The sequence below is a fragment of the Mytilus galloprovincialis genome, chromosome 8 (assembly GCF_965363235.1).
Source record: "Mytilus galloprovincialis chromosome 8, xbMytGall1.hap1.1, whole genome shotgun sequence".
Classification (NCBI taxonomy): Eukaryota; Metazoa; Mollusca; class Bivalvia; order Mytilida; family Mytilidae; genus Mytilus; species Mytilus galloprovincialis.
Window position 1 is genome coordinate 58,837,500 of NC_134845.1, and position 144,179 is coordinate 58,981,678.

At 33.5% G+C, this 144,179-nt stretch overlaps 3 protein-coding genes across 3 annotated transcripts; 1 reads left to right on the forward strand and 2 right to left on the reverse strand.

The window, feature by feature from the left end:
- Positions 1 to 16,389: 16,389 nt before the first annotated feature.
- LOC143042291 (exoskeleton protein RP43-like) lies at positions 16,390 to 43,445 on the reverse strand. Its single transcript, XM_076214555.1, has 15 exons — positions 43,428 to 43,445; positions 42,416 to 42,524; positions 40,258 to 40,354; positions 37,435 to 37,547; positions 36,635 to 36,787; positions 34,114 to 34,225; positions 30,323 to 30,450; positions 29,132 to 29,287; positions 26,031 to 26,172; positions 25,647 to 25,746; positions 23,564 to 23,725; positions 22,619 to 22,721; positions 20,519 to 20,643; positions 18,432 to 18,587; positions 16,390 to 16,966 (listed from the first exon to the last, which is right to left on the reverse strand). Exons 2-10 carry the CDS (start codon positions 42,486 to 42,488, stop codon positions 25,659 to 25,661), a joined length of 1,062 nt encoding a protein of 353 aa, XP_076070670.1. The 5' UTR covers positions 42,489 to 42,524; positions 43,428 to 43,445; the 3' UTR covers positions 16,390 to 16,966; positions 18,432 to 18,587; positions 20,519 to 20,643; positions 22,619 to 22,721; positions 23,564 to 23,725; positions 25,647 to 25,658.
- A 2,257-nt stretch (positions 43,446 to 45,702) lies between these two features.
- On the forward strand, positions 45,703 to 60,203 carry LOC143043732 (uncharacterized). The gene is made up of 9 exons (XM_076215915.1): positions 45,703 to 45,860; positions 51,945 to 52,131; positions 53,349 to 53,452; positions 54,027 to 54,164; positions 55,879 to 56,055; positions 56,622 to 56,734; positions 57,466 to 57,583; positions 58,155 to 58,448; positions 60,115 to 60,203. The coding sequence occupies exons 1-9, from the start codon at positions 45,800 to 45,802 to the stop codon at positions 60,201 to 60,203; spliced, it is 1,281 nt and encodes a 426-aa protein (XP_076072030.1). The 5' UTR covers positions 45,703 to 45,799.
- A 13,826-nt stretch (positions 60,204 to 74,029) lies between these two features.
- On the reverse strand, positions 74,030 to 95,843 carry LOC143042292 (uncharacterized). Its single transcript, XM_076214556.1, has 7 exons — positions 95,407 to 95,843; positions 91,790 to 91,970; positions 89,815 to 89,918; positions 83,034 to 83,198; positions 81,262 to 81,375; positions 75,054 to 75,159; positions 74,030 to 74,219 (listed from the first exon to the last, which is right to left on the reverse strand). The coding sequence occupies exons 1-7, from the start codon at positions 95,468 to 95,470 to the stop codon at positions 74,150 to 74,152; spliced, it is 804 nt and encodes a 267-aa protein (XP_076070671.1). The 5' UTR covers positions 95,471 to 95,843; the 3' UTR covers positions 74,030 to 74,149.
- Between the last annotated feature and the right edge of the window lie 48,336 nt (positions 95,844 to 144,179).

Consider the following 144,179-nt stretch of genomic DNA (forward strand, 5'->3'; position numbering starts at 1 on the left):
TTGGTTGGTTAAACACGTTTAATAGGCTCAATTAAAACAAGCAAAAAAAAAACCACCTTGGATCCCTTATGAAACACATTAAACGGAAACATTGATTGATTGATTGATTGATTGATTGATTGATTGATTAATTAATTGATTGAATGATTGATTGGTTGGTTGGTTGGTTGGTTTGGATTCAAACACACATAAAACTGTTTAAATAGTGCCAAAAACCACATAATTTGATGACCTTGACCTTTGACCTTGTGACCTTCGTCAAGGTCATTGCTCCACAAGGTCATTGCAAAAGACCCTATGGGTCAAGGACCTTTTGTTTAAGAGTTTTGCCTAAAAATGGCTTTTTAAAAACCATTAGTGGGAGTTATGTCCCTTACATGATGGTAAAATCAATATAGTCATAATGTAAAAAAGTTGCCCCTTAAAGTACCAATCATTTTTCACTGCTTAAATTTTCTGTATCTATAACCGTTCAATAGTTATAGGGAAATGAAAAACATTTGAAAATCTAAAATATGACCTTGACCTTTGACCTTGAACTATATTTTTAAGTTTTGGTCCAATGAACTCAAATCTGAAGACCCGGAGTCTTTACGACTTACGGTTCATGAGATTTATATGCATATCGAAAATTATAATATTCAAGGGGAAATAACTCCTATAATAAGTCACTGGATCGCTTCGGTTAAAATTATTTGAACTTGTATCATTTGGCAAGGAACATTTAAAAAAAAACCATTTGCCGCTAAGTCTTATAGTTCATGAGTTATAGCGATAACAGTGTTTTTTGTAATTGGAGAGATAACTCCTATAACGTAAATAGTACACTTCGGTGCCCTTAATACAAGATAGCTTTTATTGACCCGATACTTGGTACCAAAGATTATTTTGATATCTTGCGTACTTTTCTTGGGGATTGACTTTGAAAACGGCGGAAGAAAAAGAATAATAATTAAAAACCAATTGTTCAGAGAACAATTGAAGGTCTTTCCATATCAAAGAAATTTTGATAAGAAGATAGTTGTTCATACTGATACGATAAATAATGGTTTAATCATATTTTTAAGTGATATAAAGGAGATAATATGCTACTTCCGGTGAAATGAATGTCACTTCCGGTCTAATATGACAGCTTCTTTCACACTGATTCCAAAAATATATAGTTTCTATATACTTTTGTATTTAGAATGGGAGATACATGGTCACTTCCGGTTTGTTGGAAGTCATTTTTAGTCTTCAGTAATCAGTTTATGTATCTATATGACAAAATATATGGATTTTGAGTACTTTTATACGAAAAAATTGCAAAGAAGGTTACTTCCGGTTTTCTCAAGGTCACTTCCGGTAGTCATTTTTCAAGGTCATTTGTCATCCAAACTTTTGCACAAGGTCAAATGCCATTAAAATGGACTTAGTTGAAGTTATAATCAAATAACCTCATATCAAGACATTTCAGGGGCACTAACTCCTATTAGATGCTATTTAATTGTATCAGACCAAATGTAAAATATCTTCATAACTATATAGCAATCATTTTGCACTTGTTCTTTAATATATACCTTTTCAAGGGTTGGAGAAAATGCAAAAACATGGAAAATTCCGAATTTAGAACTTGACCTTGACCTTTGACCTTGACCCCATTTTCTAATAAAGGGCCTAGGGATCTCAAATAAATACATTCCAGGGTTATATGGTTGACGGTTTATTAGTTAATAACACATATTGAGAAAATAATTTTGTAAAGGTAGATAACTCCTATAAAATTTCATCGAATCGCTTCGATCCAAATAAGCCAAATTTTCCTTAGGATGTAACGAACAATTTGTAAAAAGAATTTTGTCACTATCTTTTTTTGTTACGAAGGAGATGCACTCTGATGATAAACAGTGAATAGGGAGATAACTCTTACAAAGAAAAGTGTTCGGCTTAGCAGGGTGAAATGTAAAAGCGCATACACTGTACGATACAATATGAGAAATATCTAAGCGACATATTGCGAAACAAACATTTGTCGCAATATCAAAATTAGGCGGAAGAAAAAAAAAAAAAAAAATAATAATAATTAAAAACCAATTGTTCAGTGAACAATTGAAGGTCTTTCCACCAGTAAATAACTATTTCGATATTAAAATATTAAAAATCAGTCTAAAATGTCAGTTCCTATGGCTTTATGATGTATAGATATGAATTTTAAGCAAAGGTCATAATTTTTCTATGACCTTGACCTTATTTTCAAGGTCACAAACCAAGGACCTCAAATCAAAAGACCCTATGTCTCTAATATGTATGGATAATGAGTTATATCACTTTACGCATAATTTTAGATATGAAAGGGGCTAAAAACTTCCATTTATTGACGCACCCTTTCAACCAAAATTATGAAGTTACGACATGTCGTTACTAACAATTTAGTAAAAATAGCATGTCGATATGTTATACGGTTTTTGAAGAAAAGTGAAAATAAGCCAAAATCAAAATTTATAATATGACCTTAACCTTTGATCTTGACCTAATTTTCATCTTTTTGGACCAAGGACCTTAAATCAAAAGACCCTAGGTCTCTATTACCTATGGTTTACCAATTAGAAATGCATATTACTAATATCAAATGCAAAAGGGGGAATAACTCTCATATGGAGTGTTCATATCGCTTCGGTTAAAATAGGACAAATCATGCGAAGGATATAACGAACAATTTTGTAAAATAAATTTGTCGCATTTTTCTACGGTTACGGAGGAGATGCACTCTGATGATAAACAGTGAAAGGGGAGATAACTCTCACAAAGAAAATGGTTCGGCTTAGCAGGGTGAAATTTAAAAGCGCATAAACTATACGATACCATATGAGAAATATCTAAGCGACATATTGCGAAACAAACATTTATCGCAAGAAAAAAACTTGGCGGAAGAAAAAAAAAAAAAAATAATAATTAAAAACCAATTGTTCAGAGAACAATTGAAGGTCTTTCCATATCAAAGAAATTTGGATTATAAGATAGTTGTTCATACTGATACGATAAATAATGGTTTAATCATATTTTTAAGTGATATAAAGGAGATAATATGCTACTTCCGGTGAAATGAATGTCACTTCCGGTCTAATATGATAGCTTCTTTCACACTGATTCCAAAAATATATAGTTTCTATATACTTTTGTATTTAGAATGGGAGATACATGGTGACTTCCGGTTTGTTGGAAGTCATTTTTAGTCTTCAGTAATCAGTTTATGTATCTATATGACAAAATATATGGATTCTGAGTACTTTTATACGAAAAAATTGCAAAAAAAGTTACTTCCGGTTTTCTCAAGGTCACTTCCGGTAGTCATTTTTCAAGGTCATTTGTCATCCAACCTTTTGCACAAGGTCAAATGCCATTAAAATGCACTTAGTTGAAGTTATAATCAAATAACCTCATATCAAGACATTTCAGGGGCACTAACTCCTATTAGATGCTATTTAATTGTATCAGACCAAATGTAACATATCTTCATAACTATATAGCAATCATTTTGCACTTGTTCTTTAATATGTACCTTTTCAAGGGTTGGAGAAAATGCAAAAACATGGAAAATTCCGAATTTAGAACTTGACCTTGACCTTTGACCTTGACCCCATTTTCTAATAAAGGGCCTAGGGATCTCAAATAAATACATTCCAGGGTTATACAGGACGGTTTATTAGTTAATAACACATATTGAGAAAATAATTTTGTAAAGGTAGATAACTCCTATAAAATTTCATCGAATCGCTTCGCTCCAAATAAGCCAAATTTTCCTTAGGATGTAACGAACAATTTGTAGAAAGAATTTTGTCGCTATCTTTTTTTGTTACAAAGGAGATGCACTCTGATGATAAACAGTGAATAGGGAGATAACTCTTACAAAGAAAAGTGTTCGGCTTAGCAGGGTTAAATGTAAAAGCGCATAAACTGTACGATACAATATGAGAAATATCTAAGCGACATATTGCGAAACAAACATTTGTCGCAATATCAAAATTAGGCGGAAGAAAAAAAAAAAAAAAAAAAAAATAATAATAAATATAAAGCAATTGTTTTGAAAACAATTGTTAGGCAGTCTTTCCCCTCTGATGAATGGATAATTGGGTTTTTTTATTGATTGATTTGGAAAAAAAAGGGGGGGGGGGTATTTGTTTGTTTGTTTGTTTTTGTAAAGGGTCTATATTATTATGTTACCGGAGAAGTTTCATGTTTAGTTTGGAAAGTTTTTCTTTTATTTTAGATACAGCGCGCGCGCAAGATTGAGGAGACATCACGTGACGCGGGTTTATATTAAGAAAAACTTAGTCTTTTAATTTCTTTTTAGGTCGGGACCTTGAACAGACAACATGTCTAGAGATGGAATGTACACAATGTAATTTCTTTTGTCATTGTAGGAAATTGACATTTTGATCACAGTTCACCAGCAGTGCATGTTTTGGATTTAATTGTTCCGGTGTAACTTTAATACACATTTAATGATTATTTTTTGATAATGTCCATTTTTCAGCACCTGTTTGTAACACAGATTAGTATTTCAATTGGAGCGGACATTTTATTGTAGGTTTTTACTGAGATTGACGGACCTAGCAAGCGATTTTTACGGCATTGCGATTTCTTTTTTCTAGGAAAAGTCTTGAGAGATATCTGCAAAAGGTTTTTTTATGAACCTTCAGTACATGTATGCCCTGCTGACTGCAAATTTTCAGGTCGATTGGACTTGTAGTTTCAGAGAATATGTGGATTTTTTTTCAGAAGAGACGTAAGAACAATAATAAAATAAAAATTTTCTTGAATAATTGAGAGTTTGTTCCTTCAATAAACTGTCATAAATAAACAGTCATACATATTGATTGATTGATTAGTTGGTTGATTGATTGGTTGGTTGGTTGGTTTGTTGGTTGGTTGATTAAACACGTTTGATAGGGTCACTTAGAACAAGGGGAAAAAGACCTCAAGAGACCTTGCATCCCGTATTAAACGCATGACACGGAAACATACATTAAGTGATTGATTGGTTGGTTGGTTGGTTGGTTGGTTAAACACATTGGTTAAACATGTTGGTTTAACACGTTGGTTAAACACGTTGGCTGGTTAAACACGTTTGATGGGCTCAATTTAAACAAGCGAAAAAAACCCATCTTGGATCCCGTATTTAACACATGAAACGGAAACATGCATTGATTTATTTATTGGTTGGTTGGTTGGTTGGTTGGTTGGTTAAACACGTTGGTTAAACATGTCGGTTAAACACGTAGTTTAAACACGTTGGCTGGTTAAACACGTTTGATAGGCTCAATTTTAACAAACGAAAAAAAACCATCTCGGATCCCGTATTTAACACATGAAACGGAAACATGCATTGATTGATTGATTGGTTGGTTGGTTGGTTGGTTAAACACGTTGGTTAAACATATTGTTTTAACACCTTGGTTAAACATATTGGTTAAACACGTTGGCTGGTTAAACACGTTGGATAGGCTCAATTTAAACAAGCGAAAAAAACCATCTTGGATCCCGTATTTAACACATGAAACGGAAACATGCATTGATTGATTGATTGATTGATTGATTGGTTGGTTGGTTGGGTGGTTGGTTGGTTAAACATGTTGGTTAAACACGTTGGTTAAACACGTTGGCTGGTTAAACACGTTAGATAGGCTCAATTTAAACAAGCGAAAAAAACCATCTTGGATCCCGTATTTAACACATGAAACGCAAACATGCATTGATTGGTTGGTTGGTTGGTTGGTTGGTAGGTAGGTTGGTTAAACACGTTGGTTAAACATGTTGGTTAAACATGTTGGTTAAACACGTTGGTTAAACACGTTGGCTGGTTAACACGTTAGATAGGCTCAATTTAAACGAGCGAAAAAAAAACATCTTGGATCCCGTATTTAACACATGAAACGGAAACATGCATTGATTGATTGCTTGATTGATTGGTTGGGTGGTTGGTTGGTTAAACATGTTGGTTAAACACGTTGGTTAAACACGTTGGCTGGTTAAACACGTTAGATAGGCTCAATTTAAACGAGCGAAACAAAAACATCTTGGATCCCGTATTTAACACATGAAACGGAAACATGCATTGATTGATTGATTGATTGATTGGTTGGGTGGTTGGTTGGTTAAACATGTTGGTTAAACACGTTGGTTAAACACGTTGGCTGGTTAAACACGTTAGATAGGCTCAATTTAAACGAGCGAAACAAAAACATCTTGGATCCCGTATTTAACACATGAAACGGAAACATGCATTGATTGATTGATTGATTGGTTGGTTGGTTGGTTGGTTGATTGGTTGGTTAAACACGTTGGTTAAACACGTTAGTTAAACATATTTGTTAAACATGTTGGTTAAACACGTTTGATAGGCTCAATTAAAACAAGCGAAAAAAAAGAGACGTTGAATCCCGTATCAAACACACGAAACGGAAACATTGATTGATTGATTGATTGATTGATTGATTGATTGATTGATTGATTGATTGATTGATTGGTTGGTTGGTTGGTTGGTTGGTTGGTTGGTTGGTTGGTTGGTTGGTTGGTTGGTTGGTTGGTTGATTGATTGGTTGGTTGGTTGGTTGAAATTCAAACACACATACAACTGTTTAAATAGTGCCAAAACCACAAAATTTGATGCCCTTGACCTTTGACCTTGTGACCTTCGTCAAGGTCATTGCTCCACAAGGTCATTGCAAAAGACCCTATGGGTCAAGGACCTTTGTTTAAGAGTTTTGCCTAAATATGGCTTTTTAAAAACCATCGATGGGAGTTATGTCCCTTACATGATGGTAAAATCAATATAGTCATAATGTAAAAAAGTTGCCCCTTGAAGTACTTAACATTTTTCACTGCTTAAATTTTCTGTATCTATAACCATTCAAGAATTATAGGGAAATCAAAGACATATGAAAATCTAAAATATGACCTTGACCTTTGACCTTGACCTAATTTTCTAAGTTAGGAATCAGGGGACTCAAATAAAAACATTCCAGGGTTATACGGTTAACGGTTTATGAGTTAAAAAAACATACCGACAAATTTATTCCGTAAAGATAGATAACTCCTATAAAATTTCATCGAATCGCTTCGATCCAAATTAGCCAAAATTTTCTGAGGATGTAACGAACAATTTGTAAAAAGAATTTTGTCGCTATCTTTTTTTGTTACGAAGGAGATGCACACACATGATAAACAGTGAATAGGGAGATAACTCTTACAGAGAAAATTGTTCGTCTTAGCAGGGTGAAATTTAAAAGCGCATAAACTATACGATACAATATGAGAAATATCTAAGCGACATATTGCGAAACAAACATTTATCGCAAGAACAAAATTTGGCGGAAAAAAAAAAATAATAATAATAATTAAAAACCAATTGTTCAGAGAACAATTGAAAGTCTTTCCACACCAAAGAAATATGGATAAGAAGGTAGTTTCTTCATACTGATGCGATAAATAATGGTTTAATTATCTTTTTCAGTGATATAAGGGAGATAATATGCTACTTCCGGTGAATATGATAGCTTCTTTCACACTGATTCCCAAAATATATAGTTTCTATATACTTTTGAATGTAGAATGGGAGATAATTGGCCACTTCCGGTTTGTTGGAAGTCATTTTTAGTCTTCAGTTATCTGTTCATGTATCTTTATGACAAAATATATGGATTCTGGGTAGTTTTATGTGAACAAATTGCAAAAAAGCTACTTCCGGTTTCCCAAAGGTCACTTCCGGTAGCCATTTTTCAAGGTCATTTGTCACTTAACCTTTTGTATAAGGTCAAATGTCTTTATAATGAACTTAATTGAAGTTATCATCAAATAACCTCATATCAAGACATTCCAGGGGCACCAACTCCTATAAGATGCCATTTAATTGTATAAGACTAAATGTAGCATATCTTCATTACAATAAAACAGACATTTTGCACTTGTTCTTTTATATGTATCTCTCAAAGTGTCGGAGAAAATGCAAAAACAAGCAAAAGTCACTATTGAGAACTTGACCTTGACCTTTGACCTTGACCTCATTTTCTAAGTAAGGACCCAGGGGACTCAAATAAAAACATTCCAGGGTTATACGGTTAACGGTTTATGAGTTAAAAAAACATACGAACAAATTTATTCCGTAAAGGTAGATAACTCCTATAAAATTTCATCGAATCGCTTCGATCCAAATACGCCAAAAATTACTGAGGATGTAACGAACAATTTGTAAAAAGAATTTTGTCGCTATCTTTGTTTGTTACGAAGGAGATACACTCTGATGATAAACAGTGAATAGGGAGATAACTCTTACAAAGAAAATGGTTTGTCTTAGCAGGGTGAAATTTAAAAGCGCATAAACTATACGATACAATATGAAAAATATCTAAGCGACATATTGCGAAACAAACATTTATCGCAAGAACAAATTTTGGCGGAAAAAAAAAAATAATAATAATAATAATAATCAGAACAAATACAATAGGCTTTCCACAGAAAAGTGGAAAGACCTAATAATAAACAAACGAAATACAGTAAGGTCTTTCCATTTAAGAAAGGAAAGACCTTAATTAAAGTTCAATTCTTCTTGAATAATTGATAGGTCTTTCCTTCCATTTTCTTTTAATTATACTGTCATAAATAAATATATCATATATATATTGATTGATAAATTTATTGATTAGTTGGTTGGTTGGTTGGTTGGTTTATTAGTTAAACACTTGATACAGGGTCTCTTGCAACAAGCGAAAAAAAGAGACCTTGGATTCCGTATTAAACACATGAAACGGAAACATGTATTGAATGATTGATTGATTGATTGGTTGGTTGGTTAAACACGTCGGTTAAATATGCTGGTTAAACACGTTGGTTGGTTAAACACGTTTAATAGGCTCAATTAAAACAAGCAAAAAAAAACCCACCTTGGATCCCTTATGAAACACATTAAACGGAAACATTGATTGATTGATTGATTGATTGATTGATTGATTGATTGATTAATTGATTGAATGATTGATTGGTTGGTTGGTTGGTTGGTTGGTTGATTGGTTTGGATTCAAACACACATAAAACTGTTTAAATAGTGCCAAAAACCACATAATTTGATGACCTTGACCTTTGACCTTGTGACCTTCGTCAAGGTCATTGCTCCACAAGGTCATTGCAAAAGACCCTATGGGTCAAGGACCTTTTGTTTAAGAGTTTTGCCTAAAAATGGCTTTTTAAAAACCATTAGTGGGAGTTATGTCCCTTACATGATGGTAAAATCAATATAGTCATAATGTAAAAACGTTGCCCCTTAAAGTACCAATCATTTTTCACTGCTTAAATTTTCTGTATCTATAACCGTTCAATAGTTATAGGGAAATGAAAAACTTTTGAAAATCTAAAATATGACCTTGACCTTTGACCTTGACCTATATTTTTAAGTTTTGGTCCAATGAACTCAAATCTGAAGACTCGCAGTCTTTACAACTTATGGTTCATGAGATTTATATGCATATCGAAAATTAAAATATTCAAGGGGAAATAACTCCTATAATAAGTCACTGGATCGCTTCGGTTAAAATTATTTGAACTTGTATCATTTGGCAAGGAACATTTAAAAAAAAAACATTTGCCGCTAAGTCTTATAATTCATGAGTTATAGCGATAACAGTGTTTTTTGTAATTGGGGAGATAACTCCTATAACGTAAATAGTACACTTCGGTGCCCTTAATACAAGATAGCTTTTATTGACCCGATACTTGGTACCAAAGATTATTTTGATATCTTGCGTACTTTTCTTGGGGATTGACTTTGAAAACGGCGGAAGAAAAAGAATAATAATAATTAAAAACCAATTGTTCAGAGAACCATTGATGGTCTTTCCACCAGAAATGATTTTTTTTTTATATGAAAATATTAAAATTTGGTTTTAAATGTCAATTTCAACGTCAAATGACAACTTATTGTACGCTGATTCCAAAAATATAAGGTTTCTATACAATAAGATATAAATAAGGGAGATATTTTTTTACTTCTGGTTCAAAATATGTTACTTCCGGTACTGTCTTAGAGTTTACTTGACGCTTATTCCAAAAATATATGGTTTTACATACTGTTACAATAATTTATTACAAAAATTAGCTACTTCCGGTTTACAAAAGGTCACTTCCGGTTAGCTTTTTCAACGTCATACTGCTTGCAACCTAATGCAAAAAGTCTAATAGCTTTAACATGAATACATATGAGGTAAAAGCAAAGGTCAAAATCTAGAACGTTAAATTAACATATGACCTTGAGCTCAATTTCAAGGTCATGAACCAAGGATCTCAAATCAAAAGACTCTAGGTCTTTACTTTATATTGTTAATGAGTTATATTACCATAAGTATGATATCAGATATAAAAAGGGGGAAAACTCGCGTCAAATGTCTACGTACCCTTTCGACTAAAATTTATGTGTTACGACATGTCGTAACTAACAATTGTGTGAAAATATTTTGTCGATATCTTATATGATTTCTGAAAATAAGAGATAACAAGCCAAAATCAAAATTTTAATCATGACCTTGACCTTTGACCTTGACCTCATTTTCATTTTTTTGGACCAAGGACCTCAAATCAAAAGACCCTAGGCCTCTACCACTTATGGTTTTCCAGTTAAAAATGCATATCACTTATATCAAATATAAAAGGGGAAATAACTTTCATATGGAGTCTCCGGATAGCTTCGGTCGAAATAAATCAAATCATCCTGAGGATGTAACAAGCAATTTGGTAAAATAAATTTGTTGGTTTCTTATACGGTTGCGAATATTAAGCGATCACAAGAAAAACAGTGTTCGGGGAGATAACTCTTACATTGAAAAGATTTTGGTTACGCGGTGTCAGTTACAAAAGCTTATTAACTGTTCGATATCATATACCATATGTCTAAGCGACATCTTGCGAAACAAAAAAATTGCGAAGGAACAAAAAGTTGGCGGAAGAAAAAAAATAATAATAATAATAATCAGAAGAAAACCAATAGGTCTTTCCACGGAAAAGTGGAAAGACCTAATAAACAAACGAAATACAGTAAGGTCTTTCCATTTAAGAAAGGAAAGACCTTAATAATAAACAAACGAAATACAGTAAGGTCTTTCCATTTAAGAAAGGAAAGACCTTAATTAAAGTTCAATTCTTCTTGAATAATTGATAGGTCTTTCCTTCCATTTTCTTTTAATTATACTGTCATAAATAAATATATCATATATATATTGATTGATAAATTTATTGATTAGTTGGTTGGTTGGTTGGTTGGTTTATTAGTTAAACACTTGATACAGGGTCTCTTGCAACAAGCGAAAAAAAGAGACCTTGGATTCCGTATTAAACACATGAAACGGAAACATGTATTGAATGATTGATTGATTGATTGGTTGGTTGGTTGGTTAAACACGTCGGTTAAATATGCTGGTTAAACACGTTGGTTGGTTAAGCACGTTTAATAGGCTCAATTAAAACAAGCAAAAAAAAAAACACCTTGGATCCCTTATGAAACACATTAAACGGAAACATTGATTGATTGATTGATTGATTGATTGATTAATTAATTGATTGAATGATTGATTGGTTGGTTGGTTGGTTTGGATTCAAACACACATAAAACTGTTTAAATAGTGCCAAAAACCACATAATTTGATGACCTTGACCTTTGACCTTGTGACCTTCGTCAAGGTCATTGCTCCACAAGGTCATTGCAAAAGACCCTATGGGTCAAGGACCTTTTGTTTAACAGTTTTGCCTAAAAATGGCTTTTTAAAAACCATTAGTGGGAGTTATGTCCCTTACATGATGGTAAAATCAATATAGTCATAATGTAAAAAAGTTGCCCCTTAAAGTACCAATCATTTTTCACTGCTTAAATTTTCTGTATCTATAACCGTTCAATAGTTATAGGGAAATGAAAAACTTTTGAAAATCTAAAATATGACCTTGACCTTTGACCTTGACCTATATTTTTAAGTTTTGGTCCAATGAACTCAAATCTGAAGACCCGGAGTCTTTACGACTTACGGTTCATGAGATTTATATGCATATCGAAAATTAAAATATTCAAGGGGAAATAACTCCTATAATAAGTCACTGGATCGCTTCGGTTAAAATTATTTGAACTTGTATCATTTGGCAAGGAACATTTAAAAAAAAACCATTTGCCGCTAAGTCTTATAGTTCATGAGTTATAGCGATAACAGTGTTTTTTGTAATTGGGGAGATAACTCCTATAACGTAAATAGTACACTTCGGTGCCCTTAATACAAGATAGCTTTTATTGACCCGATACTTGGTACCAAAGATTATTTTGATATCTTGCGTACTTTTCTTGGGGATTGACTTTGAAAACGGCGGAAGAAAAAGAATAATAATTAAAATGTCAATTGTTCTTGAACAATTGAGAGGTCTTTCCTTTTATAATGTAAAATACATGTTCCAATAGACTTAAAATGTATTGAAAAGCTTTAAAACACACTGAAAATCCTTTAAATAAGGTCAAAAACACATAATTAGCTATATTTGACTTGACCTTGACCTTTGACCTTTTGACCTTTGTCAAGGTCATTAGTCCCCAATGTCATTGCTGAAGACCCCATGGGTCTAGGACCTTTTGTTATGTAGTAAAAGCTGATTTTGTCTTTTCAGAAACCTAAAACAGGCTTTATGCCCCTTAAAAAAAGGTCAAATCTCTTCGGTCAAAATGTAACAAACGTGCGCCGTAATGACCCAAACATTTTCCACTATTTAAAACTTCTGTAAGTATAATGGTTTCTGAGATTATCCCATAACAAGGTGTTAGGTCAAAGGTCAAGGTCAACATACAAATTTGACCTTGAGGTATTTTGCAAGGAAACATGAATTGATGATGATTGGTGAAAATCCTAGGTGTCTACGACTTACGGTTTCTGAGTTTTGGTGGCCAACCGACACCGGTTAATTTTAATAGGGGCATAACCCTACCAATGAGTCGTGGAATCTTTTCGATCCAAATGTAACGAAGAACCGGGGTCTGGTCCTGAACAAATTTCACCCTTTGTTTTTTGTCTACCTATTACGGTTACGGTGTTGGAACGATAACAAGGTTTTTGGGTTTCGGAGGGATTACTCCGAACCGACAAAATATTTTGACTCACAGGGTGAGTTCCAGATAGGTATTCATGACACCTATACAAAGTGTGAATATGAAAGCGACACTTCTTACGGTTTACGCGGCTAAATTTGTCAAAGTTTAACGGAAGAATAATAATAATAAACAGAAGAAATACAGTAAGGTCTTTCCCTTTAGTAAAAGGAAAGACCTTAATAATAAACAAACGAAATACAGTAAGGTCTTTCCATTTAAGAAAGGAAAGACCTTAAATATAGATCAATAATCGATTATGGAATTGTTGATTGTAAATGGATTTCATGTTTAAAGAGACAAGAGATTTCATTTGTATGGCTATCGAGAATAATTAAATAAATTTTAAATAATTATTAAATTCTTTCTAATACATGTATGTTCATGTGACGGCAACGATTCAATTTAAATTACGTGTATTTAAAGTTTACTTTACCTGATCGTGTTATAAATAATTAACCCTACTCGTCGTGGATCGTATAGCAGTTGGTATTTGTAAATTTTTTTTAATTTTTTTTTCTTATCTAGACAGAAGACGTCGTTTTTTATATCGTTCAACTTTTTCTCTTTACTTTACTGTATATATTTTGAAAGAAATTAAAAAAAAAAGAAGCTATGCGTTGATATTTTATACATGTATCATTATCTATTATTTCTTTATAATCTCGTATATCACAATTCTTTTAAAGAAGTTATTATTATTTGTATGTCATGTTATATATTCGTATATTATGTTATGTTCTGTAATATCAATGGTGAGACGTAAGTAAACTTTTTTTGATGTATTGCAATATTTTATTAAATTTTAACTTATGAGGTATCCGTCCTAATAAGTCTGTCGTAGTGAGAACTTGCAGAGTTCTGAAAAATATCAAAGTCTATAGATCCAACAAATTAATGAAAAGAAGAAGAAGAAACTCAACAAACAGTTATGAACATTGTATTTTTTTTATAACAAAACGACAAAACTGACTAAATATGCCTTTCGGGAGAACCGCAGTGCACTATTGTTAGCAACTGGTACCCCATACACCAAAGATACAACTGGTACAAATGTACCCCATACACCAAAGATACATATAATTAAGACATCAATAATATAAAGATTCAGTAGGAATTTTCCTGTTAGTCTATCGCCAGCAAATATTCTACATTTCATAATTTTTGAACGACACTATTTGGTCTAGAGTAACCCCCCTTTTGTGGCAATGTAGAACGCCTTTTCTCACATATCGGCCAACTTCAGTATGTTATGCTGACCACTAGACTTTTTTTCGGAAAAAAAATCCTTCTGTCCAACTCAATTCATCCCTACCAGGATTTCTTTTCAGCCTCACCCTGAGCATGCAGGAGCAGCAATATCCGGTGTACGGAAATTTGAAAGAGCAAATTATAAACAGTCAGGATCTGATGTTCAGTAGTTGTCGTTTGTTGATGTGGTTCATAAGTGTTTGTCGTTTCTCGATTTTTTATATAGATTAGACCGTTGGTTTTCCCGTTTGAATGGTTTTACACTAGTATTTTTTTTGTGGTCCTTAATAGCTTGCTGTTCGGTGTGTGCCATTTTGACAAATAGCACAAGCCACTGTACTCCCTTCAATACCCGTGGACAATATACAATTAAAAGACCAAAGAATTATGCAATTTGATGAAGCAAAAAAAAAGGGGGAGCGGAGGGAGACAAATATGTCATGCATTTTCAGACCGAGCATATATTAACAAAATACAACAGCAGGTCCTATTATATAATGGTCGACCGGGATGAAGGAAGGTGAAGCTTCTACTGCAACGGAAACATGAGGGTGCATAAGATAGGGATTACATGTATCAATGTAAAAATGTGATTTTTCTAATTAAAAAAAGTAATTGTCAGGAGAGATGTGTGAGTTAAACTGTTTACCCGTGTTTTGGCCATATCTATTTTGTATGAATGAATGTTTTTAGTATTTTTTATTTTAAAATATAAACAAGCGTAACAATACAATACTTAATGTTACAACTATATAGTATCTACCATACAGATTTAATGTTTAAATATAACAATGAATAAATTTGTTAAATGCTGATTCGGTGATGATCTTGTCTTTCAAAAATACTCATTCATGTTCACGATTTTGACATAATTTGATACTATAACCACAAGTAACAGATACACAACTCTCGACCACGTCTCGGATGATTTAGTTCAACTTATGGCACTTCAGTACTTTAACTTATGGCACCTCAAATACATTGCACATGCATGCATTTATGGAAAAAAGTTAACGTAAACATATAACTTGAAAATTATGGGATTGAAGTAGTGTGGCTCTGGAATGTCTAATGTTCCAGTGAACTTGATCTCTCAACATGCACGTTAACCATGTCATAAAATCTGTCATTATTATGCTATTCTTATAGTTGATTCCAGAGAAGCGGTTGTATGGATATATAAATAAATTTGGTGTATTTAACTGTTTTCTGATTGGTTAAAATTATTAGTTTTATTTTCAATGTTGTCAATTTTGATGGCGACACGCCCACTCTGACGTTGTGTATTCATACGCCAACATGTGTGTACGTTGTTATTGTTAATATAAATAATATAAAAAGTTCTTTAAGCCTTGTTTTTGATAGACATTTATTTATAATGAATGGCAATAATTTATTTTGATTTTATTGTACCATAAAACTAATTTTTGACTCTTCACATTTTACATAATCCGCTTCTAGCCATTCATTAAATATCTTCATTGATTGATATACAATTATTTTGGAAGACACACATCAAGGTTCCAGTACAACCTTGTTTTTCGTTTGTTTAAAAAATTCAGGGTTGAACTGTCACCTTGGTTCACAAAGTACAGTATAGCTTCCATATAGCTCGATATCAAATTTCAGGGAATAATATTTATATTTCTCGTGGAAAACTACTTTGAAACATTAAGGGAATGGCAAACGGAATTATGCAAGACCTGAATGAATGACAAACTAACTGATGAATCAAGCATAATTAACCTTTTCTTCAAAAGCATAGGTACCGTATAACTCATACTTTTCTTTTTAATATCACACACAATAGTTGAAATCTTCATAAATGGATGAATATGACAAAATCAGAGGATGAATATGACAAAATCAGAGGATGAATATGACAAAATCAGAGGATGAATATGACAAAATCAGAGGATGAATATGACAAAATCAGAGGATCCCGATATGTCTTTAGCTGAAGTAGAACAGAGCGTCAACCTGTGAAAGCTGAGCATTAACACAGTATCTGCATTTTAATCAAATTGAATGTTTAATACTTGTCTGTATAAGTAAAAGGAGAGGGCACATTATTAGGATCAATTGCAGGTGCATAAGGGGGTCGATTGTACATTTCATTCTGATTTTGGTTAAATGTTTGATCAGTATGTATTGGTGGATATGCTGGATCCCCACCTTGTTGAACGACCCCATAATAATTTGGAGGGGGATATGATTGTTGAGGCTGTAAGACAGGTTGGTTTATAACAACATTTAAAGAGATATTTAAATTGATTGTTTCTTTTTGCTGGTTTCTCTTCTGTTGTCGCTTTTGCGTGTCAATTTCATAGGCGGGTCTAGTTTTTGGCGGACGTTTCGTTATGACAACGTGGTTTGGTATTGTTTTCCGTACAGGTGGTTGTTGGAAGCTATTAGCTTGTGCAGGAATCATCGCCGATTTAGCTTTTTTAGTACGACTTTTCTTTTTACAGCAAAAACAAATAAAAAAGATAAATGCAAGAATTCCGAAAACAACACCAACAACAATTCTCCACCAATCGTTACTACTATCGACTGTACTCGCATCTGCCTGACCATCTGAAAGAAACAAAACAATTGATCAGTTATTCACTTAAGATTTTTTATTTCTTGTGAATCAATTGCAAACGCTACGTCGAAAACGCTGATAAACGTATTAAAAGCGACTATGACTATTTGACTTCATAATTTCCCTGAAATATTATGTATGTTTTCATATGAAAGAAATGAAGCTTCTTAAGAAAACAACATAAATAAAAATCAAAGTAAATTGACACTCAAATAACATAGATAGATATAAAAGCACGTTGACTTCTTAGACTACAGCTTTCCTAAAAAGTAACAGATTCTTGTTATTGTTTACAATTACAGTGACGGAACCAATTTTACTGCTTTTGGAGCGCATTTCGACAAAATAATATATCAAACTGACACTAAAGTCAGCAAATGTACTATGAATCAGAAACTTGTTTAGTGTAGGAAATCAAACGTTTTGATATTATAGATTACTGCAAAAATTGTAAACTTTGTGGTAGAAAATTGTGGAGAAGATCTTTAAAATATTCAGAATGCTCATTGGATTTACACGGCTGCATGAATACCTCCATATCATACATGTGTCATTTTAATTCTGAAGGCCATTTGTCATGCATAAAGAATGGTACTAACAATTTTAGAAAGATATTAAATCAGTTGTTTATAAGTATTTAGTCTAATTTATAGAACGATATGTCATCCCAGTTCAGGTTTTCTGCAATCGTCATTTACACCTATTATGATATATGTATGCGTATGATTGTGTATATAACGGGATTGTATATGTACTTTTTGTATAACAAAACAAATTTATGAGTAAGGCTTATCTTACCAATGTTGTAATTAAATCTTTGAATATATTTTACATTGACACTAATATCGATTTTGTCATCAGCAAATATAAACATAACTAAATTTGTATTTTTTTCAAACGGAATGTATAAAAACACTTCCACGTTCATTTTTAATCATAGAGGGGTTACCTGCAACTCCTAACTATCCTACTGCCTGTCGGTACATTTATTTTTGCCATTGTACTACAAGTCATGTCTTGTTTGACTGGCCATGACGTTAAAATACCAAATCCCTGGGATGTATTTTAGTTGATGCATGATTTTTTAATTATAAATTGTTTTTGGCTTTTAATTAGGTGTCAGTAACAGATTAGTTTTTTCCGTTTAAATGGTTTTACACTAGTCAATTTTGAGGCTCTTTATAGTTTGCTGTTCCGTGTGAGCCAATGTTCAGTGTTGAAGACCGGACTTTGACCTATAAAGGTTTACTTTTATAAATTGAAACTTGGATAAAGAGTTGTCTCATTGGCACTCATACCATATGTTCTAATATCTTCTTTGTGTTTTAGTTTATAATTTTTAGCCGTGAAACACACCTTTTGATGTTAACCCCTATGTCGCCCTCTCAAACTCATTTATTTTAATTATACATTTTCCCGTATTTTCACCTTCCTATTCTAAATATATGTTATTACCTGACGTGGAATATTCTAACTCCCACCCTTGGTAATTTACAGTACTGTCCGTGTGGAAATGAATTAACACATATCTCCCTTGTGTACTGCTAAAGGAAATGTCTGTCTTTATTCCACAATAAAACTGTATTCTATTATTATCATCCACACAAGCACCTAGGTAAAAATAAATAAATAAATCAGTAGAATAGATAAAGTGAAAACAAAAAATTACATTACATGTATAATTGACAATGAGGGTCGGTTGAAAACAAAACTTTACGACAAAAGAGATGATTTCAGCTTTCCAATTGTGAACTTTCCATTTCTAAGTAGCAACATTCCAGCAGCACCTGCATACGGGGTATATATCTCCCAATTGATACGATATTCCCGTGCTTGCATTTCCTATCATGATTTTCTTGATAGAGGTTTGCTGCTCACAAGGAAGCTATTAAACCAAGAGTTCCAAATAGTGAAGTTGAAATCATCCCTTCGTAAATTGTACGGACGCCATCACGAGTTGGTTGACCGTTATGGAATAACCGTTTCACAAATGATATCGGATATGCTCCTTACGTCGTAACTACAATCCCCTTCCCTTTCATGAATATGACCTACCGAAATAGACTATTTACCGGATTTGTAATCACATAAGCAACACGACGGGTGCCACATATGGAGCAGGATCTGCTTACCCTTCCGGAGCACCTGAGATCACCCCTAGTTTTTGGTGGGGTTCGTGTTGTTTATTCTTTAGTTTTCTATGTTGTGTCGTGTGTACTATTGTTTTTCTGTTTGTCTTTTTCATTTTTAGCCATGGAGTTGTCAGTTTGTTTTAGATTTATGAGTTTGACTGTCCCTTTGGTATCTTTCGTCCCTCTTTCATTATAAAACGTTATAATGATTGGCTAACAGAAATCTCGCGTCATATGTATTCTAAAACTAACCTTCATTTCAAAATTAAATATAACATTCATAACGAACGCAAAAAAGTGCACAGGTAAATATAAGAAAAAACTTGATTTGAATCGTTTTTTCATGATCGTAGAAAAAAAAGAGTAGTGATAAGTTTTGAATGCATCTTTTATTAAATCATAATCCTGGTACCTTTGATAACTATTAAATAATTTATAGGGTTGTCAAACCGTTGATCGTGCTTCATACAAATTGCACTTCGGTCAACGCTTTAACATCCCAAAGAATTTACAAAAAGAAGCTTTCAATTCTTCAATAATGCAAAGATTATAACAAATCACCAAATAGTTATCAAAGGTACCAGGATTATAATTTAATACACCAGACACGCGTTTCGTCTACTTAAGATTCATCACTCACTGACGCTCAGATCAAAATAGTAATAAAGCCAAAGAAGTACAAAGTTGAAGAGCACGAAGGACCCGTGCCAAACATTTTGCTTTGCATATTGGAAAAAAGCTTTTTTTTCAGACATGTTATGTACCTCAACATACGATTGTTGTGTTTGCTAAGTGAGTTTTCTCAACAACAAATATTTTCAATTTCGTGTTCTGAACTGATGTTAGTGTGAGCCTTCATCCTTTAACTAAAATCCCAACTTTTATAGATCATAACATGAAGTTTTTCAGACTCTTACTGAACCAGCTGCAATAACCATCAAATATACATGATTCTTTTCGTCAACATGATGTGTAAAATTCTTTTAAAGTACCATTACAAAATATATTAAACAGGATACAAATTTAAGAATTTCCAAAAATGTTTCAGTAATGTAGAATTCTGTTTTGTCATCTATTTTTCAAAAAATTCAAAATCAACAACGTTGGTCTTGAACATAGGACAAGACATCGGCTGTTTAATCCTGCTTTTTTAAAACGAGTCACATATGGAACACTAATTTAAAATTTGGAATGATTCAAACATTAAAATTGATAATGGAAACGGTATATGTATCAAAATGACAACAATCTGTTGGCGGGCGTCAGCTGCTCTCTAAACACAAATGTGTTGTAGTGCAGAAAAAAAAATCACATTAAACTCAGAAATATATAGATGAACGAAATTAAAAAAAAAACATGCAAAACCAACAAAGACCAGCTAATATGCTGTTTCAATCATTAAATGCCTACCTGCATATACTTTAACATAATCATATGCGCAAGTAACGGATGATTCTAAGCGAAATGAGTTAAACTTGATGTAAACTGTTGTCGGTGATGGTCCTGTATCAATCAGCCAATAAGAATCTAAATAACTGCAAATATAAAAAATAATGATGACTTTGATTGGCTTTGTTTAATATAATGTTTTGAGAAATAGAAATATTTCCTCATAATCGATTAGATTATATTTTGAAATATAATATAACCCGATTATTTGAACCAAAGTGACCATGAATATTGATATTTACTTCCAACTATTAGTTGCGAAAACCTCCTTTCCCATTCGTCAACATCAGCGTTTTTTTTTTGTTGAATTTTTTCTTCTCAAATTAAAAGTGTTTTGTGGACTGGTACCTGTCTGTGTGTATTGTTTTTGTCTAATGCTATGCTTAAACTAGGAAAATTCATGTTCCAAATCACAGATTTGACATTTGTTGTTCACTTGTACGGTCGTTTGATAGCGTTTGATTTTGAAAGTTTTTAATGACTTCCCCCCTTTTTGAATTTGCTATTGGAGTTCAGTAATTTTGTTATTCATTTTGGTGCTTCTTTTGCTTTTTTTATTTTTTTATCTTTATTTGAATTGGTATGCTTACTTTCCCAAAAAAGTATCTTCTCCCTTTTTAAATTTAAAAACCTGTTCAAGCGGTTTACTGTTCGGCGATGTTGGGAACTAATATTGCTGCCAATATAGCATTGATTTTGAGAAAGTGGAACAATAAGTTGATCGAAAGCTACGTATGTAAAAGCAACAATAGTATACTGTTTTTCAGTAGTCATACATCGAAACCAAAACCAAAGGAAACACATCAACTAGAAGAGAAAAACAACGGAACAATAGAAACACTGAACTGCTACGAAAACAAACTCCAATATACATCGAAATGAGCTAATTGATAACAACTGTCATATTCCTCATTTGGTACATGACATTCAAAACCAAATGATTGGTTTAACATAAGTAGTTTTATGGATATCAAAACATCCCGCTTTGATGGTAATGTTAAAAACATATAAGAAATATTCTTTCAATATAATTTTTAATGTTACAATTTCTGTCGATACTTTTCAATTGTTATGATGCCTTCTCTATTTTGGTACATGTTTTACATATTTCTTAAAGATTCCTATTAAGCTGTACAAAGTATTATGTAAGCACGGTGCATGATTAATTTTGTCAACTTATTATCATTTGTCGATCGATGTCTTCCTTAAATCTTCACGTGTATCCGATCAATCATTAATTATACTAGTATAACAATGCAAACAAATAAACTTGTTGTAAATTACTGGCAACAAAGGTTTTCACACATCTCGTCAGTTCATCAAGTGAGAGGTTTAGGTAGCTATAACACCAGGTTTAATTACCATCTTATACAACATAAAATGCCGTCACCAAGTCAAGAATACGACAGTTGTGTTATATTTGTTAGACATGTTAGATGTGTTCGAGCTTTTGATTACTAGTATGACATTTTATAAAAGACCTTCCGTTTAGAATTTCCCATGGAGTTAGGTATTATTGTAATTTTAATTTTAACCGATGCTCAAATCTCATTAATTTATAAAGAAAGATGTCAATAAAGATATGAAACAAAATTTGAGGTATTCGACAAAAACACTAAAATCAAGCAAAATTGGTCCGTCGTCAGGGTATGTTGTAAAACGACACTATGTAATTATATATAGAGAGGAGCCTCGTTTGTTACAAATTTGCTATTAAAAATAACCATAAATAGTCTGTTTGCCAATTCCCGTAATTGACTCTGTTATTGCAGATCCCTTTTTTATTGTCTCTCTTATTATGAACATCATTTTTTATTGACAATGGAGAACTAGTGGAAAGAGTAAATTTATTTGTGCGTAATGTGTGTATCCACTTGAGTTTTTAAATACCGTTGACAAAATTGTTTTTTACAGACAATTTATATATCACTTTCAAATGATCATGCTTTGTATGGGAAAGAACCAGTCTACGATTGATAACAGGGATAAGTTTGTTTTAAAAGTGTGCAACAAGCAAATCAAGTCGGACATTGGCAAATGGACTTTAAAGATATAACTTACTCCATATAATCAATGGATCCATATCCTGCATGCGACTGTAAAGTCTTTTCTGTAGAGGTAGCATTCAAAAGTACGAATCCACTAGGTGCACAACTTGGAATAGCTGTTATATAATTATATATATGATTACATGTATGTTTCATAATAATGTTCTAATTTGATTGGCGTTCATCAGAAATTAACCCTCACTTTAAATACAGTAACTCCTTTATTTACATTCATAAGAGTGCAAATGATTGACCGCAGTACATTTTGTATTAAGCACTTCATTCTTAAAATGTCCGAACGGTCAACGATTTCACGACCCTATCAAATTACTAATGTAAGCGTTAAATACTTATAATTGCATTTGTTTTCTAGAATCATGAAAACACGATGTAACATTTATGAATGACAGGAGCTTTCACAATAAACTACAATAAAGAAGCAAATCGCAGAGATCGTGTTTTCATTTTCCAAGCAAACAGTGTGCAGTAGGTGAATGTTTCTTTGAGTAACAGAATAGTGTTGTAAACGCGTTTTTTGCCCACACTTCTGTACTTTAATCTTTCTGTGTATTTAATCTTTTCTTTTAGTCACAGTTTTGTCTGCTTATCTTTTACCAAAACCTGTTTTATAAAATCCCATGGAAATTCATCGGCAATAAATACACTTTTTTTTGTCAGAAATTAGTGATCATTGATTTATTCATTGATCGATTTATGTTAAATTCATAAAATAGAGTTAACTGAGCAAACGGATTTCAAAACTCCAAACAACAAAATCACCCCTTGATATCAAACATTTTGGTCAACGCTTTAATTACGAACATAATAAAATACAAGCATAAGTCATTTATTCTTCAATAAAACAAATCATTGGTCGTTCTCGTTCTCGACAATTTAAACATATTGTTTCAAATACGAAATTGCAAATATTATTCAAGCTTTAGTACATTAGTCTCACCTGGTGAACTACCGATACAGCCAATAGAAAAGCCAGTGTCGGTTGTTGATCCGTCAGTTCTGAAATTGATTGTGACGCTACTTCCTGTTGACAGATAAGTTAACAAATGCGAACTGTATGTTCCAGAAAAGAACGCAAGAGAAACGTAGCCTGAGGTTGGTCCTGATAAATAAGAAAAAGAAAGATTTATAGTAATAGATTAACTGATTTTTATTTAAATCAAAGAGAGCTAGAATGAGAGCTGGAATGCAAAAAAAATAAATGAATAAAAAGATCAGGTAAATTATTTAATGTTTGATATATTAACGGATTATAAATACTCATTAAATAAGCTTATTGAGGTCATAAAAATAATTGAGAGAAAATATGTTCTATTATGACTTTCCAATATTTTTAAGACAATTTTCACATCGAGGATTAGTGGGATTTGCAGAATCGAGAATCAAGGAATCATTTGAATTGCAAAATAATAAAGAAAACAGTATAGAAGGTTGTTCAATTCAGGCGGCATTGGTTAACCAATGTTCCAATCTTGTTACTTCATTTTAAAGAGACTACTTGAAAAAAAATGATAAAAAGAAATATCCCTTTGCCTCATTTGACATGGACATAACTCCTTGAGGATGTTCTCTACTCTGTTTCAAAATAACAAGCTTTTTAAACGACTGTTATAATTTGAAAGTTTATAAATAAAGGAACTAAAAAAGCAGGAAAAAAATTAAGGGTCCGTGTGCTTGTTTTCGTTATATTAGCCTTCGAAAATTTGGTGGGAACTGATTCTCTCTAGATTTTGTTATATATTTAATACTGGCACCTTTTTCTTTTAAAAAACTACCAGGACACATCCGTGAAATCGCGGGCATTTAATGCGTGGTTGAAAGCATGTTAACTGTTGTAGAATGAATTTTCGTAAAATATTTTATGGCTGGCTAATTTCAAGAAAGGTATCAAAAGTCTTCGCCAGCGGGAGCCGTGTTGACAGGAAAACTTTGTTTTAGCCCTCCCCCTTTTTTACAAAGTTCGTTATTGTTTGTTTTCTGATTTTCTGTATACTATGAACAACATATACTAAAACAAATAGAGTGTATTTGCTATTTACTATCAATTCCTAGTCTACTATCCAAGGCAGTCACTGATATGGTATATATAGAGACTCTTTATATTATATATCAGCGACCAAGTCAGCGACCACCGTGGATAGTAAACTTGAAACTGATAGTAAATAGCAAAACATTTTATTAGTTGTATATGTTTGATGATAATTTAAAAAAACCGTGAAAATAATTGTCCTGTCCCTAGTACTTTTGAAAATTATGTGCAATTTTAAAACAGTACTAAACGGAAGTCTTGTTTAGGACTTAAAAGTCCGTCCGATGACGAAAACAATATCCGGACGCCTTTTTTCGTTTTTCTCCAAATTAACCCAAACTGAATAATTATAAGAATTAAATTATAAAAGCTTAATTTTGACCACATAAATCTCTTAAAGTAGCACATGAAGGTAAATTTTTATTACACATTTGAATTGACTAGATGAAAATAGCTTGTACGCAAATTTTCGTAAAACATGTGAAACTGCAGGATAATGCCCATTGATGATACCCCCGCCGCAAGTGGATAATTTTAATAGTGTAAAAATATGCAAGTGTTCGGTAAACAGGAAGTTGATGAGTGATGAATCTGAAAACGCATCACACAGTATAGCTGACTTATTTAAACCCTAAAACCAAATTTCCGAAATCCTTGTACTGTAGTTCCTGAGAAAAATGTGACGAACATTTTCAACTTGGCTACCATGTGTAAAATCATACAAGTGTTCGGTAAACAGGAAGTTGATGAGTGATGAATCTAAAAACGCATCACACGGTATAGCAGACTTATATAAACCTTGCAAGCAAATTTCAGAAATCCTTGTTCTGTAGTTCCTGAGAAAAATGTGACGAAAAATAGTCATGGGACGGACGGACTGATGAACAGACAGAGGTAAAACAGTATACCCCCCTTTTTCAAAGTGGGGGTATAAAGACCACTGTGGGATCAAAACTGTATCGTATGCCCTTAATTTTACCTTTGCAATTCTTACCATCATATATTGTCAAACTATCTGATGCCTCGATGAAAATATGGTATGGACGTATTCGGATCCAGTAGAAGATGTTAGAATCCACCAACAATCAAGATTGCTGAAAATAGGTATCAAATATTTACAGTTATTTATAATTTTATCTAATATTATGGTACCAAACATCTTGACTAAAACTAATTTGGCTCGTTGAATTTTCATCGAATTTTGACAAAATATTTTGATCTTTTGACAAAAATATAAAATTTGTAAAAACTTGAACCACACACCTTATCGGAAATCGGAATCATTGGATAGTACGAGAAAAAAGAAACATTGTAATGATAATTATCTTTAATTCATAACAACCGAGCTATCCTTCTTTAAAACATCGCTAATACCTACTTTGAGTATTGGCCTGGATAACCTGGTGAAACGACAAACTGTTCTGTTACATTATCAACTGTAAGGCGTGTTGGGTTAGTCTGTGAACCACAAACACTAGACAAGCTAGCCACTGTAGGAATAGCGCTACTCGGGACCGCAGCTATATGTCGAAAAAAAGTAGTCATACATAAGAAATTATGAACAAACAAAGGTTAAAAATGCCTCATGCCTGCAACATAATCTTAGACCGTGTATGGTCATGTAGCGTTTTTCACATAGTTTTAAAGTAACTTTACACTTAGTGCTCTCACAACATATGATTCAGCGTTTCTGTAAATGTAAATCCAATAGCAATTCGCAAACACAATATGAGTAAAAGTAAATATAAAAAGTGCTTCCAAAAACAAAATATGTCATTATGAGTTTATTTACAATCACTGGATCGATCCCACTACTGGTGGAGTTTTCATACCCCGAGGGTATCACCAGTCCTGTAGTCAGCACTTTTATGTTAACAGGAATTATCAATGATATGGTCATAATTTTAAATCAACTGTTTACAAAACTTTACTAAGGCTGTTCTACCTCAGAAATATATTACCGTAGCTGTATTTGGTAACACGTATAGGAATTTTGAATTCTCAATGCTCTCAAAAGTTTTCATTTGCCTTTTTTAAAACTTCTTTTGATTAGAGCGTCACTAAAGATTCTTTTGTAGACAAACACGCGCGTCTGGCCCAAGTACAAAATTTAAATCATGGATGGTATCTATGATGAGTATTTACTAGCACTGTGTTGATATCCCGACTGTTAATTCACAACAGTATCATCAGCTGAATTTTCAGTACTTCGACTTTTCAAAACATTTTCATTGATTAATTAATTAAATATAAAAAAACCAAAGGAAAACGAAAATAGATGCCTCCTTTTTACACTTATATTTCGCAATGAATTGGACATTAGCGGTCATCTCAGTACCAGAATCGAAGAAAAACGAGACGAATTTAATTTTGATAATTCACCCATCTTATAAGCAATATAATAATTCCCCAGTGCTCTTGCTACTCGGCCAGTTTATGGGCAGAAAGTTGATAAACAAGTGGTATGTCAAAGTCAAAAGATTATCAAATTCACAAATAATACACGATGGTCTTGAAGAATAGATTTTATGTACTGGGTTTGTTTATCATCTTCATAACATGTTGTAGTATTAATTTATTTGTCTTTGGCAATAATGACTTTTACTGTTTAGTCAATTTTAGTAAAATCCTATTAATGTGACGTGGCTCGACACTTAATATACAGCCCGTTATTGTGATAGTGTCCTATGGTATCCATTTGTTTTATGTGTTTTAGCTTCTAATTTTGTCGTATGCTTAGGAACTTTTCTTTTAGAATTTTCCTCGAGGTTCTGAGTTCGGCATTATTGTTATTTTACTGTTTTTGGTGACATTACATGAATTTTATGTTCTTTTAAATTATACTAGAACACACCCGTGATATCGCGGGTCCGTGACTGAATTAAAGTATATAACTATGCGCAAGCCTTATTTTAGTATTGGTATTGTCATCTGATAAAGTCGTGCCGATTATAAGATACACAGTTTTCTCTGCTTTCAAATCTTTCTGTTTGAACCCGTCGACCTGGAACTTTTCAATTATTGGTAATATTCAGGTCCTGGAATTGAGTATTTTTTAATCAACAGCATTGTCTAATAAAGTTCAAATCTTTGATTCGCTGTTTTGCGTCATGCCCGCTAACAAATTGAAAACTGTACCTATACGCCTTAGTCCAAATTTTTAGTATTCGTATTGTTATCTTAGAAAGTTTTACCAATTAAAAAACTACAATAGGAAACAATTTGACAATGATTGAATTTAGTTGTGTCGACTTTGTGATTATGACCCGTGTATATAGTAAAATCAAATACACCATTTGGTGGTGCGCCTGTTTAAGATGCGGAACGTACAGATAAGGTAATGGGTAACAGGTTAATATACTTTTGGTATCGGTACCGGATTCGACCCGGAACTTGTTAATTATTGGCAATATTGATTATGTGGAAAACAAAAGGGTCTAGAGTGGTGTAATTTTTAATCTACACAATTGTCCTAATATTAGCTATATATAAAGTTGAATTCTTTGATATGTCGTTTTTACCTGATGCCGGCTGATAAATTGGACCTCGTAATTTTAGTATTATAGATAGCTCCTAGCGTCCTGATGTTTTGATATATTATTTCAAATACTTAGGTTCTAAAATATCTGTTTAATAAATACAGAAAAGAGTTTCGGAAAGAACTTTTTTATTTTTTACTAGCAAATGTTAGAAAACACTGCTCATAGACTGTTTGCACCAGGTGTTGAACCAGCCGGTTAGACAATCCGTTGGTTCATATGATTTATTCTAAAATTCTGCGTTCATAAATGATAAGATAAAAAAGGAAACTACTTTGGTGAAAAATTGGGATATTATTGCACATGTTGAAGGTTCCTTTTTATCACAAAACTCCTATCGTTTCAAAGTTTTGATGCGTACATGGCTGTTAAATATTTACGTATGATTGTTCCTGACGATAAAAAGTCAAGAAAAAGTCCTTGAATGCATATAATTTTTAGTCTTTAGTTTTCATAAACGAAAAGAGTAATGAATTCACCATTATAAAATCTGATTGTAGGTGACTAGACGCTATAACTTTATCGTATCACATCTAATTATAAAATACGTATTTTCCAGACTTGAAAATAGATAAATAACTAACCCTAAAAAACAGATTTAACCCATATGTATGAAAAGTTGTTGAAGGTTAGAAACATTGTTTTTAATAACATGAGCAGCACGACTGGTGACACATGGGGAGCAGGATCTTCCAGGGCACATGCGATCACACCAAGTTTTTGGTGGGGTTCGTGTTGCTTAGTCTTTAGTTTTTCTATGTTGTGTAACGTGTACTTTTACATGTCTGTTTGTCTTTTTCTTTTTTAGCCATGGCGTTGTTAGTTTATTTTCGATCTATGAGTTTGACTGTCCCTCTGGTATCTTTCGCTCCTCTTTTAGAATATATAATATTATATAAGAAAGGTTAATATAAACATCATCAATGTGATATTAGCTTACTTGTTCCTACATATTTTAAGGTGATTATGAATCCTCTGTCAACACCGTTGATAGTTGGGGTCCTGAATTTCACTTTATTTGTATGTCCGCCAGATGCGTACATGGAAACAAGAGAATCTGGTAAAAAGTCACAAAGCTGGTATTTTATTACTGAATCTGGAAAAAATTACAGATATTCTATAAAAAACTATTTCAAATTAAAAATATTGAAATGCTAGATTCTTTAAATTTGTGGTGTCTTTTAAATGCTAGTTACCGCGATGTCGTTTCTTTTTTTCCCCTGTTTTTTAAATTTATATCATACTTTATTGATAATTTTATATATGTTATAGTTGAATATAACCATTATTAGTATATAATAATTTGGTCAATACTTATCAGTTAAGTTATTTCTGAAATTTACATTTTTAAATTTTTACTTATTCATTTAACACATAAGTCAAATATAAAATGATCCGTATTCAAGAAAAAAAATCACAGAAATCTTAATTACAATATTCATTTTGTTTTTACCAAGAAGTTAACAGCTATAAGGATGAACGAAATGACCTCAAGTTTACTGATATTTATCCTTTTTGCATTTTTTCTGTTATCAAAATCTATTAACACAATTTGAAGAGGTCCAGTAATAACAAGGACCATTTTTATGGAGTATTTTTCAATCTTGACAGTTAAATAGTCTTTATTTAAATTGTGAATCACTTATCAGTTCTATCAAGAGTGTACTAGAGAGGTGCAAGTTACCAAAGGGATATTCAAAGTCATGAATCATAATTGAACTGACAATACCATGACTGAAGATAGCATAGTAGACTTATCGTCCACAAACAGTGTCAACCAAGTGATGTGAACATGAAAACGACACTTGATAAAAAGTATAATCACAAAAAATACTGAACTCCGAGGAAAATTCAAAACGGAAAGTCCCTACTAATCAAAATTAATGGCAAAATCAAAGCCCAAACACATCAAATGAATGGACAACAACAGTCATATTCCTAACTTGGTACAGGTATTTTCTTATGTAGAAAATGGTGAATTGAACCTGGTTTTATAGCTAGCTAAACCTCTCACTTGTATGAAAGTCGCATCAAATTCTATTTATTGACAACGAGGCGTCTGAAGCTTAACGCATAATATCAATAGTAGAATTGCTAACGAAAAAGAAAATGTTGATGCTTATTATCATACCTTCCCATACTGATAAGCCGAATTCCGTTGTCTGATCACAAGTGTAGGTTGAGAAATCGTCAAAGTCTGTATATACAATATTTATCGAGAATTGGGCATTTGCTGCCGAATTAATTGTCCATTCACAACTAAGAAAATAAAACATAATTATATTGGATTATAACTTATTTCATAAAAACTGTTGAATTGTTTATATAACGCGCATATATAAATTATTCTGTTATGCAAGAAACAGTTGTTTTGATGGTATTGTGTTTTTGTGTGCAGTCTCACTACATCTCCTTGTATATATTGAAATTTATTTACAGTGAGTGTTCCTTTTATACACAATCATTCTAACCTTTTATTCGCTCAAATCATTTGATTCTGTCATATGTTTTCAATTTGTATGCAAGTCCTCATACCGTATGAAAACAACATATGTCATCTGAAAACATTCATGTATAAATTTATTAGATCCGCCCACTTTAATAACAACCTTAATGTCATATTCGTGTACCTCTGCACATGTCTATGTTTACAAACTATAAATATTTGATTACTTTGATCTTTTTGACATGATACATATATTACATATATTTTGTTCATAAGGATAATTGATACAAATATATTACAGCAAATCATCATGTTATAATATACATGGTTAATGATTGTGGAAATTTGCTGAATATTTAACGAGATATCTATTTCAAAAGCGACATCTTCAGTAAATTTCATCTATTTGACGTTCATAATTAATTTAACGAGGACTGTTTCTGCTTTCGTCTCACTATACAGTTTCTGCTGAAATTTTGTGCCTCAAGGATTACTTGCAGATTCAAAATGTTAATAATATTCAGTAAACATCTTGTTGAAATGAATTTAGATTGGTTAATCCGATGGAGAAATTTTACCTTATCAAATATAGAGACGCTTGTCAACGATCAATTGTGCGCTATATCAAAAACAGATGGTCACTATGTCGTCATAGTTCATAACTTTGAATATGCAATTTAATAAATAGTAACATCAGAACATTCAGTATAATAGAGTAGATAACACAATGCTAAGAGGGTGATACAGCAGATCCTTACCCCTTTAACAAATATTGTAAACCTTGGCTTCGCCTCGGTTCACAATGTTCTCTCGTGATAACAATCTGCTCTATCACTTTATCTGCTGTTTTTTTTTCAAATCCCTCCACACTTCATAAAAAATGAGATGGTCACTTGTTTTAATATCGTATACACTAAATGTATTAATTCATATTTAAACAAAGCTACAAGTTTAATGTGTCCTGTCTACAAAAAAAAAATACAGTTGTTTACCCAATGCAAAGTATTTGTTTATAATTTATTGACAGCTTTCTTTGAATTAATTTTTATTGTACATAACTTTGAAATAAAACCGCCATCTTTTAACTTTAAACTTTTAATAAACTAAGACTCAATTGCCATTTGCTTATACATAAAATTGAGAAAGGAAATGGTGAATATGTCAAAGCGACAACCACCCGACCATAGAGCAAACAACAGCCGAAGGCAACCAATGGGTCTTCAATGTAGCGAGAATTCCCGCACCCGTAGGTGTCCTTCAGCTGGCCCCTAAAATATGCATAATAGTACAGTGATAATGGACGTCATACTAAACTCCGAATTATACACAAAAAACTAAAATTTAAAATCATACAAGACTAACAAAGGCCAGAGGCTCCTGACTTGGGACAGGCGCAAAATTGCGGCGGGGTTAAACATGTTTATGAGATCTCAACCCTCCCCCTATACCTCTAGCCAATGTAGAAAAGTAAAAGAATAACAATACGCACATTAAAATTCAGTTCAAGAGAAGTCCGAGTCTGATGTCAAAAGATGTAACAAAAGAAAATAAATAAAATGACAATAATACATAAATAACAACAGACTACTAGCAGTTAACTGACATGCCAGCTCCAGACCTCAATTAAACTGATTGAAAGATTATGTCTTCATCATATGAATATCAGGTACAATCCCTCCCGTTGGGGGTTTAGTATCATACCATCATAAAATATATGAGAAGAACATAACCCGTGTCATGCCAACAACTGTTTTTTTAGAAATAAATGTGTTTAGTTCCGATGCAAAGACCCTATATGTATATGTCGTGTACAAGTTGCGACTTTGTACAGGTTATAACATGTACAAAAATATTTTGTACATGTTATAACTTGTATAATGCAAAAAAACAAGTTATAACATGTACAAAAGTACCGCATACATGTTATATATGTTACAAAATATTGCTTAAAAATGGTTTTAACTTGTACAAAATTTAAGATAAATCTTAATGAAGTAAAATATACATTTAAATTCACTAATGCATAAAGAAAAACAATAAATAGGCCAGAATGTGTCTTTTTCTGTAGAGGACAATGATCACAAAGTTTCAGAAATATATGTTTCTTGACTTATGTTGGCAAAATGTGTTATCATGTAATTGTATGTTTTATGTAATTGTATGTTTTATGTAGTCCATCATGGCTTAAATAAGTGTGACACTATTTACTTAAAGCTTGCATTTCCTCAATGACAATTACATTAGATACTAGTAACTAAATTCTTCCAAAAATTTTAAGAACGATGCCTAATAATTTTGGGTAATACTCCTCCCTCTCGTTTTATAGCATGCAAATACTAAAACAATGTCTTATACGCTTACTCTGTAAAAGCAAGAGAGAGCTGAAATAGTTTTCATTTGACCACGCTTCATAATCAATATCTTTGGATCTACTCTTCAACATTTTTGGCCTTCAGCATGACTTATGTAAATTTATAACTCATTATTTTATAAACTATAACATCATTGCATGAGGCGAATGTCATTTTGATGTTTTAAATATATATCCTCTACTTTGAAAGCATGTGTTTGTGTCCTTTGGATGTTGTCTGCTGCATGGGCTGGTTGTTGTCTTTTAGACACATACCCCATTGCCATTCCCAATTTTATTTGTAGACACATCTGTCCTGGCTATCCTCTTATGTCTTTTAGTGTCAACTAGAATGAAAGTATTTTACTATTGCCTTCAAAGTGGACACTCACAATTATAATTCATCAAATAAAGATATGTCCATAGACAGTCATTAGAGGATCATAAGACATGTCCTAAGATATATCTTATGACAAGTCTTAGGAATGCTTTGTAATACCGACCCCTGGACATTAACTGTATAAAAAAGGACAAAGCACACTAACATGAAGGAACAATAAAAAAGTTATGAAAATATAATTGAGGTCAATAGCATCTGTTGCGATAATAGAAACATATCCTTATTTTTCGATTTTGTACAAGTTAAAACCATTTTTAAGCAATATTTTGTACAGATCATAACATGTACGAGGTACTTTTGTATATGTTATAACTTGTATTTTTTGCATTTTATACAAGTTATAACATGTACAATATTTTTGTACATGTTATAACCTGTACAAAATCGCAACTTGTACACGACATATATACACCCGTACAGTGCATATATCAACTCATTTTCGTTCAAATGAAAATTTAAAAAGAAAACCATCCAATATCCCCCCCCTTTTTAATGGAGTCGAAAAACACACCAACACACACTCATGAAAATTGACCAACCACAAAAAAAACCAACCGAAAAACAAGCATAAATAAAAAATAAAGTCAAAACAAATGAGTTTCTTATTAGTTTTAAAAAAAAATCAAACAAAAAGTAAAATAACTAAAATTTCCTTATTAAATGGTAAAATCAAAAGCGTACATTGTAAACACACCAAACGAACAAATAAAGAAAGTAAACACTTACAACAAACTTGTGATAGGCGAACTGAAGGTATGTAAAGCATATTGGTGTTCGATGCCTGCAGAAGATTCGTCCAAAGTTATGGTATCAGCGCAGTTAGGTTTTAAGATGCTGTCTGAAAAAGAAAAAAATAACATATAAACGAAGGAGGATGTGAATGGGGTTTACGGAACAGAAAATAATGGGACCCCCCCCCCAAAAAAAACCAAACAAACAAACAAACAAACAAAAAACAGAGAATAACGGGGTGCTGAAAAAAGAGAGAACAACTGCAAAAATTCAAGAATTATGTAAACATATACTGGTTTCAGAAAAGGACAGTGTCCAGTATACAGTATTCAAGTTATAATTTTTACAGAATAGCTATTATTTTTAAAGATATAAAATTATAATGGAAAAAATTAAAGACTACAGAAATGAAGACCCTTTAACTAGACTCTTAAGCCCCAGTCCCACTAGACCACGATCGCACCACGCTCACCGCGATCTAAAATAAATTTAGATCGTGGTGAGGTTGCGGTATGAGCGGCATGAAAATGTTAATTTTCGTTGCTTTCACGATGCTACTACGTCCTAAATACGTTCTACAACTATCCCGCTACGATTAAACCACGTTCTCACCACGCTTATTCTGCGACCTCACTACGCTTAAAAAGATTTTCTACGCTCTTCACGTTCTCACTACGACCATACCACGAGTTATCCGATTGCAACACGATCTTACTGCGATTAGAGCACGTTCTTACCACGATTATACTACGTTCAAAACCGCGATCTTACATTTACTACGTTCTCAGCAATACCGTCAGTATCGTGTTTCATATCAATATAGTTCCATTCCTTCTATTTCTGATTAAAACGGAGATTTCTCGGAAACAATACAGTCATGCCACCAAAATCTACTAGAACACGTGGGCGTGGTGGTAAGGGTTGATGTAGAGGCAGAGGGAGCAAAGTATGAACGTCATACTAAACTCCAAATAGTACACAAGAAACTAAAATTAAAAATAACACAAGACTAACAAAGGCCAGAGGCTCCTGACTTGGGACAGGCGCAAAATAGTGGGGTTAAACATGTTTGTGAGATCTCAACCATCCCCTATACCTCTAGCCAATGAAGAAAAGTAAACGCATAACAATACGCACATTAAAATTCAGTTCAAGAGAAGTCCGAGTCTGATGTCAGAAGATGTGACTAAAGAAAATAAACAAAATGACAATAATACATAAATAACAACAGATTACTAGCAGTTAACTGACATGCCAGCTCCAGACTTCAATTAAACTGATACTATACACATAAGTAGTATAATACTTGTCATCAAGAGATGTCGGAACGACCAATCAAACCTAAATAACAACCTATTGCTGGTCCATAAAGCTAAAATGACGATATTTTAGTGAACGATAGCAGAGATGACACAGATGTGTCAATATATATAGGAAGATGTGGTATGAGTGTTAATGAGATAACTCTCCATCAACGTAAAAATCTATAAAAGTAAACCATTATAGGCCAAGGTACGGCCTTCAATACGGAGCCTGGGCTCACACCGAACAGCACGCTATAAAGGGCCCCACAAATACTAATGTTAAACCATTTAAACGGGAAAAACCAACGGTCTAATCTATATAAAAACGAGAAGCATGGTTGAGCCGTTAGAGCAAATGGATAAATACATTCAGACAAACAAAATCTAGGGAGTTTTTTTTTATATATTTATGTGAAAATGACAATAAAAATGATGGTCGTAGTGTGAACGTAGTAAGGTCGTGAGAAGACCGTGACGAGGACGGCAAGGGCGTGCTAGAATCGTACTATGGTCGTGAACGGCGTGGTAAAGTCGTAGTGGAGCGTAGTTGGGTCGCGGTGAGAACGTGATGGTCGTAGTATGGTCGTGAAAACGTCGCTGTGAGATCGTAACGCAATCTCTCCGAATAGAATCACGCTTTCGCTACGCTCTCGCTACGATTGTACAGCGACCTTTGTGATCTTACTACGATCTTAGTGCGCTCTCACTACGCTTCTACTACGACCTAATTTCGCCACGACCGCACCACGATTGTTTTGAACATGTTCAAAGTTGGCCACGCTCTTCACGATCTTGAAGACCTCACCACGACCGTGTTACGACCTTACTGCGACCTACACGATCGTACCACGATCATCAAAATTTGCATTTTTTTCACAGATCGTAGTGCGATCGTGGCCTAGTGGGACTGGGGTATTATGCAGTGAGCAATGAATAAACTACTAGTATATGACGTCATTAAAACATGGACCATAAATCAAGACTGAAATTGCAAAACCAACTTGATCGTTGGAATGAATAAAATCGTTTAATTGGCTGTCTGTTCGATTGAATTGAATTTAATTCGATTATAATTTCATCTTTTTGTTAAACATGTAATAAAGATGACAAAGAATAGAAGTTAGAATCAAGCGAAAATGGCATACCAATATGAAACAAATTCGAATATTCTAAAAAATAAATCGGAAAGAAATTACAACACGTTTTCTTACCTTTAATGGTGATATACTGTATTTTAAATCCTGACCACGTGACAGAGAAGTCAGTCGTAAACCTCAAAAAAAGGTATTGTCCAGTCGATATGTAAAATGTATCATCGAGACTTCCTGTATATGTAGACCTCAAACTTGACGACGCACTATCACCTAAAATGTACTTTCTTAAACCAATCATCCGCCCATAAAGGCTATAGTACATGTACATACAATGATTACAAGTAAACTTTAATATTCACGCAAGCAAGCTTTTTAGAAATATACTATTTTCTGTTTTTTTTTTTTTTTATATGAGTGCATGTTTTTATAGCAGATTTGGCATAACCTGTCGTTGTTGTTCGAATGCTGGACATGCCATTAGAAAATGAATTTCATCTTCAATTGAATTCAAAGAATAACTCTTAAAAAAATGAGTATAACTCTGAGAAATATTTTCTATGTATTTTCATGTTTTTTTCACATCGCACCTACTAAATAAATGGAAAGAGAGTTCATTGCAAACCGGTTCTTACATTATATAAAGGTCATTAAAAGTCAATTCAAATAATTTTATATGTACTACATTGCGTGGAGCCTTATACTTAGAATGTCACAAAGTTAATACACAATTCATTTATGGGCTATATATGTAACTGAAAGTATTTCAATTTTGTGATTCATTTCAAAGCTCCGTGTTGATGGCCGTAACTTGACCTATAATGGTTAACTTAATTATAAAGTGTTACTTGGATGGAGAGTTGTCTAATTTGCACTCCTATATCTCTTACATCAGGTGAACATATAGACATATAACATACCATCATAAACTTTCAATTTATCAAAGGATGTTTCTAAATTAAAGGCGAGGAAACTTATTGCAACTTTGTCTCCTGGTAATCCCGAATCAATCTTCCATTCACACGTGAGATGGCTGAAATGAAAAGATTTGCTATGGTATAAAAAAAACCTGAAATTTAAAATAAATATTTAAATATGACCTCCTTATTACAAAATAAGCTTGACACATGCGCTCAAATTTGAATATATTTTCGTTATTTTCATAGCATTGGTATTCTAATAAAATATATATATATTTTAGCAAGTTACGCAAACTTTTATTATATTTTGATGATCAAACAACATATATTTGTAGGACTCTAAAGTGCGATGGGGACGCTAAAGTACGATGGTTACGCTAAAGTGCGATGGTCTACGCTAAAGTGCGATGCCTACACACGCTAAAGTCTAATGGTCCGCGAAAGTATAAACGTAATAAACGTAAATAAGTATGGATTATGACGTGAACAATCTTTTATACAAACAAATAAATGAACATGCCGGAAGAAAATATAGAATATTTGATTAACAACTTTAAACCAAATGCCCATGCCTTACTCAATTTAAACATAACCCTGCTTTGTCGGCTGAAGCAAATATTTTTTTATTTCGGGTGCTGGAAGTAGGACTTGTGTCTTGTAGTCCACTATCTTACTATACACTCGGATACAAAAGTATACGCATAAGTATCCTTTATCCTGTTTCTATTTGAAGGTGACGGATGCATTGAAAGAATTCTTTACGTTGCAGTTTACTTTCCGGTCCCCATTAAAATATTGTCGATTTTATTGAAAATGAAAGTCGGTAAAATAAAGGTACATGTTTTCATGCGTAAATCATAAATTGTCTACTAAAAAAATAGGTTGTACATTGTAGGAAAATACAACCTGTATTTGGACTCGCTGCGAAAAAAAAGAAAGCTCGGAGAGCATTGCATTTCTCTCTCATTTAAATTAAGAATGTTTTAAACAAATAAATGTTTCACCAGAAAGGATTTGTATTTGTAATTTACAATGACGACTTTCAGGGGAGATATTCACATAAGTGATAGATTGTGTGAACGGCAAGCTACATCAATTATCCAAATATTTGATACGCCCGAATTTTTTTTTTTATCATATACAGGATAAAATTATATAGATTTTTGTCATACCTAAACTACCATTTAATTTAAGTCAGAAACAATCACTTAAGCCTACCGGTAATTATAAAGCCTATCACATATGTTATAAAACCTTAACCTATTAGCTTTTGAAAAAAACCTATTTATTATCCATCCGTGATCTTTAAAGTTTTAAGCCCTTTTGGTCAATCGCACTTTAGCGTGACAAACCGTCGTACTACAGCGAACACACAGCCATCGCACTTTAGCATGATACACCAGCGTACTTTAGCGTAGACCATCGCACTTTAGCGTGACCATCGCACTTTAGAGTACCATCGCACTTTAGAGTCCTACATATTTATTCTGCTTTTCGGTTTTAAACTTATTAAAAATGAAAATGTAATGAACAGACTCAAAGGGGATAGAAATGGACCGTGTAACAAGCTGTTTAGATATTAAGGATGTCTGCTTGTCATGTTTTGAAATTTTTGTCAAATTTTCGGAATCCTCTGGTTTTAACCATTTGAATACCTTAAAAAATTTTGCCCATGAACCCCCATTTTTTTTTTTATAAATCTTTTAGTCATTTGTAAAAGTCTAATAAAATTTCATTTATTTTTTAATAGTATTTGAGAACTTTAACTGGTCAATGATAAAGCTGTGAAAAATCAAGTGAGAACATTTTCCCGCCAAAATTACAATGGCTAATATCTCGAAAACAGGCACATTGACCCCTAAACTTTTTTGCTTTTTGGATTCCTCAATTTATTCCCTATCAATACATACTAGTTTTATGAAAAGTTATTTATGTTGAAATTGAGCGGCGAACATCCTTAAACGTCCGTTCCAGTAATTAATTGGATCCAAGTTGTCCATAAACAATACGGCAATACTAAAAACTACAACTATCTATGTAATGCTCAATGAACTAAAATATGCACACGGGCTCTTTGCCGATATAAAGTAAAAACAGATAAATATATATACAATTTAACAGCCTGTCCTCTAGATAGGACGAACTGTCTGTCAATTCAAGACAGTGTGGCTGGTACAGCTTGTTCTCCGAGTGGGACAGTCTGTCACTACCAGACACTACATACTGGTACAGCCTGTCCTCCGAACAGGACAGTCTGCTCTGCCAACTTTCTATGTAAGACCAACGTGTACCCAGTACAAGTTGTTCCTGGTACAAGTTGTCCGTGACAGTATCATCTACAGTTATGTAACGTGCGTATAAGAATATCGACAGAACCCGAATTGTATTCCTCACCCACTTATATACTCCAGGGCGAATACACTATTTCTTGGATGGGGATGTTCTCTAAATGTTCCCTATACCGAATACAAGAATCCCTCTCAAACACTCCAATACCATTGGAATCAACAACTGACTTTCCCGCCAAACGTCTTAATCTGTGTAACTCTTTCTCAAGCGTAAACCATGCATTGCCACACTAAGATTCTACTTAATTGTAACCTTAACGACCAATAAACGTGCACACTAAATAACCCGTGAAGCGGATTATTTAAAATGTTTAATTCTTATTTCCATTTTTTAATTTTAAAAGGAGTTAAAAACGTTGATGACGTCACGGTCACCTAACAAAATTATGTCTACGAGCTGATAGACAAAAAAAAACTTTCAGCCAATCTGAAGACATGTTACATCCAGTTAAATTCTTTTAATGGTACCACTTACTTTGCATAAGGTGATGGATAATCGTCAGTAGTGACGGTCTTATAACTGTTATAATCCCCAATAAGAGTCGATACTAGACCTGCACAATCTCCAGAAACTACAAAAATTGAAATTCATTTCATTTGTAAACTTCAATGACCATTATAAAAATCAAATCTTGAAAACCAAGAGACATAATAAAGAAAAACAAAAAATAAAACTGTCTTTCTGGGTTGGCGTTTGTTGATGTGTTACATATTTGTTTTTCGTTCGCTTTTTGTACATATATTAGGCCGTTAGTTTTTCATTTGAATTGTGTTTAATACATTTGTCGAATCGGGGCCTTTTTAGGTGACTATGCGGTATGGGCTTTGCTAATTGATGGAGGCCGTACGGTGACCTATAGTTGTTAATTCCTGTGTCATTTTGGTCTTATTGACAATCATACCTCATTTTATTGTTTATAATTGCAAAATTTGACGGATAATCATCAGTAGTGACGATTTTATAGATTTTATAGATTTTATAGATTTTATAAAAGGGGAGGTTTGGCATATGCCGCAAAACCAGGTTCAACCCACCATTTTTTCTTTTAAAATGTCCTGTATCATGTCAGGAATATGGCCATTGTTATATTATAGTTCGTTTCTGTGTGTGTTACAATTTAACGTTGCGTCGTTTGTTTCCTCTTATTTTTGAGTGTAAATTGACATAACGATAATACGTGTCACGGTACTTGTCTATACCAAATTCATGTATTTGGTTTTGATGTTACATTTGTTATTCTCGTGGGATTTTGTCTGATGCTTGGTCCGTTTCTGTGTGTGTTACATTGTAGTGTTGTGTCGTTGTTCTCCTCTTATATTTAATGCGTTTCCCTCAGTTTTAGTTTTTTATCCCGATTTTGTTTTTTGTCCATGGATTTATGAGTTTGAACAGTGGTATACTACTGTTAAAATAGATATAGGAAGATGTGGTGTGAGTGCCAATGAGACAACTCTCCATACAAATAATAATTTAAAAAGTAAACCATTATAGGTTAAAGTACGGCCTTCAACACGGAGCTTTGGCTCACACCGAACAACAAGCGTTGCCTTAATTTAAATCAAGTGGCGATACTGCACATGCACAAACACCGGTAACCAGTAACTGTAACGGTATGCAAAAAAAAAAAAAAAAAATACCCAGTAAAGCTTTGTTTTTAAAACCTTTTTTTATATTTTCTTCATTAATAAGTGTTTTAATCCCAATTACATCCCCTTTCATCTGTTATGACATCACTTAATGCAACTTTTCGATTAATTTCACGTTAAAATGAGCAAATAGAAGTGATTGCGAAATGGAACCGGAGTTCTTGTTTATCCGAATTGAGAACATGAGTTTATGTTTATTGGGCGCATGCTGTCCAATCGATATACTTCTTTGTAGGTATTTTGTTGGGGTCTGGGAGTGTTTTTTTTTTATTTCATCGCGATGTTGTCAGCCTTTCTTTCAACTAGCGGATTATGCTCAAAATGGCCCCTACCCCTTCCCACTCACCCTTGAATTATTACACACGCAAATTTGATGTAAAAATTGTTTGAAATACTGGTTTCCCTTATAAGCAGTCAATCACGGGTATTTACAAGAATGACAATTACATTGAGGTAGTTAAAATATTCAATTTAAAGATGTCCAATGCTAGTTGATATTTAGCCTACAAGAACGATAACTGTAGTGGAATGAAAACTATCCTCAACACAGCAAGGTAAATCTATTATTTTGTTTGGTGAAAACATTTGATTTTAGAGAATTCTTGTAGATTACGTACAATAAATAATATGTATCTGTTTACAGGCTGAAAAGCAACATATTTCATTATTGTTTCTAAAATAAATCAAATATATAGAAGAATGTGTTCAAGAAGGGATAAATAAAACATGTTCTTTGATTAATTTGCATTTCTCGTGAGTGCAAATTGAAACCACACTTTTTTTAACGGTAGATTAATCAAATTGGGCAATAATGTACCTCTCGGGTTAGGCAACACAATACTGAAAAAATGTGTGTGGCTCGCCTGGTTCGGCAACTGGAGTGAATTAAGGATTCAAAATAAAAAACTGAAGGAATCGCATGAATTTGAAAATTTCAAACAGTATTTTTCCAGTCTAACTGATCTATCATAATAAATATACATTACCATGTATGAGGCAGGTTCTCAAAAGCACAATTGATATTTCAAGAAAGCGTTGATTTCGGTTAGTTACTTCCATAAGTCTACGATATATATGTAACTATTGGTATCTAGACTGAAAAGAGAAGAGTGAAATGATCAATAAACAAGAATGTGTCCATAGCACTGTACATGGATGTCCCACTCCCACTATCATTTTCTAGTTTCAGTGGACCGTGAAATTGCATGGGTCAAAACTCTTAATTTGGCATTAATATTGAGATAGATCATATCATAAGGAACATGTTTATTAAGTTTCAAGTTGTTTGGACTTAAACTTCATAAAAAACTACCATGACAAAAAGATTTAACCGGAAGCGACACAAACAGACGAACGGGTGGACCAACGAACGGACGCACAGGTAGAAAACATAATGCCCATAACTGGGGCATAGAAAAGTATATAGGAACGTAAAAAGTGGAAAAAAATAGTCAACTTAATTTGCGACACAAAAAAGAAATGAAAGATGTGTTTTTTCTACATGCCTTTTTGTGCCTCTTTGTTCCATATTTGTTTGTTTTATAGTGATTAAGATTAAATACAAGTTTGACTTCTGTACCTCTATTTTGACATTTCTACCTATTATTTCTGTTAGGCCACTTTCTCATATTTAAAAGTATTGTATTTCTAAGCACGCCGTTTTTTGGAGCATGATGGTCATTCCAAAATAACATTTCAACCAGTCGCTACAATTGTTTGACCTGTGTTCTTTTCCTTAAATTCATGCACCCGTGCATTTGTACAAACTGTTCTTTTAGAAGGGACGGAGCAACCAACATGTTGTCTTTTACTGGTTGTGTATCACTAGACACCGAATGTTATTGTGCAAACAGTACGTACTCGACGGTCATCGACGATCACTGAATACTACTAAACATCTAATATTCACAAAACATCGAGAACAAATATCAATGTATTCAAATACACACACAGACATGTATAAGAAAATAATATTAAAGGTAAAGAAGAAGTACTCACTTTATCAATTGGTGTGTACATTGTTAGGTCCATTTGAGATGAACACTTATTTATTGCGAAATCATTGCAATGTTTTTATAATGTTTTTAAAGTGCGGAATTCAATGTTTGCATCGCTACGGTATCTTTTTACAATTAATAGGTCGTCTGTGAAGAAATTAACAATTAAGGTAAAATCTAGATCAATAACTGTATAAACGGCTATACATTTGTACAATCTAATATTTAAAGGTACAAACAATTACCTTTTTAAACATGATAAAGATATTATAAATAGTATTTACAAATGCAATTGCATTTAAATTAGACAAAGTGACGTAAGCGTGTGTAGTACGTATTATAAGAGGGTAAATTAATCTTATTTTCAATTACAAAAATCATGTGAGAAGTAATTTACTCAACTACTCATATTTTTTTGTCATTGAAGGTAAATTGTTATTTACGGACCGGAATCAAACGAAATGATAAAATTTTGAAAACTCGAAACTGACATAAATAAGGAAGTCGGTTATAAGTGCCACAGTGAACAGTGAAGGAAATGTTTTACATTTTCCATTCAAACAAAAAGCTCTTGAAATCAATCACCCACGGTTTTCGGTAGATTTCGTATGACACAGCCTTTATCAGTTTTATAATAGTAAACTATGTTTTGATTTATACGCTAGCTATATTTTTGTCTTTTGAGCTCTTTTCGCTGACAATGCATATCGTTATTACATCCACTTAATATATATTAAATGACGACATCCTGCAAATGCACGTCTTACAACTTTTGATTCTTAAAAGCGGGATTTGAACACATGCTAGTCACATAAAGGAGGATATTTCAACCATATGTCTCAATACAATAGCAATTATATTGTCAAACAAATAGGAGTGAGTAGTTAGAGAACTAGTTAAAAGAACTGCAAGATAAGTTGTAGAAAACTTACAAGAAGTAAATAGAAAAGATATTTGACGTCGGGAGTAAAAAAAAGCGATTTTTTTTTTGTATATCAGGAAAATTGGTTGTACTTTAACAGTGCTTTTTGTAGGACTTAAGCGAAACTTGTTATTGTGGACTTTAACGGCGTTTTCTTATGGACTTTAGCGGAGGTCATTTTTTGGACTTTAGCAGGAAGTTTGTGGACTTTAGCGGCGTTGTTGACTTTAGCGGCAATTTGTTGTGTGGACTTTAGCGGTGATATGGACTTTACAGGAATTGTGGACTTTAACGGTGCCACAAAGCCTCCTTGAATTGATTATCTTCGGAAAGTGAATGTGAATTTAGATGCATTTATAATTTTTTTCTTCAGATCTTTCATGAAATATAAATGTTATGGGACTGTTTTGTCTGACTAAACGAGCATAAATAACTGTACGCTTATCAGAAATGTGTTTCTTATTCATGAAACATTTCAGTCTGACTTATCATTCATTTAAGTCTAGAAATAAGTCCTTCTATTGTGAAAAGCAAACGGATATACATGCACCTATAAAAAAGAAGATGTGGCATGATTGCCAATGAGACAACTTTCCACAAGAGACCAAAATGACACAGAAATTATCAACTATAGGTCACCGTACGGCCTTCAACAAAGCCCATACCGCATAGTCAGCTATAAAAAAAGCCCCGAAATGACAATGTAAAATAATGTAAACGAGAAAAATAACGGCCTTATTTATGTATAAAGAATGAACGAAAAACAAATATTTAACACATAAACAAACGACAACCAGTGAATTACAGGCTCCTGACTTAGGACAGGCACATACATACATAATGTGGCGGGGTTAAACATTTTAGCAGGATCCCAAACTCCTCCTAACCTTGGATAGCGGTTTAGCAGTACAACATAAGAACGAACAATAAAAATCAGTTGAAAAAGGCTTAACTCATCAGATGGACAAAAATATATCACAATAAAGGAACGATTGAATAGTTTTGAAACGGTCCGCATGTGAAAAGTCTTTCAGGGGAAATTACTCTTAAAACAGTAGAAAAAAAAATGAAAACAATAACATTACTGATACATTTCCCCTCTATTTTCATTTACGTTTATAAAGCACAAATCCTACGACTCACCGTTACAGTCAGTCAGTAAAAACATTTAAATCTAATGGTTTTATTACGAATACGCTTACTTTGTACCAAACAAAGATTACGTGAAAAGTTTACGCGCTGTAGAAAATTTTAAGCCTCATTACATTATAGACTTCATTATAAAAGTATTAAAACATTTGATCGGTGAATTTTAAGGCGATTACAATATGACCTTAAATTCAAAGAGACAAAAGCTCATTAAATGCAGGTATACCTATAGAGCATGGTTATTATAAGGACAAAATTTGACACTTTCATTTTTTGGATATGTATGTATATGCGATGTTGCGATGAAAATCAACCAGTATCGGATAACATTATTGATATGGATTTTGATTGACATGCGAAGAGGTAAGTTACTTCTCCTGAATTGTAAAGCTCCTAATAAGAACAATCCGTTATAATGGGTGGTTCATTACTACCATTGCGGCTAAAACTTCTATTGTATAAATCTCTAATAGTACATTGTATCTTCCACACATTCAATACAAGGGTGTTTCATTACAAACACTGGCGGCGAAAATTTCACAGGAATAAACCTCCTAGTGTGGACCACTCAATACAAAGACTGACGCATTACTCACATTGGTGGCTTAAACTTTCTATTATGGAAATACGTTAATAATGTGTTCAGGTATATATATTCACACCCTAGAAAATGATGGTTTGTTGCAAATCTGGTTTAGGCTTTTTCCTAAAGATTTTGTCGAAGGAACGTTAATTGCTTTTACACAGTCTTCCATATTAAATATAACTACATATAACCAAAGATTGTCACTAAAGGCAGATCTAGCACAACGTTTTATTTAGTCTGTCTGATTAAACGCTTTGCTTTTTGGGGATTTTTTTTAAGTTGTCGTTTATGTTTTTTTGTCAGAAAAAAATTGGTTATTACTGTAACGGTAAACGTAACGTGAGTCTAACGCATCAAATTATAATCCTGTATTATAAACTCGTTAAGGATAAAAAGTAAGGAGCTGTATTTTTCTTTTCTTTATAAATTATATTTTTGTTTCTTTTGAGAAAAATATTTTGTATCCACATAGGATCATAATATTCGGATACACTACTTGAATAATTTTATAATACATCTATTGAATATTAATTTAGACTGTTCCTTAAAACATTAAATCCTAAATCAACTTAAGATTCGGCTCCACGAAATGAATATTCTTAGTAATTTATCCTGCACTAGACCTTTCTACTATAATAAATACTTACTTACTTCACATTACGCCCATTGGCTTGTGGGGCAGCAACGACGTTTATCCACATCTGTCTGTTTTGTGCCATCTTCTTCAAGCTCCCCCAAGTATGTTTGAAATTTGCCATCTCAGACTCAACTGTGCGCCGCCATGTTATTTTAGGTCGTCCTCTGAGTCTCTTTCCCTCTCTTTCCCTCTGGAGTCCAGAACATTGCTGTTTTTGTAAGTTATTTGGGGCTCTTACGTAAAACATGGGCAATCCAACTCCATCTTCTCCTGTTAATGTGTAGGCTGATCTCTTCCTGTTTGCATTTAATGAGGAGGTCCTGGTTGGTGATTTTTTGTGGCCAAAATATCCTTAGGATTCTCCTCAAACTCTTGGTATGGAATGTAGAGAGTTTTTGTTGGTCTGCCTCTGTCATTCGCCAACATTCAGAACCATACACATGATACAAGAGGATAGGTAGTATACAACTGTTGTATAGTTTTAGCGTTGTCCAGATGGTGTATTGACCGGATTTCCATACGGGCTGCAGGTTATTAAATGCAGCTCTAGCTTTTGACAGTCTTTGTTTGATGTCAGTGTTGGCTCCACCATCTGATCGATCTTACAGTACTTCCTAGGCAGGTGAATGTATCGGTGTGTTGAAATGGTTTCCTGTTTATTATAATTGGTGCTGGGTTGTTAGTGTTTAAACACATTACTTCAGTTTTCTTGGTGTTTATTTTGAGACCTATCTGTCCTGCATACTTTTCTATTCGACTGGACTTTTCCTTGATATGTCGATGAGTGTGCGATAGCATGGCAATGTCGTAAGCAAAGTCCAAATCTTCAAATATGGTGAAAGTTCCCCATCTTATGCTTCTTGGGATATATGCAGTTGTTTGTCGCATCACCCAGTCAATGGCTATTATAAATAGTGTAGACTTCCGACTGTACATTTGAAGTTTTCATAAAAAGCCTTAATTAGATTAATCAGGTGTTGTAGGATGCTATTAAGTTGTATGATTTTTCCAAAGGGTTTCCCTATGAATGCTATCAAATGCTTTTTCGGAGTCGATGAAATTTATGAAGAGTTGTCGCTGCCATTCTGTGCAATGTTCAATGATATTTCTCATGATGAAAATCTGGTCAACGCAGCCTTTTTCCTTTCGAAATCCTGCTTGCTCCTTTCTTTGTAAACTGTCGATTGCTTCAGATATTCTTTTATATAATAATTTTGGCCATGATCTTGTTAGGAATAGATATAAGAGTGATTCCACGACAGTCATTGCAATAATTTAATGCACCCTTTTTTGGTATTCGGATGATAATACCCTTATCCCATTCTGTTGGTACTTTAACTTCTTTCCAGATCTTATTGAAACTGGTTGGAGGGTATTGGCTGCTAAGATGGGATCAGTTTTGACAGTTCTGCATTCAGATTATCTGAACTAGGAGCTTTTTCGTTCTTTCGAGTCCTTATTGCTGCTACAATTTAAGATATGGTAGGTGGTTCAATACTTATTTCCAGTTCAATGCTAGGCTCTGAAATAGTAGGTAGTTCTTTTGGAGATGGTCTGTTCAACATTTCACTGAAGTGTTCTGCCCATCTTTTTTCTTGTTCCTTTTCTGATGTTAGTAAATTTCCCTGTTTAACTTTCACTGCGATGTTAGGTGATTTCCACAAATATTTTGGTAATTTTGTAGAGGTTGCCTTGCTCTCTTTTATAGCCGCTTCTTCTGCTTGATCTGCTAAATTATCCATATATTTTCTCTTATCAGCTCTTACAAGGGTTTTGACATTGCTATATATGCCACTATAATCTTGTTGGTATTTGTCTTTCAGTCTTGGTGATTTGGTATCATTGACTTTCTTTTTTGCCTGCTTTCTGATGTTAATCTTGTTTCATGTTTCCGTTGTGATCCAATCTTTTTTCTTTGTCTTTTGCTTATAGCCTATATATTCCTCGCTACATTTAGTGTATATATCTGATATTTCATTCCACTTCTCATCTAATGTTTCATTTTCATCTCTTACAGAGTTTTCCAATACCTGGTATCTGTTCTGTAACTTTATAGCAAATTCTCTTTTAACCTTGATATCCTCCAGTTTATCAATATCAATACGCTTCCTTGATGGAATTTTGTTCTTTCCAGTTGCCCTGAGCTACAGTTGGATGAGAGCTGTTATCAGTTGTTGGTCAGATCCTACATCGACCCCTCTCTTGACTTTCACATCTAATAAATTAAATGATCTTCTCCATGTGCTGTTTATCATTAGATGATCAATCTGGTTTTTATCTCTGAGGTTTGGGGAATACCATGTTAGTTTTTGTGGAAAAATGGAACCTCCTACTACTAAATAATTTGTTGAGCAGAAATCGACAAGTCGTTCCCCATTCTCATTTATCTTATCACAACCATGCGTTCCCATAACTCTTTCGTAGCCAGTGTTGTCCAAACCCACTTTTGCATTTATGTCTGCCATGATGATCTTAGCTAAAGCTTCATGTCATGGTATGGTGTTTTATCAATTTCATGTTGTATTTGTTCGTAAAATGTATCTTTGTTCTCTTCATCAGGAGCATAACATTGAAATAAAGTGATGTTTATTTGTTTTACTTTGAATCTTGCCATAATCATTCGAATGCTAATATGTTTCCATTCTAACAGTGTTCTTTTTGTTCCCTTTTTGATGATTATTGCCACTCCTTCATGATGTTGGTTATAATCTGACCCAGATAATATTACAGTAGCTTCTGAAGTTGTTGTCATTCTGCCAGATCCTGACCATCTATACTTTCACTAATGTGTAAGATTTGTAATTTGTACTGTTGCATTTTTGAGGTTAATTGAGCCAATTTTCCTGCTGCATACATTGTTCTGACGTTCCAAAAACCAATTCTGGTTTTAGTTTGTGCCATGTTAAGGGTCTCCGTTATCCTGTTTGTAGTTTCCTTTCGGCTTTCACTACCAACATTCATCCTTGCTCCGCTGTTGGTGCGTTGGACACTCTCTTCCACCGCTGTAGTTATATTCTTCGTAGCTGTTTCTGTAACATGAATTTTACTTGTTATGGTCGTTAACCCTAGGCAAAACCTTCTACGTGAAGGGTCGGGTTATTCTGTAGGGGGTTTCCATTCCTTAGACGACTGCATGAGCTTACGAGTTCCATCTACCCGGATTTTATTCTGGATTAACTTCCATAGCCTTTGATTTCCAAAGTCACCCACAAGGTAGTGGGGCTAATTCCATAGCTGGAGCAAGGTTGATGAGAGTCAGGGCGCATCGACTAGCCGGTGGGCCTGCACTTTGCATCTCGATGGCTTTTGCTGCTTCGAGATCCTTTGCAATTTAGTCTGGAATACTGGACCCCAGTATCCGTGTATTGCCACGAGAAGGCATTGCAAGAGTCTTGGTAGTATATAGGCTTTGTACTGACAGGGCAAGGTTTACGCACTCGTCTCTCCCTTTCACATACAAGTAGGCTAGCCAGCGGCAGCGGTATATTTAATGGTCGATACCCGCCACATTAGACGCATTTCACTACCCTATGGTGTAGCACCACTAACACACTATAATACTACAGTAGTAATATGACACGACGCGATAAACGTGTACTAGACGTATACATATACTAGTTTCACGATCTGTTCCGAGTGAACAGTTGTGTCAAATTACTGTTTACGTCACAGTTCAATTTCGGGTCCTCATTGCGGTCCGCGTTTAAGTCATGTTGATACCCTTCAAACAAAAATTCAACGATTGTGATGGAAACAAATGTACAAAATTAATTGCAGCATAAAGACAATAACTGTTTAGTATCTTAAAATAACAACTGTATTTGTACTCAGCTCAAAACAGGAGTAAAGCACACTGAAGCTCACATTACACCTGTTGCTCAGCCTCGTATAAATACAGCTGATATTTAAAGACTCTAAACAGTTTTCTGTTTTACATGTATATGTTTATATTCCGGGGCTATGAATTACCGAAGAAAAGATTTACGTTCGAAACACAACTAAAACAAACATTAAATGTACATGCTTAAAAAAACTGAACTTAAATGCAAGAACAAGAAACCTTGTATTCTCATGCCTTTGACAATTGGTGTAATGAACATTAAACTGTATATGAAACTTTTGAGATCGATTTTCATATGCTTTTTCAAAATTCACCTTAGCCACCTTAAGGACGTACTTAGGTGAGGTTAGGTGAAAATTTATAAATTAAGAAGTTAAAATTGATACCATAAGCTGGTAGAGCATCAATTAAGAATAAAAATAAGCAAAAAATATTTATAGGTCATGAACCTCCTTTTCGAGATATTTGAGATTTAAAATATGGCGAGAAAAGGCTGACTCGGACTTTTACTTTATATTTGCATTGATATTATAAGGTCTGAAAACCATCAAAAAAAGAAGAAAATTAAGAATCTTCTAAAATTTTGGTTACTGACCTTTCATGAGTCTTATATGAAAAGATAAATGGGTGTTATGGGGCAAAATATTTTACATTGTATTGTAGGGAAAAACACCAAGGAGTCCGAACATTTGACACAAATTTCAAAACCTCACCTAAGTATATCCTTAAAGTGAAATAACGTTATGATAAATTTGCGTTAAACAAATATTGATTCGGTGACTTTTTAGAATGTCTAAGTTTAAGACAATTTTAGTGCATTTAAACCAATCGAACATATTCTGAATCAGATACTGTATTTTAACAGTTCATGATCATGATGATCTCGTGCCGGAAGATAATTTCAATTTTGCAGTACCACAAATCTATTTAATAGATTTACTGATAGTCCCCCTAGGATATATTGAATAGTATACTTTAAATATACAGAGCGTTAAACTTTAAACAAAAATGAAGCTTAATTGTTTCTATTGATTATATCACGTGGTTAAACTTTACGCAAGTATTTGAATTTGTTGTATTGATCACGCTTTTTTAAATATATCACTGACTCAAGTCTTAAGATGTTCGAACGTTTGACCGATCGTGAAATCAATTTAAGTAGGAAGAAACTTGTTAACATCTTCCGATATCTATTGTAAATTGTTACCATTATAAAGATATCACATATTAACAGTACACTGTTCTTAATAATTATATTATTCATGTTAATTTTGGATAACATTATAAACAATATATCAAAAGTTTTTTCAATCGTGACGTAATTGTTTTTTTTTTTGAATTAGTAAACATCAAATCACAATAGCTAATTTTCGAAATTTTCAGACATTTTCTGCTGCACATTTCCTGTAACGTGGGACGGAACTTGGTATGATAGTACGGAAGGTACATTAACGATCTCCAAGGCAACATTGCAGGTGACTTCCGGTTGGGTTGTTACACTTGGTGCATCCTCAGTCACAACTTGGACATGCGTAGCTGAAGATACTTCTAACAATTACTTAGTGTTTCGGTAGGAAGACTGTATTACCATCTTTATTCAGAATTTCAATCATATGAACTCTTCTGATTTTAATTTTCTAGTAGAACCTTATGTATTCTGGGTAATATTTTCTAAAATGGTCTATTTAATAATATTGAAACTGTGACATTTTTACTTTTTACAACTTAAAAACTACTTTATTAATTTTATTTCTTTAAACTTCTATCTGTCTGTAAATTATGTGTGTTATTTAGTCTGTATAACTGAGCATAAACTGATGTTCAGTAGTTGTCGTCTGTTGATGTGGTTCATAAGTGTTTCTTGGTTCTTATTTTTTATACAGATTAAACCGTTTGTTTTCCCGTTTGAATTGAGTTCCACTATAGTAATTGTTTGGGCCCTTGATAGCTTGCTAATCGGTGTGAGTCAATGCTCCGTGTTGAAGACCGTTCTTTGAATTATAATTGTGTACTTTTATAAGTTGTGACTATGATGACGAGTTGTCTCATTGGGACCCATACCACCTCTTCTTATATCTGTTGAACGTTTTCTAATCCGAAGCAAGCTCTGAGACTCTATGTACTACTACGGATTCTAAGGACAAATTGTTTATTTTGTCAAAAAGAATAATTTCTTTCATAAACTTATATATTTTACACATGCACAAAGATAATTCACACTTAGATTTAATAGGTATTCTCTGAAAGTATGCCTTTGATCTTGATTAGTCAACCCTATTCACAAACGCACAAAAGGAACAGCTACAGATAGAGAAAAAACAGTTGTATGTTTTGGACAATACGGATATTAAACTTTGATATACATAACTGAGCTATCATTAGATTTCAATTGGGATGTTTGGTCTAGGATGATCACACTTTCATGTTTTTTTTCAAAAATTAGTTTGTGTGGACTTTTTCTGACATAAATTGTTATCCTGCTTTTTTTGTTTTTGCGAAGATGTTCATCCCGCTTTTTTACTCAAGCATATCCTTCATTTATTCAAATTTCATACTGAACAATCAAATGGTAGCTCCCCTAAAGTCAAGTACAATGTTATTTTCATATTATTCACAATTGCAAGGGTTTGAACTCCTGTAAAAAGTGTTGATCAGTGGAATTTATTTTACCTTTTCAGCGACAGATACAATGATCGTATCGTTGATTAAAAATTCAATTACATATAAAAATGTTTTATGTATTTTAAAAAAAAAACTATTTTAAATTGACATTATTTTCCATTTTAGTGGAGATTCGTCTTTGAACTTTTTTTCGTCTAATATTATACCATATTTGTGTATTCACTGGACAAATGTGACGGATAATTCGTTCTACTACTACATTTTAGCAGGTAATAAACACATATATTATAGTGCATCTTTCGACCGTAGAGAGATGTACAATTTACACTAAAACCATAATATTCCAAAATGTAAACTCATCTTACCTTCTAATAATTTCTAGTAATATGATTGGTTAAATGCAACCCCGTGTGCTAGTGAGCTAATACGAATCCCCATAAGGAATGTATGGATCCCCATATATATATCGTATTAGGTCACGAGCACATTATGTAACTAATAGTATGCCATTTTTGAAAGACCTTGAAGGCCACGGTGACATGTAATTTTTAATTTCTGTGTCATTGGTCTCTTGTAAAGAATTGTCTCATTCATGCAATCATACCAAATCTTCTATTCTATATTCAATTACGTAACCGGCTTGTTACATGTCTTATCAGTAATATTGAATTATACTTTTGAGTAACAAACACAACTATTTATACAAATTAACATTTTATTTCTCGTTAAAAATAAATTTAAGATTATACAAAGTATTAATTTTCTTTCCCATTATATTTCATTTATAAGTCTTTTTTGTATTGTTTGTTTGTTTTCATCAAAATATTTTCATATACATTTTAGATTATCAGTCAAATGGTGTGAATGAACGCGCTTACCTTGAAACATTCAGTTCAGCAATTACATCTTGGTCGGCCTCAACGTACTGTTCGCCTTCAAGTCCACCAGGAGACGAGGAATTCCATATGGCTGTCAGACAAGGTTTAAAATCAACTTAATTATAAAACAATCGTACCTTATTGGTCATTCTTGCTAGTTATTGTAGTAGTAGCGAGAATTAATGAATAGTTAATAACGATTGACTTATAGAATTAAAATGTAATGTAGTTGCGCTTTTAACGTAGGCAAAAGACAAGGCATGGATCCAAACTCATATAAAACAAACACGATTAAAAGACAAAAAACAACAGTTTACAAAACAAAACAAAGACAAATAAAAACTTAGCAACACGGTATACACACCACATTCTTGGGTGATCTCAGGTGCTCCGGAAGGGGTCAGCTGATCCTGTCCGTAAGTGACACCCGACGTGCTACTACTAAGGTTTCTTGATAAGCTAAACTAAGTGATAAATCATCGAACAAAAGTCTGTTGCAATCGTCTCTTATTTATGCCTTACACGTCATCAAAGTGGTAAACTATCGGTCATGTAAATTGTCAAATCTTGAATCTTCACCGAGGATGAAAGTTTAAAGTTTACACATTTTTCAACAAAGGATACTCAAGGCTGTTGCCAATATAAACAACACACACATCGAAATTTTAAAAAGCAGAAGGAACCACGCTTAAAACTTAAGCAAGAACAACAGGTACACCAAAACTTGAAAACAAAACAGTGGTGATCTTACGGACTCCGGAAGGATAAGCAGATCCTGTTTGACATGTGGCACTCATTTTGTTGCTCATGAAATTACAAACCTGTAGAAAAGTCTAGCCCGATATGGCACATCCAAGAAAAGAGGACGGGATCGCGGTACCGACAATTGGAACAGATTTGTCGTCATCTGTTAAACAGACTTACCATAATGGCCAATTTTTTTAAAGGTTGTTTAATTTCGTCTTTGAATGGCCGTATCAGTATCAATGATATTTCGTTGCATTTAGCACCATCATTGATATAAAAGAAGCATTTGTTCAACTATTTATTTTTTGGACTTCTTCCTGTCTCGATTTAAATTGAATTTTATCAATTTCATAAGTGATAAAAATATTCAGAATAAAATTGAGAATGGAAATGGGGAATGTGTCAAAGAGACAACAACCCGCCCAAATAAAAAACAACAGCAGAGGGTCACCAACAGGTCTTCAATGTAGCGAGAAATTCCCGCACCCGGAGGCGTCCTTCAGCTGGCCCCTAAACAAATATATACTAGTCCAGTGATAATGAACGCCATACTAATTTCCAAATTGTACACAAGAAACTAAAATTAAAATAATACAAGACTAACAAAGGCCAGAGGCTCCTGACTTGGGACAGGCGCAAAAATGTGGCGGGGTTAAACATGTTTGTGAGATCTCAACCCTCCCCCTATACCTCTAACCAATGTAGTAAAGTAAACGCATAACAATACGCACATTAAAATTCAGTTCAAGAGAAATCCGAGTCTGATGTCAGAAGATGTAACCAAAGAAAATAAACAAAATGACAATAATACATAAATAACAACAGACTACTAGCAGTTAACTGACATGCCAGCTCCAGACTTCAACTAAACTGACTGAAAGATTATGATTTCATCATATGAACATCAGGCACAATCCTTCCCGTTAGGGGTTTAGTATCATACCATCATAACATATATGAGAAGAACATAACCCGTGTCATGCCAACAACTGTTTTTAGAATAAATGTGTTTAGTTCCGATGCAAAGACCTTATCAATGACTCAATATTGACTTATCGTTCTTCCTACAGGGTATGCATCCTCAGTTTTTATAGATTTCCCTCCTATATTACAAGGGACACACTCATATACGTACACACATGGAGGATCTGTGTTTTGTAGTGCTGCCTCAGATGTAGATATTTGTGCTGATACAACTACAGCAAAATTTAATTACACACTATGCAGCACAGTACAACTGTTTTCAAGTAAGTAATATTATCTTCCAAGGGGAGAAATAATGTGGTATAAATTACCAAGTGAGAGGTCTAGCTAGCTGTAAAGCCAGGTTTAATCCACCCTTTTCTACATCAGAAAACGCCTGTATTATGTCTGTAATATGACAGTTGTTGTCCATGCGTTTGATGCTTCTGCTTGTGCCTTTGATTTTGGCATTTGATTAGGAACTGGAACTTTCGAGTTAAATTTCAGCTCATTATTTTTGTGATTTTTTTTTACCGGGTTTTCTACCCAATGATATCGTGACGTATATTATCATTCACGAGCCATAATGTGAAGTTCAACTTTTTTTTAGCCAGAGAGCGATTCACAGAGTGTCAAATATAATACAAAATCATCGCGGATAAAGATCACAGTGTGAGAGTACACGTAACATTGGAAAAAATAATTCGTACCAATATTTAAAATCTAAACCCTCTAAATTTAAATGTTTTGTTCAGTCCCGAACATTGTTTAAGTCGTACTAGAAAATATGTTATAGAAATTTAAATTCAAGTAAATATTGACATGCGTTGTACTTTCATCATTTTGCAAGGCGAAGGGATGTTGGGCTGTGTCGCCTCTATACTCAGTGGAAGTACATCGTATATAAGTGTATACAATCCAGGAACAGTAGACAACGTTAATTATTTTCGATTTTCATGTTTGGTAAGTAATTAGCACATAATTAATTACTAACAGGCATTTTTACATACTGTTAAAAACACTTATTAAAAACAGTAAAACAGTTTTTTTTCTGGAACATATTCATCAGAAATGCCTTCTGAGTATGAAAATAGAAGGATAACAATTTTATTTTGTAATTCGTATTTTTGTCGAAGTATTTCAAAAATATTGTTTGCTAAGTTAAATTGGTTAATGTATTCTCGAAAAAACAAATTCGTAACAATTATGTAAAAAAATTACAATAAATGGAGAAAGTATTCAAAATACACAAATGATGCCCTTAATTGCATATAACGTTATTAATGGGACAATTTCGTATTGTTGAAGATCGCACCGTTGCATATAATTTCTAACATCCACCTCGTTTGAACCTTGGTGGATAGTTGTCTTCTTGGCAATCATACCCACCTCCTTCTTTTTTTTTTTTACAAAAGTCGTGAACGGTTATCATTACGCCATGCACCTTATTTCAAACTTGATCTTTGTTTTGTTGCTATACGAATTATGTATTAGCTGCATAACATATTTTTGAGGCAAACTAAATCTAGAGAATGGACACACATTTTGGGACGTACGTACATGTACGAACGGACAGACAAGGGTAGCACTAACTGCTCCCTCCGGTGACGGCTGGGCATAAACATAGAAGTTATAAACAGCCTTAGTCAATCATGATTTAATTTACATAATTAGAAGGGTTTGATATTTTGAAGGCAGTGGCTTATTCTGGTACAACTGTACTTAGCAGTGTTAGTGTTGGAAGCTGTGAACAATCACAGTCATCAGCGATTGCAACATCCACTGGTGGTGTACTGTCTTTATCGACGATAGGTGAGATTACCTTATGATCTTAAAAAAGTTGAGAATCTTGATTGAACGAGGTTCTGTATTGAGTGTTTCATTTTAGGTTTTTTTATTTTTTTAGACCATTTTATACTATTCTTGATATTTCGGCCCATAATTCTGTTTTTTTGTTTGTTTATTATTTTCGTTTTTCTTTACTGTTTTGCTGCCCGTTTTTCTCTTTTGTGTTTACTTTTTATATACATACGTAGATAAAAAAATGTTATGCGATTGTTTCCAAACATACGAAGAACAGAACAGACTATCATGACCCGACAAAAACACTGACACAAACCAAATATGGCCAAAACCAAAATCACACTAACAAATAACGAATAAAAGTAAATGAATAGGAATCGAACTTGTGACCAACATTTAACTCGAGCACAAATGATTTGTATTTGTAAGCAGTCAATATGTTTTCGACGGGTCATAATTTAAATTTCTGATGCGAGATAGAATTGTAAGTGATGCCATTTGACAACTCTTATATCATGTACCACCAATGAACAAACTTGACAATAATTTGCTTTCAGATTTTTATTTATTATAATTTCAGTCAATTGCACATCAGACACATCTACTACAAGTAGTGCTACGACTGAAAATGAGATAACAGGAAGTAGTATTACAACAAAAAGTATCGTTACAACAGTAAGTAGTGTTACAACAGTAAGTAGTGTTACAACAGAAAATATTGCTACAACAGATAGTGGTGTTACAACAGAAAGTAGTGTTACAACAGAAAGTATCGTTACAACAGAAAGTATTGCTACAACAGATAGTGGTGTTACAACAGAAAGTAGTGTTACAACAGGAAGCAGTAAATCGATCAGTAGTAACAATAGTTATTGTAAGTTGACATACCTGTTATAATTAGTTACTATTGAATTGTTCTGGCCAGATAGTTTCTAGAAAAACGACTGTAAAAAACGCAGGGTCTAGATTCATAAATGAAGATGAAGGTCATTATAAAGTGTTTAGTACGTTCAGTTCTCTAAGGGTAAAGGTATATGAAAATCAGCTAAATGTAGTTTCAAATTGAAACGTTGTAAGCTTCATTACCATAAACTCATCATAGACACCAGAATTGAAAATTCATATTAGCGCCAGACGCGCGTTCCGTTTTCTAAAGACTCACCAGTGACGCTCAAATAAAAAAAAAATGTTAAAAAGACCAAATAAATTACGAAGTTGAAGAGCATAGAGGACCAAAAATTCCTAAAAGTTTCTCAAAGGAGCCCCAAAAAAAAAACAATAGCAAATAGACAGTCGATTGCTTTAGTACACAAACAGTCCCCAAAAAGATAGATTGAAAAAAAAAAATCGTACCAGTATTTTACACAGTTGTAACTATGCGAGGAAATCGGCAGCCAAATAACTTAACTACTGAAATGGACATAAAATTTTGTGTACTTGTAAACCTTAGAAATTATTAGTTAATATTGAAAACTGCAATATTTGATATATATATATCGACTGGAAAATATATCAATGAAATAGTTCTCATAAAATACGTATCAATGTAGCATACATATGAAACAATGATAAAAGGTCTGTTTTATTAACTTCTTTATATAATTGAAAATACTAAATGATTAAATCAAATTTGGCAGGACAAGTATGTCACTGGAATTTGATGAAAAGCATAGACGTGTGTATTCTAATCGGTTTTGATATATGTTGAAATGAAGTATATTAGTCTGTTGTTAAAGATAACACGTTCATGTATTCTCACGAAAATAACATGGTGTTTTAATATTTGTTTGATAATCTTAAACCGTTCGAACAAAATCAACATATTTACATGAACACTGATTGTTAAAAAAACTTTATCGTTGTAGCCGTGAATGAAACATCTTTATACCAAAACTGGTTTTGTTCAACCATGGAAATGCAGACATGTTATGGAATTTTATCAGCTGTTTGTGTAGCTGGAACATTCATATTTTTCACTGTGTTGCTTATATTTTGTGTATATAAACCAAAAAACAAAAAAAGTGTGCAGAACATTGATAAACTTCCTACGCAATTAACTTTACAAGATATGACTGAACCAACGTCACTTCCTGTTTCGCCACGCATGTGTTTCTTATCACCAAAATCTGAATCACATGCATGACAAACAACATAAGTTATTAAAAATACATTTCATATTTTAGTATCCTGTATACTCTTTAACCTGTATACTCTGGGATGTTTAACCGCGCCGCAAATTCTGCGCCTGTCCCAAGTCAGAAGCCTTTGGCCTTTGTTAGTCTTGTATGATTTTTAATTTTAGTTTCTTGTGTATAATTCGGAGTTTAGTATGACGTCCATTATCACTGAACTAGTATACATATTTTATAAGGAGCCAGCTGAAGGACGCTTCCGGGTGCGGGAGTTTCTCACTACATTGAAGACCCATTGGTGGCCTTCGGTTGTTGTCTGCTCTATGATCGGGTTGTTGTCGCTTTGACACATTCCCCATTTTCTTTCTTAATTTTATCTTTAATTGCGATCATGTAATTAAAATCAAGCTACACATCAAGTAATTGATGTGCTCCAAACTACAGGAGGAAGTACATGTAACACAAAGAAGAAGAAGACAGGTGGTTTGTATCGTTAAAAATGGGACGAAAGATACAGCGGGACAGTCAAAGTGTGAAACTTATCACTAATCGAAAATAAACTGACAACGCCTGGCTAAAAATGAAAGAAGACACACAGACAAACAATAGAACCCATGACACAACATAAAAAAATAAAGAATAAGCAACATGAACCCCACACAAAACTAGGGGTGATCTCAGGTAAGCAGATTCTGCTCCATATGTGGCACCCTGTTAGCCTGAATCTAGAAAAGCCACATAATGTGACAATGGTTTTTTTCATATACAAAATTAAATGAAGATATTGATATTAGTTTGAAATGAGATGAATTGACCAACAAAAAAAAAAACAACAAAAATACACAATATGACATGAAATGACACACACAATTATGATTCAGCAACACGATAACAAACTAACAGTGTTTGAACTCAAGTGTTCACGAATGATAAGAATTAGGTTTCATCCTCACTTGTGTTACAAGTGTTCACGACTGATAAGAATTAAGTTTCATCATCACTTGTGTGACCCGCTGTTTGTCTTCGAATTCAGTAATTGAGTTACAATTTTCTTTTATATCATACCAATGTTTTGCAATTTTATGCTAAATCTCATAAAAAAATAAAATATCTGATGGAATGAATATCTGATGGAATGGCATAAGTTATTTCTCAAAGGTTTTGTTATCATAGCTTGAAAAAGTCCAATTCGTTTTGTTAAACATTTTGCATTATACGATATACCATTCGTAATATACAACAACCACGCGCACACTATTTGTAAAGACAGTATCGTTCTTCACATTGATAGAAGTTTGTTGATGTCCGGCAGGTTTTACATAACTCTTTGTGTAGACGTTGTATATAGTCGCACTTGGTATCATCTGATCTTGTTAAAAACGGGAGGGTTTCATGGCATTGTTGTAACATCACTCTCATCATTGAAAAATGGGAAAATGCTGAAAGATAAGGTAAATAATATAAGTCTTGATTATATACATCATATTTTAAATTAGCAAAAACACAATGGTCTTGCTGACGTGCAAGATAAAAATAAATGTGTGTTATAAAGAATTTCAGTACCGAAGTACTGGTTACTGAGCTGATGATACCCTCAAGGTGTGTCGATAGTCTATAATACATGAAAAAATATATATGGAAGGTTATTGTCATAAGGAATATTTGTAAAGAGAAAGATTATTACTAGTATACTATTTCTAAAAGGGACATCTGTTATAAGGAACAAATATGACCTGACATCAGTTACTATATTTTGCATTTAAAAACATAAGATTCAATTTTAAACACACGCAATTTTAATAAAATTTTGAATTCACTTTTGTATATTTGTTACAATACCAACAAATAACGTGAAATATGTTAGCCTAAGCTTCGACTTCACACCATCTCGTATTTTTTTAATTCTAAAATAGTATAGTTAATCCATTTATGGTAATGTACAAATCAAACTTAAAAACATGAAATAAAACCGAGTACACAAGTTTTTAAGTTCTTATCTGTTCGGAATTTTATCTTGTGCTTAAAAAAAACACATTTTTTTTGTGCAACTGTATTGTCACTGGAATGCAAAACGATAGAATCCATTGAGTTCTTTTACATCTTCAAAACAAGTTTTTAAAAAACTAAATATCACTTCTGATGACATCCCATCATCTAATATCCTTATACATGTTACATGAACTCTGACAAGTTTTCCACAAAATACTTGTGTATCAAATAGAAAAGTGGCCGTTTGTCATATGTCTGTTTAGGAAGAAAAAAAATAAATTCGAATTCGTCCGACACACTTTTCTGGAATAACTTTTATCTGGAACTATTAGAACTTACATTTTAAACTGAAAATAGCTTTATAAGCATCCAAAGTGTGTGTCTGGATTTACCTTCATCAGAGATGTTTTAAACCAAATATTCGATTCCAAGAATGTATAGGAACAGACACAATGAAAGAACAATATGCAAAAAGGTACATAACATATTAGCAAAATTAATGTACGGTCCATTTTTTTCTACAGCTGAAACCTTTGCTTCCGTATAATTTCTTAATCTATAATTTAAAAATTTATGAAAGTTTTGTTATAAGTCATATATGACCGAAGTACTAACTCCAGAGCTATGAAAACAATGAGAAAAGTTCAATGTAAGGTTGTTTATAAATTGATAACGGGTTCGTACAAATTATAACATTATATTTCTGACGTGAATATATAGATTCTACCATAGCATCAGTGTCTGATATATATTCACTTGAGACTGTAAAGTATTGGCAACCTGACTGTCGAAAGTGGATAAATATCGTATTACACGAGATTCAGTGATAAAATCTGTATCTCTTTCAATGTTTATACGATTTGTAGGGAAAGTTGTCGTGTATAATGATCTGCAAAGTATGTGTTTGTTCTATGTGACGTCTTTGATAAAACAGATAAAAAATTTGATTATCAAAGAGACAAATTTCAACCAGAGACCACACGACGTAGATATTTACAAATATAGGTCACCGTACGTGCCTTCCGCGTAGTAAGGTATAAAATGTCATAAAAAATTAATACCTTTTAAACGATAATCAAACGAGCCTAATCATGTACAAAATATTCAACAGTAAAGCAAATATGAAATACACTGATGAAACAACAAAACGAAAACCACTCAGTCACAAGCTCCCATCTTTGATATTTACATGATAAACATGTTTGCTACCACCAAACCCTCTGCCGTTTAACATAAGAACAATATATAAAACTCACTACCGTTGAAAAGGGCTTAAATCATCCGATCAATACAATGGACAAAACATCAGTAGGACAACCGGAAGCGGCTGAGTAAGGATTTCGGTGCTCAGTGATACGGTTCACTAGACGACGTTGTCAACACGTAATGGCGGCCATTATTTGACGTTGGATTTGGCCTTCCACGCTGAAAATTTGCATTTATGACATTCTTGGATGCCTAAACTTTATGCTAAACAACACAAAAGGTAAAGGTTTATTCCTGATATTCCAGTTAATTATTATCAAATAAGTCTGATGCAAAGAAATGATTTAAACGGCAAAAATAAAGTGTAAAATTATATCAAACATGAACATTGACCAATATATCATCATTTCCTTGTCGTATACTAGTATTGAATGAACTATTTACTGGCGGATTTAGGTCTAAGGTATCCGCACTTGTCTCCGGAAATATTATACCCACACAAGTTGTCAAGATCCGTTTTCAAACTGGTCAAGGTGTTCTTCAAGACCTCCATGGACAATATTCACGCTATCACTTCTTGTTCAGATAATAGAACATTGTAAACCTCTAACTGCAAATACGGATGAATCAAATTCGAAAGCACGTATGATCACGTTTCATGCCGATTGTAAGTTCTATAAAAAGGGGGGGGGGTAATTTCAAGGCCCCAAAAGTATAGGCTACTGAGGCTACATGAATTTTGCTGAACGTGTCGGGTTCAACTCAAAAGTCCATGTACTAAATCATTGGAATGTAAGACACCCACTTTCACTGTTTGCTATTTTATACCTGGTTAGCTGGTATAATGTTTTATTTGGAAACAAATATTTGTGTCTCTGATTTCATATACACCAAAATGTTATATTCATAAAAATTAAATCTTTTATAAACATGAAATACAAAGGGAAAGCGATCACAGACACAGACTCCTCTTTCCCATATACAAAAAAATAAAAAAAATTAGATAGCAATCCTCTTAATTCATATGTCATATTTTAAAATAAATTTACACATTGAAATTAACCGCTGAATCACCCAACCATTTGAGAGATTACACATGCATTAACATTTATACCCATGACCAGGAACTATTACAAATTAATTATGCCTGTACAATTTCTTTTTATCCATCATGTTATATTATTCCTATAGGCTATAGTCATAATATATATATATACAAACTAATTAGAAATGATAATCCATTGACAATAGTAATTACTTTCAAAAAATGTGTTCCAACTTCATTAATATCATATTATCACATCAATGGTGATATGACAGTGGTGGTTCATGGATTTACATTAAAATTAGGTTGTGAGTGCCCCCAAAATGTATAAAATTTCAGCTTGCATTGTGCAATGGACATAAAATTATTATATGTTTTATTGGCCTAGAAATGCTAGAGGCATAATAATTTATAATACATATTCATAATAAATATATAAAATTGAGAATAGAAATGGGTAATGTGTCAAAGAAACAGCAACCAAACCAAAGAGCAGACAGTCGACGGTCACCAATTGGGTCTTCATAATGGAGCAAGAAAATATGTTTTTTCTTGGTAATTTATTTGGCAAAATTTGTAATCATGTGTTGATAATAACTATGCAAATATTAACTTTGCTTTGAATAATTTAGTATAATCAATTGATTTAGTAATTGTTTGAACATTTGCTTTATATTTACAGGATGGAGAAAGATGTTCACTATGAACCAAACATTCAAAACAGAAGACTTTCATATATCAACAAAAACACTTGCAGTACATGCACATGTATGATATACATACAGCAAGAAAACAGTAATCAAATGGAATGTCAACGACAAGTAATGCTGAAAGCAAAATTATTTTGTTAATAGAAAACAATATGACTAGAATATATTAAGGGTAAGTAATCCAAATGTGTTTGTTCAGGGTAACAACAGTGGGTTATTTACAATGCGCTATGATTTCAATCCCACAAATATGAAACAAAAACATGAAAGACATTATGTATTAAAACTATTTTGATAAGGAAATAGACTGAAAATATTTTACATTTAACAGTCATACAAGAAAATTGCCAAAGGAATAAATTTGGAATGGAAGTTAAAATTTATAGTTTATAGGTCAAAGAATCATACACAGACTTTAAGGCCAAATAGTATACTTTTAATAGTTTTGAGATTTTATACTATTATCTATGCTGTATAATTTCAAGAAAGTTTCATTTGGATTTAAAACCTAATTTCAAAAATGAAGGGTACAGTAATTTAAAATAAATTTATAAAGATAAAAAATAATATAAGTGAATTAACTCTTACATGATGTGCATCGTATCCATGAGCATGAAGTGTTTTAATAAACTTGACCATTTTGTTCAGATAAGAGAATGACTTGGCCAGAATGTATTAGGGTCATAGATGGCAATAAAAATGAAATATAATCTATTATAATTATCATTCATCATTACTTTTCAATTGAATCAACAAACTTAATTTAATAACAATTTTTTTTATTTCCAGTTACACACAACACATCCTGTCAGAAGAATAATTTTACTGGAGGATGAAAATTTTGATATCTGGAATCTGATTATCAGCAATTTTTATGCTTGTTATGAGAAAGATATATGTTCATGTACAGAATGGTTACCTAGGTGGTTCAAGTGTTTATTAGCAGACATTTTTGTTGAAGTTATGCGGGATTGAATAAATGAAACTGACTATGGACTCAATGTGTAGTAAAAAGAAGATTTTGAAATATGCAAGACTCATCAACATTAAATGTGCATATGTGAAATGTCACCATATTTAGTAAAAAAATCAGATTATTAACTCAGTTGTTTTCATGAAAAAAATTTCAAAGCAATACCACTGTTGTATAATTAATAAGATTCCTCATTTTATTTTATACTTCTGACAAACAAATATATCTTCCCTCTTGACTCAAGTGTTTCCCTTTTATTTTGCATGAGCGTAATTTAAAGAAAGCTCACTTTTACTTTTGGGCTTATTCAAGTTTTACCATTCAAGATTTATTTGACTTTTTTCATGGTAAATTAGAATTTATCTTTTACCCATATGTTGTAAAACTCAATTTTACAGATAAGTTGTTCATTTTTAAATCTCAGCGGCCGGTAACAATATGCACGAACTGAATCTTGATCAACTATCAACTGACTTTTAAGTACGATGTCAACAAGTCAATCTCATGATGATGTTGCCGTAGGCCTACAACTGTTAGTTTATCAAGTAAGGCCTGTTTTGGTAAAGTTGATACGGATTCAACATATTGCATTACTTTCTTGACATGAAGATAAACAAAATTGCTACAAAGAAGAAAAGATTCAAAGTTTTAATGACATTTTACGTTGACATTTTCGGCACCGGAAATTAACAACGTTGATCTATGTATTGACACAACATCGGATGGGGTCGATTCCGGCATATTCTGTAAAAAATAGTAGCACTTAAAATTTATTGATGTCTTAAAATATATTCATTTTGTTTCAATGATATTTAGTTGATAATTCATTTCGAGAGATGAATAGCTATCGTGTACTTCAGGAACAAGGTTAAAGGAGGACCACGCCCCAATAGTGGGGACATACAAAATAAAGATGACCGTTCTCCATTTCTATTCGATAGAAGTGCCTAATTTTTTCATAACATCTGCATTATGTATCAAAGATTATAAAGTGAAAGTATAAAAAAAATCGAGGCGGAGATTATTTAGAATCATCTAATAATTATAGCAGACCAATAGACGTAATAGAGAAATAGGCGAACATGGCGCCATCTTCAATTTCGAAAAAAAATCTATAATTTTACAATTTATTGACACATATTGATACTTTTATAGGGGTTACATATATAAGGATTCAGTTATTCTTGATATTTGAATAAATATTTACTTTAAAAACAGAATCTTGTCAAATTTCTAATCCAACCGGCCATGCAAGGAAAAACCTATAAAAATTTGAGAACCCTACTTTAAAATGGGTACAATTTTTTGCCCTACTTTTGACATCCCTTTTCTTTACGGATTTCGATGTGAAAAACTAGCGAAATTACGATGTAAAAATTTTGGGATAATTGAAGGATATGCTTTTTTTATGCCCCAACTACGATAGTAGAGGGGCATTATGTTTTCTGGTCTGTGCGTCCGTTCGTCCGTCCGTCCGTCCGTTCGTTCGTTCGTCCGTTCGTCCGTCTGTCCCGCTTCGGGTTAAAGTTTTTGGTCGAGGTAGTTTTTGATGAAGTTGAAGTCCAATCGACTTCAAACTTGGTACACATGTTCCCTAAGATATGATCTTTCTAATTTTAATGCCAAATTAGAGATTTTACCCCAATTTCACGGTCCACTGAACATAGAAAATGATAGTGCGAGTGGGGCATTCGTGTACTGAGGACACATTCTTGTTTTTACCCCTTTTTAATATCGCTATTTAATTCTACAGTGCAGAAAATCAAAATCCGAAATTCGATGTTCAGATGTGAAAAAATAAGATTTTCTTTTATTTTTTTGTTCAAACAAGAAAATAATAAGTACATTCATATATTTTTCTCTTATAAATGTGCTTATAATCAACCGCATTTACCGCCGGTACTTTGCCGTAAACGAATGAATTTTTTTTACAAAAGCGCGCCATTTTTCAGTTGACGTCGGACGACGCAAAAAAGTCCAATTTTCGGCGTAGGACTACTGAGCGCCGCCGAATCACATTTTGGCCAAAAAGGCACATCCGGTTGTCCTACTGCATATTAACAGAAAACACAAAGTAAACACATGATAGTAATTGCAGTTACTGAAAACCGAAATAACTAAACCAGTGACGAAATATGTTAACAGCATGTGCAGTTAAGTTATTGAATAAAAAAGAAAACAGATTTAAAAAAAATCAAAACATATCCAACATCCAATATGATTAGTGTAAAGACGTAATTTACAATCAGAGAAAATATGAACTGTCAAACTATAGGTATCAACACGTAGTATATATATACATATGTGTTGAACAATAATAAATAGTTTAATTTCAATTTACTGATTGATAACAAGAACAATGTTCATAACAATAAAAGCAGTAATAAAAATTTTGATTACAGTGTTGAGTTGGTAATCTTTTTGAATGCGTTGATTTTAAGAACTGGTTAATCCACTCGGATCGTAGTTAAATTTACAAAATCACTGCACAAAATAAGATGTTCTATACCGTTTGTAATAAAATTAATACGGGTTGAGCTATACTTCAAAACAAAATCTTAATTTCTTTGGACATATTTAATAAAGGTTTTAAGTAATTTGTGGCAACGAAATTTTTGGCTTAAGGGGCTCCTGGGTATAAATGATTTTTTATTTTCTAATATAGGATTTCGCTATATTTTTTTTTATAAATGAACTTTATCATATACTTAAAGAAAAATGAAATAGAAAAATGGAGTCACCGTTAAATTAAGCCCACAATCTGCCGCCGGAAGAAGCATACATTTCTGATAATGTCTTTTTTTCCTGTTGAGGAGAAATAGAGGTAATATCGAAATAAAAAAAATAACCTAATTACAGAAATCGCTTAAATGTTACAATAATTTAGTTTTTGTACAGCTTATTTGAAAACAATATTAAAAAATATAGGTCACCGATGAGTCAAAATAGATATTTCAAATTTAATGCCAAAAATAGCATTTTTGCACCAAAGGGAGATAATTTGGGGCTTTTTCAATGATATAAACATTTTAAAAGTCATCTGAGGCCAAACCGAATCGTTTTTTAGGTTGATTTTTGTACCATATCATAAAGTAATTACTAATAGTGTAATAAATAAAATTTGTAATGAAAAAATAAAGGTTTAATTTTATGCTGAAATTTTTGTACCCACGAGCCACCTTAAATGTCAAAATTAACCAGTAAAATATATATTACGTTCATTGGAATCTAAAACGTCACTACAGACACGTGCAAGAATTGATTAGCTTAAAACTCAAACTTAATAGAAAAAATATTATATATTAAACACAATAATACTGTGAACCAACTAATTTTGGCGGACACGAGATAAAATCCAGATTTGCAACTAAAAATTGAAATTAGAAATAAAAGAAAAAATACTTATAGAAAAATAAGAAAAGACAAAATATATTAAAGATAACTTTATAAGCAAATAATACATACCATAGCTTTCTACAGACAACATACAAAAAATAAACATCAGTAAAAAATGCATTTTAACTGCTTACTTTCAACAGAATGCATGTACGTATTCAAATCCAGTAAAATATAGATTATTTCAATATATGTATTTATATAAAACATGGCTTTTGTCTCACGCTTCTCTACAGTAGGCGGGAAACATGAAGGTTTGGCTTTTTTTTTATATCCATGAAATAATAAATTGAAATTATACAGGAATTTAGGTTATTACTTATTAAATGAAGGCTACAGTGGATATGATATTGGAGTATTGGGAAATTTCTGTCAAACGTTTAAAACGTATTGCTATTAACTGTCCACAAATCATTTAGCTTTACTGTTAATGTAAGTACATCAACAAAAAACGTGATATGCATATATAATTACTGTTTTACAGATCCCATGGGTATCAGTTTTGTTATATTTTCTATTAGATAAGAGATGATTCGATAAATTAACTTTTCATTCATAAAATCTGTAATAAATAATTGAACGGATTGTCATTCAGAAATCTACGTAGTAATGTACTTCAATAGTAGGATAGCTTTTGTGCATCAGATTTCAAATGTTAAAAAGATTGAACATGCCGCCCAAGTTTTTACCGAGGTTTTCAATGATAAATGACAAACTATCTGGATAACTCCAAGAAACTAGCATGAGCGATCCTTTTATAGTAGTATATTACTACGTTAATCGCTGAATGACAATCCGTTCAATTATTAATTACAGAATTTATGAATGAAAAGTTATTTTATCGAATCATCTGTTTTTAATAGAAAATACACCAAACTGATACCCATGGGATATGTTAAATTACTAATGGGAAGTGGTATTCGCCTCTTTATTTTTTTTTTCTTGATGAATTTAGCAAAAATGACATTTACCCGACCAGAAAGGACAATCCCTCTACATCACCATTTATCCGGCTCTGGTCATAGTAAAATACAGGACCAATAATTTCGTGCATGTGATATTGCTGTAGATAAGATGCATGTAAACATGGTAAACTAACCTGTGTTTTCTGAACTGACAGCTAGTATGCTGGATACATATAATCGTTTTGTTCTGAGTTTTGATTGCAAACGCAACATTAGTTTTTTTTTTATTTTATTATAGTGTGATATTAATTGCTCTTTATCGTCCAATCAATTTTACCTAAGGTAGGTCATCAGTATAAATTTCATCAGAACTTTCTAATGTTGTGCCAAAATGTAGTTTGCACCATAGTTACTCAAATATATAATAAAAGTTTTTGTCACCGTGATATTTTCCAAACTATAACTGTCCAATTTTCATAGATTATTGTAAAAAAAAACCACTTTTTTGTGACTAAAAAAAATCAATTAGTTAAAATTAAAAAAAAAAAAAATAATAATAATAATTAGTTATATATATGCTCTGAAAAAATAACGAATTAATAATGGTGTGACAGAACACGTTTTTTCCAAAACTAAAATGTTACTAATCATCCTTTATAATTGACTGTTAAATTTGATAGATGCTTTTAGTGCTTATTTGTTAAATATTCATTTTTTATATTGTTCAAATAGAGAATATGAAACGGTGATGACTGCTGTACCCCTATTTTTACAAGTTTACCTACGTTGTCTGTTTTGTTCACGCATCGTTGTAAATATACAAAATGATATAATTGAATTTGATGCAACTGTCATACAAGTGAGAGGTTTAGCACTATCAAACCAATTAAAATCCACCTTTTTCTACATTTCAATTACCTGTACCAAGTCAGGAATATGACAGTTGTTGTCCATTCGTTAGATGTGGTTTATTATTTGATTTTGCCACTAAAAGTTTAATTAGGGATTTTCCATTTTTGAATTTTCCTCGGAGTTCAGTATTTTTGTGATCTTACTTTTTATAAAGATTTGTATTATAAGAGCTATCTCCCCTTAAATGGTTAAATTAAAGATTTAATTAAAAAAAAACAACAAATATTTGATATTTGTTAAATAAACACATCATAGTTACCAGGATTGAAATTTTATATATACGCCAGACGCGCGTTTCTTCTACAAAAAAACTCAGCAGTGACGCTCGGATTAAAGAATGTTAAAAGACAGAATAAACTACGAAGTTGAAGAGCATTGAGGACCAACAATTCCTAAAAGTGTTTGCCAAAACAGTATAAATAATGCATTGAATCCACTGCAAAAGTAAAAAAAAGTCTGAAAAGACCAATTTTTGTTTGAATTTGTTGATGTTTTACCAAAAATTCTCTCTTTGTCTGATCTGAAATTATGAATTTGTTTTAAACAATTTATTGATGTTTCCTTAAATATGTCCTGACAATATTGACATTGTCTTATACTTTCTCGGCACTTTCTTCATCTTTTAATAAGTGTCTTGATTAGTCTTGACATTTTGCAAGTGCCTAAAATTTGTCAAGACTTATTCGTGACAGTCGCAATGACATGCAATCATATTTGGATACGTCCCGACGCATTCTTGACAGTATTAACGGAGTCTAAATATATCTTGACACATCCTTGATGATCTTAAAAATGTCTCTTAAATACCTCAATAGTACAAGAATTTAGTAAACACCAAAGTGTAACTCGAAATGATTGTATATTATATAAAGAGATATGAAGCAACGGATATACACCATGCATATTGTTCATGATTTGTGAAGCTCAAAGTTGTAACGTAATTTAAAACACAATTTAAAATTGGTCTTTTGAGACTTTTGTACTTTTTAGTGATCATTTATTTTGATCTATTGAGTCAAAATGACTAACTTGTAGCAAAATATGCAGAATTAACATGGTTTAGCAAAAGCTATTTTACAATACTAGATAGCAATATACAATTTGTTGACCTTAGTTGCTTCTAAAAACTGTAGTTTTTTTTTCCTTTGAAACATCATATACGTCGATTATCAATATACAAACACTAATCAAAAAAATATTTTTACGAAATATTAGTGACAGAATATATATTTTAATACCATAATACACAAAACAATGTGTGGGGGAGGACATGTGATTTGAATATTATAGTAATCCTCAATTCGAAATGTTTGCTATTCATGCAGTTTGAAGGTTAAAATCTACCATTTGCTCATATGGAAACGATCAGGGTAAAATGGTACCCTCATTAAAAAAAATAAAGGTTACAAATCCAATACTGTAATTAGATAATTGAATATTGTTTGTATTGGTATAATATTGATGTTGTTGTCAGAAAATTAAAAGCAAACAAAATGTCATTGTCATATACAAATATACATTTATGGATCTACTAGCTGTCGATGCCTGTATCTTGGCATTGCACAAGTTCGTGTTTTTTCTCTGACTGTTTATGATGTCCTTAATCTAAATCCATAAGATGTTGGATGTGTACTAATTGATAATTTAGTCTTAGATGCATTATTTTTTTTGTTATCGGCTTTGAACTATAGCTAGCTGTCAGTAACTGCGAGTACTCCCAGATCAGTACTTGATGTCTTTTTGTTGTTAGGATATGTAAGTACTCAGCTATGTCCACTCTGTGTTTTGTTAGGTGTATTTCTATTTGTATCTGTCTGATGAGTGAAGCATTTTTCAATCAATTTTTATAGTTGAACTTCGTTCTTATGTTGTAGTTAAACCACTGCCCCAGGTTAGGGGAAGGTTGGGATCCCGCTAACAATGTTAACCCCGCCTGGTTAACCGGTATTATAAATAGCGCTTAACCGATAAAAATACCATAAATTGTTAAATGATGTTCTATATTGTAACATAGATATTAACATATATAACAACTGGATGAATTCCTTGATCTCCTGATATAGGAGAGATTTACATAGAGTAACAGGTACACAACTTCATTTGGATACTACATGTGGTATACACTATTGATATCGGATACGACTTGGAACTTGTTAATTGTTGGTGGTAATATAAATTATGTGGAAAACAAAAGGGGTCTGGAATAATAAAGTTTTAAACAACAGCATTGACCTTTATAACAGTTGTACACTCAGTTGAATTCTTTGATTCGTCGTGTTTACGTCATGCGGCTAACAAATTGGCCCTAGTTATTTTGTCACGTTAATGCTGTTTTGTTACATCTAACTATAATATATACCAATTTATATTTATGAGAATAAATAGGAAAACAAGAATATGTGTCGTTAAAACACCAATATCCTGCTTATTCGTGGAAAGATGCCTTTTGCGCAACAAAGTAAAAAAACAACTCGGCAGTAAGAGGTTTGATTGCATCGCGAGATAAAGATCAGATATAAATTTTATAGAAATAAACATTTAATTTGCTGTACAACTGAAATAGACTTCAACATAGTGTGGTTATATAATTTCGTTGTTCGTATTTAATATACCTACACTCCTTTAGATTCGAACACAGTATATTGTACATTATGTTGAAAATAATGATACGTCGGGAGTGGTTGAATGTCGATTGTGTATGATGTTTAAATCAATCACAAAGATTTGGTGTATGCTTTTCAAAATATTACCCAGAATGCATAATCAATATTCTCAAACGGCGACTTCTACTCATTGTCAATGTTATTTGTTCATCACAACTTGGTAAACTACCTTATTTTTAAATTAAAACATGATACAGGATGGACAGACTCACGCACAAAGACTAGAAATGTTAAAACGTCCGAATAAACGTACGCGGGGTGCATGTAGAAAGGCAAAGTTTAACGTTCGCCAGAACAATCAAATATTTACTTGCAATTAATTCAGTAATGCTTCTGGGGCTGATCCAGCGATTTTTAAAAGGGGATTCCCAACCCAGGATAAAGGGGAATTACAATTATATGTCCCTATTCAAATTCATTGATCGTCAAAAAAGAGGGTCCAATCACCGGACCATCCACCCCCTAACTCCTCATCCCCAACCAGCCTTTTGGATCCGACACAGTGCTTAATTATTGAAGGAAAATAACAATTTCGATTTTCTTTTATTGACATGTTTCTTTTCTTTCATTGACAAATGATGATGACAAATACAAAATATACAAGTTTTACACACTGACATTCTGTATTTTGTATTTTTATATTTTTAAGTAGGACCACCGCCGTTGGTACCAGTCGTCGTTGAAACTCCTTTTGCTGCAGCAACTTTTGCGCCACTAAAATTAAACAGATGAAACAGATGTAACAAAATACAAAAGTAAAGCAGAAAATATACACTTAATAGACTATTATGTAAAAAGTAAATAAAAAAGATAAGACAAGAGTTGAAGGTACAGGCATAACAGACAGTTTTGAAATGATTTATAAAGTTGCAAAAGTACAAACATTCATCAATCCGTACAATATCTAAAAAAAGTTTTGAAGCTAAATATATAAGAGTGGTATCAATAATGGACAATTCCAAATTGCGATCTTGTGGAATTTAGAGGACGACCTTGCGACCTGACGTTTATTCATTTAAAACCGAGAACAAGATCAGTTAAGAACTATACAAATTTAAAAACAAACAACGTTTTAATACATGTAAGAGGCACGTTTTAGACGTGACCTTTTGATCTAACGCGGCCATTCTACTACATCGCCATATATGATGTCACAAATGCTGTGTAAATATATCACAATTGATTAATTTAAGGAAACAAAAATACCAAATGAATAACTAGTAATTGGATTTTATTTCACAATACTAGATAGGAACATCTTCATTATCCAAAAGATTTATCACGTACCAACATATTTTATTAAGAGTTCTTGTTGCAAAAAAATATTTGTGGTTGGTTCTTGACTTATTCAGTATGTTGTATGTTGGTCATTTAAAAACGACAAGGGTTTATCGCCTTTTGTATTTGACATGTTGGCATATTTGTCTTGAACCGTGCACAACATTATGTGGAATTGGTTAACGGTTTACCGAGGACACTGTTAAATATATAGAGCTTTTATATCTTTTACCTCGTTTGATTTTCGATTAACCTTTCATTTATACTTACTTCATCACAAGTGTTTTATACATAGCTACAGCAATAATAGCTGAAACACCAATGACAGCAACTACTCCAGTCGGTACGGCTATTCCAACTATCAAAGGAACATTAGCTGGAATAAAAAGTCAAAGAATGATTAAAAGATGGACCGGGGGGTTTTAACAGAACAGAGAATAATGGGCAAATTGCTCCAGATAAAGAGGAAGAGGAAAGACAAAAATAGGGCGAAAAAATAGAGAATAATGGAGTACGAAGTTATAAAGAAAAGAGAATTACAGGTAAAATGAATAAAAAATAGATAAATTTGGTATTTATATATACAAGTGTAGAAACAAAGAATTAGATAGAAATGGTATTAAGATATAGATGATAGAGAAAAATAGGATAAAGAAATAAAGAATAAAAGAGAAAATTGGTAAATTGAAATAATGAATGAAAAACTTGTAACTGCAGAAAATATTACAATGGAAATATAGACATTGCAATAACCTGAGTTGGGTCCTGTGAACTAACTATTAATTATTGATAAAGAGTATCAAAAATATCAATATCTATAATTATAATAAATATGATAACACTATCGCACACTTTTACAACATAACATGTGCACAGCATGAAAACCATCATTTTAGTTTTCAATATAAAAAAATGACAGCGTTATGACAAAATGAAAAATGAAATTGCTTTTAAAAAACACAATGAATACTAGTAGTTAATTAACTCTTCGCTACTTTATTGATTTTTGCCTGAACCATTTTCAAATTTACGAACTGTATATACGAACCATGCTATGCTTATATGACCGGACAATTTGGACAGTCCAATGAAATTAGTTTTTAAGCAACATTTTAGTTGTTATAATGTATATTTAGGTTTTGCATTTATTCTATTATTCTAGACTTTGAGAAAATTTTATATCAAAGATCATTAAAAGTTGCATACTTTCAATGCATACTACATGTATTAACAATGATAATATATCATTAAATGCCTTTTTATATTAAGTAGTTTACACTTTTTCGATACATACTGAACGCCTTTCACTAATGTTTACAGTTTATAACTATTCATTGGAGTTTTTATACGCCCGTCAAAATTTTGACGGGACGTATTATGGTATACAAATGTCCGTATCCGTCCGTCTGTCCGTCTGTCCGTCTGTCCGGCGTAAACATGTCGCACCATAACTTGAGAACGACTTATCCAAATTTCATGAAACTTAATATAATTGTTTCTTATGATGGTCAAATGATCTGTATACTTTTTGGTGAAAATAAGATTTAAACTTTTTGAGTTACGGCACTTTATAACTAAAACAGGGGTGTGTTTTTTTCACATGTCGCACTGTATCTCAAAAACGATTCTTGATTATGACTTAAAACTTTAAACACTTCTTAGTTATATTAATCTCAATATCTGTATACTTTTTGGTGATGATTCAAAATTTCATTTTTGAGTTATTGAGTATTTTGTAAAAAAGGGGGAGGGTTTTTTTACATGTCGCGCCATATCTCAAAAACTATTTATGATTATTGCTTAAAACTTTACACATGTCTTTGTTATATTAATCTCAATATCTGTATACTTTTTAGTGATGATTCAAAATTTCATTTTTGAGTTATTAGTATTTTGTAAAAAAGGGGGAGGGTTTTTTTTACATGTTGTGCCGTATCTCTAAAACGATTTATAATTATTGCTTAAAACTTTACACACTTCTTTGTTCTATTAATCTAAAGATCTGTATACTTTTTGGTGATTATTCAAAATCTTATTTTTGAGTTATTGAGTATTTTGTAAAACAGGGGAGAGTTTTTTACATGTCGTGCCGTATCTCAAAAATAAGTAATGATTATTGCTTAAAACTTTACACACTTCTTTGATATATTAATCTAAAGATCTGTATACTTTTTGGTTTTGATTCAAAATTTTATTTTGGTAATATTTAGTTTTTGTAAAAAAAAACAGGGTCGGGGGTTTCACATGTCCCGCCGTGTCTCTAAAACAATTATGGTTATTGCTTAAAACTTTCTCATAAACTATTTATGAATATTGCATAAGACTTCCACATAACACGTCGGGCGTATCATGCGCTCATGGCGCAGCTGTTTATTTTAAAAGTATAAAAAAAACGACATTTGATGAAAAGTCAGTGTAATGAGGAATGTGCTTTACATTTTTGATTTCTAAAGTTTCTAGCTGTCTTTTATCATACAGTTTGTTCAAACGCTATGGTATTGGTAACAAATCATCGTGTAAGCCAGGGCAAGATTAAAGATTAAAGATTTTATTCATAACCTCAGACACATACTTGTGTACTAGAGGACAATATATGCAAACATATTAAGATAATACATAGCGAGACAGGACAAACGAAACACAAATACGTAGTATATTAATAAAGACAATTGATATAATAAGATTAAGTATTTTATAATTTTCTTCACGAAAATTGATAATTTCCTTTGAACTTGTACGTTACATGTACATATAGACAGCAAGCCGGTACATTTGTTTTTGCTTGGATTCATTACTCCTAAAGTCAGGAGCCTGTAATTCAGTAGTTGGCGCTTGTTGCTGTATATCGAGATGTTTTTGTTCATTTTGTACATAAATCAGGCAGTATGATTGTTTTACATTTGTAATTTCCAGGCTATTTATAGCTGAGTATGCGGTATGGGTTTACGCATTGTTGAAAACGGTAATTGTCATTATTAAATAACTAAAAAAAACAAAAAAACTACTACTACACTTAAATATTGATGTGCTAATTTTATTTGCTTTGCAGTTAAAAACAGTACTTCATGTTTGTTTCACAAACTGTCAAATCATTAAAATTGTCAAAAGAAGTAGTTTACAGAAAAAACCATGTTTTTACTCTGAACGTTGGCACTAATTACATATTTTATTTTCTCATTTAGAATTTTAATGGAAAAGGGAAAACCCAAAAGGTATGTTAACTCCTCTTTTAAAATGTTGCACTAACTACATATCAAAATATAATACATGAATTCATTTATTATCTAAATGTGAAGTTTACCCAAATGCGTTATATGATTGCAATCATCATAGGAATTTTAATAAACAGTTTTCAATCGTGTTCCATCTCTATAATTAAGAGCGAAATAGATAGACTAGTATTAAGTACAATTGGAACCTCGCCAACAAAAAATATATATCATTTAAAATAAATAGTTATGACAGATAAGGGTCATACTATTCGTCAATCAATTCAATGCAGACGAGTGCAGATTTGAGATTTATATTTATTTGCAAAACGGATTGAAAAAGATTGGATGTTCGTCCGTTTCTGTATTTTACAATTGTTTGGTTTACATCGCCCTTTTATGTCTTTAAAATTATTTGCAAGTATCCTTTATCATTTCTATTTCAGCTTGCCATTAAAACTATTATTTTATATACTTTTTTTATGCTATTTGTATCTGTTCTTGATGTCTTGGTTCTTGTTTCTGACGTTTTTGGCCCAGTAGTGTCTATTCTGTAGTCCAACCCATGCACCCATCTTAGTGAATATTAGTTCATACATTTACGAGGTTAATCTATAGCATGTTTACGGTCTTAAAAAAGAGACATACGTATCTGTTTTTGATTCTTTTCTCATCCGTTTCAATACCTTTCTAACATGTGTTCATCGTTCGAATGTATGAAATATTTGCCACTCGACACTTTATTTTTTTATGCTATTTGTCTCTATTCTTTATGTTTGGGTCCCTGTTTCTGACGATTTAGGTAATAATTCTCTATTCTGTAAACCTCAACCAGACACTATTAAGGAGGCTCGAGGGTATAAAAATTTCAGAAAAAAATTAAACATTCGTTTTTCATTACAAATTTTATTTATTACCTTTTGTAGTTGTTACTTTATCATATGATACAAAAAACATTCAAAACAATAAATTCGTGTTGGCCACAGATGACTTTTAAAATGTAAACATCATTGAAAAAGTTCCAAATTATTTCCTTTTGGTGGAAAAATGCCATTTTTTGGCTTTAACATTGAAATATCTCTTTTAACTCATCGGTGACCTATATTTTTTAATATAACTTTGATATATGCTGTACTTAAACTAAATTATTGTATGGAATTTACTGACCCCAATATACTATATTAGGTCACTAGCACACTATGTAACGACTGTGTGGAATTTAGACTAGTGACCTATAAAAATGAGCAAGTCTTCGATACTGTTAGCATTATAAGAAACTAGCTACTTCCATTGATCCTACAAAAACAGATGCCAACAATAACAACTTGTTGTGTTTAAATGTGTTTTATGAATTTATTTCCATCTTAATCATCAATTTCTTCGTCTGTTGAATCCTTTTAGATTTTTTCTCGGTACTGGTTTGTTTTAATAAAGGGAATTAACACCACTACTAGTCGTGTATGAAATAAGCCCCGCCTCCCTTTTATCTAATATGGAATATAAAGGGACGTAACACCACTACTAGTCGTGTATGAAATAAGCCCCGGCTCCCTTTTATCTAATATGGAATATAAAGGGACGTAACTACACTACTAACCGGGTATGAAATAAGCCCTGGCTCCCTACTAACCTAATATCAAATACACACGGTCTCCACGAGGACGCTTTTAACCAATCATATTCCTAGAAATGTATAGGCCGAGGTATGATAATAGTACATGCCATGTTCATCTACTGAATATTAACGGTTTTGAGAGACATACAGACATACATTCTTTTCTTATCCCTTTGAATACCCTTTTAACATATGTTCATAGTACATATGCATAAAATATTTGCCACTCGAAAATCATTATTATATGTTTTGGTTCTTTCTTCATTTTGATCATCAATCACTTGTTCGTCCTTATGAAATATTTGCTACTGAACGATGAGTAATCAACAAATAAATCAAACCGTTATGTGAGGTCTTTTTCTTTTTTTCTTAAATATTTTATACCACGGAATCTGTTTTTTTTTTTGTTTTTTTTATCTATTTTAGCGTTTATTCTATATTCTTTATATTTTAACACCTCATTATTCTCTTATCTTTATTTGTGGACATATTTTTCTGTATTCTACTTTAATTGCCTTTTATTCTGCCCTTATTGTCCATAATTCTATATTCTGTAAATCCCATCTGAAACCTCTTATGCGTACATATCAATGTACATAAAACGATTAAGATTAATTAACATTGTAAATCAGAGGCGGAAAAAATTGGTTGGTTATAAAAGGATTATCTGAAGCATGGGTGGAGCGGGGTCCTCTTTAGGCTCTTAGTCAGTCAGTAGACACCCTCTTATGAAAATTTCTGGATCCGCCACTGTAAATCTTTCATCAATCAATTTTACAAAATTTGTCCTGTTTTAGTAAATAAAATAATAATAATTTATCACATACTTGTCTACAGATTTTTATACAGATTATATCAAATACATTGCACAATAATGAAATAAGAAAAATACTCAGCCTAGAAAGGCTTATGAGACACTATATATACAAATATATATCTATTTAACAAATACAAATTGAAAAACATAACAAAATGTTAAAAATGTTTAAAATTATCCGGATCTTACTATTAGTTTCAATTACATAAAGAGAGAGGAAAAAACATCATGTTTTCTCTATATTTTACAATTGACTAACATACATGTACATGTATATAATGAATAATTATGAATAGAAATGCACTATAGATAAAATGCAAGACGAGGTAGTGAAGCAACTAAATATTTATATAGTGTTAGGTGTAAATAGACATGTAGTAAATTATCTCTCAAAAAAAGGAAGAAAAATATAGACAAGCTAGGCTAAGCTATAGATTGAAAAAAAAAGAAAGAAAAAAGTCAATAAATCTTATAAATTTTACATTAATAACATCCAACCAAAAAATAATGATGAAGTTAATAAAATAAGTATCAAATGAAGCCTATAAACGAAGAACATTAAATTTAAATGTGTTTAAGGCTATTATTAAGATTCAATCGAAATACAAATTAAAATGTACATTGTTATATATGATATATGATATTTTGTATAATCGCACCATTATACAGTTTCAATTTTATACGCGTACGTTCACAAATAAAAGGAAACACCTATATTCAACATTGAGATAAAAAACACTAGTATTTCCTTCATTTTGGAACTCTTTTACATAGAGGGAAAAAAGGTTTAAAAGAAGGAACACAATATATCCAATAGTTAAATACCAGCACACTTACAATCATCGGGATCTGTCTTAGATGAATTTGACTGTGGGGATTGAGATTCTGAACAATCTGCATCGCACGGTAGGCACAATGTTGCCTCGCTTTGAGTTATGTTCTCTGACGTCCCTGAAAAAAAGATAATGCACATCTAAAGGAAGGACTATTTGATTTTCGGGGAGAAGAGTTTAGGCAAAAGTATATGACCTAAGTTCATAAACCAATATGGAGTGTTTGTATTATATATGCACACATTTTCAAATTTGTATATATTTTTCATTGGCATTTACAAGAACATAAAATTTTACCAAGAAGAAGAAGAAGAACAGAAATCATGGTAACAAACAAAATTAAGGGAATCGAATAAAAATCTAAAGAACGAGTATGTTGCTTTGTATGTATCACTTGTCATGGGAAAAACACTCAGTCAAAAAGACGAAACGAGAAAAAAGGGATACAATTTCTTAAATTGCAGATTAGTCGACTATTCTATTATCTGAAGGTTTAAGACCTCGAACACACGTCGTAAGTGTGTTAAAACACAACCATATACCAAAGCGGTCAACCAATTTGTGATAGTTCTTCTTATAAATATGATGGACCAGTTGATGTGTAAGGAGCACACATCCGCTAATGAAATTCATACAGTATGCACGGGCACATATCAATTGAGATACATATACGCCATACAAATGGTAGAAAGGTAAATAGATAATAACTGCTGAGAAATGGGAAGTTTACAATTATAGAAAAGTTTTTATTTTCACGTTTTTCATAGATCTTAATTTGAAGTCGTCCATTTGTGTGGGAAGTAATTAAAGGCTTGTCTGTGTCTGCATTTCATTTCAAAGTATGTCTACTTTCAAATTGACATGTCTTCGTGAAAGTATTTTTTGCGGTTATTTAACGTTTTTATGAAATATTTGAAACTCATGGGGTCATAGATAATAAGATAATAACAGATTACTTTTTTCAAGTAAAGAGCTCCAAAGATTAGCCTTTTCAAGTTGAGATCTCCAAAGTTCCGCTTTAATTAGATCTAACAAGATCAAATAGTGCAACATGCATGTCAAATTGACATACTAGCAAATAATTAATATTTATAGATTATCGTAGATCATCTCAGCGAGATTAATTATCTCGCTTGAGCCGGTACGGTGAAAGCGAGAAAGGCAATCGAGTTGAGATGACAAATGATAATCTGTTTATCGCTATTTTACCTATGACGACGTTGTCAATTTCATGTCAATTTCATTAGCAACGCCACGTGCCTCCTTAGTTATAGCGATACATTTCCATTTAAAACGAGTAACATGATATGACAAATTATCACAAAAAAAGATTAAAGGAAAAATGCACTAAAAAGCGATAATGATATTTACAAGTTAGATATTGATCAAGTAATTTAAGTATAACTATTTCAAATATTTAGAAAAATATTTATGCTTATATCTTGTAAAAGGAAACGACGAATCCTTTGGAAAGTATATGTGTTCCTGTGCTCCTTGTTTCAAATGACACGAACATGGTTTATTGTTTTGGATAGGAAAACAACTTTTACGTCGAGAATGTACAACACAACTTGTAAAAAGTAGTAAACACATAATAAATATAATATGTATATATACATTAACAGCTTAGTACGTGTACTTTCTCACCAAAACCTTTTCCTTATAGGTTTGCATTGAAAGGGAACCGTTTTATCTCCATGGAAGAATTATCTCCCTTGACTAAATAATTCTAAAATCGGAAACAAAGACGGTTGCGTAAAATAGACAATTGATTACCTTGTCTTTGTAACATGCGAAAGTCACTGTCGGAATGTGGTGTTGTAAATGAACAATAGTCACATGTAGGCGTACTTGCTGGGTTAGGACCAGTAGATCCGAATGAAGCAGCGGAAAAATATATACGAAAATTTGCTGGATCTGTTTGTCCGGTTCCATCTGGTTCTAAAAAAAAAAATACAGGACAAAATGTAGAAAGACAATAAAGGATGAACTAAGGTGAAATTAAAAAAAAATCTAGAATTTAAAATTGATACTATACATGTGTAAGTCGGAAGAGCATTTGTTTAGTTAAGGAACAAAATAAGATAAAAATATTGATAGGTCTCCTTACTAGATATTTAATTTTTTATAAAAGGCGAGAAAAGGCTGAATCCGACATTTACCTTATATTTGCATTGGTATAATTTGGATCTCAAATGCATAGAAAAGAAATGTATAATCTGCTTACATTTTGGCAAATGACCTTTTTTTTGAGATACAAATACTATATGGAATATATATGAAATAAAAATGGGTAAAATATTTTACCCTATATTGATGGGAAAATAACAAGGAATCCGAACATCTGACATGAATTCATAAACATCACCTAAGTATATCCTAACACACACTCATAAGAACTAAGATTTTCCAAGGTATTGCATTATAATATATTAAACATTATGATACATGTACATGTACATGTATGCTGGATTATCAATATGCAAAGGAATTTTCCCTTCATTTCTCATTTTGATCATGCATTAAAAAACGGACGACAGAAGCTTTCCTTTATTCTAAACTCTTCAATTCATTTGAATATTCCAACCGAAAGAACAATACTTGAGGCTTAGGAATCGCATTTATTGATTTTAGTCATAAAAACCAAGAATGGTATGATTGTCAATGTGACAACTCTTAACATAGGACCAAATGACACAGAAATTAACAACTATAGGTCACCGTATAGCCTTCAACAATGATCAAATCCCACACCTAATTGTCAGCTTTATAAAACCTCGAAATGACAAATGTAATAAATTTCAAACGAGAAGTCAAATCTAACGATTTATTTTATGTAAAAAATGATGAATGAAAAATCAATATCTAATACAGCAACAAACGACCACCATTAAATCACAGGCTTCGGACCAACTTGACAAGCACATACAGAACGTGACGAGATTAAACTCGTCCGAGGGCGCCCAACCCTCCCATAACCATGACCAGTGGAGTACTAGTACAACATAAGATCAAACTAAAACAATTAGTTGATTAAGGCTTTAGTCTAGAATTTTAGTTTATTGAGGGACCTTTTGTCTGATTTAGAAAAAAAAAATATTTTAAATTGTAAAAATATTCGAACTAGCTCTGGCCGCGATACAGCTTTTTTGTGCAAATGCGGCGTAAAGCAAACAACAATCAATCAATCTTAATTCATCAGATGGGTACATGTAGAAATAGAAATACATTTAACTAAAACACAGAGATGGCGTGGCCGGGTACTAGATCCCAACAACAAAAAGACAATACGCACACATCTGAGAGTACTCAAAGTTACAGAGTAGTTCAAAGCCAATAACAACAAATAAAAAACAATCATACATCTAAGACTAAAGAACCCGGCCACTTTCAGCTCTATTTCAACACTAAACGCAGGAAAATTGACAATCATAGTCAATTTAAGAATGGTGTCGAACTCATCTTCCACGTGTGCGGTTCAAACAGTAACCCATCTTCAAACTCAAAGCAGAGCATAACCAAGACAGGACAAGCGTCCCATGCTTTGCAAGCATTATACCAACCATGCTAATTCAGATTACAAAAAATGTACAAATTATTCATTTAAAAAATATTTGGATATAACAATGTTTAATATTTTGCTAGCTATTATTAACTGGATTTCGTGTCGTTCGTTATTTGGTGGAGTCCTCTTACATGCTGCATATACAAATACAGGTATACTTTTTAGGACCTGGTATTACTTTTGACTACGTACATTTACTATCATAAGTCAAACATTTCAATGAAATTTCATAACATCTAACATACCTAAAAAAATAATCAGTGGCGGATGCAGGAATTTTCGAAAGGGGGGGTGCTAGCCCAGGGCAAAGGGGGGGGGGTGCAGGGGGGTGCAAAACATATGTCCCGATTCAAATGCATTGATCGGCCAAAATAAAGGGGGGGGGGGTGCGGACCCCCGGAACCCCCCCCCTCTGGATCCGCCACTGAATAATCTAGGAACAGTCTCCAACTTGCAATGAGTTAAGACTTTGTTAAACTCTCTGTTGGAAGACTCAATGTGAATTTGAAATTAAGAAGAACAATAAAAGCGCTATCCCTTTCCTTTTTGTTTTCTGTCGTGCATATACCTGGGTTTCCAATATACCTTTGTTTTTCTATCGTGTAGTCAGATATAAAGTTTGAACTTCATACATATGTTTAAAACATTCGTATAATAGAGAATCACTGATGGTTGTAATGGGGTATCTTCCTGACGATTAACGCTAAAAAAGCTTACCAAATGACGTTAACTGAATGACGATTAAATGTACACATTCTATAAGTTTCCAGACTTAACTAATCGATCAGATCGGTAATCGAACACTAATCGATCATATTTGATCAGTACTCGATTGATGACTTGAAGTCATCGATCAGTAATCGATCAAACTCTCTCAGAAGTTTGATCGATTAGTGATCGATTAGATTACTGATCGATTTAAGACCGATTACTGATGGATTAGTGATTGATTAATGACAGATTAGTGCTTTTATTATTATTGAGAAAACAATGCTATTCCAGAAATAAGCCTTATGAAAGATATCATTTGTGAAATAAAAATTCAATGAAAATATTTTCACCATTGCCAAAATTTTCTGGAATTCCTGGATTTACTCAGTAATACATGTTTATACAATATGCAGTCGTAACCAAGAGAAGCGTATCTAAAAGCTTAGCCCATACAAATTCCTGACTAAAAACTACATTCTTGTAGGTTAACCAGTGTATATTAGTCCTAAAAACTATGATATGACGTCTTGAAAGGCTATTGTATTTTTTTTCTTTTACGCCTTTCATTGACGGAAGGGGTCAAAGCAAAATTTAAAATAGCCCTCCAAGATGTCATAATTATTTAGACTACTGTTTATATAGTTAGATATGACCTACAACATTATTTCCATGTGAATTTGGATCCAGCACTTACCCAACCCTTCCCGTATCATATTTTTACTTATCAAAAATGTATATCTGTCATAAAATGTTTTTTTTTTTATGAAAATAAGACTAACCTTAAGTATACATGTATAAAACTGATGAAAGATACATTGCTATTTTTTCTAAACACATCAGAATTTCTTTTCAGGATACATTTGTAGTAATGTTTCATTATTATATATTGTTAATGTTAATTAGGTGAAAATGTCAAAATAATAGGATCAAAAGCACAAACAGCAAATAAATAGCTGGTAAGATTGTATGGGAAAATTGAACTAGAGATAATTGATTTGACCACACTATTGGAAACATTAACAAACATCAAAAGATTCTGACATCTAATTAGTTTCAGACACTTGTGATATAAACAGGCAAGTTGAAAACTTCACCTCCATCTAAATTTCACGATTTTATCATGAAATATGTAATAGAGCTTGAAATAGTGACCATGGTGACCAGCTCATCCCTACCACTCAATTTATTCAACAACATTACCTGCTAAAGTTTACTAAGGAATGCAAAAATCATTCCATATAATTTCTAGACCTTGAAATCCTCAAAGAAGAACACATGAAAATACTGGTAAGATATGAAATGCTATAAAAAAAATACAGAAAAATTCCAACATCTTCATAAAAGCCCAAAACCAACCCATTTGGAACTTTAAATCCTATATTAAAGGCAAAGGTTTATTTACATAGAAACACAAACCAGAAAGAAAACTCGTTATTGAAAGACCATTTTATTAACTGAAATTGGTAAAACAAATTTTATTAAATTCCATGACAGAAAAAGGAAAAAGTTTAAAATAGATGTTATGTATCATTTACATATTATCATCCTCAAGCAGAAGAACTTCAAAAAGTATTCAGGAAATTGTGGCATCTTATTAAAACAGATTCTTCAAAAAGTGCTACATCATGTGTATCATATCCCATTAAAACCTACCCATATGATTCAAAAGAAATAGAACATTGGTGAATTAATGAAATGACCTATAAAATAGTTTGTATGAATGTCACAATTCCTTCAAAATATTTCACTGTGTAGAACTAATTAATGACCATCATCATGTAAACCTCACATGTAAACTGAAATTCTTATGAGACAAAATTCTACCAGGAAACACTTAATTCAACATTTATTGAAATAGGATGAAATAGTTAGAAAATCAAAAACAGAGTTCGTGAAAAGTGGTGGTCCTCTGGATTTTACCACCAAAATTTTACATAGGACTGACACAATTTAAGTATTTTTCAATAGAATTAATAATGAGGACCAGCAGATTTTCTCCAAGGACCACCTGGGGAAAAAAGATTTCGTGAACTCTGCAAAAAAACAAAAAATCTAAATTCAAATTAACAAATTTACAAAATTATGAAAAAATCAATAAATTAAAAGCAGTAATAAAAAAAATGACAAACAGAAGGAGTGGTCTCTGCTGAAAGTTTCCCTTTAATCACCATATTTACAGAAAAACTCTAAACATTGCTACACAGTATCAATGAAAGGCCAGAACAATGATTTATAGTTGCATTATGCAACTACAAATCATAGGTGGATATAACGGCCTTATTTATTTAAAAACAAATATGTAACACATAATAAAAAAAAACAATCACTGAATTACAGGCTCCTGACTTGTGATAGCCTGGGATCCGGCCCAATCTAGCTGCGCGTCGTAAGGCTGACAAGATTAGCCAGGACCCCAGGCTAGACTTGTGACAGGCACACTCAGCAGGCACATACTCAATTCTATTTAAAAACATCTTTAATTTCTTATTCATATTCATTCTACTTATCTTTAGATGTGTATGCTTTCGTGTGAAAATAAAACAATAACCACTATTGCCTTGCATTAGGACTATTTTAAAATTTTAGAAAAAAGGGGGATCTTCTGTATGTAAATTCAAAAGTCAATAGAAAGTTTTCCACTGACTCTGATTACAATCTATTTATTTTTATCAGTATTTTGCAATCCTTAGTAGAGTCATAGTCCACAGCTGGTAATTTCTGGTCAGTCTTCTACAATATTGTGGAAATTAGACAATATCCTGCTGTGAAAACAAACAAGTGTGTTTGAATAAATGATGTATCAATTTTCTGTTAATTGGTAAATGTTCTGGCTATTTAGTTGTGACCTAAATTCTGGCATTAGTTAATAATGTTATAGGACAAACCCTAAATTTCATCATAAAGTTAAGGATATATAAAAATTGCACAATTTATTTGTGTTGATTAATCCGTATAATGAAAAATACAGATTTTAATATATATTAGCTTGGTTGAAATTTTCATCTTCTTAATAAAATCACAAGTGTCTGAAGCTAATATTATATGTAAAAATTAATTTTGATGTGTTAACAAAGGTCATAACTTAAAAGGCATCAAATATTTATCAAACCATGGAAGTATATATATACTACTATATTCAAGTCAAATGTTGTTGTTAAAATCTATTTTTTCACTCTTTTGGTGTTTTGGAAAATGTAGTTTGTGCTGTATTTAGACCCCTCTACAACCAAATTTGTTACATGCACACATATAAAAATTAGAGTTTTTATATCAATAATTATGACATCTTGGAGGGCTTTTTTAAATTTTGCTTTGACGCCTTCCGTCAATGAAAGGTTGTAAAAGAAAAAAATACAATAGCCTTTCAAGACGTCATATACATGGGTAAACCTACAAAAATGTAGTTTTTAATCAGTAATATGTTAGGGCTAAGCTTTTAGATACGCTTCTCTTGGTTACGACTGCATATTGTGTAAAAATGTATTGCTGAGTAAATCCTGGATTTTTTGGCATATTTAGACAGAAACATAAATTCAAGACTTAAAAATAAACACTGATGTCTGGCATGGGTATTGGTTCTAACCTTTACATTCAAATTTCCAGACATATTGACAACATCATGAAAAAAAATTCCAAAACTTCTTAGCAGTGAAATGATTTTAAATTCTAGAATTCCAGAAAATTTTGGCAATGGTGAAAATATTTTCATGGAATTTTTATTTCACAAATGATATCTTTCATAAGGCTTATTTCTGGAATAGCTTTGTTTTGTCAATAATAATAAAATCACTAATCTGTCAGTAATCAATCACTAATCCATCAGTAATCGGTCTTAAATCGATCAGTAATCTAATCGATTACTGATCGATGACTTCAAGTCATCAATCGAGTACCGATCAAATATGATCGATTAGTGTTCGATTACCGATCTGATCGATTAGTTAAGTCTGGAAGTTTATAAAGAAAATCGACTGATTTATACAAATCAAGTTAATGTTTCCCCTAAAAAACGGTAACGATAAGTATTTAAGAACCCTGACGAATCAGGATAACTTAAGAATATTTTGACGAATCACGATAACTTAAGAGTATTTTGACGAATCACGATAACTTAAAGATATTTTGACGAATCACGGTAGAATTTAAACCAATTTGACACTAACGGTAGCAGAAATGACGGCTTGACGACTGACGGTAAACGGCATTCCTACCCTCGTTACTTTTATTTTGTAAAGAAAATATTTGTATTCACCAGTTTCATTGTGCCAAGAAATATCTTACCTGATAAGAGATGATAATAAAACAAATTATCAGACACTTTTACCATCTTCATGCAAAGGAATGAAGGCTGAAAGCCGGATGCAGACCCAAAATTGCGATCACATCTAATAAAAAATTATAAATGATATATGAAATATCATCTTATTATGTAGACTATGAAAGATTAAATCAACTTAAGAAAGAAAAAAAATCTTTAAATATCAGTAGGAACTGAATTGGTGTTACTATTACCGATGATGTCATGTACGAGCCTCTTTATAAATAATTTTATTACAAAATATACATGTGTATTAAAGGGTAAATGTGTGTTTTTTCGAGAAACTCGTTTTAAGGCTCAGTTTGAGCTGCCCTTTCAGTACATAACCTTTGACAACTGGTTGTTTTCCCGTTTAACGCTAGTATTTTTTTTAGGTCGTTATGGCTTGCTGTTCGGTGTAAGCCACGGCTTCGTGTAGAAAATCGTACCTTGACCTATAATGGTTTGCTTTTATAAATTGTGATTTGCATTGAGAGTTTTCTCATTGGCACTTACATGTATACCACATCTTTCAATTTAAGAATTGAATGCTTCTTTTTGTAACTTTATTGGGGTGTAAAAGCGTTGACCGAAGTTCATTCTAAAAATGTGCGCACGGTCAACGCTTTTACAACCCTATGAAGTTACAAAAAGAAGCATTCAATACTTATAATTACATTTTTTAGCTATGATCATGAAAAATACGAATTTTATCAATTTTTTATTTAATTTACCTGTGCACTTTATTGTGGGACCACGTGATATTATGAATGAGAAGTTTTGTTGTGTAATGCAATTGCTTAAGGAATAACACGTGATGTGCAGTTAGCAAATCAGAATAACGTATTATAATGACACATACATCTTAATGTTATTATATATTATATATATCCGTAAAAATTCATGGATATTTTTGTTATTTTATTCTTTATATACTAATGTTCTATGACTAATTACAAATGTATATGCTTTGAATAAATATGCAGGTACCTTAATAGCACTAGGTATCATTTTTATAGTAATGTGCATATATTTTGTTTTCTTAGTATGCAGTAATTTTTTTTTGACAAAATGCGTATAGCTTTTGCAATTAAGAATTAACTTATTATGCGCTTCTCTGACATGTGTGTACAGCTGTTGAAATTGGCTAATTATGCGCTTTGTTGCCATGTATATTTTTCTGCATGGCATGTTGTTCGCATCTTTGTCATTGTATTACTAAGGTACAAAATCACTCCGGCTATAATGAAAAAAACGACACGAAAAAAAAAATCAATAAAAAAAACTAAAAAATCAATTTCAATGTCAATATGTTCAGGCTTACATTTAATCTGTATTTCGGTAAGTAGATGCAAGCATGCGATCTATTACAGCAATGAGTCTTCTAATGTTAGAAGCGATAGAAAATGAGTTATTTAATGTTAAATATGTTATTTCTTCATCATATACATTACACCAATTTATGTAAAAATGCATTTTAACATACTTCCAAGATATGCCTTTACATTTTCATAAAAATTTCATACAAAGAGTTTCTGACGCACAACATATTTTAAATTAAAATTTCTAGCATTTGGTCGACGTCAATAATTAGGACCCGAGAGTAGCCATTATTGAAGTATATTTCTTTAAAACTTTGGCTGTTTGTCTACATATTTTTGTTTTAAATATTTTTTCGTTAATCATTGTTATTTGAGGATTTGTAACAATGCGGTATGGGCTTTGCTCATTGTTGAAGGCCGTACGGTGACCTATAGTTGTTAATGTCTGTGTCATTTGGTCTCTTGTGGAGAGTTGTCTCATTGGCAATCATACCACATCTTCTTTTTTATACGATCATAAAATTTTCGATATTGCAAATATCAAACTGACCATTCTGATAATTTAATGTTATAACTGTCTTTCAACAGACTTAGATTTAATTAAAATGTTCAACAAAAAGTTTTATTTCTCACTTACTTAAATACATATACATTTCCTGTATTTGAAATACAAGTAAAGTCGCCTAAATCCTCTCCCGCCAGTTTTATTATAAATCCTGTCATTTTATTTGATGTAAAGGTGATAGTCTTTTGTAAAACAACATCAGTCCACGTGTTTCCGCCGTTGTACAGTTCTGATGGTAAAGTGCACGTGCAACCTGTAAAAGTAAGAGAGAAAATATAAATAAAATACAGGCGCAAATACCTTCAGGATTTGATGTAGCGTCAGAGTTGCAAGTGGGGCTGGTTTTGGCGCTTTTGAAAATTAGGAATGAGATTATTAATTCACCTTGAGTTCATGTAAATACACGTTTTTCTCTTTCAATTTTGCCTGAATCAGCACCTAACATTGTTCGTTGTTGTTGTATTTTAGCTTGCTCATTCCAGAAAAGACATATAACCCAGTCTATGGAAGAAGCGAATCGATAAAAAACTTTTCTTATATCAACGAGCGATATTGTCTTATATCAACGAGTTGCATTGTGGGAAATTTCAGACGAATGTTAGCATTTGTACGAAGAAAGGCAGGTTTCTCGGTATAAAGTAATGACGTAAACGAGAAAATTGAATTGTTGAATAAATGAAACATAAATGCACGATTTATCATTTGTAGATGTACACATTCAATAAATATCACGTAGCAAATTCAGTGGAATGCAATTGAGATGAATTCAATTGTTTGCCAAGCCAAAATCACCTATAAGTCAAAGATACTGCTATATTTTATTATATCAATGCGATGTTTGTCGTATATCATAGCGATGCTTTTTAAATATAAAAAAATTATGAATGCGATACTTTTCTAATATAACTGTAATAGTTTTCTAATATAAAATGAATACGATGACACGTCAAAATGCATGTCAAGAAAACTGCAAACATAATTCACAAACTTAGTTCATGACGACAGACCGGCTTAATGTTTGAGGATCAATATCACTAAAATTTCGTGTCTGTAACAAAATTAACGCTTACATGAACTTATCATTTCGAAAATGTTGCTTGACCCTATTGATAGTTGAAAGTGTTAACAACCTGTTAAGTCTATTGTTTTCAATCACATGGTTTAACCGACTAATTTTATTTAAAGTGATGATACAATGACGGAATTTAAATGCGGCTGTAAATAGTCTACCGACCTATTAGATTCTAACAAAGGTCAAGTGGTGGATCCAAAGGGGGGGGGGGGGGGGGGAGGGGGGTCCGGGGGTTGGAAACCCTCTTTTTTTGGCCGATCAATGCATTTGAATGGGGACATATTGTTGGACCCCCCTTTATCCTGGGTTTGGAACCGCCTTTTGAAAACGGATGGATCCTTGATGTCACAGTGCTATAGCCTATCAACATGGGTAATTTCGATATAGACAAAATATATCATTACTTAAAAAAAAACATTCATTCAAACAATCAAATCCAATACAGCTCCAAATAACAATGAATATTCAAATGGTAAGATAAATATTCCAAACAAATCAAAATGTACAAATGCTGATGTCCCGAACTTTGAAGATACCAACTGAGTAGCCTCAGACTATAAATTGAATAAAATAAAATATATAAGAGTGAGTCATAAAGTTTGTAAGTTTCACTGCAATCACTGCTAGAAAAAAAAATCGTTTATAATGTTATAATAGTCCTTACATCTTTAAGCTTGTGTAGCACATATGCATATAGACAAGTACGTTGTACATGTATAGTATGGAAAACTATTAAATTAAATCATTTATTCATAGATAATTACCTTACACAATTCCAATCCCTTCCCTTTCTACATCTATATTCAATACACACTGCTTCCAAATGACAGAAACTTCAACTTTCTTCCTGTTAGATTAATTTTTAAGAACCTTTATCTGCTTTATCTGCTTATAAAATTTATAATTGTTTTGCTGGTCCTGAATATACTTTTAATATTTTTGGTTGGGAGGTCATCTAATGGTAATTAATTATTTAATGCAGGATGATAAAACATCACACTTTGGTATTCATTATTTTTCTGGCTGCATATTGAGCATGCAAAAATTATGATGATGAGGTTCATAATTGTTTTTCTTTCATCGTTTCTGTATATATTAGATCGTTTTTTTCCTGTTTGAATGGTTGTATACTCGTTATTTTGGTACCCTTTAAAGCTTGCCCTTTTATGTGAACCAAAGCTCCGTGTTGAAGGCTGTACTTTGATCTATAATGGTTAACATTTTACAAATTGTGACTTGGATGGAGATCTGTCTTATTTGGACTTATATCTCATCTTCTTTTATCTAGTTCACTAGGTGACAGTCCGCAGGAAGACATGTTATCTAACCCGGTCACACTATTCCGACTAGTCTTTGCTCTTATTCCTTTATGCCGTATGCTTATCTAAGAAGCATTTGAGGCGAATCAGCCTCCGCGAGACCACCAAGGAGATCAACATTATAAATATTGATTCGGAGTGCAGGGTATTATGTCTTACTATATGTACAAATGTACAAAAAAGTCACGTAGTAAAGTAAAATCGGAAACAATGTGTCAATATACATAATTATATAGAGTTAAATTTATCAATATAAAGCGAAAACTTTATCTGCCTCAAAGTATATGTAGTATTTGCCACTGGACGCTAAATAAATAAATCTTTTGTGAATATTTCTTTAAATTGTAATTTAAAGCCCTATATAACATTTTGCTATATCTTTGGTGGATAGTCGACGCGATGACAGGCATGCCAAATTGTATTATTGTTATACAAAAATATGATATAAATTAATTATCGGACGGTCTGAAGTGACGGAACCAAATGTTTTGCTTTGAGACAGAGTTTTAATTAGTTATAAATTATGGTCGTTTTCGTTAATACAAAACTTGATTTTTTTTTTATGTTTTTGACGAAGATTAATTAATATGTTTAAAATTTTAAATATTGTTTTCCTGGTACAAACAAAAAAGACAAAAATACATAAACCCGTATCATGATGTTAAGGTTTTGAGCGTTTTTGTTGAAATAAGAAAATATTTAAATAAGACCAACTTGCGAAAGAATCAAAATGTTGCTCATTATTCGGTTTGCTATGTTGTGATTTGTATACTGTTGTTTATCTTCGTACATTTTTTATAGCTTTGTGTTGGCTTTTTCTTGGCATTGTGAATTCGTTTATTACTTATGAATATGGCTATCCCTTGGGTACAAATGTATCTTGCGCTTCTCTATTATAAAATTGAAATGGGGAATGTGCCAAAGAGACAACAACCCGACCATAGAAAAAAAAAAAACAACAGCAGGTATACAATACATACATATTAACACGATGTGATAACTTTTTTAAAAATGATATTCTAAAGTACTAAGCTAGGAAAGACATCGATCGACACAACAAAATATGAACCTATCTAAAAGAGAAAAACAACGGCCTGATTTATGTTCAGAAATCCGGCGAAAGTTAGTGTAACTTGAAAGTAAACTTACGAAGATGTGATAACGTAAAATTTAGAAGACTTTAAAAAAAAAAACTTTAAAAAAATGATCGATATAATGATATATGATATAAATGGCCATTAATTCATTTAAATAATAATATTATCATATTTTTAGCTACTAATAATTTAAACACAAACCTGATTTTTTGAAAATCATCCATGTTAAAAGCACCACACATTTGAAAGCCCGAAATATGTCCATCCTACATGTTTAGAGTATATACATATTATACACTCAAAGTACGTTCTTGTCACGGGTGATTTCACAAAATATATCTTCGATACAATATATCATTTATTATGTTTCACGAACCTAGTCTAATTCAGGCGTGTGGTTTTATGAAATTGATTCCTATTCATATTTTTGTGTTGCATGTTGAATCTGAACACATAACAATTATCAAAGACCGCTGCGTTTTATCTATTTATTTCAATAACTCCTACTGCGCTGGTATTTAGATGCATTCACAACAAATTCGTGTAATAAGTACCGCAATACTTTTTGAACAGTTGCTAGCATTTTAATATTAAAAAGATAACTTGAAGATTAAACATACATATCATTCAACATGTTTATTGAAATTTCAAATGAATTAGATTTCAATTTTTAAATATTCTTTATCATGTTGTTAAGCCAAATTTTAAATCGTATTTCATAATATGATATACTGGATATATTAATGCATGTAAATAAGAATTACATCACTTGAAGATCAAAGGTCGAGGAGCAAACCATGTTGTGAAAAGAATTTAGTAGAGTCTATTTTATACGATATAATATAAACTCGTATAATTATTCACCAGAGGTACATCCGTCGTATGAGGGTCTAAAGGATCTTCATTTTGTATGGCCCATTTATAGGCATTATGTATTTTGGTCTGTGCGTCCGTTCGTCCGTTCGTCCCACCTCAGGTTAAAGTTTTTGATTGAGGTAGTTTTCAGGGGCGGATCCAGGATTTTGTAAAGGGGGGGCGAAGATTATAAATGTCGCCGAGCGAAGCGAGGCGAAAAATTTTTGGGACCTTTTTTCGGCTAAAAACATATAATAAGTGTAATATGCACAATTTAAACGGTTCCTGGCTTGGGGCATGTATATTTTATAGTTGCTGTATTAAAAGTGTAAGGGTTGGACATTTTTTTATGGACATGGACATTCGATGAAATTTACAATACGACCAACACGAGTTAAAAAAGACAAACAAGCAGTTTTTATCAAAATGTTTGATTGATATATGTTTCACCCAACATAACTTAGAGAACGGAAGTGAGGGGTTCCAAATCCCCCAAAGATTACGAAAGTGTCTGAAATGACAACGAATTTAGACTGATGGTCGACAAATGGAGACATAAAGGTCACACCCAGTAGGCAGGTTACAAAGTATTCAATATATATAAGTCCGGCGAAACAGACATTCAAGTCAGACACGCAAACCCCGGCCCCAAAAAAACTACGCCCGTTTTTTTCATCATGTTCATTTCATGCTAAATAATTTTGTTGGAAATTTTCGTTTTTAATAGCAAAAAACTGGACAAGACTATTGTTTTTAATCCAGATACGGTTCAGAATTTTTGTTTAAGGCAAGAATCAGAGTCAATTTTTCTCTCTCAAATATCTAAGACTGTCTCCTCAAATCAAATGGTTCGTACCTGAGACTTGAAATTCTTATAGAGCTTATACTAAAATTGAGAATGGAAATGGGGAATGTGTCAAAGAGACAACAACCCGACCACAAAAAAACAACAGCAGAAGGTCACGAACAGGTGTTCAATGTAGCGAGAAATTTCCGCACCTGGAGGCGTCCTTCAGCTGGTCCCTTAACAAATATAGTTCAGTGATAATGAACGCCATACTAATTTCCAAATTGTACACAAGAAACTAAAAATAAAATAATACAAGACTTACAAAGTCTAGAGGCTCCTGACTTGGAACAAGCGCAAAAATGAGGCGGGGTGACAGGGGTTCTTTATTCAATTTGTTATTTATAAAATAAGCTGGTGCATTTGGGGTTAAACATGTTTTCGTAGGTAAATAATATTGTGGAATTTCTTTTTCTTGAGGGTGCAATAGTCTATAGAGTATTTACTATTACTTTCTGTTTGGTGGAATAGTGAAATAGAAGTCAATACGTTCTTGCTCAATCCTGTGTTGCTTTGAAGGTTTCCTGATTGTCATGACATCCTCAGCCTAAGCAATGTTTATTACTGTAATTTTAATTTCAAAATGACCGTCGTGTGCCGTTTTTTCAACGCACTGGTCAACTCCACCATAGCAAATCACATGACTTTGACAATCAGTAAATACCACCGAAAAATATCTTTATATTAAGTAAAGAATTGTCGTATAAAAATTAAATACTCGGGAAATGGCAAAGTTCACGAAGTCTAGTCTGATAAAATAATTTTACAAAAAAAAAAAAAAAAAAGTCCGAGCAAAGGGGGGGCGTACGCCCTCTACGCCCCCCCCTGAATCCGCCACTGGTTTTTGATGAAGTTGAAGTCCAATCAACTTGAAACTTAGTACACATGTTCCCTATGATATGATCTTTCTAATTAGAGATTTCCCCCCATTTTCACGGTCCATTAAACATAGAAAATGATAGTACAGATGGGCATCCGTGTACTATGGACACATTCTGACCGTCTATGTTTTGTCAATTTTTCTCTTTATTTATTTATCCGGTTCTCTTTTCTTCATTCTCTGTATTTAAACACCCTGTTAATCTCTATTCTTCAATTTTTCTCATTTTTAAAAACAAATTCCGGCCCATCATTCTATATACTGTAAACCCTTCCCCTACCCTCGCGTGTTTCAAGAAAGTAAACATGGTATTGTTTTATATTACTAAAATCATTGGCGAGACAAGACTGTTGATTGCCTACCGTCCAGTGGCAAATATTTCATATATATTTATGGTAATATCCCTTTCAGATTTGAATTATTGTATTTATCTCATATGTATCAGGGCATGTTCTGTTTCCGTGGATGTTCAGTAATTTTCGTTTGTTGATGTGGTTCATAAGTGTTGCTCTGCTCTCGTTTTCTATAAAGATTAGACCGTTGGTTTTCTAGTTTGAATGATTTAACCTAGTAATTTTTGGGGCCTTGATACAGTGGAGATCAGTTCTAACCTCTCATAAATTCTGTCAGAATCTGTCAGGAGAACTGTTCTAGAACAGTATGTAGAACTGTCAGCCTGACACCTTTTAGTCAGTTCTAGGTTAGAACTGTTCTAGCTAGAACTGATTTGGTCAGTTCTACCTAGAACTGATTTGGACAGTTCTAGCTAGAACTGATCTTGACAGTTCTACCCTAGAACAGTTTTAGACAGTTCTAGCTAGAACTGACCAAATATTTGGTCAGTTCTACTTCTAGAACAGTTCTACGGTTAGAATTGATTTCAAATTCTACGGCTAGAATTGATTTATAAATTCTACAGCCAGAATTAATTTATAAATTCTACGGCTAAAATTGATTTATAAATTCTACGGCTAGAATTGATTTATAAGTTTTAAGAAATATTTGTCTTAATATAAAGGCTTCGGCAAAATAGCGATTAATATTATATAAAGTTTTGCTATTTTGCCGGTTTTATTTCAGATTTATAATCGGCAAGAGAACATGTTTAAGCCCGCCATATTCTGCATGTATGTCAGTGCCTGTTCCAAGTCAGGAGCCCGTAATTCAGCGATTTTCTTTTGTTGATGTGTAGTATAAAATATTTGTTTTTCTTTCATTTTTTGTACATAAATTAGGCCGTTAATTAGTATTATGGGGGGGGGGGGGGGTTATTATTTGAATTGTTTTACATTTTTTGTTCTGGGAGTCAGGATGGCTCGTTATCACATAACAAAATTATCCTCATTAACCAAATGTAATATCTGTTTACGAGTAGTTTTCATACCTCGGACGGACCTGTTTAACAAAAATCCTTTGACCACATCAATCTAAACTGACTTTATTTGCTCTTCAGTCTTTCTGCAAATCTATATAGCTGCACAGTACTTAATTTTAGGTCAAGAGGGACTGTACTATACAAGTTACAGCAATATTGGAAAACAATTTTGTTCGCATCAATTTATAGTGCCAGCATGCAGGGGCAGATCCAGACATTTAAAAAAGGGGGGGGGTTTCCAACTATATGTTCAAATTCAAAAGCATTGATCGTCAAAAAAAAGGGGGTTCCAACTCCTGACCCCCCCCCCCCCTTGATCAGCCAATGAGCATGTCCTCCTTTTATTCAAAATATTGAATCATAAACAAATATCAGTACTTCAGACTGAGTCCTATAATAAAATCTTTTGACCGCATCAACCGAATCTTACCATATTTGCTTTTTTTTATGTAAATCTAAATAGCTGCACAGTAATTCAGTTATAATTTTAGGTCAAGAGGGACTGTAGTATATAAATAACTACAATATTGGAATTGAGAGTGCCAGCATTTCCTATTTTTATTCAAAATATCGCATCAGAAACAAATATCAGTCATGTCAGTAGTTTTCATACCTCAGAATGACAGTAACATGTAATCATGTGATAAAATTATTTGTCTGCATCAATCAAAACTGATCATATTTGACCGCATCAACCAAAACTGACCATATTTGACCGCATCAACCAAAACTGACCATATTTGCTCTTTTTTATGTAACTCTTATAGTCGCATAGTAAATCTGTAATATTTTTATGTAAGGATGGATTGTAAAATCATGAAAATACAAATGATAGAAATATGGGAACACAATGCTACCTAATTTCATTTGCATCAATTTAGAATGCCAGTATGTCCTCTTTTTATTCAAAATATTGCATTATAAACAAATATCAGTAGTTTTTATACCTCAGACTGACTGGTATAACAAAATAATTTGTCCGCATCAACCAAAACTGACCATATTTGCACTTTACTATGAACATGTTGTGAATCTTAATAGCCGCAAAGTAAATCATGTATATTTTTATATCAGGATGGATTGTTTAATAAAAATGAAAGCAATATTGGAAAATAAAATTATGCTCACATCAGTTTATAGTGCCAGCATGTCCTCTTTTTCATTAAAATTTTGAATCGTAAACTAATTTCAGTAGTTTTAATATCTCAGACTGACTCATGAATATAACAAAATTATTTGTCGCATCAACCAAAACTGACCATATTTGACAGCATCAACCAAAACTGACCATATTTGACCGCATCAACCAAAACTGACCATATTTGACAGTATCAACCAAAACTGACCATATTTGACAGCATCAACCAAAACTGACCATATTTGACAGCATCAACCATAACTGACCATATATATATGTGACAGCATCAACCATATAATTCAAATGACAGCAATATCAATGAATATTGGAACACATTGGCTACAAAAAAATTTCCACATCAATTTAGAATATCAGCAAGTCCTCTTTTTATTCAAAATATTGAATTGTAAACAAATTTCAGTGGTTTCGATATATCAGACTGAGTGAGAGTTGTTTTAACAAAATTATTTGACCGCATCAACCAAAACTGAACTTATTTACACTTTATCATGTATATGGCCTCATTGTAAACATGGTAAACCAATGTTATTTCTATGTGAGGACGGATCGTATGATAAAAATGACACCAACTTTGAAACACAATACACCTTATTGCTAATCCTGGCTGACCCGGCCTCTTTAACTTTTGAAGCATACAACAATGACACCGGGCTGAAGTACGTCCATTATTCATAGTTCATTATTCATTATTCAATAATGAATAATGAAATAGTTCATTATTCACTATCCAATATTGAAAAATGAATAATGAATAATGAAATGGTTTATGTTTCATTATTCAAATTGGAGCGGTGAATAGTGAAAAAATATAAAAAAAATTTATCCGTGACACTATAGCTATATTTTGATTCGCAATGATCATAAGAGGGTTTACGGACGACCTAAATGCCACAATAGGCATAAAAATGAGGAAATATAAAAAGGAAGATGTGGTATTATTGCCAATGAAACAAACATCCACAAAAGACCAAAATGACACAGACATCAACAACTATAGCTCACCGTACAGCCTACAACAATGAGCAAAGCCCATACCGCATAGTAAGCTATACAAGGCCCCAATAAGACAATGTAAAACAATTTAAACAAGACAACTAACGGCCTTATTTTTTTTTTTTTAAATGAACGAAAAACAAATATGTAACACATAGACAAACGACAACCACTAAATAACAGACTCCTGACTTGGGACAGACACATACATAAATAATGTGACGGGGTTAAACATGTTAGTCAATTTTGAATAATGAAATGGATATTTTGAATAATGGAATGGACTGCTGCGACCCTTTAGCCACTAATAATAGATAAACTTTATACCTCATTCAAAAGCTTATTACGAGAGAAACCAAATGTCTATAGTCAACATGTTCCACAACGCATATTAGAGGACTTAAATGTCGAAATACGCGTGAAAGTTAAGAAATAGCCAATTTTGAATAATGAAATGGATATTTTGAATAATGGAATGGACTACTGCGACCTTTTATCCCCTAATTATAGATAAACTTTATACCTCATTCGAAAGCTTATAACGAGAGGAACAAATTGTCTATAGTCAACATGTTCCGCAACGCATATTAGAGGACTTAAATGTCGAAATACGCGTGATAGTTAAGAAATACCCAATTTTGAATAATGAAATGGATATTTTGAATAATGGAATGGACTGCTGCGACCCTTTAGCCCCTAATTATAGATAAACCTTATACCTAATTCGAAAGCTTATTACTAGAGAAACAAAATGTCTGTAGTCAACATGTTCCGCAACGCATATTAGAGGACTTAAATGTCGAAATACGCGTGAAAGTTAAGAAATACCCAATTTTGAATAATGAAATGGATATTTTGAATAATGGAATGGACTGCTGCGACCCTCTAGCCCCTAATTATAGTTAAACTTTATACCTCATTCGAAAGCTTATAACGAGAGGAAAAAAATGTATATAGTCAACATGATCGGCAACGCATATTACAGGACTTAAATGTCGAAATATGCGTGAAAATTACGAAAAAGCCAATTTTGAATAATGAAATGGATATTTTGAATAATGAAATGGACTGTTGCGACCCTTTAGCCCCTAGTTATAGATAAACTTTATACCTCATTCGAAAGCTTATAACGAGAGGAACAAAATGTCTATAGTCAACATGTTCCGCAACGCATATTAGAGGACTAAAATGTCGAAATACGCGTGAAAATTAAGAAATAGCCAATTTTGAATAATGAAATGGATATTTTGAATAATGGAATGGACTGCTGCGACCCTTTAGCCCCTAATTTTAGATGAAATTTATACCTCATTTGAAAGCTAATAACGAGAGGAACAAAATGTATGTAGTCAACATGTTCCGCAAAGCATATTAGAGGACTTAAATATCGAAATACGCGTGAAAGTTAAGAAATAGCCAATTTTGAATAATGAAATGGATATTTTGAATAATGGAATGGACTGCTGCGACCTTTTAGCCCCTTATTATAGATAAACTTTATACCTCATTCGAAAGCTTATAATGAGAGGAATAAATTGTCTATAGTCAACATGTTCCGCAACGCATATTAGAGGACTTAAATGTTGAAATACGCGTGAAAGAAAAGAAATACCCAATTTTAAATAATAAACGGATATTTTGAATAATGAAATGGACTGCTGCGACCCTTTAGCCCCTTAGTATAGATAATTTATATACATCATTCGAAAGCTTATAACGAGAGGAACAAAATGTCTATAGTCAACATGTTCCGCAACGCATATTAGAGGACTTAAATGTCGAAATACGCGTGATAGTTAAGAAATACCCAATTTTGAATAATGAAATGGATATTTTGAATAATGGAATGGACTGCTGCGACCCTTTAGCCCCTAATTATAGATAAACCTAATACCTAATTCGAAAGCTTATAACGAGAGAAACAAAATGTCTGTAGTCAACATGTTCCGCAACGCATATTAGAGGACTTAAATGTCGAAATACGCGTGAAAGTTAAGAAATACCCAATTTTGAATAATGAAATGGATATTTTGAATAATGGAATGGACTGCTGCGACCCTCTAGCCCCTAATTATAGATAAACTTTATACCTCATTCGAAAGCTTATAACGAGAGGAACAAAATGTATATCGTCAACATGATCCGCAACGCATATTACAGGACTTAAATGTCGTAATACGCGTGAAAATTACGAAAAAGCCAATTTTGAATAATGAAATGGATATTTTGAATAATGGAATGGACTGCTGCGACCCTCTAGCCCCTTATTATAGATGAAATTTATACCTCATTTGAAAGCTAATAACGAGAGGAACAAAATGTATGTAGTCAACATGTTCCGCAAAGCATATTAGAGGACTTAAATATCGAAATACGCGTGAAAGTTAAGAAATAGCCAATTTTGAATAATGAAATGGATATTTTGAATAATGGAATGGACTGCTGCGACCTTTTAGCCCCTAACTATAGATAAACTTTATACCTCATTCGAAAGCTTATAACGAGAGGAACAAAATGTCTATAGTCAACATGTTCCGCAACGCATATTAGAGGACTTAAATGTCGAAATACGCGTGATAGTTAAGAAATACCCAATTTTGAATAATGAAATGGATATTTTGAATAATGGAATGGACTGCTGCGACCCTTTAGCCCCTAATTATAGATAAACCTAATACCTAATTCGAAAGCTTATAACGAGAGAAACAAAATGTCTGTAGTCAACATGTTCCGCAACGCATATTAGAGGACTTAAATGTCGAAATACGCGTGAAAGTTAAGAAATACCCAATTTTGAATAATGAAATGGATATTTTGAATAATGGAATGGACTGCTGCGACCCTCTAGCCCCTAATTATAGATAAACTTTATACCTCATTCGAAAGCTTATAACGAGAGGAACAAAATGTATATAGTCAACATGATCCGCAACGCATATTACAGGACTTAAATGTCGTAATACGCGTGAAAATTACGAAAAAGCCAATTTTGAATAATGAAATGGATATTTTGAATAATGGAATGGACTGCTGCGACCCTCTAGCCCCTTATTACAGATGAAATTTATACCTCATTTGAAAGCTAATAACGAGATGAACAAAATGTATGTAGTCAACATGTTCCGCAAAGCATATTAGAGGACTTAAATATCGAAATACGCGTGAAAGTTAAGAAATAGCCAATTTTGAATAATGAAATGGATATTTTGAATAATGGAATGGACTGCTGCGACCTTTTAGCCCCTAATTATAGATAAACTTTATACCTCATTCGAAAGCTTATAACGAGAGAAACAAAATGTCTGTAGTCAACATGTTCCGCAACGCATATTAGAGGACTTAAATGTCGAAATACGCGTGAAAGTTAAGAAATACCCAATTTTGAATAATGAAATGGATATTTTGAATAATGGAATGGACTGCTGCGACCCTCTAGCCCCTTATTATAGATAAACTTTATACCTCATTCGAAAGCTTATAACGAGAGAAACAAAATGTCTGTAGTCAACATGTTCCGCAACGCATATTAGAGGACTTAAATATCGAAATACGCGTGAAAGTTAAGAAATAGCCAATTTTGAATAATGAAATTGATATTTTGAATAATGGAATGGACTGCTGCGACCTTTTAGCCCATAATTATAGATAAACTTTATACCTCATTCGAAAGCTTATAATGAGAGGAATAAATTGTCTATAGTCAACATGTTCCGCAACGCATATTAGAGGACTTAAATGTTGAAATACGCGTGAAAGAAAAGAAATACCCAATTTTAAATAATAAACGGATATTTTGAATAATGAAATGGACTGCTGCGACCCTTTAGCCCCTTAGTATAGATAATTTATATACATCATTCGAAAGCTTATAACGAGAGGAACAAAATGTCTATAGTCAACATGTTCCGCAACGCATATTAGAGGACTTAAATGTCGAAATACGCGTGATAGTTAAGAAATACCCAATTTTGAATAATGAAATGGATATTTTGAATAATGGAATGGACTGCTGCGACCCTTTAGCCCCTAATTATAGATAAACCTAATACCTAATTCGAAAGCTTATTACGAGAGAAACAAAATGTCTGTAGTCAACATGTTCCGCAACGCATATTAGAGGACTTAAATGTCGAAATACGCGTGAAAGTTAAGAAATACCCAATTTTGAATAATGAAATGGATATTTTGAATAATGGAATGGACTGCTGCGACCCTCTAGCCCCTAATTATAGATAAACTTTATACCTCATTCGAAAGCTAATAACGAGAGGAACAAAATGTATATAGTCAACATGATCCGCAACGCATATTACAGGACTTAAATGTCGTAATACGCGTGAAAATTACGAAAAAGCCAATTTTGAATAATGAAATGGATATTTTGAATAATGGAATGGACTGCTGCGACCCTTTACCCCCTAATTATAGATAAACTTTGTACCTCATTCGAAAGTTTATTTCTAGAGGAACCAAATGTTTATAGTCAACAAGTTCCGCAACGCATATTAGAGAAGTAACGAACGACCTAAATATCGAAATACGCTTGAACATTAAGAAATAGCTTATTTTGATTAATGGAATGGACGACTACAGCCCTTTAGTCCCTAATAAAGGCAAATTTTATACACCAAATTAAAGCGTATTGACAGAAAAATAACTTGAGTATAAATGATAAATGCCGCAATGACCATTAGAGGGGTTACGGCGGACCTAAATGCCAAAATACGCCTGAAAATCAAGAAATAGCCAATTTTTTTTTTTTTTTTTTTTTTTTTTTTTTTTTTTTTTTTTTGTAATATATATTTTATTATTTTCATATCATTTTCAAATCTCATCTACAAATAAAGATGTACAAACAAATTATTCTGCTATAAATCCTAAACATATGGTTTACCATACTTGTTATAAATTATAAAATACATTGTACAAAGAATACAGAATACATCTGTATTGAGCTCTATTTCTTGATAATATTATTAATGTTTGACCATTTTTCTTTTATTCTTTTTGCTTTATTGGTAGAGCACAAATTCATAGAGACCATTAGAATTGCATAGTTCCCGTCTTGATCCACTTTCTGTCCAAAAATTTCAAAAGAAAAAGTGCTTCTAAATAAGATAGCCACGCCCCTACTGCTCGTGGTATGCGACCCAAATATTATTTTATACCCCCATTCTGCTTGCCAATACTTTTCAAGTTCTTTTTTACAGTGAGTATCTACCAAGAAAACCATATCATAATTTTCTCTACATTTACTAAATATATCTCTTCTTTTAATTTTATCAGAAGACAGGCCTCTACAATTTATGCAACCAATTTTCAAACTACCCATATTTTATATCACTTACAATTGTAAAGGATGAATGATCTAAAATTATACAGTCAATAAACATATTCAGAGCAATACAAAAAAATAAAGTACAAATAAATAGAGAAAAATGAAAGTGACATAAAAATGCTTTTTTCCAACCATTTAAACAATAACTACCAAAAAGCTCCCGTTTCATGGTATTGCAGAAAATACAATTTAAATCAAATAAATTAAGTAACTAAGATACAGTGGGTTTCCTTCTTCCCCAGCCATTTATGTAAACAAAATATAGTTTTGTCTAAATCTTTTTTATTAATTTTTTTTTGTTTTTTTGTCGGTTTTCTTCAAGCCTCTAAAAGAACAGTTTTTTTAACCTTAAATATGGTGTAAAATCTATTTCCCAGTTAATTTAAATAATGTTTGATTAAGGTTCGGAAGTTTGAATTGCGTATTTGTTATTTTTGACAGGGGTGCCCCCTTTTTTGTGGAAAGCAGATAATTATTTGCTTGTGACTTGTCTCTCAGGTTGACATGTTTTTTTTTTTAAAGATACTAGAGTTTATAAATACTCTTTAGTGACATGTTACTTATATTTAGGGCTCTTTGAAAAAGGGAAAAAGTGCAACATGTGGTGATATGTATCTTGACATGTGGATTTATGATCACAGGCACTTGTTTCTATCCATACGAAGGTCGACTATCCATATAAATAGAAGAAGGTGGCTAACGAAATTTTTTTTAGGTCACGACAGTCTCCGCTTGGGACGCTTTTTCTACCCTTCAACTTAATGCTAAAAATCCCTACCTTATATGAATCGATTCAGTGAATATTTTCCTTTAACACTAAACTAATTTCATAATCCCCACAGTGTTCCTCTTCACGGTAATCTACTCTCAATTCACTAAACCATGTCCAAAAGTTCAACTACCATCTTTCCAATGTATCTACTTCCGGTTGACATCGCAGTAAATTTATTTTATTTTCATTGACTCAGTTTCTTTCCCCTAATTCTGATACGTTTTTTACCTCCAAAATAAAAGATCGATGAAATTCTTTAGAGTTACCATATACATTCGGAATTCTCTAGTATTATCGAATTCATTCAAATTAGTTTCTGACTTTCTGATTTTTTTAATAACAACAATAAATGTACTTATTTCGGTGAAATTTTATCTTTAAAAATATATTGATAATGAAAATAATAAACTGGTAATTTTACAGAATCATTTCGTTTTTAAAAAGATAGAATTCTGCCCACAACCGGAGTAGATACATTGGAAAGATGGTAGTTGAACTTTTGGACATGGTTTAGTGAATTGAGAGTAGATTACCGTGAAGAGGAACACTGTGGGGATTATGAAATTAGTTTAGTGTTAAAGGAAAATATTCACTGAATCGATTCATATAAGGTAGGGATTTTTAGCATTAAGTTGAAGGGTAGAAAAAGCGTCCCAAGCGGAGACTGTCGTGAACTAAAAAAAATTTCGTTAGCCACCTTCTTCTATTTATATGGATAGTCGACCTTCGTATGGATAGAAACAAGTGCCTGTGTTTATGATCTACCGCCGGTGACCACGTTTACAACTTATAAAACTATTTTCACCAATTGGACAAGTTCAAACAGGTTACGTAACTGGATTACCTTATGCCTAAATTCTCTCGAAAGGCACATATTGTGTATTTATTTAGTTTAGAGTAGGCAATATTACTGTAATGAATCTATCAGTGTTTATGTCTGATTAGCTTGCACGAGTCAAAACATCCGGTTTTGTTTGCGCATGTCTACCTGGAATACCTAATATGCAAATTAGCCATGTGCAGATTGACCGGGACATTCAATTAACAACATAGAAAAAAACCGAATTTAGAGATTTTCAAAATACACAATGGCAAAAAAACACAAAAAAAACAAAGTTATAACATACAATAATACTAAAAAGATATACTATGAGTGTTCAAATGAGTTTTTTTTATAATTCTTTGTTTAATTCAGTTAAAAGTTGTCATTGGGTTTTTTTTCACGAGAAGGTCTGCTAAAAGGTCTATGATGATCTCTTTTTTTTCAACATAACAAACGGATAATCTTTAATGTACACTAGATGGACGTTCCTCTGTTCAGATGAAGACAGTGCACGTCTTTCATTCAGAAGGTTAAATCTTAGTTTTGCAACAGACGGCGGCACATCGGGCACGACACTGTAACCACTTCCCCGTTTTAATTTCATTCCAGCAGCCAGAACGTCGTCTCGATCTATTAGGCTATTAAACCGTACAATGATCTTTCTCTTCTCCTTGTCGCTCTCTTTTCCTGGTAGCCTATGCACGGCCTGGAATAGCATTTTTTCTATGCGCTCCTTTGGTATCTCTAGAGTTTTTTCAAAGAAGGCCCGGACATAAACATCAGTCGCTTTAGGCATCTCGGTCAAGGGGGATCCCCTCACCCCACTTATTACCAGGTTCCATTTTCGGCCCCAATACTCCAGCTTTAGACGTTCTTTTTCTTCTGTTGATATTTTTTCCTCAATATCAGGGAGGAGTGTGTTATGGACATCTTTTATACTATCCTCCATGAGTTTAGCGTGAGATTCAAGGTTTTCTACATTGTCCCTTAGTACCTTGACCTCCGTTCTCAGAGTTTCAACATCCCCCTCTAATTTAAGGTGCAAACTTGCAAAGCATTCGGACACAGATTTTGATTCGTACATTTGTTTTAATGTCTCATACCTTTCTTGTTCCCTGGGGTCCATTATATCAGCTGTTTCAGTCTAATACCGTCAAAATGTATTTCAGGTATTGGTTTCTATTCCGACCAGTGACCTCTGTTTACACGAGTACTTGAATTCGGTCCACTCGAATGATCTCAGTATAACTATAATGTTTGTGGCAATTAAAGAGTTTTTATCAGATAAATGTCATTAAAACAGACAGAGTTGTTTCTGGATCATCTATTGTTTTTATTTGAAGACCTAACTCATAACTCACATAACTTATTAACTGTGTTTTCAATAAAAACGGCGGAGAGTAGAAAAACACCACTTCATGCAATCGCCATGTTACCGGAAGTTCTGTCGAAATAGCCAATTTTGAATAATGAAATGGATGTTTTGAATTACAGAACACTTGTCTTACAGAATTGACTGTTGTGACCCGTTGACCCCTTATTATAGATATACCTTATACCTCAATTGAAGGCGTATTAAGAAATGAACAGTAGCATGATTATGAAAGTTCTGCCACACACCCATTTTGAGGTTGGAGTCGAGGGAAAAGTTTTCTTTGTGGATGAAATAAACACACACACACACACACAAATAGAAATTCACAGATTTAATAAACACAATGGACTTTAAGATTACAAATTTGTCTGGTCAGAGATAGAATACGGCGCAAGAGGTAGAAATATTGAAAAAAGAAACTGGCCGCTGTTAAGGCCAACCGAGAACAGCGCTGCAATGATGAGGAAATTATTAAATTGCAAAAAGTAGGGCAGGACTTAACCTAGATTGTCAAAGACATTAAAGACTTCGACACGAAGTAAAGGCCTGCAAAATTAGAACCTTGTGCTGGAAAGCGGAAACTATTCGCACATGGGGATGTGAGAGATTAAATAAGCAACTGACTACCGTCTTGGCAAAGAGAGAACCGATGAAGCTGTGCAAATTGTGAGCTATGGGATGAAAAATCATGACGCACCGCGTACGTTTCACGACTTTCTTATTTTTTATAAGGATTGTAGGATCGAAAGTGTTCGAATATATATGTTTTGTAGGCCCGAAAACTAGGTCTAAAAATAGTAAATTCGGAATGGTGGTTTTAGGGTGATCTAAATTGATATTTTTTGTATTTGAAAACGTCAAATATAGCCAAAATGAACCACTCAAGATTAATTTACTACCTTGAATATGACCCCGCTTATGGAATGGACGTGCATACCTCCCTTAGGGTCTCTCTGATGTCACGGATGGAAGTTATAGACGATTAGGCGTTTTAAGGGGCAAACAATGTGATCATGCACTGTATGTACCTTTGTAAATATTAATCCAACAGGTAAGGCGAATGATGAGAACGAGGGATACTTTCACTCGGGAAACTAGATTTTCTCCGCGGCCACGGACTTTGTTTAAACCCTTGAGGAGATGGATAAAAAGATCGTAGAAGGCCCAGTGGACATATGACAACACTAGGGAAATGGTGAATACTTCCTCGGTCCAGTGGGGGTGTATCCCTTCTCGAAAGTACCTTTCTTCTTCGGAAATTCGCGGGGGTTGAATGGGAGGGAAAGGTTCCAATTCAAATTGTTTTTCATGCTCCTTACGACTTACGGCAACATGGGCAATCTTCATAGCGGTGCTTGGTAGTATTGTACTGGCAAACAAGATCGTACCGGACATCGATATAGGTGCGTGTGGAGTTGGCTGAAAAGTATTTGAACATTTTATTTTTCATGGTGCGGCTCGAACGTTTGACAATACTCGAATTCTCTTCGTTCCCGCTGGTGTAGATATCGATACCTTGCTTTTGAAGCAGCTGATTTACGTGTTTGTTGTAAAATGTTTGCCTTTGTCTGTCGATAGCTTCTTGGGCACACCGCTTGGAATGCATTCCGCACCGTCACCCCTTCTTTTTCCTGAGTGGTATCATCCAGCCATATTTGGAAAATACATTGATAATGTTCCTTGAGAAGTCACTCATATCAAAAAGGTTGCCCGCCCAGGTCTCATTCACACCACCCACCGCGACACAGCGTTTATGAAACTAGCGTTGAACTGGTTTGTGAACCCCTCAGCTAGCTCATCGGTCCAGCGAATTTTTGTTTAACACCTAGAACGAATCCAACTTTGGTACTGATGATAGGTCCGACGATGCTGCAGTCCAAGTGTTAAGCGAGGCTACATTGTAGCATAGCTTCGTGAACGATGGAGTTATGTGCGGATGAATCCTTGTACTGGGCATAACAAAGATCGTGGTGATATTCTGCCTCGTCAACTTTATTAATGGGTTTTGACTAAGCCTTCATGGTGTCGTCGGGAAGTAGTCGCTTTCTAAGTTAAGTCCCTGGCCTGGTCCGGGTAGATGCATTTCCATTGGTAATCGGTTGATTTGATTGTTCATGAACCCTGTACCGGTTGTAGCAACAAACTGAGACATCTTGGCATCGCACACCTTGCAGTTGCCAACCTATCACCGTCGCCCGTTGCTGGTCATTACCTCGCTGGTGTTACCTGTGTCCATCTTCCTACGACTTTCACACAGAAAATCATGGCTATTTTATTTTAATAAATGAACATTAAGGACATTTCATAGAGTGCCAACGCCAACACGAGGAGTAATCACTACCTCCTACTTCAATGATCGGTAAGACGTTCGATCCTTTGGAAGTCGGACTGTGGTAAGACGACGCAGCTTAACAATCTACTATAGTATTCCTGCGCGATGGATGGCTCCGACTACAATCAATTGTTCGTCTTCGGATAATCCATTCACCAACCTATCTACCAGCTGTTGGAGCAAGCGCTGAAATAAAGCTTCCCCATAGAAGATATCCTAGACCTCCTACAGTGCAAGGGCAAGTCACCCTACTCGTTGATCGATGTGGTCAACACCTTACTACGACCACGACACCCGATTATCGACACTTTTTACTTCGAGCAAGGAAGCGATGTACTAGATCCCCGAGAACTTGATCCCAGCCGCAAGAACCTCATGGTAAACCTCATGGTGTTCTACGATGTTGAGAAAACAGAACACGTGTGAAGACAATGTCGATTGTTTCTACCTGTGCCAGAACTACTTCACACTGCCCATCCAGTCGAGCCGGGAGAATGCCTACTTCTCCTGCCTCTTCCAACTGAACACTGAGAATATCGATCGCACTCGACGCAATCACTGCAACGATCTCACCAAGAAACAGTTTGACGCTCTGTGTAAGCATTGCTGGCCCAAGGCAAATGGAAAATATCGATGCAAACTAAATGAGTTCTATGCGGTATAAGATAAAGAATGGATCAGCTCGAATATTTCTTTAGGTATAAAGAATATCTGGACACAGTTCGAATGGCCCTGCAAATGCAATTTTGAGTGGATTCCAGTCGATATGAGGAGCATATGTTGAAAATGCGGTTGCGTGATTCTTCACCCGATCTAAAGCGATGGAGGTGATTTCAACGCAAGGACCTCCACCATTATGGTAAGGTGGAGCAATTTTCTCAATCCCAATGCCCTGCCAAGACGATTTGAGGCCATCAGTGCACATACCCATGACACGTGAATCTATCGAAGAAAAGGGATCCGTATCAGCTGTGTAATACCTTCATGTGCAACTCATAAACTAGGGCGTTCACACAAACGCTTAGGGTCGTGCAACAGCATTCGATCTATTAGATAAATGACGTAAGTTGCAAGACACCAAACGGAAGATTCAAGCCAGTTATATGCAGCATCGTCTCGACAAGACTGAACTTAGCTGGGACCTTTAAAAGGTGTTAAAGCCTGTGGTTGAGGCCCAGCGAGAGGCAGCTTCACAGATCATCGAAAATATGGCAGACCTTCCTGCAAAAGTGCCAGCCAGCCATCCCTTCACCACCGCTAGAGTTTGCCGACCCACTACTCATTACACGACATACAGACACCGTCCTCGGAGCTCGAGCACAGCAGCATTTGCAGCCCAGTATGACGTTGGTATCTTCATCGGAAGCTCACTAGTTACTTTTGACGGCGATATTTTTTTTATGGATAGAGTGAAGTACAAAGGAACCCTTGGCTTCTGGGAAGTCATGGTAAAAAAGAAACCATAATCGTTCGAGCTCGACGACCCTGACGACTATGCAGAGATCCTTAAAAGTTCCGGTACTATGTATACAGGCAATTCCATCCATGCAAGAACCCCGAAGGCGAATAAGAAGTACATGTGGAAGGGAATCGTGTCCCACATCTACCAGAGTATAAGTTTGTCATTGAGCTGCAAACCGTGCCTTTTTTCCACTTCAAGCAACTTCTCGATCGCTTGGAACTGTGTGCTACAGCTTACCAAGCAGGAAATAATGGTGTGCGCAACGAAATTGTATCGATTTTCCATGCTATGAAAAAGGGTAGACATATCAGCATCGAAGATTATATGGGGCTTCATCATAGCATCCTATAAGTAAAGGTTGCAAATCAAGAAAGGCTACGCCTGAAAATACGCATACAGTGGTAGAGGACTGTTTGAAACAATCACCAGTTTGGCTGGACACATGTCTACTTCATCTGCCACCAAAACCACAGGAAGTAAGGCTGTGAGTGCAAACACCAATGCAACCTATATTGTTGCAAAAGGGGCCCAAAAGCCGTCGACTACGTGGTTGATAAAGTTACCCGCCCCAGAAACCGCAGAACGTCCACTCAACAGTCCAGTGTTCAACGCAGGAAACTGCAGCAAACCAAGTTGAACAACCTGGTGTCCGGTTCTGGCATTGGTACCATCCACGACTTCGTGCAGCGCTTTAAATAGATACATAATGTCCAACATTCTTATAACCACCGAAGGGTTGGCCTTTCGACGAAAGTCTCCAAGAATATCAGGTTCACGAATAATCCAGGTGAGATCCGAATCAACATCGAAACCCAAGACTTGTTCCTCCATCCCGCTGAAAATTATCTCTTGGTAGAGGGGTGACTGTACAATAACGACGGTAGTGCATCTGCTTATGCAGATCTAGTGCCTCATATTCTTAATGGGATCATGTATCTCTTTAAGACCATCAGTTACAATTAATGCAAGCCCTCAAGCTAGCTGATCGAACATCCCAGTCGTTGCCATCATCATGCTGGGAATGTTGATTTATCCCAACAATTTCTCCAAATTCCAAGGATTCAACTAGCTGTGGTACAAAGAACCATCTACCGAAGCCGAGGCCCAAAACACAGGGTTTGCAGCAGATATGGGTATATTATCACCAAGCCCGCAAACAAAGGATCGTTTTCATTCACCATACATCCGAGACACATTTTCGGCTTTGCATAAGATTACAACAAGATTGCAACATGGATCAAGCACGAATTGTCACTCGTACGTGACTCGGACGACAATGCCATCCTGCTACTGCCGTCAACGACGTGATGAAAATCAACCTGTAGACGTGGCGAAAATCAACCTGAGTAAGATCTCTTGGTTTGTTCCTCATGTCATTCCTTCCTTCCGATGAAAACAAAACTGCGGTTGTACAAGACCATTCAGAGAAAGAGTAAGATAGGTTGTGGTTTCCGAATACGACAGTGTGATTCTACAAGTGCTACCCCAAACTTACAGTTCCACTGGCGTTTGTCTGCCAAGAGCGGTCGGGAAAAACCGAGATACATCATCGTAGTACGATCAGACTCAAAATGCAATCGTGTTCGACCACTGCCAGTTGCGGACTATCTACGTCACTCTCATCGCAGAACGCTACCCGGCGGTAGACTTCAATGCGAGTTTCACCCTAAGAGCAACGATGACTCTCGCCAGACTCTATCAACGTTGTCAATAGCATCAACACCGTTTTGGGATTCAAATGGCAGATTTACACGTTCGGTTTGATCACAAACGGCTGTACCAGACGGGGAGCCCATTGTAAATATCATCAGAATCAACAGCATTCTTGGGAATAGTGATATTAGTGTGGCGGCTACACTTATATTTCAGACGATTTGTACACATCCTTCTGCAAGCATGACATTTGGCATAGACCTTCCTCAACTATTACTCTTTCATTTCAGAAACGGAGACATCTGCAAAAAATGTCTCACTTCCGGTAAAATCCAAAATTGCGGTTATCATACTTAAATCCGCCCTATATCGAAGGCTAATATGTGAAAAGGTGTTATTATCATGCTACTAACATAATATTAAGTACAAACCTTTGTCATCTACTACCTTTGGCTATATGATAGAGAATAATTGTCTTCAAAAACCCTACTTCTGGTATAGTCCAACATGGCGCACATACTACTAGAATAATTTTAAGGGAGGGTAAATGAAATGTGTTTTAATGTATTGCTACTATCATTACATTGTGCAGCAAACCTTTCTTTTGTGTCTCTCGTGGATACAATGTATAAGACATATCTCTCTAAAGACATTACTTCCGGAAATATCCAAAATTGCGGACATAGAAATATCTATTTTCTATTTCAACATTCAACTTTTTTCAAAATAAAAAGAAAACGCTTTTGTTGTGGGTTTTGTTGCTTGTCATTAAACTTTGTTTTCTAGTTGTCCACTAAATTATTCTGATCTAAATTTTTAAATAATACTTCCGGTAAAAAAAACATATGGCGTAGATTTAGGAAATGAGTCCCCAAACCACATCTTTGATTTAAAGTTTTAGATAGATTGATTAAAACAAAATAAAATTACTAAAACACTAAACAAAATTAAATTACTACTATATTTGGCTAAAAAAACATATTCATTCATTGTCACCACTACATGAAAACAAAGCAGTGCAGGGGAGACCCGATTTTTCACATTAACAACGACTGCGACATCCTCTGTACTTGTATCTGTATATAAAATTGAGAATGGAAATGGAGAATGTGTCAAAGAGACAACAAACCGACCGAAAAAACAACAGCAGAAGGTCACCAACAAGTCTCCAATGTAGCGAGAAATTCCCGCATCCGGAGCCGTCCTTCAGCTGGCCCCTAAACTAGTACTAGTTCAGTGATAATGAACGCCATACTAATTGCCAAATTGTACACAAGAAACTAAAATTAAAATACTGTGAAATTACTTTTTTCGTGGGGTACCAAAATTCGTGATTTTCGTGGATGACTTTATTCACGAATTTACGTGTCCAACGAAATAAAACAAACATTGTCCAAATCAAGACAAGTTTTTCTTTGACTACTGATATGATCAAGAGCATGTTTTGAATAACGCCAAATCTGAGAATACTTCAATAGCAGTCACAGAACTACACCTGCATGCAAGTTTATACCCATTTTATCTTCAATAACATAAGCTCATACAAAATATTTTTGATCGATGAAAGTCCGATTTCCAGTATTGATATGCTAGCAACAACAACAACAAATTGAAGTTTTTAACAACCTTGACTGGCTATACAGCCCTTACACGGTCGGTCAGATATGCTTGTATGATAAAGTGTTCATTTTATATCCCCATAGTTCTCGTACACATTGGAAATAATAATTTCATGCTGGATTTGATTTTGATAAGAAGTTGTTGACAATTCAAAATACGCTTATAGCATTTGTTTATGTTACTATTTCCTTTAGGTGACATGTTTATGGCCTAATTAACACCTTTCATGGTCTTTAATCTGTTAATCACTTTATATTGGGTTAATTAGTGTTGTCACTACTATTTACACGGTTCAATGTTTAGTTTGCAATTTCCTTAAATCAAGACTATTTGCAAACTTTGTGTCTAAAGGCTTTAATTTTTTCATTTTTTTTTTAGAAAACTATAATCCACGAATTCAAAAACCCACGAATATGTGAATATTGCTCAAACCACGAAAATTGATACCCACGAATTAAAGTACTTTCACAGTAATACAAGACTAACAAAGGCCAGAGGCTCCTGCCTTGGGACAGGCGCAAAAATGCAGCTGGGTTAAACATGTTTGTGAGATCCCAACCCTCCACCTATACCTCGAGCCAATGTAGAAAAGTAAACGCATAACAATACGTACATTTAAATTCAGTTCAAGAGAAATTCGAGTCTGATATCAGAAGATGTAACCAAAAAAAATGAACAAAATGACAATAATACATAAATAACAACAGACTACTAGCAGTTAACTGACATGCCAGCTCCAGACTTCAATTAAACTGACTGAAAGATTATGATTTCATAATATGAACATCAGGCACAATCCTTCCCGTTAGGCGTTTAGTATCATACCATCATAGCATAAATGAGAAGAACATAACCCGTGTCATGCCAACAACTGTTTTTTGATAAATGTGTTTAGTTCCGATGCAAAGACCCTATAAGTGAATCAATATTAACTCCCAAATATGCAATCTTTAATGACCTGACAACAGTATCGTAACTATATCCCTTCTTAATAAGTCTATTCAAGTGTTTTGTTAGTTTCTGATGTGAATACTGACACCTTTGTGCTTTATAAATTATATTTCCATAAAAAATGAATACATTGTCGATACCAATTCTGGATTTAATATAACGGTTTGAGAGAGCGCGCAGATATATTGACGAGCATTAAGAGCAAATTTGACGCTCTCTACGCTTGATGCGCGCACTTAGTCTACTGTGTTGTATAGCTGATTCGACGCGATCACTGTCTATTCAAAGAGTGAGTTTGAGTATTGTGGTGTTTTGCTTAGTGGAATGTCAAAACACTTAGAGTGATTCTAACTTGTTTTCAACAATATTTGTTGCGTGGCAGTTATGTTTCTCTTAGGACGTGCTGTTTTGTAGAAATTCGTCTGATTCAATCGGGAATCAGCCCCTGAACCACTTTGTACATACACATCAACTTCTAGCTTGTTCGTCTTTCAATTGTAAAAAGGTCTTGTAGTTCCAGTTTGGCAATCATATTGGAGACACAACCGTTCTCTCTTGACGTGTAATAGATGGTGATGAATCTTGCCGCTTGCCGTTGTATCCTTTTTAGCTTATTTGTGTTTGTTACCGTGTATGGGTCCCATACTATGGCTCCATATTCCATCGTTGATCTGACGAGCGAAATGTTTAATATGTGGGTGATCCATTTGAGGTCTTCCGAAATATTTAGGCGTAGGAACGGGTCATGCTTGACTAGTTGAAGTATGTGTCCACTTAAACTGTAGATTGTATGACTTTTGTTTCTGATGCTGTAGGATGTAGAATATTTTGCATTGAACCGCATTCCGCAGTTACAATGTACAAGCTTCTAACAAAATGATGAGGCCTTAGAAAGAGTTATTAATAAGTGATCCTCTTTGTCCCTTCGCCATCCATAAGCGCCTGAGCTGGGTAGCATAATAGCCAATTCCAAGCTCGTCCCCTCTAAACACCTGCCTTAGTATATTGCAGTTTTACATGCTGGAAAAGTCTAGACCAAGTTGAGGGAATACCCTCAATTAGTCTTCCCTTTTGCGTAAATAGTTAGTTTCTTGAATCGTTAACCATGTTAACCTCATCTGATATGTTTGTGTAATCTTACAGTTAAACCTCGGTGATTTATGCTGATCAATCATCATTCTTTACGTTAAATTCACATCTTCAAATTGCCATCAATGTAGCCCACATTTTTTTCCTTTTCAAGCAAGCAGAAAACTGTATCACAACCGGTAAAGACATGGATCACAATAAGTGTTTGTAATCACTCATTGCCAGGTGCATTTGAAAGGTAATTGATATACTAGTATATTTATCAAAAGCTTTTTGCCCTCCAAACCACAACCCATAGTTCGTCTACCCCTGTCACGGAATAGCGAATCAGTAATGACAGCATCATCAGTAACGACTATTCGAATCATGACTCGTGCAAGTTCGTGTTTCATCACATTAGACACATGCAACATGATTCAATGGCAGCCTCTTAATGTGAGAATGGTGATTAACTTGAAATACATCACAAGGTAGATAAGATATAATACTTTTAGTATCAGGAGCATTTTTATAAGAAGCAAGAGCTACATTTAGGGGAAGGGGAATACACAGACGAACCCAGAGCCCAAACAAAATCCTCAAAATTGGCAAAGTGTTCTGAAAGATGACGACAATAAGTAAGAACTTTTAAGTTTTCATTCGCAACAGATTGCTCAAACGATTTTGAGGAAAGGGTAGTTGTAGCAACACTTAATCATGATGTTTTGTGTTATCCACCACATGATGTTTCAAGCTTAGTACCATTTTCACACGAAGAGGCTGACACTTGAATCAAGATGCATGTGTCTGAGGCAGTGAAACACAGACTTCAACTAAGTCATGGCTCGAACAGTGGATACTGATGTTGATGTCATTGATGTCTCGCTATTCAGTGAAATAGGGGCAGACGAACTTTGGCTTGAATTTGGAAGTGAGAAAAGCTTCAGATAAATATCTATCTATGACCTTTTGTTACAGTTTGCTGGAGAAGGAACTGCGTTTGAGACATGGATTGATTTTGAAGATGTGACTCTCTCATTTCAAATGATGATTTTACCCAACGTCTCCAGATATGGATTTAACAATGTCGTTGATAGAACGATCCGTGGTTTTGTTGTAGTAAGATCGAACACACTTATTAGATGGGGTTAACGAAGCAAGAAAACATGTGTTTTTTGAATAGGAAATACTTAGGGAGGCTATTCCCACGACTTGGTCTAGTCTTTTTCACCAAGTATAAAACGTGCAGTATACCATGGCGGGTGCGAATGAGTAAAAAACTTTGTTTCTATGCCAACTAGTCAAGACGCTTATGAATGGCGAAGGGAAAATATGATCCATGGGAACCCTTTTGGACAACTCTTTGTGAGGCCTCTTCATCTGATACGGAGCTTGTACATTATAGATGTAAGAAAAAATACCACGATCTTTGTAAATTTGGAAAATAAACTCTCCGATTGTGAATAAACATGTATTTCCGGCCATAAAATAGTAAATTTTAAGATGTTTAAGAGCTTTAGTGATTTTATTCTGTTTTAATCAATCTATCCAAAACTTTTCATCAAAGATATGAATTGAGTACTCATCTTTGTAATTAAAGCCGAATTGTTATCTTTTCCCCGGAAGTGTTAACTTTGTATTTAAACATATAAAGCTGAATAAAATTAGTGGTTTTGAGGATAACTTAAAGCCAAAAATTTAGTGACCAGCTGAAAAAACTTTTTTTTTACATTGAATATTAAAATGAAATACAATATTTCTATGTCCGCCATATTGGATACATCCGGAAGTAGGATTTTAAAGAAATATGTCTTATACATTGTATCCATGACAAGCAGCAAAGAAAGGTTCCTGCTCAATATATTGATAGTAGCAATAGTTTAATATACATTTCAATTACCCTCCCTAAAAGTAAGCTTATTTTAGTACAATGTCCACCATGTTGGCTTTTACGGGAAGTACGGTTTTTGAAGACGTCTAATCTATATCATATATCCAAAGGAGTACATAGCAAAGGTTTGTACCAAATTGCATGATAGTAGCATGTTCATAACGTCTTTTCACATACTAGCCTTCGGTATTGGGCTAATTTAAGTATGTTGTCCGTCATTTTGGATTTTACCGGAAATGAAATTTTTTTTCAAATGCCTCACTATCTGAAATAAAAGAGAAATAGTTTAGGAAGGTCTGTGCCAAATTTCATGCTTGTAGCAGATTGTGCCCAATTTTTCACAAAGCCGCCGTACTATATCAACCATATAAGTTATGTAAATGCTATTACAGCAGTCTTCCATCTACAGCTTTTTTTTCCCGAAGACGGCCCTGGTATAAAAATCATTCAAACCCCCAAGAAACTAGTATACTTACCAGTGATCTTGCAAACCAGCAATCGCATGCAAACATATCTCAACGACTAAGACGGTAGGTAAATCGATGGAGAGGTATGAATAAATGACTTATCACGAACATGGTTTGAACTTGACAAAAGGTCAACATAATAAACTACAACGGACTGCCATTTCTGCATTCGTTTGTCCCATGCAAAGCTGGCTCACCTCTCTAAAGGTCCAAAAGATTACCAAGCCTCTCCCAAAAAGGTACTGGTGAAATGAATCGGAATCTGAGTACCACCCAAATGAAGGTAAACGCAACAAGTAGGTGGATATCTACCCATGTTTGCAGGCCTGGCAATAAGGGCACTCCCGGCCCCATGATAGCAAAAGACCATAATACCAGCCTTGGGTGTTGGAGCCTTGAGCGGTTTGGCTGGTGAAGCCGTCAACAAGGCCTTAAGGTCTGGATTGTACCTGGAGCGTGGTGGATGCGTTTGCGCAGTGAATCCCAGTGTCAACGGTCTCTACCTCAAATCCTCAAACGCCCGGATTACCTATGGGACTGGACTTTACTTGAAGTGTGGTCACCAATTCCACGACGGAGATGGTCCGGTCTTATATTTGGATGCTAACAGCCTCTTCAAAAACATTCCCCTCCTCGGTATGCTCCTATAAAATAAATGAACGATTTAGATTCTGGGTAACGGCGACTATAGTCGAATGTGTGTAGAATCAACTCGATACAGAAATTGAAGGTATCAAACTACATTTAACGCCTATGTACGTTTGGACAAAGCTGTATCTGCAACACTGGGTGCTTGTTCTGTGGGTAGTTTGTTGTTAACTAGCAGTACGCTGGGTTCAGCATTGACCGGCACAGGTGTTAAAGCCACCCTTCCTCTGGGATTTCTATCTTGCTTGAATGCTATCACCGTAATGGATCTCACACTAATTTCTAGGCATGTAAACAAAAAGAAAAAGAAACACCACGATGCTTTGCGATTGGCCCAGTCCAAAAAGTCCTTGGTTGAACAATGTATCAGATCTGCTTTAGCTGATGATGAACAGATCGATGATGCCGAGTTTGACTCAAAAACTACTACGACCTTCAAGATCAGATGCAGCAACCCATGTCAAGTTTCAGCGAGGATCTGTCAAAATGCTCCTTTAAGGTTTTTCCTACTATCCCCTATGCAATGGTTTGAACCCGATTTTCAGGCCTAAACAACATATTCTCACACTTCCAATCATACCATTTTTATCAAAAATATAAAAGTCGTGGTAGTCATACCCTGTGCGACTGTTTTAGCTCACTTGGCCCTTCGGGCAGCTTTTCTCCCCACTTGGCGTCCGTCGTCGTCCGTCGTCGTCCGTCGTCGTCGTTAACTTTTTACATTTTCAACTTCTCATAGAGAACCACTGAATGGAATAAAACGAAACATGGCATGAATATTCCTTATGAGGTGCTGACCAAGTGTTTTTACTTTGTAGCTGATCCATCATCCAAGATGGCCGCCAGCTGGGGACTTAGTTTATCATAGGACCCTATGGGAAATGCATACAAATGACTTCTTTTAGAGAACCACTGAATGGAATGAAACCAAACATGGCATGAATGTTTCTTATGAGGTGCTGACCAAGTGTTGTTACTTTGTAGCCGATCCATCATCCAAAATGGCCGCCAGTGGGGAACTTGGTTTAACATAGGACCCTAAGGGAAATGCATACAAATGACTTCTTTTAGAAAACCACTGAATGGAATGAAACCAAACATGGCATAAATGTTCTTTAAGGGGTGCTGACCAAGTGTTGTTACTTTGTAGCCGATCCATCATCCAAGATGGCTGCCAGAGGGGGACTTAGTTTCACATAGGACCCTATGGGAAATGCATACAAATGACATCTTTTAGAGAACTACTGAATGGAATGAAACCAAACATGGCATGAATGTTACTTATGAGGTGCTGACCAAGTGTTGTTACTTTGTAGCCGATCCATCATTCAAGATGGCCGCCAGTGGGAAGAATTAGTTTAACATAGGACCCTATGTGAAATGCATACACAAGTCTTCTTCTAGAGAACCACTGAATTCAATGTATCAAATATAGCCTGAATGTTCCTTTCCTTATGAGGTTGTGTTGTTAGTTTTAGCCAAATTTTATATTTTTTTATATGATTTCAGAAACCCAAGTAGAATCAGGTGAGCGATACAGGCTCTTGAGATCCTCTAGTTTTTCATCTCATAGCTCACGATTTGCACAGCTCCAGCGGTCTCTCTTTTTTCCAGACGGTGGTCAGCTGCTTGTTTAGTCTTTCACATCCCCAAGTGCGAATATTTTTCTATTTCCAGCACAAGGTTATAACTTTTGCGAACCAACACTTCATGTCAACATTTTAAATGTCTTTGACATTCCAGGGTGAGTCCTGATCTACTTTTCGCCATTTGAGGGTTTCCTCGTCAGTATTTTCCAAAATTTCTACCTCTTGCGCCATTAACTCTCTGATCAGACATATTTGAAATCTTACAATCCATTGTGTTTATTCTATCTGTGGATTTGTTTTGGTGTATTTTCTCTTTTCCACAAAATTACATTTTTCCACGACCCCAACCCCCACTGTTTCCCTTCAAACCCAACCAACAACGTTTTGCCCTCTTAACCTCGTCAACGAGCGTGCAAGATTTTCGGATTTTTAGGTGCGGTCCAAGCAAAAATCACCCCTCAAAATGTTCACGCGTATTTCGATTTTTAGTCCCCTGTTACTGCGAGGAATACATTGACTATATACCATTTGTTCTTCTTTTTATAAGCTTCCGAATGAGGTAAAAGGTAGGTCTGTAATTAGGGCTAAAGGGTCCCAGCAGTCCATTCCATTATTAAAAATATCCATTTCATTATTCAAAATAGACTGTTTCTTATTTTTCACGCGTATTTCGGCATTTACGTCCCCCGTAACCCCTCTAATGGTCATTGCAGCACATATTGTTTATACTCAGTCTATTATTCTATCAGTAAGCTTTTATTTGGTGTATAAATTTTGCCTTTATTAAAGACTGTAGGGTTGCAGAAGTCAATTCTAGTATACAACATAAGCTATTTCCTATTTGTTCAAGCGTATTTCGATATTTAGGTCGTTCGTTACTTCTCTAATATGCGTTGCGGAACTTGTTGACTATTTACATTGTGTTTCTCTCGTAATAAGCTTTCGAATGAGGTATAAATTGCAACTTAAATTAGGGGCTAAAGGGTCGCAGCAGTCCATTCCATTATTCAAAATATCCATTTCATTATTCAAAATTGGGTATTTCTTAACTTTCACGCGTATTTCGGCATTTCAGTCCTCTAATATGCGTTGCGGAACATGTTGACTATATACATTTTTTTCCTCTCGTTATAAGCTTTCAAATGAGGTATAAATTGCAACTTAAATTAGGGACTAAAGGGTCGCAGTAGTCCATTCCATTATTCAAAATATCCATTTCATTATTCAAAATTGGCTTTTTCGTAATTTTCACGCGTATTTCGACATTTAAGTCCTCTAATATGCGTTGCGGAACATGTTGACTATATACATTTTGTTCCTCTCGTTATAAGCTTTCAAATGAGGTATATATTTCAACTTAAATTAGGGGCTAAAGGGTCGCAGTAGTCCATTCCATTATTCAAAATATCCATTTCATTATTCAAAATTGGCTATTTCTTCATTTCCACGCGTATTTCGACATTTAAGTCCTGTAATATGCATTGCGGATCATGTTGACTATAGACATTTTGTTCCTCTTGTTATAAGCTTTCGAATGAGGTATAAAGTTTATCTATAATTAGGGGCTAAAGGGTCGCAGCAGTCCATTCCATTATTCAAAATATCCATTTCATTATTCAAAATTGGCTTTTTCGTAATTTTCACGCGTATTTCGACATTTAAGTCCTCTAATATGCGTTGCGGAACATGTTGACTATAAACATTTTGTTCCTCTCATTATAAGCTTTCGAATGATGTATATAAATTATCTATAATTAGGGGCTAAAGGGTCGCAGTAGTCCATTCCATTATTCAAAATTGGGTATTTCTTAACTTTCACGCGTATTTCGACATTTAAGTCCTCTAATATGCGTTGCGGCACATGTTGACTACAGACATTTTGTTTCTCTCGTAATAAGCTTTCGAATGAGGTATAAGGTTTATCTATAATTAGGGGCTAAAGGGTCGCAGCAGTCCATTCCATTATTCAAAATATCCATTTCATTATTCAAAATTGGCTATTTCTTAATTTTCACGCGTATTTCGACATTTAAGTCCGCTAATATGCGTTGCGGAACATGTTGACTATAGACATTCTGTTCCTCTCGTTATAAGCTTTCGAATGAGGTATAAAGTTTATCTATAATTAGGGGCTAAAAAGTTGGAGAAGTTCATTCCATTATTCAAAATATCCATTTCATTATTCAAAATTGGCTATTTCTTAACTTTCACGCGTAGTTCGAGATTTAAGTCCTCTAATATGCGTTGCGGAACATGTTGACTATATACATTTTGTTCCTCTCGTTATAAGCTTTCGAATGATGTATACAAATTATCTATAATTAGGGGCTAAAGGGTCGCAGTAGTCCATTCCATTATTCAAAGTATCCATTTCATTATTCAAAATTGGGTATTTCTTAACTTTCACGCGTATTTCGACATTTAAGTCCTCTAATATGCGTTGCAGAACATGTTGACTAAAGACATTTTGTTTCTCTCGTAATAAGCTTTCGAATGAGGTATAAGGTTTATCTATAATTAGGGGCTAAAGGGTCGCAGCAGTCCATTCCATTATTCAAAATATCCATTTCATTATTCAAAATTGGCTATTTCTTAATTTTCACGCGTATTTCGACATTTAAGTCCTCTAATATGCGTTGCGGAACATGTTGACTATATACATTTTGTTCCTCTCGTTATAAGCTTTCGAATGATGTATACAAATTATCTATAATTAGGGGCTAAAGGGTCGCAGTAGTCCATTCCATTATTCAAAGTATCCATTTCATTATTCAAAATTGGGTATTTCTTAACTTTCACGCGTATTTCGACATTTAAGTCCTCTAATATGCGTTGCGGAACATGTTGACTAAAGACATTTTGTTTCTCTCGTAATAAGCTTTTGAATGAGGTATAAGGTTTATCTATAATTAGGGGCTAAAGGGTCGCAGCAGTCCATTCCATTATTCAAAATATCCAATTCATTATTCAAAATTGGCTATTTCTTAATTTTCACGCGTATTTCGACATTTAAGTCCTCTAATATGCGTTGCGGAACATGTTGACTATAGACATTTTGTTCCTCTCGTTATAAGCTTTCGAATGCGGTATAAAGTTTATCTATAATTAGGGGCTAAAGGGTCGCAGCAGTGCATTCAATTATTCAAAATATCCATTTCTTTATTCAAAATTGGCTTTTTCGTAATTTTCACGCGTATTTCGACATTTAAGTCCTGTAATATGCGTTGCGGATCATGTTGACTATAGACATTTTGTTCCTCTTGTTATAAGCTTTCGAATGAGGTATAAAGTTTATCTATTATTAGGGGCTAAAGGGTTGCAGAAGTCCATTCCATTATTCAAAATATCCATTTCATTATTCAAAATTGGGTATTTCTTAACTTCACGCGTATTTCGAAATTAAGTCCTCTAATATGCGTTGCGGAACATGTTGACTATATACATTTTGTTCCTCTCGTTATAAGCTTTCAAATTAGGTATAAATTTCATCTAAAATTAGGGGCTAAAGGGTCGCAGCAGTCCATTCCATTATTCAAAATATCCATTTCATTATTCCAAATTGGCTATTTCTTAATTTTCACGCGTATTTCGACATTTAAGTCCTCTAATGTGCGTTGCGGAACATGTTGACTATAGACATTTTGTTCCTCTCGTTATAAGCTTTCGAATGCGGTATAAAGTTTATCTATAATTAGGGGCTAAACGGTCGCAGCAGTCCATTCCATTATTCAAAATATCCATTTCATTATTCAAAATTGGCTTTTTCGTAATTTTCACGCGTATTTCGACATTTAAGTCCTGTAATATGCGTTGCGGATCATGTTGACTATATATATTTTGTTCCTCTCGATATAAGCTTTCGAATGAGGTATAAAGTTTATCTATAATTAGGGGCTAAAGGGTTGCAGAAGTTCATTCCATTATTCAAAATATCCATTTCATTATTCAAAATCGGCTATTTCTTAACTTTCACCCGTATTTCGAGATTTAAGTCCTCTAATATGCGTTGCGGAACATGTTGGCTTTAGAAATTTTGTTCCTTTCGTTATAAGCTTTCGAATGAGGTATAAAGTTTATCTATAATTAGGGGCTAAAGGGTCGCACCAGTCCATTCCATTATTCAAAATATCCATTTCATTATTCAAAATTGGCTATTTCTTAATTTTCACGCGTATTTCGACATTTAAGTCCTGTAATATGCATTGCGGATCATGTTGACTATAGACATTTTGTTCCTCTTAAGCTTGTTATAAGCTTTCGAATGAGGTATAAAGTTTATCTATAATTAGGGGCTAAAGGGTCGCAGCAGTCCATTCCATTATTCAAAATATCCATTTCATTATTCAAAATTGGGTATTTCTTAACTTTCACGCGTATTTCGACATTTAAGTCCTATCATATGCGTTGCGGAACACGTTGACTATAGACATTTTGTTCCTCTCGTTATAAGCTTTCGAATGATGTATATAAATTATCTATAATAAGGGGCTAAAGGGTCGCAGCAGTCCATTCCATTATTCAAAATATCCATTTCATTATTTAAAATTGGGTATTTCTTAACTTTCACGCGTATTTCGACATTTAAGTCCTCTAATATGCGTTGCAGAACATGTTGACTATATACATTTTGTTCCTCTCATTATAAGCTTTCGAATGATGTATATAAATTATCTATAATTAGGGGCTAAAGGGTCGCAGTAGTCCATTCCATTATTCAAAGTATCCATTTCATTATTCAAAATTGGGTATTTCTTAACTTTCACGCGTATTTCGACATTTAAGTCCTCTAATATGCGTTGCGGCACATGTTGACTAAAGACATTTTGTTTCTCTCGTAATAAGCTTTCGAATGAGGTATAAGGTTTATCTATAATTAGGGGCTAAAGGGTCGCAGCAGTCCATTCCATTATTCAAAATATCCATTTCATTATTCAAAATTGGCTATTTCTTCATTTTCACGCGTATTTCGACATTTAAGTCCTGTAATATGCATTGCGGATCATGTTGACTATAGAAATTTTGTTCCTCTTGTTATAAGCTTTCGAATGAGGTATAAAGTTTATCTATAATTAGGGGCTAAAGTGTTGCAGAAGTCCATTCCATTATTCAAAATATCCATTTCATTATTCAAAATTGGCTATTTCTTCATTTTCACGCGTATTTCGACATTTAAGTCCTGTAATATGCATTGCGGATCATGTTGACTATAGACATTTTGTTCCTCTTGTTATAAGCTTTCGAATGAGGTATAAAGTTTTTCTATAATTAGGGGCTAAAGGGTCGCAGCAGTCCATTCCATTATTCAAAATATCCATTTCATTATTCAAAATTGGGTATTTCTTAACTTTCACGCGTATTTCGACATTTAAGTCCTATCATATGCGTTGCGGAACACGTTGACTATAGACATTTTGTTCCTCTCGTTATAAGCTTTCGAATGATGTATATAAATTATCTATAATAAGGGGCTAAAGGGTCGCAGCAGTCCATTCCATTATTCAAAATATCCATTTCATTATTTAAAATTGGGTATTTCTTAACTTTCACGCGTATTTCGACATTTAAGTCCTCTAATATGCGTTGCGGAACATGTTGACTATAGACAATTTGTTCCTCTCCGTATAACCTTTCGAATGATGTATATGAATTATCTATAATAAGGGGCTAAAGGGTCGCAGCAGTCCATTCCATTATTCAATATATCCATTTCATTATTCAAAATTGGGTATTTCTTAACTTCACGCGTATTTCGAAATTAAGTCCTCTAATATGCGTTGCGGAACATGTTGACTATCTACATTTTGTTCCTCTCGTTATAAGCTTTCAAATTAGGTATAAATTTGATCTAAAATTAGGGGCTAAAGGGTCACAGCAGTCCATTCCATTATTCAAAATATCCATTTCATTATTCAAAATTGGCTATTTCTTAATTTTCACGCGTATTTCGACATTTAAGTCCTCTAATATGCGTTGCGGAAAATGTTGACTATAGACATTTTGTTCCTCTCGTTATAAGCTTTCGAATGCGGTATAAAGTTTATCTATAATTAGGGGCTAAACGGTCGCAGCAGTCCATTCCATTATTCAAAATATCCATTTCATTATTCAAAATTGGCTTTTTCGTAATTTTCACGCGTATTTCGACATTTAAGTCCTGTAATATGCGTTGCGGATCATGTTGACTATATATATTTTGTTCCTCTCGATATAAGCTTTCGAATGATGTATATAAATTATCTATAATTAGGGGCTAAAGGGTTGCAGAAGTTCATTCCATTATTCAAAATATCCATTTCATTATTCAAAATCGGCTATTTCTTCACTTTCACGCGTATTTCGAGATTTAAGTCCTCTAATATGCGTTACGGAACATGTTGGCTTTAGAAATTTTGTTCCTCTCGTTATAAGCTTTCGAATGAGGTATAAAGTTTATCTATAATTAGGGGCTAAAGGGTCGCACCAGTCCATTCCATTATTCAAAATATCCATTTCATTATTCAAAATTGGGTATTTCTTAACTTTCACGCGTATTTCGACATTTCAGTCCTCTAATATGCGTTGCGGAACATGTTGACTATATACATTTTGTTCCTCTCGTTATAAACTTTCAAATGAGGTATAAATTGCAACTTAAATTAGGGACTAAAGGGTCGCAGCAGTCCATTCCATTATTCAAAATATCCATTTCATTATTCAAAATTGGCTATTTCTTCATTTTCACGCGTATTTCGACATTTAAGTCCTGTAATATGCATTGCGGATCATGTTGACTATAGACATTTTGTTCCTCTTGTTATAAGCTTTCGAATGAGGTATAAAGTTTATCTATAATTAGGGGCTAAAGGGTTGCAGAAGTCCATTCCATTATTCAAAATATCCATTTCATTATTCAAAATTGGCTATTTCTTCATTTCCACGCGTATTTCGACATTTAAGTCCTGTAATATGCATTGCGGATCATGTTGACTATAGACATTTTGTTCCTCTTGTTATAAGCTTTCGAATGAGGTATAAAGTTTATCTATAATTAGGGGCTAAAGGGTCGCAGCAGTCCATTCCATTATTCAAAATATCCATTTCATTATTCAAAATTGGGTATTTCTTAACTTTCACGCGTATTTCGACATTTAAGTCCTATCATATGCGTTGCGGAACACGTTGACTATAGACATTTTGTTCCTCTCGTTATAAGCTTTCGAATGATGTATATAAATTATCTATAATAAGGGGCTAAAGGGTCGCAGCAGTCCATTCCATTATTCAAAATATCCATTTCATTATTTAAAATTGGGTATTTCTTAACTTTCACGCGTATTTCGACATTTAAGTCCTCTAATATGCGTTGCGGAACATGTTGACTATAGACAATTTGTTCCTCTCCGTATAACCTTTCGAATGATGTATATGAATTATCTATAATAAGGTGCTAAAGGGTCGCAGCAGTCCATTCCATTATTCAATGTATCCATTTCATTATTCAAAATTGGGTATTTCTTAACTTCACGCGTATTTCGAAATTAAGTCCTCTAATATGCGTTGCGGAACATGTTGACTATCTACATTTTGTTCCTCTCGTTATAAGCTTTCAAATTAGGTATAAATTTCATCTAAAATTAGGGGCTAAAGGGTCACAGCAGTCAATTCCATTATTCAAAATATCCATTTCATTATTCAAAATTGGCTATTTCTTAATTTTCACGCGTATTTCGACATTTAAGTCCTCTAATATGCGTTGCGGAAAATGTTGACTATAGACATTTTGTTCCTCTCGTTATAAGCTTTCGAATGCGGTATAAAGTTTATCTATAATTAGGGGCTAAACGGTCGCAGCAGTCCATTCCATTATTCAAAATATCCATTTCATTATTCAAAATTGGCTTTTTCGTAATTTTCACGCGTATTTCGACATTTAAGTCCTGTAATATGCGTTGCGGATCATGTTGACTATATATATTTTGTTCCTCTCGATATAAGCTTTCGAATGATGTATATAAATTATCTATAATTAGGGGCTAAAGGGTCGCAGTAGTCCATTCCATTATTCAAAGTATCCATTTCATTATTCAAAATTGGGTATTTCTTAACTTTCACGCGTATTTCGACATTTAAGTCCTCTAATATGCGTTGCGGCACATGTTGACTAAAGACATTTTGTTTCTCTCGTAATAAGCTTTCGAATGAGGTATAAGGTTTATCTATAATTAGGGGCTAAAGGGTCGCAGCAGTCCATTCCATTATTCAAAATATCCATTTCATTATTCAAAATTGGCTATTTCTTCATTTTCACGCGTATTTCGACATTTAAGTCCTGTAATATGCATTGCGGATCATGTTGACTATAGAAATTTTGTTCCTCTTGTTATAAGCTTTCGAATGAGGTATAAAGTTTATCTATAATTAGGGGCTAAAGTGTTGCAGAAGTCCATTCCATTATTCAAAATATCCATTTCATTATTCAAAATTGGCTATTTCTTCATTTTCACGCGTATTTCGACATTTAAGTCCTGTAATATGCATTGCGGATCATGTTGACTATAGACATTTTGTTCCTCTTGTTATAAGCTTTCGAATGAGGTATAAAGTTTTTCTATAATTAGGGGCGAAAGGGTCGCAGCAGTCCATTCCATTATTCAAAATATTCATTTCATTATTCAAAATTGGGTATTTCTTAACTTTCACGCGTATTTCGACATTTAAGTCCTATCATATGCGTTGCGGAACACGTTGACTATAGACATTTTGTTCCTCTCGTTATAAGCTTTCGAATGATGTATATAAATTATCTATAATAAGGGGCTAAAGGGTCGCAGCAGTCCATTCCATTATTCAAAATATCCATTTCATTATTTAAAATTGGGTATTTCTTAACTTTCACGCGTATTTCGACATTTAAGTCCTCTAATATGCGTTGCGGAACATGTTGACTATAGACAATTTGTTCCTCTCCGTATAACCTTTCGAATGATGTATATGAATTATCTATAATAAGGGGCTAAAGGGTCGCAGCAGTCCATTCCATTATTCAATATATCCATTTCATTATTTAAAATTGGGTATTTCTTAACTTCACGCGTATTTCGAAATTAAGTCCTCTAATATGCGTTGCAGAACATGTTGACTATCTACATTTTGCTCCTCTCGTTATAAGCTTTCAAATTAGGTATAAATTTCATCTAAAATTAGGGGCTAAAGGGTCACAGCAGTCCATTCCATTATTCAAAATATCCATTTCATTATTCAAAATTGGCTATTTCTTAATTTTCACGCGTATTTCGACATTTAAGTCCTCTAATATGCGTTGCGGAAAATGTTGACTATAGACATTTTGTTCCTCTCGTTATAAGCTTTCGAATGCGGTATAAAGTTTATCTATAATTAGGGGCTAAACGGTCGCAGCAGTCCATTCCATTATTCAAAATATCCATTTCATTATTCAAAATTGGCTTTTTCGTAATTTTCACGCATATTTCGACATTTAAGTCCTGTAATATGCGTTGCGGATCATGTTGACTATATATATTTTGTTCCTCTCGATATAAGCTTTCGAATGAGGTATAAAGTTTATCTATAATTAGGGGCTAAAGGGTTGCAGAAGTTCATTCCATTATTCAAAATATCCATTTCATTATTCAAAATCGGCTATTTCTTCACTTTCACGCGTATTTCGAGATTTAAGTCCTCTAATATGCGTTACGGAACATGTTGGCTTTAGAAATTTTGTTCCTCTCGTTATAAGCTTTCGAATGAGGTATAAAGTTTATCTATAATTAGGGGCTAAAGGGTCGCACCAGTCCATTCCATTATTCAAAATATCCATTTCATTATTCAAAATTGGGTATTTCTTAACTTTCACGCGTATTTCGACATTTCAGTCCTCTAATATGCGTTGCGGAACATGTTGACTATATACATTTTGTTCCTCTCGTTATAAACTTTCAAATGAGGTATAAATTGCAACTTAAATTAGGGACTAAAGGGTCGCAGCAGTCCATTCCATTATTCAAAATATCCATTTCATTATTCAAAATTGGCTATTTCTTCATTTTCACGCGTATTTCGACATTTAAGTCCTGTAATATGCATTGCGGATCATGTTGACTATAGACATTTTGTTCCTCTTGTTATAAGCTTTCGAATGAGGTATAAAGTTTATCTATAATTAGGGGCTAAAGGGTTGCAGAAGTCCATTCCATTATTCAAAATATCCATTTCATTATTCAAAATTGGCTATTTCTTCATTTCCACGCGTATTTCGACATTTAAGTCCTGTAATATGCATTGCGGATCATGTTGACTATAGACATTTTGTTCCTCTTGTTATAAGCTTTCGAATGAGGTATAAAGTTTATCTATAATTAGGGGCTAAAGGGTCGCAGCAGTCCATTCCATTATTCAAAATATCCATTTCATTATTCAAAATTGGGTATTTCTTAACTTTCACGCGTATTTCGACATTTAAGTCCTATCATATGCGTTGCGGAACACGTTGACTATAGACATTTTGTTCCTCTCGTTATAAGCTTTCGAATGATGTATATAAATTATCTATAATAAGGGGCTAAAGGGTCGCAGCAGTCCATTCTATTATTCAAAATATCCATTTCATTATTCAAAATTGGGTATTTCTTAACTTTCACGCGTATTTCGACATTTAAGTCCTCTAATATGCGTTGCGGAACATGTTGACTATAGACAATTTGTTCCTCTCCGTATAACCTTTCGAATGATGTATATGAATTATCTATAATAAGGGGCTAAAGGGTCGCAGCAGTCCATTCCATTATTCAATATATCCATTTCATTATTCAAAATTGGGTATTTCTTAACTTCACGCGTATTTCGAAATTAAGTCCTCTAATATGCGTTGCGGAACATGTTGACTATCTACATTTTGTTCCTCTCGTTATAAGCTTTCAAATTAGGTATAAATTTCATCTAAAATTAGGGGCTAAAGGGTCACAGCAGTCCATTCCATTATTCAAAATATCCATTTCATTATTCAAAATTGGCTATTTCTTAATTTTCACGCGTATTTCGACATTTAAGTCCTCTAATATGCGTTGCGGAAAATGTTGACTATAGACATTTTGTTCCTCTCGTTATAAGCTTTCGAATGCGGTATAAAGTTTATCTATAATTAGGGGCTAAACGGTCGCAGCAGTCCATTCCATTATTCAAAATATCCATTTCATTATTCAAAATTGGCTTTTTCGTAATTTTCACGCGTATTTCGACATTTAAGTCCTGTAATATGCGTTGCGGATCATGTTGACTATATATATTTTGTTCCTCTCGATATAAGCTTTCGAATGATGTATATAAATTATCTATAATTAGGGGCTAAAGGGTCGCAGTAGTCCATTCCATTATTCAAAGTATCCATTTCATTATTCAAAATTGGGTATTTCTTAACTTTCACGCGTATTTCGACATTTAAGTCCTCTAATATGCGTTGCGGCACATGTTGACTAAAGACATTTTGTTTCTCTCGTAATAAGCTTTCGAATGAGGTATAAGGTTTATCTATAATTAGGGGCTAAAGGGTCGCAGCAGTCCATTCCATTATTCAAAATATCCATTTCATTATTCAAAATTGGCTATTTCTTCATTTTCACGCGTATTTCGACATTTAAGTCCTGTAATATGCATTGCGGATCATGTTGACTATAGACATTTTGTTCCTCTTGTTATGAGCTTTCGAATGAGGTATAAAGTTTTTCTATAATTAGGGGCTAAAGGGTCGCAGCAGTCCATTCCATTATTCAAAATATCCATTTCATTATTCAAAATTGGGTATTTCTTAACTTTCACGCGTATTTCGACATTTAAGTCCTATCATATGCGTTGCGGAACACGTTGACTATAGACATTTTGTTCCTCTCGTTATAAGCTTTCGAATGATGTATATAAATTATCTATAATAAGGGGCTAAAGGGTCGCAGCAGTCCATTCCATTATTCAAAATATCCATTTCATTATTTAAAATTGGGTATTTCTTAACTTTCACGCGTATTTCGACATTTAAGTCCTCTAATATGCGTTGCGGAACATGTTGACTATAGACAATTTGTTCCTCTCCGTATAACCTTTCGAATGATGTATATGAATTATCTATAATAAGGGGCTAAAGGGTCGCAGCAGTCCATTCCATTATTCAATATATCCATTTCATTATTCAAAATTGGGTATTTCTTAACTTCACGCGTATTTCGAAATTAAGTCCTCTAATATGCGTTGCGGAACATGTTGACTATCTACATTTTGTTCCTCTCGTTATAAGCTTTCAAATTAGGTATAAATTTCATCTAAAATTAGGGGCTAAAGGGTCACAGCAGTCCATTCCATTATTCAAAATATCCATTTCATTATTCAAAATTGGCTATTTCTTAATTTTCACGCGTATTTCGACATTTAAGTCCTCTAATATGCGTTGCGGAAAATGTTGACTATAGACATTTTGTTCCTCTCGTTATAAGCTTTCGAATGCGGTATAAAGTTTATCTATAATTAGGGGCTAAACGGTCGCAGCAGTCCATTCCATTATTCAAAATATCCATTTCATTATTCAAAATTGGCTTTTTCGTAATTTTCACGCATATTTCGAGATTTAAGTCCTCTAATATGCGTTACGGAACATGTTGGCTTTAGAAATTTTGTTCCTCTCGTTATAAGCTTTCGAATGAGGTATAAAGTTTATCTATAATTAGGGGCTAAAGGGTCGCACCAGTCCATTCCATTATTCAAAATATCCATTTCATTATTCAAAATTGGGTATTTCTTAACTTTCACGCGTATTTCGACATTTCAGTCCTCTAATATGCGTTGCGGAACATGTTGACTATATACATTTTGTTCCTCTCGTTATAAACTTTCAAATGAGGTATAAATTGCAACTTAAATTAGGGACTAAAGGGTCGCAGCAGTCCATTCCATTATTCAAAATATCCATTTCATTATTCAAAATTGGCTATTTCTTCATTTTCACGCGTATTTCGACATTTAAGTCCTGTAATATGCATTGCGGATCATGTTGACTATAGACATTTTGTTCCTCTTGTTATAAGCTTTCGAATGAGGTATAAAGTTTATCTATAATTAGGGGCTAAAGGGTTGCAGAAGTCCATTCCATTATTCAAAATATCCATTTCATTATTCAAAATTGGCTATTTCTTCATTTCCACGCGTATTTCGACATTTAAGTCCTGTAATATGCATTGCGGATCATGTTGACTATAGACATTTTGTTCCTCTTGTTATAAGCTTTCGAATGAGGTATAAAGTTTATCTATAATTAGGGGCTAAAGGGTCGCAGCAGTCCATTCCATTATTCAAAATATCCATTTCATTATTCAAAATTGGCTTTTTCGTAATTTTCACGCGTATTTCGACATTTAAGTCCTCTAATATGCGTTGCGGAACATGTTGACTATATACATTTTGTTCCTCTCATTATAAGCTTTCGAATGATGTATATAAATTATCTATAATTAGGGGCTAAAGGGTCGTAGTAGTCCATTCCATTATTCAAAGTATCCATTTCATTATTCAAAATTGGGTATTTCTTAACTTTCACGCGTATTTCGACATTTAAGTCCTCTAATATGCGTTGCGGTACATGTTGACTACAGACATTTTGTTTCTCTCGTAATAAGCTTTCGAATGAGGTATAAGGTTTATCTATAATTAGGGGCTAAAGGGTCGCAGCAGTCCATTCCATTATTCAAAATATCCATTTCATTATTCAAAATTGGCTATTTCTTAATTTTCACGCGTATTTCGACATTTAAGTCCTCTAATATGCGTTGCGGAACATGTTGACTATAGACATTTTGTTCCTCTCGTTATAAGCTTTCGTACTGTATGCGGTATAAACTTTATCTATAATTAGGGGCTAAAGGGTCGCAGCAGTGCATTCCATTATTCAAAATATCCATTTCATTATTCAAAATTGGCTTTTTCGTAATTTTCACGCGTATTTCGACATTTAAGTCCTGTAATATGCGTTGCGGATCATGTTGACTATAGACATTTTGTTCCTCTTGTTATAAGCTTTCGAATGAGGTATAAAGTTTATCTATAATTAGGGGCTAAAGGGATGCAGAAGTCCGGTTCATTATTCAAAATATCCATTTCATTATTCAAAATTGGGTATTTCTTAACTTTCACGCGTATTTCGACATTTAAGTCCTCTAATATGCGTTGCGGAACATGTTGACTAAAGACATTTTGTTTCTCTCGTAATAAGCTTTTGAATGCGGTATAAGGTTTATCTATAATAAGGGGCTAAAGGGTCGCAGCAGTCCATTCCATTATTCAAAATATCCATTTCATTATTCAAAATTGGCTTTTTCGTAATTTTCACGCGTATTTCGACATTTAAGTCCTGTAATATGCGTTGCGGATCATGTTGACTATAGACATTTTGTTGCTCTTGTTATAAGTTTTCGAATGAGGTATAAAGTTTATCTATAATTAGGGGCTAAAGGGTCGCACCAGTCCATTCCATTATTCAAAATATCCATTTCATTATTCACAATTGGGTATTTCTTAACTTTCACGCGTATTTCGACATTTAAGTCCTATCATATGCGTTGCGGAACACGTTGACTATAGAAATTTTGTTCCTCTCGTTATAAGCTTTCGAAAGATGTATATAAATTATCTATAATAAGGGGCTAAAGGGTCGCAGCAGTCCATTCCATTATTCAAAATATCCATTTCATTATTTAAAATTGGGTATTTCTTAACTTTCACGCGTATTTCGACATTTAAGTCCTGTAATATGCGTTGCGGAACATGTTGACTATAGACAATTTGTTCCTCTCCGTATAACCGTTCGAATGATGTATATAAATTATCTATAATAAGGGGCTAAAGGGTCGCAGCAGTCCATTCCATTATTCAATATATCCATTTCATTATTCAAAATTGGGTATTTCTTAACTTCACGCGTATTTCGACATTTCAGTCCTCTAATATGCGTTGCGGAACATGTTGACTATATACATTTTGTTCCTCTCGTTATAAGCTTTCAAATTAGGTATAAATTTCATCTAAAATTAGGTGCTAAAGGGTCGCAGCAGTCCATTCCATTATTCAAAATATCCATTTCATTATTCAAAATTGGCTATTTCTTAATTTTCACGCGTATTTCGACATTTAAGTCCTCTAATATGCGTTGCGGAACATGTTGACTATAGACATTTTGTTCCTCTCGTTATAAGCTTTCGAATGCGGTATAAAGTTTATCTATAATTAGGGGCTAAACGGTCGCAGCAGTCCATTCCATTATTCAAAATATCCATTTCATTATTCAAAATTGGCTTTTTCTTCATTTTCACGCGTATTTCGACATTTAAGTCCTGTAATATGCGTTGCGGATCATGTTGACTACATATATTTTGTTCCTCTCGATATAAGCTTTCGAATGAGGTATAAAGTTTATCTATAATTAGGGGCTAAAGGGTTGCAGAAGTTCATTCCATTATTCAAAATATCCATTTCATTATTCAAAATCGGCTATTTCTTAACTTTCACGCGTATTTCGAGATTTAAGTCCTCTAATATGCGTTGCGGAACATGTTGGCTTGAGAAATTTTGTTCCTCTCGTTATAAGCTTTAGAATGAGGTATAAAGTTTATCTATAATTAGGGGCTAAAGGGTCGCACCAGTCCATTCCATTATTCAAAATATCCATTTCATTATTCAAAATTGGGTATTTCTTAAGTACAGCTCTTTATAAGAACCAGGCAGAGTGCCATATACATGTGATATATGGGGGGTTCCAGATTTTATCTATAATTGGACTAGTAGAAGCAATAAATGAATAAAGCTCAAAAAATAATTTTGAGTGTGAAAATATGAGTGGTTGCCATGGTAACGGACACACTATTTTTGGGTTGTTAAGCATTGTAAAATCATTAAAAAATCAGCTAAATCACCACATTTTAGAGCCTGATTATGAATAGAATCATGCATTTTTCATTAATGTTCATATGTAACATTTATACAACTTGGTTTAAGCTTTATTTTAGTGAAGATTGCATGTCAACCAAGTTTGTAAATTTTATGAAAAATTTTGCGAAAAAATGCATATTTTCAACATTTCTGAAATTGGGATTTTTTCGAAATTATCAAATTTTCTCAGGTGTTTTTAAAAAAAGTGCAAATGTGTACAGAATAGTTAGCACTGTAGTAATGAAGTTTGGATACTACTTTACCAAATTAAATAGAAAAATGCGTGGGATTTTTTTTAGTTTTATCACCATAGCAACCGATTTTTTCCTTGGAAACAGAGTTTTTATTTGCAGAATATTGCAGTTTTAGAGCTTAAATGTCCTGAATTGTTTTATAACCAATAAGAAAATACATAAAAGCCAACTCAAACTTTAAATTACTATCGTCAAGTGTTGTTGACTTCAATTGTTACCACGGAAACACATATTATCCATAGCAACATCCACTTAAAAACTGCAAAAATAGAAATTTATGTAAAAAATACATAAATAGAGGGTGTTTATTTTCAAATTGGAATATGGCTTCATTCTTTGCTTCACTCACAGTCTTGTTTGGTTTTTTTTCCTTCAGATTGTTCAATAAATGTAATATATAATGTAACATTGGGGTTGGAGGGGGGGAGGGGGCAGGGGGGTATGTTGATTTTTTAAAATGTTGCATACAAGTAGATATTTAAAAAGATAATTGCATTTGGTCGGACTTTGTTCCGAGTTCATCATCTGATTATCAATTTTTGGAAGTAGCAGATGATGAACTTCATGGGTTTACAATAACTGGGCCAACCTGGCTTATGGCAAGGCAAGATAGATATGGCCCTAACAATTGTAAGAAAATTCTTAATTTCTTATGGCACACACCCGTCTAAGATGTTATTCCAGCATAAATCACAAAATTGACCTGTAACATAATATTAACAAACCAATAATAGAATCATTTGGTCAAAGCATTTCTAAAGTGAAACTTAAGTGTGATGGATGGACGGATAGACGGACAGGCAAATTGAACACATTTTAAGTTGGTGATGACTTAAAAAAAATAATAATAGTCAATTGTTGATCGCTAATATCAGAAGTCCAGTATAATGGAATCCTCTATTAACATATCATTAATAACTCCTTTGTTGTACTACTATCCCGCAATTAAAATTCAGGATCTCCGAGATAGACAAATAGAATACATCTGCTAAGTTGGAATTGTGCTAATCCCGGTAAAATAATTATGCTATTACCGGCAAGATTATCATATCAAAATTATCAAGCAAAATAATTGTATCAATTATGAATTATTCCTTACTATGCGTCATTCTACATACATCTCATAAGTTCAAGATTCCGATAACATTATATCTTGTTTTGTGTGTGTGTGTGTCAAAAGAAGGTTGGGATTGATTTTTGGAGTGTTGGTCACAACACACAACAGTTTAGGAATTAGGGGCCAAAAAGGGCCCAAATAAGCATTTTCTTCGTTTTCGCACTATAACTTTAGTTTAAGTAAATAGAAATCTATGAAAATTTTACACAAGGTTTGTGACCACAAAAGGAAGGTTGGGATTGATTTAGGGAGTTTTGGTTTCAACAGTTTGGGAATTAGGGGCCAAAAAAGGGCCCAAATAAGCATTATTCTTGGTTTTCGCATAATAATATTAGTATATTAAGTGAATAGAAATCAATAAAACTTAAACACAAGGTTTATGACCACAAAAGGAAGGTTGGGATTGATTTTGGGAGTTGAGGTCCCAACAGTTTAGGAATAAGGGGCCAAAGAGGGGCCCAAATAAGCATTTTTCTTGGTTTTCGCACCCTAACTTCAGTATAAGTAAATAGAAATCTATGAAATTTAAACACAAGGTTTATGACCATAAAAGGAAGGTTGGGATTGATTTTGGGAGTTTTGGTCCAAACGTTTTAGGAATAAGGGGCCCAAAGGGTCCAAAATTAAACTTTGTTTGATTTTAACAAAAATTGAATCCTTGGGGTTCTTTGATAATTATGCTGAATCTAAACATGTACTTAGATTTTTCATTATGGGGCCAGTTTTCAAGTTTGTCCAAATTGTGGTCCAAAATTTAATTTTGTTTGATATCAACAAAAATTGAATCCTTGTGGTTCTTTGATATGCTGAATCTAAACATGTACTTAGATTTTTGATTATAAAGTTGGTCCAAATTGGGGTTCAAAATTAAACTTTGTTTGATTTCAACAAAATTGTATATTTGGGGTTCTTTGATATATGCTTAATCTAATCATGTATTTAGATTTTTGATGTTTGGGACCGGTTATCAAATTGGTCCACATTGAGGTCTAAAGGGTCCAAAATTGAACTTTATTTGATTTCATAAAAAATTGAATTCTTGGGGTTCTTTGATATGATGAATCTAACCATGTATTTTGATTTTGGATATTGGACCATAATAGGTAATGTTCAATTTAAAATTTAAAGCTTTTAAGGTTAAGTTCTGAGACCACATTCATTATGTGTCAAAAACCTTTGTTGTGTCAACTATTTAATCACAATCCAAATTCAGAGCTGTATCAAGCTTAAATGTTGTGTCTATACTTGCCCCAATGTTCAGGGTTCGAACTCTGCGGTCGTATAAAGCTGCTCCCTGCGGAGCATCTTGTTTTAGGTTCAAATTTCAAAAAAAATATTTTGCTATTCTCAACGTTTTTTTAACCTTTAAATGAATTACGCCCCTATTTTCTGTATCTGTCTCTGTAACCTTTATAAAAGACTGCATTAATCCCGAGATTTGGAATGAAACCACTAAGCTGAGAATATTTGCATAAATACAAGATTAATAACAGTAATAAGTTGAAGACAAATTCCACACATGGTCTTATTTAATTTAAACGCAACACTAGAAACAGCACAGTACATACCAATGTTATTTTTCTTTGTGATTATCAATGTTTTCTAGTCCCAACAAGTTGTAATCATTCATGATTAAAGACTTTAGTGTCCCATGTGTAAAAAAAGAATAAATTTCTGATGTCCCACGTGTTGTGCACACATTTGATCGATTCAAGGTACAATGGCAAAAACTAAAATAAACACTCTTATGGCTGCGCCGCAATTTGGGAGGGGGAGGGGGCGTTGTAGTAGGTTTAATCCATGTCCGTCAGTACATTAGTCGTCACAAAGTTGGTTTCTATTTTGCAATTATAGTTTGCCTCAATCAAGTCTTGTGAAACATGTATACACAATGCTTATTACCACATAACAGAGATCAAGTTTGAATGTTGTTGGTTAACTATCAGGAAATTTCTAAAAGTGACCATTTGATCTTAAGATGTGGTATAATTGTTAATAAGACAACTCTCTACAAGATACCAATGCAATGATCATAAGATAGTATCCAGAAGTAAATTTTGTAAAAATAAAATTCTATTTTTTTCCGTATTTTACTTATAAATGGACTTATTTTTTTCTGCGGGGAAACATTACATTTACTCTGTGGTTAAAGTTTTTAGAATTTTGATAACTTTCTCAAACTATCCTGGGCATGCTGGGTTTGTACCAAACTTGGACAGAAGCTTATTTATGATCATAAGATAGTATCAAGAAGTAAATTTTGTAAAAAGATAAATCCATTTTTTCCGTATTTTACTTTTAAATGGACTTAGATTTTCTTCCAGTTAACATGACATACAGTCTGCAGTAAAAGTTTTTAAAACATTTATTAGATTCATAAACTATCCTGGATTTTTACCAAACTTGGACAGAAGCTTCTTACAATCAAAAGAAAGTATCAAGAGGAATATTTTTACCGATTTTTTTCCTCATTTCTGTTGAGCCTGCGATTTACAGCAAAAGTAGGCAAGACACTGGGTTCCGCAGAACCCTTACAAATTTATTCATAAGGCCTTCAAATGAATAAAACTTGAGGTTTCCCAAAATCTGACAAAAATCCCAAAACATGACAACTACAATGTACCTTATATTAGCTCTGAAGCTAAAACCAAGTTATATCGATGTTATACAAGAAATTTCTGAGAGAAAAAAAAAGATTCTATTTATAATCAGGCTCGCCGACCAAACGTTATCTTTTCAAAAATCTTCATGTAAAAAAATGAACCTACCCCCCCCCCCCTTTTTTTACCTTCTAACCCCAATATTACATTATATATTACATTTATTGAAAAATCTGAAGGAAAAAAAACAGACAAGACTGTGAGTGAAGCAAAGCATGCAGTCATGTTCCAATTTGAAAATAAACACCCTCTATTTATGTAATTTTTACATAAATTTCTATTTATGCAGTTTCAGAGTGGATGTTGCTTTGGTTAATATGTGTTTATGTGGTAACAATTGAAGTCAACAACACTTGATGATAGTAATTTAAAGTTTTTATGTATTTTCTTATCGGTTATGAAAAAATCCAAGACATTTAAGCTCTTAAACTGCAATATTCTGCAAATAAAACTCCGTTTCCAAGGAAAAAATCGGTTGCTATGGTGATAAAACTGAAGAAAATCCCACGCATTTTTCTATTCAATTTGGTAAAGTAGTATCCAAACTTCATAACTACAGTGCTAACTATTCTGTACACATTTGCACTTTTTTGAAAAACACCTGAGAAAATTTGTTAATTTCGAAAAAATCCCAATTTCAGAAATGTTGAAAATATGCATTTTTTCGCAAAAATTTTCAAAAAAATTACAAATTTGGTTGACATGCAATCTTCACTAAAATGAAGCTTAAATCAAGTTCTATCAATGTTAGATTTGAACATTAATGAAAAATGCATGATTCTATTCATAAGCAGGCTCTGAATTGTGGTGATTTAGCAGTTTTTTGAAAGATTTTACCAAGCTTAACGACCAAAAAATAGAGTGTCCGTTACCATGACAACCACTCAT

Coding starts and splice junctions, on each gene's coding strand:
- LOC143042291 (XM_076214555.1), bottom strand. CDS start 42,488: ATGGAAGTAACTAACCGAAATCAACGCTTTCTTGAAATATCAATTGTG. Junction 37,548..40,257: donor TATCCATCACCTTATGCAAA/GTAAGTGGTACC, acceptor TTTTCATTTCAG/CCATCTCACGTGTGAATGGA. Junction 34,226..36,634: donor ACAGTATATCACCATTAAAG/GTAAGAAAACGT, acceptor TTTCTTTTTCAG/ACAGCATCTTAAAACCTAAC.
- LOC143042292 (XM_076214556.1), bottom strand. CDS start 95,470: ATGGACATATTTCGGGCTTTCAAATGTGTGGTGCTTTTAACATGGATG. Junction 91,971..95,406: donor GATGATTTTCAAAAAATCAG/GTTTGTGTTTAA, acceptor TTACTTTTACAG/GTTGCACGTGCACTTTACCA. Junction 83,199..89,814: donor TTATTATCATCTCTTATCAG/GTAAGATATTTC, acceptor TTTTTTTTTTAG/AACCAGATGGAACCGGACAA.
- LOC143043732 (XM_076215915.1), top strand. CDS start 45,800: ATGAAAATCAACCAGTATCGGATAACATTATTGATATGGATTTTGATT. Junction 56,056..56,621: donor CACAGTACAACTGTTTTCAA/GTAAGTAATATT, acceptor TCATTTTGCAAG/GCGAAGGGATGTTGGGCTGT. Junction 56,735..57,465: donor ATTTTCGATTTTCATGTTTG/GTAAGTAATTAG, acceptor GATATTTTGAAG/GCAGTGGCTTATTCTGGTAC.